General features: G+C 37.1%; 1 protein-coding gene and 1 long non-coding RNA gene across 7 annotated transcripts in view; one reads left to right on the top strand and one right to left on the bottom strand.

Moving 5' to 3' along the window:
- Positions 1 to 25,860: 25,860 nt before the first annotated feature.
- On the bottom strand, positions 25,861 to 105,221 carry DSEL (dermatan sulfate epimerase like). Of its 6 annotated transcripts, XR_016465093.1 has the most exons (5): positions 104,760 to 105,221; positions 52,843 to 52,989; positions 44,948 to 44,999; positions 39,972 to 40,106; positions 25,861 to 27,045 (listed from the first exon to the last, which is right to left on the bottom strand). XR_016465093.1 is itself a non-coding variant. In XM_031589015.2 (2 exons), exon 2 carries the CDS (start codon positions 103,178 to 103,180, stop codon positions 99,530 to 99,532), a length of 3,651 nt encoding a protein of 1,216 aa, XP_031444875.1. In that variant the 5' UTR covers positions 103,181 to 104,190; positions 104,760 to 105,221; the 3' UTR covers positions 97,413 to 99,529. The 6 variants fall into 6 exon arrangements, 3 of the variants coding, with proteins under 3 accessions (XP_031444875.1, XP_089993457.1, XP_089993458.1); XR_016465094.1 differs by lacking the exons at positions 25,861 to 27,045; positions 39,972 to 40,106 and adding an exon at positions 43,939 to 44,135; XR_016465095.1 differs by lacking the exons at positions 39,972 to 40,106; positions 44,948 to 44,999.
- Positions 105,222 to 140,742: 35,521 nt separating this feature from the next.
- Positions 140,743 to 144,179, top strand: part of LOC149918532 (uncharacterized) — a 3,855-nt gene continuing 418 nt past the window's right edge. Inside the window, exons 1-3 of the long non-coding RNA XR_016465549.1 lie at positions 140,743 to 140,842; positions 142,812 to 142,907; positions 143,325 to 143,500. This is a non-coding gene — a long non-coding RNA (uncharacterized LOC149918532). The remainder of the gene's footprint in view (positions 140,843 to 142,811; positions 142,908 to 143,324; positions 143,501 to 144,179) is intronic.

Below are 144,179 nucleotides of genomic sequence, written 5' to 3'. Positions count from 1 at the left end.
CATGGCACCCTTGTGTAATAATTCTTTGACAAGAGAAGTTCATGTTTCCAGACAGACTACACCAAGACCTTTGCAAGATGTCCTGGTTTCAGCTGAGATTGAGTTAATGGCACACCAGTGCTTTGGTTGTTGCTGTGCTGGGCCACTTGGCAAGAAGAACTACAACCATTATGGTGTAGCAGCAAGGAGCGAGACGGAGCCAGGACAGCCACTCTGAATTAGGGAAGGTGTTATTCCATGCCACATAACACCATGCAGAAGGACATAAAGCTGTGGGGAGTTTGCTAGGGGGCAGCTGCTGCTCAAAGGTTGCTGGGCATCAGTTGGCATATAGTGAGACACTGAGCTGGTAGCAGGGCATCAGCTGATGGGTGGCAAGCAATAGCATTGTGTATATATATATTTATACATTTATATATATACTGAAATATTTATAGCTATCACTGCATTTTAATTTCTATTTTCCTTTTCTGTCTTACTAAATCATTTTTATCTCAACCCATAAGTTCCATTTTTTTTCCAGTTCTTGCCCTCTTTCCTTGTGGGGAGGAGTGAGCAAATAGCTGTGTGGTGCTGTGCAACTGCTGGGTTAAAGCACAACAAGCTACAGGGACAGAACCCTAATTGAAAGTCTTCTTTTAATGTTTATACATTATTGAAAAAATCTCAGAGAATGAAAAAAAAAAAAAAATAGATGCTTTTGGGAGGCCCTTAAGGTAGCATTTAACATAACTGCAGATTCAGTTATGAAATTTTGAAAATTGTAATGGATGTCTAGAAAATTAACAGAATAGCAAGAGCATATTTTAATAGCTAATATCTGTAAAAATCCAGTAAGTTGTGACAGATGTGTGTCACAGACCCATTCAGTTTGATTTAGTTCTTACTGCAGTTTGAAAAAAACTCACTTATGTGCAGACTCCAAAATATATAAGCAGAACCACTTTGATATATTAGTCTGAACTTAAGCTCAAGTGTATTTTTTTCTTCACTGAACCTTTAAAATTTACAAATGGTTTTGGTGGCTTTCTGACAGATTTACACAAAAGACTCCAGATTTATTGATTCCATGCTCCATCTTCTCTCATTGAACAAATAACAGCCAGGGCTAGGATAAGAAGGAATTAACAGGGTATAAGTGATAGAAGTTAATTTTAGGCCAAATCTGTATATTTTTAAACTTTTGTTTAAATCCACCAAAAATTTTAGTTTAATTACTGCTCATCTTGCTATTTACTAGTAAGCCCCTCAGCATTTCTGCATTTGTTCAAAATCAACTGTTGTTAATACACAGTCAAGCATTGTCAGTATGTACCAGAGTAATATATATGGGAGGACTCTTTACTGTGAGGGTGGTGAGACAAAACTGGAACAGGTCACACAGAGAGACTGTGGGTGCCCCCTCCCCGGAAGCCTTCAAAATGAGGCTGGAAGGGGATTTGAACAACCTGGTATAGTGGGAGGTGTCCCTGCCTATAGCAGGGGGATTGGAACTAGATGATTTTAAAGGTCCCTTCCAAACCAAACATTTCTATGATTCTGCGATATTATTATTCTAATTGAATGATAGCTGTAGTTAGGTACAATTTTTAGCTTTCTTAATTTGGAAGATTTTTGCCAAAAATATTTTTTTTACTTGTAAAATAGTGTGATATCAAGTATGTAATTTTTTGTTGTTGGCCTGTTTTTGGCTTCACCTCTTTTAGTATGACTTCCTTCCTTTTCTGTAGTCCTTTGAGGTGCTGAAAAAACTTTTGTTTTTCTTCAGAAATGGCTTCCAGGGACAGCTTGAAGGATATGCCTTTATTTCATGTGCACCTTGCCCACAGACAGAAATGAGCTCAGATTTATGGAGATATGAACTTTTTTCTAGAAATTCCTACAAAATGCTTATCATAGCAGCAGTCATCTTGTATAGCCTTGTTGACTCCACTAGATCCACCAAAAATGAAGGTGGATCAGTGAAGAGCTAAAAAGATCTTTGAGTTCTGACACTTCATCTTTTGGAGGCCTTATTTTTTGCCTGTGACAATAAGCTCCACAGAACAATGTAAATTTCTAAAATAAGGTAGAACAAGGAAAATTAAACATTACAATTTTATTTCAGTGTCACAGTTGTTTTTGAGCTTTAAGTAAGAATGAGCACCTTCATAATGTTAAGCATTTTGTAAACACAAAAATATACATCAATTCCTCCAAAGATCTTGTGGGTTTGTTGTTGTTATTGTTTGTTTTGTTTTGTTTTGCCTAAATTTTGTTCTGTAATTCTTAGAAAAACTAAAGTTAGAGTTTTTATTAAGGACCATAACAGAGAAATATTTTCCTGATGCTTTGACCTTAATTCACAGGTTCAAACTAGTTCACTGAAGGCCTTTTTATGCCTAAATCTGGAATTCTTGCACAGTGTAGATTGCAGTATGTCTGATAAACTGCTTATTACAGTATATCACCTGTCACACAAACAGTACGATATATTTGATAAGAATTCATGACTCTAAAGCCAATGTATCAAGAAGATTCTGCAGTGCGCCCTGAACAAAAGACTTCCTAAGAACTTGGCAATTAAATTCTACTATAGAAGTTAAAGTATACACTCCATATATGAATGTTGCCTTTTTGAAAATGTGAGCTAGCAATAGGACAAGAGGCAATGGGCACAAAATGGAATGCAGGAGATTTCCTCTGAATATCAGGAAGCATATCTTTATTAAGAGGGTGACTGAGCACTGGCACAATTTGCTCAGAGATCTCCTCCTTGGAGATCTTTAAGAGCCGTGGACGCAGCCCTGCAATTTGCTCTGAGTGGCCCTGCTTGAACAAGGAGGTTAGACCTGATGACTTGCTGTGTCCCATTCCATTATCAGCCATTTTGTCAGTCAGTGATTCTGTTAAAAACTGCTAACCTTGAAAGACTTAATGGTCTTAGATTTACTTAGAGTTGCACAGTCTCTTTGAAAAAGAGTTCTTGAAAGAGTCATGTTTATTGAGCATGCTAGGGAAACAGAATAAAATTGGTATGTTTTGTTTTGTTGGTGTTTTTTTGTTTTGTTTTGTTTTGTTTTGTTTTTATGTTCACTACTTTACATACTTTTCATAGCCCTGTTTTTTTTTTTGTTTGTTTGTTTGTTTGTTTAGTTTGTTTTTGACAGAGTAGGGGGAAGGTTGTTAGTTTGGTTTTTATTCCCTTCCAGAATAGTGTAATTTAGTATCAGCCAGATAAAACCACAACCTGTCCACTCCTTATATTTTTCCTCAGCAAAATAACATGCTGGAGTAAGTTGGAAGGTCACTATGCAGGATGGAATGTGATATCTGAGTATCCAAAGCAATTTTGATCAAGAAGAACAAGATAAATTGTACCACACAGAGCTCTGAACTGCCACAGAAAGCTTCCAAGATCAAAGTTTGCTTAAGGTCTCAGAACACCACACAGTACAACTGGAAGTATGCTTGCTTAGGCTTGTTTTGTGTACAGAGTATCTGTTCTCTCTGTAGCAAAAGACTGGTGTATGAAGTTACACTGATTTATTTAAGTAAAATTAAAAACAAAGTTACTGTTCCTGTTGCAAATTGAATTTTTACAAATAAATGATAGGGGACAGGGTGGAGGGGGTAGTTTCTGATTTCCACAGAAATCCTTCAGAACTAGACACAAATGTCTGGTTTCTACTGAAAACTGGAAGAGCTCAACTTGATGATTCCATGGCTTTTCAAGCTCCCAGTGCTCCTCACTGGACTCTGCACACAGATTTACTGGTATTGACACAGCTTTCTCTATAGTTAATGCTTGGAAAAGTGAAAAATGTCAAGTAAACATAGAATATAGTTTGAATTGCAATCCTTCATTCTCAAACATCATCTCTCCATAAACACCATCTCAAAGATAAACAAATAACTGGTACCTTGTTCTTCTTGTGGAGATTCCTCGTGGAGACATAAAAGAAATCTCTTTTGCCAGAGCTAATTCACGAAGGACTCCACTGGGAAAGTTCTATTATCCAAAAATAAGAAATTCCAAGATGATATAATACAAAATGCTATGAAACATCCCCATGTGAAAGTTCATCTCGTTATGTGAATCTGTGCTTATTTACTTCCATAGTGTGTCACAAGTCTTTCACAATCATGTTTGGAATGGCACCAGTATGGTGCATGCCATAACAGATCAGACCACTCACCCAAGTAAATTTCTGTGACACAGTCAGTACTTGTCCTGGTATAAGACAGGTAATAATATTTAAAACTAAGGAGTCCGACACTGATTTCCTATATACAACACCAGAGGAAAAACAGAGAAGAAACAGTATTACTATGCAAAATCCTCCTCCCTGTCAATCTGTTTATTAAAAACAAGTAAAAACAATTTAGAAGTGTACATACTTTTGCTGTTCATAAATGTTTCTACCTGAGGAATATTTGATTTGCCAAACATTACTTTTCTCTCTGCTAAAGTGTATTCTCTCTCTCCCTTCAGCAAGTTAACTGATCTTAAGATCACTAATATAGACCACATTCTACCATTATTCTTTCATAGTTCTTTCCTTTAGTAAATCTCAAGTTATGACACCTCTGTTCAACAGAATGAAGTTCTGGTAAGTATATGAAAAAGTAAATTCCTATGAAATATTTTTCACAATTTAATGGAGTATGAATATTGGCTTAAGTGCCTACATCCAAATTGTTAGCATCTTTTTATTGGCTTTTAGCCACTGAAGGCTGCTGGATGAATTACAGAGTGTTTATACCTCATGTTCTAAAAGGCCAGCAATTAAAAAAAGCTTATGTTTCAGTCTTCTTGAACTGAAGCAAATTTTTTTCTTCCCTGACTGAATACTAAGGAAAAACAAACAAACAAACAAACAAACAAACAAAAAACTACAAATTACAAATGTTTTTGCCAAGTCATTAACACATACCATCAAAAGTAGTGGGGGATGTAGCTACTTGTGAGACGATTTGTGCAACACAAGCCTTGCTACATCAATATGGCCCCGTAATTGATTTAATTTATAGCTCCATCCATTTCCAAGGCTTTCTGTCCAATCAGAATGCTAGATTATACATTCAAGTTTAATAAGTTTACATATGGTTTTTGCCCTTTTCCTCACTATTGCACAAACTTAAGTTTGATCTGCATTGTCTTTTCGGAACATTCAGTTTATATTTGCTACTGAAATAGTCCTTTGCTTTTGAAGAAACAGTTTTGAGAAAGTTGGTGCTCAGAACTCTTTGTCTTTTCAAATCATACTGTGGTGACCAAATGTTGTTACCTAATGCAGAAAACATAATGTTTTTAGTTATAAACCCACAAGATGCCAGATCTCAAGAAAAATACTGTTAGCTTAATATTGTTCATTCTCTATATTTAAAAAAAAAAAAAAAAAAAAAAAAAAAAGGAAATAAGAAAAATAAGAAAAAAAAAAAGGAAAAAGAATAGATCATTGTAGCCTATTTCACATAGTTGGCATTTAATATTATCCTTCATCAAGTTGTGCCAGAGCTGACAGTAGTATCTCAACAAGTCATGAAACTGGGAATATGTTAGTAAGTGATTTCTCACATCTTGGCATGAGGAGTTTCATTAGAAAACCTTGCAATATTTATTTAAAAAAATAAAAAATCAAACATACAGAAGAAACTGTAAAACACAATTGCTTTTTATTTTTGATTTGTAGCCTTTCACTTATTCCTCCTGTTTGAAAAAGTATTTGACTCTTAAGCTACAGCAATGGATCTGTTTCCAGATATTAATCTTCAGCTATAAAATCCTTGACAAGGATTCACACATATGCATATGACATATTGAGGATTCAGAATCTTCAATGATATCCTGATTGATGCAGTCTATAAAAACTCTAAGCCCATAAAACAAAGGTCAAGTGTATTTTTGGTGAGCAGCATCTAGCTATTAGTTCCTTATGCCCAAAGGTACATTCAAATGCAGTAGTCTAAAAGAATGAGGTAAGATAAACAATCTTTTTTGTTTGTTTGTTTGTTTGTTTTGTTTTCCCCAAATAATGATGCTTTCTCTGATAACACACTGATTCCAAATGGATCTATTAAGCAGAAGCTGCTCAGTGATCTAACAGTGTAACATAATTTCTGTAAGACTACCTCAGTACTTTAACGACTGCTGATGTCTGAATAAACAACTGAATTCAATTTTAAACCTTGTTCTGGCACATTATTATAAATATTATTCCCATTACTTCTGAGTCATTCATGATGACTAGATACATGATAATATGTATAGAAATATCCTGCCTCTTGCCTTCATAATAGCATTACTGGACTAGTGAAGGATATTTACATTGCTAATATTTTCTAAGAAAAAAAAAAAAAGAATACAAACATTTGGGAAGGGTTTGGGAACATTTCTAGGGAGTTGGCAGAATAATTCAGGAAATGTTTATATGAATTGCTAATACATAATGACAATTATGAACCAACTTTAAGCAGAAAGAAATTCACTCATACTGAGATAATATACAGTCATAGAATTGTTAGAATTGTAAGAGACCTTTAAAGGTCATCTGGTCCAACTCCCCTGCGATGAACAGGGACACCTTCAGATAAATCGGGTATATTGAGATAAGGGAGATTAACTGAAAAGTATCATTTATAGTATAATATAATACAATAATGACTATTCATATATGTATGGCATATTTAAATTAATAAGATAGAAATTACTAAAATATCCCTGTATATTTTAGAATATATAAGCTTGGAAAATGACTGGGGAAAATAAATACGTAAATTGATGAAACTAAATATAAAGTAAATGTTGCTCTCCATTTGTTTTTCACTGAGACTTATTCTTTAGAGAAAGAAAAGAAAGAAAATTCTAATAAAGGAAGTTCATTTGCATTTTCTGGAGGAAAACGGAAGAACTGGATGAATACAATTCAGATGGGTTGAATTATATCCATGATGAATGAATAATTGGCTCACTTCAGATAGATTAAAACCCATTTTTTGTCCCTGTCCTGCAGGTATAAGAATCATCATGGACAAGCTCTGGTAGTGCACGAGTTTAAGTGGCAAGACTTTATAAGCAGAGGACTGCAGGGGTAGGGCCCAGCAGAGCCCCATATCAGGTCAGAGTCAGTTCCAGGTGCTCCAGCAGGGACCCACTGTCAGAGCTGAGCTGTGAGTGATGCTGGGTGTGCTCTTGGAGCAGATTTCAGACAGGGAGAAACTGCTGTGCAACAACAGCTGGGAGAGAGGGGTGAGAGATGTGAGAGAACAGCCCTGCAGGCACCAAGGTCAGTGCAGAAGGAGGGCAGGAAGAGCTCTAGGCACACAGCAGCAGCTCCCTGCAGCCCAGGAGAGGCTCACGGTGGAGCAGGCTGTCCCATTGCAGCCCATGGACACCGTGCAGAGCAAATCTGCCCGTGCAACCATGGAGGAGCATGCGGGACAGTGGTGGATGAGGCCTGAAAGAGGCACAGCCCATGGGTACCTCCAGCCTGGGCCAGAGATGTCGCCAATGGGCATCTGTGTGGAGCAGTGCCTGAAGGGTGAGCCCCGTGGTATGGAGCCATGTTGAAGCAGTGCTGGGAGAGCTGCAGCCTGTGGGAAGCCCAGGTAGGATCAGTTTGGGAAGGATGGCGCACTGTGGGAGGGATCCACGTGGAGAGGAGGCAGTGACTACGGAGGAGCAGCAGTGACAAAGCCCTCCGGACTGACTTTTGCTTTTAACATTTCTACCTCTTATAAAACTTGAGTCTAATTAGAGCTCTGTTGATGAAGAAGTCCTGGGCCAGAGTGAAAGATCTACCTGCTGCCTTGGCAACTCAAAATTTAATCAGGATTGAAGCCCTGGAAAGGAACACCTCAGAACGCTTTATTGATACAGCCATATGATAATTAACTCTTAGTATTCTGTTTTCATCTAATTCCTTTGCACATCACAGCATCATCTGGTTTTTCCCAATCACAGTAGTAAACAAAATACACTTCTGAGAAATAATTTCATTAGTTGAATTCACAATGCAGTGTCATAGAGAATGTATTTATTTTTCATTAAGACTTGCTATCTTAAAAACTTTGGAAGGATCTATCTGTACATTTGATCCCTTCTGCATGTTAAATTATTAGAAAGTACTGACAGCAGTTCAGTATGGCCATGGAGGTAGGATGAAAACTGGAATTGTTAACATTACAATGTCACTTGCTGTCCTCATTGAACTCATGAGAGGACATAGGTATTGGTCACAAATTTGATCCCAGAGCTTGAGTTTTTAATGAAGGCTATCTGAACCTTGCCACAGGTGATTAGTCAGCCAACCTGAAATTGTGCGATAAACCAGATTGAGAGAGCAACCATGGAGACAGTGAGCAATTAAGATAGTAATGTGGAGCAAGAGTTCTGAAAGGAGATTAGGCAAGGTTTATATTAATTAGGACAAAAGTGATTAACAGAATACAGTGATTAAGAGACACAAATCTGAAGGGCATATAGAAGGCAGATGCTCTTTAATTATTTGACAGAATAATGGGCTGAAAAACAAAGGGCATGGACCAAAGCTTAGAAAAGATTAGTCAGCAAGGCAGTTCAGGATAAGTTTCTTCACCCAGGAGGTAATAAATGTATAGCACTGCAAGCTATTAAGTAAGGAAAAACAAACCCTCAAATGCTAAGTATATTTGAAGACGGAGAGATAGGTAGATGAACAGCATGGAACAATTATGTCCCCAGTCTTTGTTATTCTACTTTTGCTGCCAGAATGGCAGAAGTAAAGCATTAATTAAATTAGTAGGATAATAAATTGAGCGGTTTTAATGAGAGTTACAGTGATAAAAATCAAAAACAAGCATAATTAGTTTAGTAACGTAGCTCTCCACAAAAAAATATTTAAAGAGTTTCTTTTGCTCCAAAATATTTAGGCAAAACTATTCTTCCTAAATTACTGCTAAATAGCACATGGTAATTTCGAATATACCTCCCATGGAAGTTAGGTTTCCCTAATAAGGGGGCAAAATATGGCATTTTAAATGACATAGCTTGTTAAGGGAATATAAATAAAGATCTTGAAAGCTTAGATGATTTTTCACACTTAGGCTGTTTGTTTCACTTCCTGCATGTAGGTCCAGACATTGGACAGGCTGAGCATATGTTCAAGAGAACAGTTTCATAATGTAGTTTACCACCATAATAGCAGTAATGGAGCGCTCAGTCAGAAAAACTAGGCTGTGTGCCAGTCCACATGACTGTTGACTGTTCAGCACTAAGCAGGTATGGCATTGCTCCATCCCTTCCACATCTATGCCCCCAAAAGATCTGCCTTTTCCCATTTCTGCACTGAACAGCTGAACTTCCATTCCTATTTAACAATTCTACTTTGTACCACACTGCACCCAGCAGCTTTTCTCCTTGTCATCCATCAACCCTAAACTGGTACCTCACTCTGCCTTTTATTTTTTCCCCCAGGTTCTGTCATGTAATCATAGAATTATAGAATTGTTTGAGTTGGAAGGGACCCTTAAAGGTCATCTAGTTCAACTCTCCTGCAATGAACATGGACAACTACAGCTAGATCACATTGCTCGGTGCCTGGTCCAGCCTGACCTTGAGTGTCTCCGAGGACTGGGCTTCCACCAAATCTCTGGGTAACCTGTTCCAGTGCCTCACCACTCTTATTGTGAAAAACTTATTCCTCACATCCAATCTAAATCTCCCTGCTTTTAGTTTGAAACCATTTCTCCTTGTCCTATCACAGTAGACGTTGTTCTCCAGGCTGAACAGTCCCAGCTCTCTCAGCCCGTCCTCTTAGGGAAGGTGTTCCGTCCCTTCAATAATTTTTGTGGTCCTCCTTTGGCACTCCAACAGGTCCATGTCTCTCCTGTACTGAGGACTTCACAGCTGGATACAGTACTCCAGATGAGGCCTCACTAGGGCAGTGTAAAGAGGCAGGATCACCTCTCTGGCTCTACTGGTCACACTTCTTTTGATGCAGCCCAGGATATGGTTGGCACATTGCTGGCTCTTGTCCAGCTTGCCATCCACAAGTACCCTCGCAACTGCAAGCTTCTAGAGACTTGGGAGCTCTCTCTGATACCTACAGAGCTAAGAGATCCCAAAGAGCTGGAAGATCAGCAGTAGTTGTTATTTGTAAAGATGTTTCTGGGCATGCCATGCAAATACTGATGCGCTGCTGTGAACTCCCTCCTAAATTGCAGGCAACTGCATATAGCCAGTGGGGAACTGCTGCCACAGACCAAGTGATATCAGAGCTACATCCCTACTGCTGGAATATTTCAGACTTAGACAGCAGAATCTGTTCTTATATAACTGCCAATTATCAGGCATGGAAATACCAATAAACATTTTTTTTTTTTCCAGTGGATAAAAGCCTATGGTATGTAGACTTTGAATACCCACTGTGCAAAGAAACAGATGGGGCCAGCCTTAGTGAATTCTCATTACTCCTCTGTGTCTCCTGCAAAGACAGGGATGAATAAGATGGCACTGAACACAGCTTAATCCCTTCTGTGTGTAGACACACATATACTAAATATAGAACTCTTGAAGCTCAGTTCAGAACTGCATCACAACACCTGCTATCATATTTAACAACTTTAACTTTCCCTGGTGGATTCTGAAGCGCATAGCCTTCTAAACAGTAGGTAAAAGAATATTGTTATGTTTGTGGATTTTCAGAAGGCTTAGCAATATATTCAGTGAGATCAAAATCATTAGCCTTCATTCTCCTGCAGATGAATTACCATGATGAAAAAAATAAAAAACCAGAATTGAATGTTTTAAGAACAATGTCTAGATAATACATTGCTATGCAATTTTAAATTTCACACTCTTCCACTTTTGTTTAGTTTCCCACCCTCCTCAAAAGAAAACAAGCCAAAACTGTCAGTGATGGATTTTCTACAATTTTGGAATGTTTTTAAAAAATAAACAATTGAATTTCTACAATAAAATCAGTATGATTTTTACATTTGCCCCCTAAAATCCAGATGTTATAGAAAAGCTTTCAATTTCTGTATTTCCACAGAACATATATAATCAGAATTCAACTGACCTAATGAGTTAACTATAACTATTTTTTGAATCAACTGGAGATATAAACATTTCAAAACGAACATTTTTTAAAAGGCTAATGCAACTTAAGTATTCTAACACTGAAAAAAAGCATCATTTCTACATTACATATCTGTAAGTTATTTTTATGCAGTAATGGAAAATAGATGATTTCATAAAAGGTTTTTGGAAGAGATTTATATAACAATATACCATAATGAGTCATTATCCAGTTCAAATATTTATCTTTTATTACATTTAAGATCAGTCAGGTTAATCTATGAGTTTGAAACCTGGATGCTCTCCAGGCTGTTAGGGGAGTTCAGCCCAAAAATAACAGAAGTTACAGTATAAGTACAGGAGAAAATAAATACAAAAGGTAATTTCTGCCAAAGTTTCACTAGTTATTCTGCTCCCACAATAGCTGAAAAAAAAAATACAAAACTGTCCTCCAAACTGTCAGTGGGAGGACAGCGTGGACAGCTTGTGAAAAATCTGCTTAAGGCAGGAATAGGTTCTCATCCAGACAGCTCACATTAGATCAGTTGATAGTTTAGGTATATTTTCATACGTGAAAGAAGAGATTGGTGATAGTAAACTTATTTGTACAGCTTTATAAAGTAAGAGTGATATTTTCATAAGTAGGTAGTGCAATTACTGGGAAATTACTCATTTGGAAGTGCTTGGTATGAAAATAGAGCTGCAAAATAGTATTTAACAATTTCAAGGACCAAAGCTGCCAGGAAATTCTGTTCATATATTTTCATATCTTTCCAGAAAATTTCTTTAAAAGTCAATTTTTCAGATGTCTAAAATCCTACTTTGGCAAAAAATGCATAGAATTGTTTGTGTTGGAAGAGACCTCAGGTGTCTCCAAGTTTCAACATTCCTGACAAAGGCAGGAACATTTACCACTTCAGACCATGTTGCTCAAAGCCCCTTCCAACCTGGTCTTAAGCACTTCCAGGGATGAGAACCCACAGCTTCTCTGGGCAACTTGTTTCAGTGCCTCACCATCCTCACAGTGGACAATTTATTCCTAATGTCTAATCTAAGTGTCTTTTAGAATAGTTTGAAACTGTTATCCCATATCCCATAGTCCTAGCACTAAACTCCCTGAGAAATAGTTGTGCAGAAAAAATACAGATCACAGCCTCAACAGGTGACTTTCCCATAAGAAAGGGCTTGTGTTAGCTTGGGAGTGAAATGAGACAGTCACTTCCTTGTCTTGGGTAATTTCTTGAACACTAACGTGGCTGCACAGCCAAGATAGTGAGGGATCTATTTTCCCCTGGCTCTCACTAACATATTAGTAAATCATTGACTTATTTCTGACTAGAAATCTACTTCACCCACTGACAATATAGGATAAAACCTTAAATGATTCCCATTTTTCTTTTCTCTTCTTGTCAACTAGACAGCTCTTTCCCCAACACCCTTCTGTCCTTAAGATTCTTGTATTCAGAAAGGCTTAAGGCAGAAAATCATTTTCCTAAAGAAAAAATTGCCCTGCTATACAGAAAATTGTTGTTCCTTTACCATTTGGCATATTTTTTTTTCTATTTCCATATTGTTCAGTGAACAAATTAAGTTGAGAATCTATGTATTGGAAAAAAATGGCAAAATTGTGACACAATTTCAGTTATCAGTAGATTCGAAGCTACTGCATAAAGGCATCATTTATCATTTATTCCAAAAAATTATCTCCTTGCTTCCAGTCACATTACTTCCAAAAATAAGATATTATTACAAAAGTACAATTACATTATTCTTAAGCATCCACGTTACAGAAGTTTGAAATTAATAATTTTTAAATCAAATGCATTGCCTGCAGGAGTGTAAAAGTTAAGCAGTGTGAATTCAGAGTTTGGTGTTAATACTTGGATTGCAATAAGATTTTCTTATTCCAAGAAAACAGAGCTCTGATGAAGTATATTTATGTAAAAAGATCAAAACAACCAACTAATAGCAACAACAGCAAACAACAGAAAAACATGTAAATGGACACACAGGATTTCTTACTGAAACAGAAATATTAAGCAAAATGAGGAAGATTACATCTTCAGTAGAGAAGTCTGAGTCAACTTTTAAAATATTATTCTACGGGTGACTTATTGCATTACTTCTTTTCTCTAGCTTACCATCAAAATAGAAAATCCTTGGGGGAAAAAAAACCCAACAAAACAGAAACCTATAATGTGATTACTTTGAGTACTCAGTCCAGACACAGTGTAAAATTCCCATTCACCTTGGATTCTGTCTTGAGGTTCACTCAAGTTTCTTGGCTACATTAACCTTCCTTTGAGTTTCTTGTGAAGAAAACAAATTTCAGACTTGTTCTTTGCACTGAGGTAATAGTCAGAAAACATCTATGCTCCACCAAGGCCAAGGCAGAACTGAATTTCCATGTTAGCTCTGAATTTGTCAAAACTTCTTTTTATGTATGTGTGTAATTTATAGCATTCTAGGATTTGTAGCATTCTAAGCTTTCTTTCCAGATAAGATTTTTTTCTGGAAATTATTTGTAAATTAACGTAAATCTTTTATGTCATACATCATACGCTTATCCTGGACTGCTCTGAAATTCTTGGTGATGGATTTAGCAGTTAGTGCTTCTTCTATCAGCATTTAAAGGTGGATATTAAGATGGATCCATTACATTGCATTTATTTGATCAATTGGAAAGATATTGCAAAAAATAATGTTCAGATTCGACCAGTTGTCTTTTGATGAAGATTTGTTGCTCAGTGATACATTGCAGGACTGCCATGTGCCAGTATAGGGAAGAGAATGAAGCACGGGAAGATGAGAATAGGGATACTATGTCGCTTATCACTATGGCTCTTCCTCTTCTGCTCTCTTGTCAGTTTCCTTCACGTTTAATTGGCAAAAAAAAAAAAACAAAAATAAATAATAAAAAAAAAAAATTAAAAGGATAACTTGTAGAACAAGCATCTCTTGTGGATAAGGCTTTGAAAAAAAAATCTCTGCACATTTATATTAAAAAAAGAAAAACCTTACAAATAGAGCTTGTTATTTATTACTTAGTTGGATTACAAAGCCTCAAGCCAATTTTCATGTTAAGATTTAACTTGCTGTGTCCTACCTACTAGAATCAACTAAACAATTATGTCCAGAACAGGATCATCTTCATTTTCTCAATAGGAAGCCTAGACATATAGGCAAATGTGAAATAATCAAGCAAAATTAGCTTGATTTTCTACTGAAGCAAATAGTAAGCAAATTGCCTGTCAATACATCAGTCTCCTACAACCTAAATAGGTTTTGAATTTATAGAAAATTTCAACAGAATTAAAAAAAAAAATAACACAAAAATCATGAAGATTATCAACATTAAAAGATGTTGCAACTGCCAGAAGAAGGGTATTGCTCTGCTGACAGGAGCAGAGTCCTTATCCAGGCTGAGGCTGCTGGACTTCTGTCACAATTAATGTCCATGCAAAATAAAGTTGGCTAGCGTCCAACTTTGTAGTGTTTTCTGTTTGTGAAATGAGATTTTCCAAAAGGAAATATTTATGGCACTGGTATTTCTGTAAAAATAAACGTTGTCTCTAAGTGCAATGTGTGGTTATATACATAGGTATATATATATATATATATATATATGCACTGAGAGTACTGCCTCTTATTTATTTCCATGGAAACCACAATGGATACAAAGAGCACAATAACACTATTTGATAGAGCAAATTCTTAGCTACAGAACACTATATTTCAGCATAGTCACCACCATTAGCTATGCGCTTTCAACAGCAGTGAACAAGCATGCCTGCATGACATGCTCATAAAAATTGGCTTGGCCACTGATTATGTCAGTGTAAGAAAAGCATTACTTTTGGAGCTGCCCATGTAATATTAGGAAGTTCTACTTCTGTAAGTTCTGCTGAGATCAGACCTGATTCAGCTCAGAATTACTGTTAAAGAAGTCCTAGCAACACTGCTGCATCATTCCTGCCACTGTTAGGAGTATTTAACCTTCCCTTTTAATGCCATTATATTCTAAAAGCAGTTGTTCTTACTGACAAGTAGGAGTGGAAGAGTGGTGCAGCAAGACATGTACCAGGAAGAGAGTAATTCAATTGCTCTATTGCAAAATAATATGAAGTAAAATCTTGCAAATATTTTTTTTCTTGCTCTTTAAACTTGTGTTAACATGCATAAAATGTGATTACATTTGAACTAATAATTTGTCTGTTCTCTTAGCTGACCATAATGGCATCCATAGTCCTAATGACTGCAAAAGAGGCAGTTTACAATCACAGCATTAAAAACCTTATAACTGATAATTGATGTAGTCTCAGCCTCAGGTTAACATAATACTGCCTTAAATTAATTCCTACCCTGATATCATCCAAGTGGCTTAGGAAGTGGGATTAAATTGTTGTGGGATTAAATTGGCCTCCAGCTATGCAAACAAACAAACAAACAAACAAACAAACAAAACAGAAAAAGAAATAAGAACAAAAAAAAATCACATTAAATCTATTTGTCACAAAAATACAAAAATTTTGTGAAAGTCTCATACATGAGTCAGGACAATCCCAATAATGAATAGAGGCTTTTTTATCAATGACATCAATAATGGAATTGAGTGCACCCTCAGCAAGTTTGCTGATGACACCAAGCTGAGTGTGTGGTTGACATGGTGGAAGGAAGGGATGCCATTCAGAGGGACCTCAACAGGCTTGAAAGGTGGGCCCGGGTGAACCTAATGAGATTCAGCACAACAAAGTGCAAGGTTTTGCACTTGGGCTGGAGGAATCCCAGGCATCTATACAGACTGGAAGGAGCGGTCCTTGAGAGCAGCCCTCTGGAGAAGGACCTGGGGGTTTTGATGGATGAAAAGTTTAACATGAGCCAGCAGTGTGCTCTTGCAGCTCGGAAAGCAAATGGTATCCTGGGCTCCACCAGAAGAGGGGTGGCCAGCAGAGACAGGGAGGCAATTGTCCCCCTCTACTCTGCTCTTGTGAGGCCCCATCTGGAGTACTGTGTCCAGGTCTGGAGCCTCCAGTAAAAGAAAGACAGAGACTGGAGCACTTCCCCTACGAAGATGAGATGAGGGAACTGGGCTTGTTGATGGCCCTGTGTGTGGCAGGGGGATTGGAGATCCACGATCCTTGAGGTCCCTTCCAACCATGGCCATTCTGTGATTCTGTGTAAAAACATTTAGATTAGACATTAGGAATAAACTGTCCACTGTGAGGGTGGTGAGGCACTGGAACAAGCTGCCCAGAGAAGCTGTGGGTTCTCATCCCTGGAAGTGCTTAAGGCCAGATTGGGAGGGGGTTTGAGCGATGTGGTCTATTAGTAAATGTTCCTGCCTTTGTCAGGAATGTTGAAATTTGGTGACCCCTAAGGTCTCTTCCAACACAAACCATTCAGTGTTTCTGTAATTTCGAGATTCTTGTGATTTTAAACTCTCATTTAGATATCATTAAGTGACTGAAGACAGTTGTTCCTCTTTGAGAAACACAATACAGTACTTTCCAAACCTCTGTCCCTTCCAATTAATCCTTCAGAAAGAGAAAGTGGGAATGCTTTATCCTTACTTTTTTTTTTTTTTTTAATAACAAAGAACAAAGAAACCTAGTCCAAACATATTCCTAAAACTTTATGTGAAAAATATTTAACTTTGAATAATTGAAATTTTAATTTATTTTGAAGTTACATAAACTGTAGATAAAGGCTCCTTGGGAATGTCACTTTTTTAGAAGGAAGTACAAACCAAACTTCTGAAATAAACATTGCAAACTATTTTTCTTTCTTTCTTTTTTTTTTTTAACAGCTTTCATTTTTTTTTTTTAGTTTGTATCTTCCCTAAATGAAAAGAAAATACATTGTAAAGGGGATAATTTTCTCTGAAAATATCTGTTTAATATTTTATAGCTATACAGCAGAACAACATGTTATAATTATTTTTGTAGAAAATGTAAACATTGGTTTTAATATGAGCATTTTAGTCCATTTTAAAAATGAGTAAAGTGTGGTTTGCTGCAATTAATAACTGAAAAGCCAAAAAACAATTGCTATAAGCCTCTTATTTATATAATTACAATTTTGCTTGCCAGAAAAATATAATGAACCAAATGATATTCCATTATTGTTACGGGATCTGAAAAATACCTTTGAGAGTAGATGGCATTTGTGAAAAATCAACCTATCTCTGCGTTATCCATATGGGTAATAAGAACTTTTATATCCACTTCTGGAAATGAGTTCCAAAAATGTCATTAGATTTTCTGTTTTGAAGACGAGTTCATCCCATCAGATTACTGTCCTGTTACAGTTCTCCTGTGTCTCAGGCTTTCCTTTTGTAAAATATAAATTCATTATAAACAAATCATGAACATAAATAATTTTGAATCTGAAGTATTACTTCATTTTTAGCTCAAATAAATTTGTTTACTCCCTCCAAAGTAGCTGGATACATTGGTTCACAGGGGCCTTTGATATATTCACTGCTATTTCCTGAGTAGATACTTGGCTAAGGTTAAGAAGAATTTGGGATTTACAGAAATATGTGAGTAAGTGTTTGATCCTAGTTGGAAAGTTGAACACAAAAATATCCCCTCTTTGGAAAAAAAAAAAAATTATAATATCAGCATTTCATCCATTTTGCATCGAGTTGAAAAAATAAAGTTCCTAAAATAATAACTTTCCAAAAAATAAGTAGCTGATCTCTCACTACCTGTATCCTCAACACTCAGCAGTAATACCAGATACCTGCAATTTTGGTGAGTTCTGTAGGAATGAGCCCATTTGCCTTCTTATGTAAATGAAAATTAATATAGTTGATTCTGTTTATTACTTGAAGAGATGCTTATAGGACTGAAAGTTGCTTTTCTTTTTTTTTTTTTAATTAATTTTATATCTACTTACTTTTTTTATATCTACAAAGTAATGCCTCCTATTTATTTGTATGGAAACTACAACAGATATAAAGAGCACAACAGTATTAGAGTAAATTCTCAGCTACAAAACACTGTTTTTCAATACAATCACCATCATTATCTATGCATTTTCTCCAGCAATAAACAAGAGCCTGCATGCTGTGCTTCTAAAAATCTGCATGAGCAGAGGTGACCCACTGTTTCACAGCTGCTAAGATGGTGCCATTGCTAGGAAAAGTGTGTGCCTATGTGGCCTTTCATCAGCCTGAACAGATGGAACTCAGAAGATGCTAAATGATAACTATATGGTGGGTGTGGTAGGACAGTCCAGCCAAGATTGGCCATGTGTCATTTTATCAGACTGCCCCTCTGCTGCCATCTGTTGCACAGCAACAAAATGTAACCACTTATTTGTGGGAAAGTTCAACACCTACTGTCACACCACCATTTGCCTCTGACATTGTGGGCCAACATCATAAAATAGGAGGTATTACTTTCAGAGCTGCCCTTGTATTTGGAAAAGCCAACTGCATTCCTGGCAGCTGAATTTGGCTGTTTTTGGCAAAAAACACACTTTTAATAAAATAATCTAGTCACTGGGCAGTGAAGAGAATCAAAGTGGGGTATTTTTTACATTCCAGGATATATAAAGTTATTTTTCTAAACTACTTAAGTCACCCTGCTTACCATAATCCTACACTTGCTTAGTGAAGTTAATAAAAATTCCCCTATTGATTTCAATAAGCATAGGATCAGATCTAACTCCAGGAGGTGGAGAAGAAAATAGCAGCTAAATATTGAAGTTATTATGAATACCTGCACCTTTTAGCATTGCTTTTGCACAGTATAGATGCTTTATCAGTGCATAAAAATAGAGTGGAATTATTGCTTTGCTTTTTGTATTGATGTTGTGAAAAAGCATAGTGGATCTATAACCATCTCTCTTTATTCAAATAATGTCAGGAACTCTAATTAATTAGACACAGGATAAATAAAAACTGTATGTACACAGGAACTGTGGGGGGTTTTTTCTTTGTTTGTTTTGTTTTTTTTTGTGACAGATCAGGCTGAAAAAATCTGTTTTTTTATTACATGTATTGTTTTCAGTAAATGTAAATAGAAAAAAAATAGATTACTAATTTCAAAACAATCTCTGCAGATATCTCTTTACATATGTTAACCCAATTAGTCCAGTGTAAACAGATTCTAAAGGCATTGCTTTAAAGTTATTTGCATTAGTAAATTATTACTAAAAAAATAAAAATATATATTTTTTGAATAAACAAGCTATGGTCATGTAGAAGTAAAGAGCAAAAACTATATGAAATGTAATCCCTGGGCTTAAAAGCAGAGTAATAAATGGTTTCTTTTCGTCTACAAGATCTGATTGTTTTCAGATTCCTTCTGTATTCAGCTTTGCCTACAGCAAGTGATTAAAAAAAAAAAAAAAAAAAAAGGTAAAATGATTTTAACACAAGAAAGCATAAACGATCATAAAGAAGCCTTTTATGTCTTTCCTTTCACACTTTTCCTCAAAATATTTGTTACTTCCAAGTGTCTGTAAAGGCCTTTGCACATACAAAATTTGACACTGTCAAAACCAGCACTGCCTATAAAAGCAGAAATACATTTTAGACAGCACATATATTTCTAGGCTATTTGAGCTGTCTATTGAACTTTTAATATAGTATCTGCTGTGTTACTCACAACTCTCATCGTCTAAAAGGAAAGCTTATTCTCAATATCAGACAGCCGAAATAGCTGTATTCAGCTCAACTCTTTTGAAGTCAGCGTAGAGTTGGTAATAAAAATAAAGATCGTAAACATTCATTAACATATTTTAAATATTATGCTCATGTATAAATACCATAGCTTTTCTGATTATGGTTATTTGCTTCTGTAGGTTTGGTTGTAGATGTAGGCAGAGCACACTACAACTTCATTGTCTTGACTTCCTTGTCTTGGTAAGCAAAGGAAACTGAGGAAAGAGGATGGGTCTTGGAAGTCAAGAAGTCCATCAGAGCCTAAAAATTTGGATTTACTCATTAGAGAGTCAATGAGTTAAACTCTGTTTTTATACAGAATGGTTTGGTTCTGTGTTAGTACCTAAAAAAATGAGAGAGAAAACACTCTGGAATTTAAGAATATTTTAAGAATATATATAACTCCCTGCTTTCAACAGGTTTCAACTACAATTTTCTAAGATCACCCTTTGTCACAAGTAATGCCTTCTTCCTTGCCTTGCAGTAGCTAGCATTCCTCATTTTAGCAAAGTGTGACATGACAAGCCTGTGAATTCACAGCCTAGTATTCTTGTCCAAATCACAAAACTATTTAGCATTTACCAACTCTGATGTTGTGTTTGATGCTGACCAGCATTGCTGACTGACAAATATGCTGCAAGTGAGAGAACAATTATTTGTTTTACTGGCTGCTTAACCACAATTGATTTTTCACCTCAAATGAGTAAGCAGAGCAAGTAAACATAGCGTACTGAAATCTGTGGTTTCACTACTTCATATCAGCTGAAGATCGAGATTGAAATAAAGCTCATTCTTCAGTACTGGATATGGAACTTGGAGGTTTCATGGCTCTCATAGGCAGGGATGTGTTGTTTATTTCATTCCCAAGGGAGAAAAAGAAGAAAGAAAGGACTTCCACTCAGAAATATCAGGCTTTTCCAGGAAATGCCTGTTTGACAGAGAGCGCTGACATTTCTGGTATAATTGTTAGTGGTGTTACTACCTGAACAGATGCAGAACAAACTGAAGGAAATTACAGGGTTTTCTTCTGAATCAGGCAGTGCAGATTTGGAAAAGATCTTAAAGAGCTTCCAGGCAGCATCTGTTCCTCTCCAGAGGGGAGAACTGAGACACACCAGCAACTGCAGGCTGGTGGCTCTTTGCTTGCACTCTTGTCATAGCCTGCTTTTAGAATCCCACTTCACAAACCAAGGGTGCTGGGCCAGGTCACTGAGCAGACCATCTGCACGACCAACCAGTGCTCAACAGCAGCCGAAGGGGAGTACCTTCACTGCTAATTCCTGTGGCTGAAAAACTGTCACGGATGTTTTCTTTCACAGGAGGTAACAGAGATGAGCTTGGGTTGCCAAAGATAATCAGAAAGCTGAGAGGACCAAAATCATGCAGAACTACCTTTCTGGAGTAGATGCCATAGCCACGTGTTCAGATATTTCCTGGCTCAAAAGCTAAAATTAGGCCCTAAGACAAAATCTTTTTACCAAAACAGCTCCATAGCATCCTAACCATCACTGTAAGACAAATGGGATCTCTGCCCATATGTGCTACTTCCTGGCTTACACACATGCAGATCAAACAGCAGTTGTCTAACAAAAGAAAAGCCCACAGCAGCTTTGTTCTCGTGCTCACCCTGCCTCCATTGTACAGATGTGTTCACACAGGTTACAGCTGCACAGTTCTTCTCCATCAGTCCTTTGTTTGTGTTGGTTCTTTATGATTACTAATAGAAAAAGAGAAAATGAGAAGCAAATGCCTTTCCGTGACAGAACAGTGGTTGGAAGTCAGTGTAGGCATAGGGAGTAATTGCAATATGCACTCAACACCTAAAAATTTGCAATTATATCATCGTTTAAGATTTTTAGATGTCAATAAATCTGTAAGAGCAAGTAGAAGCTAATGAGCTGATGCACCTTTAGAAAACCTGCACTTTTCTTGTGCGCTGCTGCTCTTAAGTTGTAGCTCAGACTAAGCCCAAATAGCTGGGATGTTAAGTCTGGGCACATGCATGTACAGCACTGATCTTGAGGGATGATCTGTTTCAAATAGCACTATGAAAATGAGATTCACTGAGAACGGCTTCTGGTCATTAAATGCCACTTGTTGGGTACAGTGTGAATGAGGAGCTGTTTCATGGCTTCCTCTAGTCTTTTGTTAAAAGACATTCTCCTTTACTGATTTCCCCCTCCATCTTGGATGACTTCCTGTCAGTACTCCCTTTATGGCGAATACCATTCTTTAGAAGGCAATCAAATTAAGATTTTATTTTATTTTATCTTATTTTTGTATGACATGTAGAATGTTTTTTACAGGAGACAGTTGCTATCAATTGCCAAAGCAGACACGTTCCCCTGGAAAGGGGTGATCAATGTTAATTTTCCAAAGGGCAGTGTGTGTCTGTGACATTTTATCTTTTGTTAATATTTATAAAATAGACCCGTAGTTTGTCTTCAGCTCAGCCTGAAAATGCTGACTTAGAGTCCAAGTTGTATTGCTTGCTTCTTTTTGCGGGCATCAGCTTTAACATAAATTCCTCTGCCGGGATATGATCTCTTATCATTAACCACCAGCACAGTCCTTATCCAACCTTTTCTGGACAGAAAGGAAAGATAAGTGTATACCATAGCTTTGAAGAACCTAATTGAACCCTCTATCAAGCACAGTTCTTCAGTGGTTAATTATTAAGCTCGACTAGTATGTTTGCATTTGACCTAAAGGTGACTTAAGGAGCTAGTTCTCTGCACGAGCCCCAGCCTTTGCCATCCAGCAGATAGTAGACGCTGTATGCGCATATCCTGCCCTGTATTCCCCTGGGGGTGGATGCGATACTGATATACAGATCTGTGTTTGCAGGCATTGCAGGGTTCTCTCCTGAGCTCTCCAGAGATATATAACATTTTCTTAGATCACAAATGCAAAACCTGGGGAATTAATCATTCCTTTAAGATGTTTCCAGCACATCAATTATGAATGAAATCTCGATGTTCTGTGGCTTTCTACTTTTATACCCATGTGTGCTTGTGGAGGAGAGGATGAAGTGGAGAGGCACAGAACTCAGAGAAAGAATTGTCTTTACAAACACTTGAGTTCAAATCCCTCATCTCCCTAACACATTGCCTTGCAACTGATGAGGCCTTAGCTTCAGAAAGGTAAACCTTGGATAAGAAACAGAGTGAAGGCTGACATGTAGAATATTCTAGAATATGTAAAAAAGCTAAGCTTGGTGTTGCTAGTTGCCTGTGGAGGAAAGCTACTTCCAACTGCAGATGAATGAGCCACGTCCAGAATCGCCTCCCACTGAGCATTTTCATAAGGTGTGACTGGGACTTAGCAGACACTGCTTTGAGTAAACTTCTGGGTTTTATAACCTTTAGCCACAAACAGAGTCTATTTATTATCCTACTACCTTGATCTTCCAGAGGGTGGACTTTGAATTGTTCAGAAGACTACTAGGCGGAGTCCCCTGGATTTCAGTCTTAGATAGTAAAGGGTTCCAAGACAGCTGTTTGCTCTTCAAGAAGGAAGTCTTAAAGGTGCAGCAGCTGGCTGTTCCTCTGAGCTGCAAAATGAGCCATCAGGGAAGAAGACCGGCGTGGATGGTTTGGTAGCTATTCTTGAGGCTCTGGGAGAAAAAGAGAATCTACCTCCTGTGGAAGAAGGGACAGGTGACTCGTAGTACAGAGAAGTTGTTAAGATGTGTAGAGAGAAAATCAGAAAGGCAAAAGCCCAGCTTGAACTCAACTTGGCTGCTGGGGTAAAAAGGAACAAGAACCTTTTTTACAAATACATCAACAGTAAGAGGAGGACTAAGGAGAATCTCCATTCTTTATTGGATGAGGCTGGGAATGTGACCACTGAGGATAAGGAAAGGCAGAGGTTCTGAATGCCTTCTTTATGTCTGTCTTTAAAGATCACACCAGTTATCCTCAGGGTACTCCACTCTCTGACCTGGTGGTCTTAGCTGGGAAGCAGACAAACCCCCCCATGATTCAGGAGGATTCAGTCAGAGACCTACTACTCCTGTAGGAGTCTCCTGTAGGAGACTGTCATAAGTCCATGGGGCCGGATGAGATTCACCTGAGAGTGCTGAGGGAACTGGCGGAGGTGATAGCCGAGCTGCTTTCCATCATCTATCAGCGCTCCTTGTTGACTGGTGAGGTTCCAGAAGACAGGAGACTTGCCATTGTGACTCCCATCTACAAGAAGGGTTGTAAGGAGGATCTGGGGACCTACAGGCCTGTTAGCCTGACAGAATCACACAGAATCACAGAATCACTAAGGTTGGAAAAGACCTATAAGATCATCCAGTCCAACCATCCACCTCATCCAGTCCAACCATCCACCTCAGTGCCAGGGAAGGTTATGGAACAGATTGTCTTGAGGGAGATCACGCAGCATGTGTGGGACAACCAGGGGATCAGGTCTAGCCAACATGGGTTCACAAAGGGTGGTCCTGCTTGGCCAACCTGATCTTCTTCTATGATCTAGTGACCCATCTGGTAGATGAGGGAAAGGCTGTTGATGTAGTCTATCTAGACTTCAGCAAAGCCTTTCACACTGTCTCCCACAGCATTCTCCTGCAGAAGCTGGCAGCCTGTGGCTTGGACAGGTACTATCTTGGCTGGATAAGGAACTGGCTGGAAGGCCAGGCCCAGAGAGTGGTAGTAACCAGTCACAAGTGGTGTTCCCCAGGAGTCAGTGCTGGAGCCTGTCCTCTTCAATATCTTTATTGATGACCTTTTTGAGGTTGAGGACACTGAATGCACCCTCAGTAAGTTTGCAGATGACACCAAGTTGGCTACAAGTGTCAATCTGCCTGGGGGTAGCGAGGCCCTACAGAGGGATCTGGACAGGCTGGATAGCTGGGCTGAAGCCAATGGGATGAGGTTCAACAAGACCAAATGCTGACTCCTGCACTTTGGTCACAGACACTGTTTGGCAACACTATAGGCTTGGGGCAGAGTGGCTGGAAGACTGTGTAGAGGAAATGGACTTGGGGGTATTGATTGATGCTTGGCTGAACATGAGCCAGCAGTGTGCCCAGGTGGCTGAGAAGGCCAGTGGCATCCTGACTTGCATTAGAAACAGTGTTGCCATCAGGAACGGGGAAGTGATTGTCCCCCTGTACTCAGCTCTGGTGAGGCTGCATCTCGAGAACTGTGTCTAGTTTAGGCCCCTTACTGCAAGGAAGACGTTGAGTCCCTGGAGTGGTTCCAAAGAAGGGCAACAAAACTGGTGTGGGGTCTGGAGCACAGGTCTTACAAGGAGTGGCTGAAGGAGATGGGATTGTTCAGTCTAGAGAAGAGGAGGCTCAGGGGAGACCTTATTGCTCTCCATAACTACCTGAAGGGAGGTTGTAGTGAGCTGGGGGTTGGCCTCTTCTCTCGTGTAACTGGTGATAGAATTAGAGGGAATGGCTTCAAACTGCACCAGGGGAGATTTAGGCTGGACGTTAGGAAATATTACTTCTCTGAAAGAGTGGTCAGACAGTGGAATATCTGCCCAGGGAGATGGGTGGAGTCACTGACCCTGGAGGTGTTCAAGGGTGTTGAGGGATATGGTTTAGTGAGAACTATTGGTGATAGTTGGATGGTTGGATTGGATGATCGTGTAGGTCTTTTCCAACCTTGATGTAATTCTGTGATTCTGTGATCACCTTCCTTTTCCAGAAAGTGTCTCATTGTACCGTAATGAACAGGCATGGTTGTGTTTCATCAGGGGGATGTGAATCTTCTGTGTGAATTACACTTCTCCAAACCACATCTACCATTACAATTTAAATCAAATTGCAAATTGCATCTGGAAATCAAATGCAAAATGTCATAAAAAATACCTGTCTATACAAATGGCTACATGGGACTAGAGTGAAGAGTTGCAGTTTGGGTTAATGTCTTTTTGTTTGTTTGTTGTTTGTTTCCTAAGTGGGCAGATTTGGATGCTTAATGACAAAGAATAAATATTTGTAGAAAAATAAATTAAAATATAGAACCATGCATTCCAGCATTGCAATATCACTAATATTAACCTGAGCCATATAATCTAATAAGAATACTTTTTGTTTGCTTACATGTTAGCATTTCATTTTTTTGTTCAGTGAAAAAGTATTTTTAATCAATATTTGCATTTTGGAAAGCAAACTGACGGAAAGAAAGAGCCTTTGGATAATACCTGCATGGGTTTGTTTTTTTTTGGTTTGTGTGTGTGTGTGTGTGTTTGAAAGAGAAAGAAAAAGATGAAACTGTTTTGCTGTACAAGGAAAATATGTACTCTTTTATTGCTGGTATTCAAAATATGGTGACATTCAGTTTTGTTTGTCTCTAAGAGAACCAAAATCTTAGAGAAGAGCTTGAAAATGAAAAAAGCACTTTACTTGAAGTCTCTTCTGGGAAGCAAATATCATTCATCGCCACAAATATATACACAGGTCAAGTTTAAGGAAGAAAAAGGCATAAAAACAGAAAGAGATACCCTTGTCTAGTTTACTTCAGAAACCTAGGATATCAACTTTGAATGTGTGTAGTAGAACAAAAAAACTGACTGAGAGAGTTGAAGTTCCTTATGATGTTTGCCAACTGTATCTTGGGTTGCATCAAGAGAAGCTTGACCAGCACATCAAGTAAGGTGATTCTGCCCCTCTACTTTGAACTCTCATGAGCCCCCAACTGGAATATCGCATCCAGTGCTGTTGCCCCCAACACAATAAGGACATTGAGCTGTTCCAGTGGAAGGCCACAATGATGCTGTTTAAAGACAGGCAAGATGAATCATAAATTTTCTAAAAGAAGGAAAAAATTAATGTACACTTCAAATGAAATACACAGAATGTGCTTTCTTTAAATTTGCTATTAAGATACCACATCAATTGCAAGTTCACTGCATTAGCAAGGTACTCAGCTTTATGCAGAGTGCCTTCAAATATAATTACACCCAAAATGCCATTTCTGTGTGTTCAGGGTTAGCCCAGCAGGCAGATAAGCACCATGTAGCCATTCACTCACTTCCCCTTCTGTGGATGAGGAAAAGAATTGGAAAAAAGTAAATAATATAACTCATGAGTTGTGTTAAGGTCGGCTTAATAGGAAAGGGGAAAACACTGAAAAGAATATACAAAATAATAATATACAAAACAAGTATGAAATTGCATAGCAGCAGGACCCTCAGCCACCTCCCCTGGTTTTGTTGTGCATTACACCATATGGTATGGAACATCCCTTTGGCTGGTCTGAGACAGCTGTCCTTTTTTTGTTCCCTTCCAACTTCTTGTGCACTTCCAACCTTCCCACTGGCAGGGCAGAATGAGAAGCAGGAAACTCCTTAGCTCTGTGTAAGCACTGCTCTGCAAAATTGAAAACATGGATGTGTTATTAAGATTATTTTCCTGCTAAATCCAAGACACAGCACTATACCAGCTACTATGAAGAAAATTAATTCTATCCCAGCTGAAATCAGGAAACTACAGAAGCCACAAACCAGATATGCACCTCGTATAAAGAGCTGAAATCAACAGCATTTTTCCCAAACCACAGTTTGATTTGATCCCATTGAATTATACAACCTCCAGTCAGAGATGTATTCATCTTGCAGATGGAAATCTTGATAGCAGATAAAAAGACTCCAGAGGAAATGAACATCTTTTTTCTCTATCCATAGATAATTGACTGTGGTAGGGAGATGACTGCTTAGAAACCCCTCCAATTTCCAGTAAACCAAATCAAACTGCAAATGGAAATATGTCCTGAAGTAAATGCACTGATTACAATGGGCAGGATCAGCAAGATGACTGTGATTCACTTAATGTTCTTTATGGTTAATAAACTAAGTACAAGGATTATTGTTCATGTAACTAATAATGATTTAGAGAGACTTCATCCATAATTACATTTGTATAACACCCTTCCAGGCACTATTGAATAAAGTTACGAAGATTTTCTTTGAGCAGAATTGCATCGATTTAAACCATGATTTCTTCTTTTTGTCTGAGTTCAGGTTTAGTTCCACAGTATTTTATATTTGTGTTACGGGGTTTCTTTTATATTGATTTCTGAATAACATTGTACTTTTCATATGTTTATATGAAACAAAATCTATCTGGATTCACAAAGCACTAAATAAAGCTGTATACGACCAAAACTTTAATAAAAATTTCCTGGAAGTGTCTCCAGGTTTCCTGTTCTCCTTTGTAGCTGAGAATATGATGTGAAGCACCCTTCAATCTCTAAAGGAATCTATATACAGCATAAGTAATTTTAAATAGGATAAAATAGAGTCCAAGCTAATTAAATATTCATCATTAATATAGGGATTATTCTTGCATCTACAAAATAATTACTTGATCTGGAATGGACTGCTAGTTTGGCAATGAGTAAGGTTTCTGGCTTTGCAGTAATTTATTGGTAACAGGAGAAAGAATGTAACTCTCCTAGCTAAGAAGGCTGAAGGACAGTGTTACAAAATATCTAAGTCTAAAATGCTAAAGTTACGACAACTGTGAGCTTTTAGGACTTTTAGAGCATTGTTCTAAATTTGTCTTGTACACTCTGTAACATACAGAAGAAAACGGTCAGTAAATTTTATGACACCCTAAATGGGTGTTACTATATGAATGTTACTGGGAGGATTCTTCCAACTATTTTGCCCAAGAGGATTAAATTTATAAACCAAGTTTGAACACTGACATATCTTTCTGTTTTGTTTAATATCACTGAGATAATAATCAGCTTGTAAAATTCCATCTTCCATCTTGGATTTTATATCTTTAAGAATATCTTGATTTTCAGTAACACATTCCTCTTTATAAGAGGCATTTTTCTTTGAAGAAGCATAAATTTAATGCCTCTTTATCACATTTATGACAGGAATAGTCAGTACAGTAAGAATTTTGTCACTTACTTCCTGTTATCATGTATGTCATTCAATATCTGTCATTACCTTAATGACTAATCTCGTAATTTTGTTTAAGTATAGGTTGAATCCCAATTGCAGGAAATTCTATAACATAAACTTTATGTAATAATGGGCCTGTAGTATGAAATTATTTATTTCTGTTATCATTAATTTCCTTAAGTTACTGCTTAAAGAAACTAGTGTGGAATTCCTGAGAGAGGTCATTTCTTTACAGAAAACACTAGTTTTTATCAACAATAAAAGACAATGCTTACTATCAAAAAGTGACTACTCTAAGGCTTTCCTACCATTATGGCTTAGGAGAAATTAACACTTAACAAATATCCAGTGAAAAATGTATTCAAAAATTGAAAACAAATTTGTTGACTGTCACCTGAGGAAGAAAAGTTTTGTTTTGCACTACTCTTCAGTGGTACCGTAAGTTACCTTCCATCACTCTTTCATTTTGAGTAATTAAAATGTTCAAAACAAGACAAACAACAAATAAAACAAGCAAGGAATTCAACATTTCTTCAATACCTTCTAAGAACTTATTAGATGGGTAAATAAGAATGTGTAGTAACTATGTATGAGGACATTTTCTAGAGATACAGGGTAATCAAAGTTCCTGTAAAAAGTTCTATCACATTAAAAAAAAAAAAAAAAAAAAAAAAAAAAAAAAAAGTGGTGACATTCATGCTACTTCCAAAAGACCAGAAAACCTCATGGAACAGAACTATGCTGACTTATTCAACCTATGCTCAGATCAATCTGGTACATATAAACAAATCTCTCTTCTTAATTTTAATGTCACTTGTTTAAATTAAAGCATCATTATACCCAAGCTATTTATTGCATATTATTGAGCATACAAAGAACCAGAATCATCTGTACAGATGAATGAATCAAAACACTTGTATCCTGGAAAAATTGCATATTTGGTATTGCCTTCTCTAATATAAATATGTGAAACATGTTTTATTAAAGCAAAACAACTGAAACCAACAATAATAATAATAATAATTAAAAAAAAAAAAAAAAAGAATCACATGCATACAAGGAGAATAACTTCACTGTTCAGAAAGAAAATTAATCACACAGACAGGCAGGCACACGTTTAGAGAGTGGTTTAATACTAGTGTGCTAAAAGTGGTAGCGGATTTTTCATAAAATAGGACTAAAGTCAATACTCTTCAAAGGGAAAAAATATGTAAATGTAACTAATAGAGCAGTACTACTGTTCCTTTACTGAATCTTCTCTTTCTCTGTTTCCCATTTTGATAACCCTGAATGGCATCACATCTAGGGGGGGTGAAGAGAGAGGGAGGGAAGAGAGAGAGAAATGAATAATGCAATTTTTAAGCAGTTCTTTCCTTCAAATAATCCAGTGTTTAAATATTAATTAGTTTTCTGTGTAAGACACGCTTTTTCTCAGCAAAGTTTTTGCAGAATGAGAAAAGGAGATTTAGCCAGCCCCCTCTCCCTCTCCAAAACTGTAAAATGAACAGGTAGTAAATGGTGTAAACATACACTGAACTAAAAATAACCACTAAAAGCATACGATTAAGTTCATTCTGCAAATGCTTGCCAATCTGTTTGACTTTTATGCAGAAATAAGGTTGATTACTTGACTAATTTCAGTCATATTGTTTTGAATCAAAAAGCTTGCATGTGGGCTCTGTTTCTATTAGCTACCAGTTGCCTACAATTTAAATGCTAAATATTAAGGTGACTTCTCATTGCATGACACACCTGTTGCAAATTACTAAAGAAACCAATTCATCTGCTTACATTATTGTATATTAAAATCTATGCTAGTCAGAATTATAAAATTGTACTTCCATCAAATTCGTAAATGTACATACTCCCACACTCTTCAAAACAAGATTGGACAGAAATTAAAAGCTATACAGAGAATATATGCTGATTTTTTATTTTTTTTTATTTTTATTTTTTTTGTGTGTGTGTGTGGTAGGTAAATACAGTGCTGTTTATTTCTTTCCTTTCAGATGCTAAAAATAGTGAGTTTAGGTGAATTGGCTGCTGAGATGACAAATGCTCAGTAAGGCTGAGGGAAAAAATGCTAACAGAACAATCTCATCTTAATTTATTGATCTCTATTCCTCAGTCAATAATAGGAAAATCAAAGATATAATTGTGTTCATATTTCATGACAATTTTTTAAACTGTTGCTATTTTTTAATTTTTTAAATTTTTGTCTGACCTGTTTCTGTGGTGGTTTTGAATTTGCCATGAACTGAACTGCTTATTAACTATTGAGTTTTACTTAATGAGTTTACTGTCTTGATTCTAAACTAGAAGGTGTTTTTCAGTAGGTATTATATAAATATAGCAGAATTATACAGTATCAAATTCAGTCCTATAGGACCAAATCTTCAGCTTCATAAGAGCGATCATTTTTTTTAAGCTGTCACAGCCTCCAGTAAACTAGGTTTGTTTGTCTTTTAAACACGCATTTAAGCCTCCATAAAGATTAAAATTCAGATTTGACTTCCATTATCTAATCCTGTTGGTCAAAGGCATGTAGCCTGGTCTCAGGACTATCCCAGAGACAGATGGGACAACAGACTGAGAAGTCCATGAAGAGAGAAAAAGAAGGTAAAGTAGGAGCTGAGGAGTCTGTGAAGAAAACTCACCGGTGAATTGAAATGAGGACTGTGGGGAGTAAAAAGGGAAGTATGCCAGGACAGGGTGGAAGTAAGTCAAGGAAAGGCAAGGATATCAGCAAGGGTGGTGACGACCCCTTGATACCCCCAGATAACCCCTTAGGAATGATGTTGAAATCTTGGAGTAGCCAGAGATATGAGACAGGGCAAGGAAAAAGTAAAAGCAAAGGCTAGAGTTCCTACAGCCTCCTCAGGGAGAGGTCCTGAAGCAGTAAAACCCCCAGGAAAAGGAGTTAGGGAAAAGGAGTTGAACATCCCACAACATGACAGGAATCTCCCCAGCCTAAGCCAGGAAGTGATCAGTGATGGGGACAATATTTGAGAAACTTACCCCAGAATAAGGCTGATTCAGAGAAAACCCCTAGTCAGGAAGAAGTCCAGCACTAAAAAGCCTATGCAGAAATTGACCCTATGGTTTGGGCTACACCAGGAAATTATGGGAAGTTAGAAACAGAATCCCGGCAAATTACATTGAAACAATAAGGACAAACGATTTCTGGGAAGCAATATCCTTATTCGAAGGAAGGAAGTCAGCAAGAAGGAAATGACTTAAGCATGATGGGTGTCTTTGAGGCAGGCACTAGGACCCAGTGGTAGTGACAAAATTGCTATTGTGGAAAGAGCTGATGGAAGCATACAGAGAGGATTCAGATAAGAAGATAGCTAAAGTGATGAATTGTAACTGGTGTCAGATAGAGAAGGGAGAAACAAAGGGGTATTGAAGGAAAGGGAACAAAAATGCTGAGATATTGGTAACTGTATTAGCTTAAGCACAAACCTTTTCTCAGGGAAGAGGTTTCAGGTTTCCCCTGAGAATGAGCAAGAGAAAATACAGACTAATGAGATAGTTAAAATTCTGTTTATTTGGGGGCAATATATTGCATGTTAAATAGTTGAAAGAACCAGTGAACAGATTTTCTGTCAGCAATCGGTGCCACAGGCAAACAAAAGGTCAGACACTTATTTCAAATGATTAAGTATGAAAATGGCAAATAGAACATTGTATTTGTGTTTTGTGTTATTCTGTAACGACTAATAAACTTTTGTTGGCAGGGGTGGAGGGGAGTTGAAGAAATCTCCTTTGGATTTTTATTGAAACACTGGAGAAAAAGGCAATGCAACAAGAGTCAGAGGGCAATGCTATACTATATCATCAATTTCCAGCATGAGATCCTTCCATGATTAAAATATCTGGATATATTGTATATGATTTTTTTAAATATATAAAATGACCACTATAACTGTTTTCAGTCCACAGATATTTCTTTTCAGTAGTAATCTCTGTGGGGAAAAGTTTAAAAACAAACAAACAGAGAAACATGCTTATATGAAATAATAGCAGATTGCCTTCCTGTTTTAGAATTTTCAGATTGTTATTACTACAATAAAGAAGATTTTTTCAGAGCTTACAGGAACACATGAATTTGATATTAAGGTCTATATCAGTATATCTACATGCCCCTTCCCCTAGACAGCGTGCCTTAGGAGTGGACAGTTCATCTGAATGACATTGAAACTTCTATGCAAAGAAGTTTATAAAAGAATTCTGTATTTGATAATATGAAATAATTTCCTTTCATGTTGTGCCACACTCAAACACTTAAAATTACATGTAAGATAAAATATATTTTTATTGCAAGATGAAAGAAACTTAAAAGGAAAATGCCAGAGAGGACTTGAATGTGCAAGAGATGCTGAATTTGATTGAAACAGGTTAGGTAGCTAGGAAAATAAAGACAAGCATAGACAACTAAAAAAGCTTCAAAGTAAAGGAGCAGCATTGCTCTTCTTCTTCCTCTTCTTCTTTCTCCTCTTCGTTATTTTATGATGAAAAATGAAGTTTTTGTTTCTGACTGATTAGGTTGAAGGTCCATCAATGGGAAATATATACACACCTGCAACATGGATCCCTCTGGTAGCTGACCCTGAATTTTCTGTCTCTCCAGTGGTAGTTTCTGGATCTTTATTCTCCCCATATGAGCAAATCTGTCCTGAGGCTGCAACCTTATTACCTGCACACATCTCCCAGCTGAACCTCAAGCCAAAATTGTGCAGAATTCCCTTGTTCCTGTAGCCAGTTCCTCCGGGTAGCTAATTGTGGGTACACATAGATGTGTCATGGGCTACCAGATAGCCCAGGTTGTTATTTGCTTGCAAGTCCAACACTGACACCCCTGCCCTAGCTCACTCCAGTTGCTGACACCACAGACATGCAGATATCTGTCATCTGTGGTCTGACTGGTTGCTGACTCAGATACATACACACAGATGCCCACCTAAAAGAGAGACCTCAGCTATGAAAATAGTTGGACATTATACTTAAAGAGGGCAGACTCTGCTGACCAGGTGCAGGGTATGGCCAGACAAGTGTACTGGCTAGCAGCCTATTCATATGCAACTAGTCCCACCTGGTCCATTATTTCTTTGTTTTCCCACATTTATTCCCAAACCACTTTGATGCTTTTCTTTCTCTGCTTTTGGATCCTTTCCAAACCACGGATTTCCATGTGGTGAAGGAAGAAGCTAATAGCTATCTTTTTTTGAAATGATTGTCTATTTAAAGCTATTTAAAAGCTATAGACATTTTGTTTAAACACTATTTAGGGTATTCGACCTTCAGTAAGGAACTGTGAGGATGATCATTATTACCTATACCATATATGTTAGCTCTCCTGATTTATTTATAATACTTGTTGCTCTAAGACTTTCACTATAATAAAGGGTAAAAATCTCTCTTAATCATGTGTGTTGGAGGTAATAATGATAAGCCTTGTATGCCAAGCTAAGTGAATTCTGGCAAATCTAGAGAATGGTTGGGAACCAAGAAAAGATTGGAGACCAGCACATTAAAAAAAAAAAAAAAAAAAAAAAAAAAAAAATTCTTTCATGGCTTTTCTTCACTAATTTGACTATTATTTAAAATGTCCTCTAGCAGCATTGGTCACATAATTGTATAATGATTTTCTCATATTGAAGCCATGGTAATTAAAATGTTCAGAGACTACTTCTTATTCCTGCTGTAATATAATGTTTTCACTTGATTGAAAGTGAACTGCAACTTAGCCTTTATGTTATGTGAAGAAAAAAAAACAAAAAAACAGGACTACTGGGAGCGTATGGATCAATTAAACAATGTTCTTTTGTAATAAGGGTTACATCATTCTGCCAGTGATAAAAATGTGTAACTGAATCTGTCACTAGTGATATATGCCATCTTCTTAGCCCCATGATACTAACCAATCAGGAGGCAACTCTCAGCTCTAGCTTTCCATTGATTCTTGCATGTTCTGTTTCAGAAGTCAGTAAAAATTGTTCATCAGCTCATTATAAATTACTGACTTGATAATCAGAGGCTACTGCAGGCTGAACACACAGAAATATGGATATCGAGCTGAGAATGTCATTTGTGAACACTTCTCTAATCTGTATTCCCATTTCTCACCTTGCCTTTTGTACAGAAGTAGTATGTCTCAAGTCACAGCCAAGCTTCCAGGGCTAGCAATAGAACAAACACCAAGAAATCTGGCTTTGTGGCATCAGGCATACTGAACACTATATTATAGGAATCAATTCTGCATACTTAACTCTTGTGAGTTAGGGGATGAAGGGTAAATATGGGCCGGCTGTAAAGGAAGCCAAGACAAAAGAATGTAGCAAGTAGGATGTGCAGTAGATAAAGGTTAACCATTGTATAGGAATGTGGGTAAAGAGAGGACAAGATAAGGGTTAACTATTGTATAGGAATGCAGGTAAGCAGGATGTGAGGCCAGATAAGAAAAGAACATCTTGAAAATCTATTGTAAACTTGAAGAAAACATCACACAGGGAACAGGTCAGGATTGGACGACTTCAGTTGAAGACAATGAGTCTTCATCCCATGACCACCAGAAGGACCCCCACTGCCCACAGCACACATGCAAGAGGGAGGGACCGTATGCTGATGGGTTCTTGGAAATGTAATGAATATTTATACAAATTCCAGGAAAACAATGATTATGTATTAGTTCAGCCTATAGTTGTACCAAGTTTTTGTCCTACAGGGTGCAAGTTTGGAGGAGCTATCCCCCTTGCACCCAGCTTGGCACCAAATGCTGAATAAAAACATACCTGCTTTATAACCTAACTCTGGGTTATAGAGTTTTGATTCCATAAATCACTTGGGGGGAAAAAAAAGAAAAGAAATGCTTCAATGACTTGTGGGGTTTATGCATTGTCTTGCACACCTCAAAAGAGCCAAAGAATTCTAGCTATTAGTTGTGGAGATTAAGTTAGGTCTCACCACTAAACAGAAGGACCCTCAGAACATCTGAGGAGCAATGTAGGAGGATTCTACTCACAGTGAGAACAGAATATGCTTAAGGAAACTCACCATGAGGGGTCCATGGGGAAACTGTGGCAACAGCACTGAAATGCCCTGCAGAGTAAAGAGGGCCACTGCCTAAAGAACTACAGGGAGGAGTTAATCTGCTGCCATTGTGTAGTTTTGGGTGTTTTGTAATTGGAATTGTAGGAATGTATGAAACTTGTAGATTTTTTTAAGTAAGCTTTGTGTTTCATGCTCAACATTGTGACTCCTCTGAATTCTACTAATCATAGAATCACAAGGTTGGAAACGACCTATAAGATCATCTAGTCCAACTGTCTTCACATTACCGCTGTTACCACAAGGTACTAAACCAGATCTCGCAGCTCCTCACCCAGGAGCCTCTTGAACACAGCCAGGGATGGCGACTCCACCACCTCCCCAGGCAGGCCATTCCAGTGCCTGACAACTCTCTGAGGGAAAAAGTTTTTCCTCATGTCTAACCTAAACCTCCTCTGGTACAACTTGCGGCCATTTCCCCGGGTCCTGTTTGCTGCCTGGAAGAAGAGGTCAAACCCCTCTTCACCACAGCCTCCCTTCAGGAAGTTGTAGAGTACAGTGAGGTCTCCCTTGAGCCTCCTCTTCTCCAGACTAAGCAATCCCAGCTCCCTCAGCCACTCCTCACAGGACTTGTGCTCCAGACCCCTCACCAGTTTTGTTGCCCTTCTCTGGACATGCTCCAGGGCCTCAATGTCTTTCCTGTAGTGAGGGGCCCAAAACAGAATGCAGTACTCGAGGTGTGGCCTCACCAGTGCTGAGTAGAGGGGGATGATTACCTCCCTGCTTCTGCTGGCTACACTATTTCTAATGCGGACAGGATGCCGTTGGCTCTCTTGGCCACCTGGGCACACTGTCAGTTCATGTTCAGCTGAACATCAACCAAAACCCCCAAGTCCCTTTCCTCTTCACAATCATCCAGCCGCTCGTCCCCAAGCCTGTAGTGCTGCATGGGGTTGTTGTGGCCAAAATGCAGGACCTGACACTTGGCCTTGTTGAACCTCATCCCATTCACCTCAGCCCCACGATCCAGCTTATCTAAATTCCTCTGAAGGGCCTCCCTACCTTCAGGCAGATCCACACCACCTCCCAACTTGGTGTCATCTGCAAACTTATTGAGGGTACACTCAATCCCCTTGTCTAGGTTATCAGTAAAGATATTAAACAAAACAAGCCCCAGTACCAACCCCTGGGGGACACGACTTGAAACAGGTCACCAGCTGGACTCAACTCCATTAACCACTACCCGTTGGGCATGGCCCTCTAGCCAGTTTCTTACCCAAAGAAGTGTGTACCTGTACAGGCCATGGGCAGTCAGTTTCCCCAGAATAAGCCTGTGAGAGACCGTGTCAAAGGCTTTGCCGAAGTCTAGGTAGACTACATCAACAGCCTTTCCTTCATCTACCAGTCTAGTCACTCAGTCATAGAAGGAGATGAGGTTGGTCAAGCACAGCCTGCCTTTCATGAACCCATGCCGGCTGGGACTGATCCCCTGGACACGACGCACATGCCATGTGATCTCACCCAAGATGATTTGCTCCATTGCTTTCCCCGGTACCAAGGTCAGGCTACAGTTCCCTGGATCCTCCTTACGGCCCTTCTTGAAGATTGTTTTGGGAAGGAACCAAATGGAATGATGAAGATGGATTGAAGAGGGGCAAGTATAAGAAAATAGAGAGAAAAAAAGGTAAAATAGTCTGGTCAAGTATGAACAAGAATTTGGTTAGTATGCTTGCCTGATTCCATGCTTGATTTTGTTCTTACCAGATCTGATTTCCAACACACTTGCAGGGGCTTTCTTACATTTATGTGCAAACTCCAAGCTTCTCTTGGCACGTGAGCAGAATAAGAGTGCCACTTGCAGAAGAGGGACCACAAAATGCAGCAACAGGAAGAGACCAGGAGTCAGTTATTTCATGGGCCAATGCAGATAAAGGAGAGATCCATGTGATGTGAGGATGTGAGTTCCACTATCAGACTTCAGTCATGATTGGCTGGAGAGGGTCAGGAAGTGTTTGTGAGTGCTGCTCAGGTTCATGCAAGTGTTGGGTGTGTCCCTGTGAGTATCAATACGGCACTGTGTCAGCACTGGAATTTTAAGTTGCATATCATTAGTAAGACCACATACATACACACATATGGAATACATTACACATACCACATACACATACCACATACATTACACATATATGTAATTCTTATACTTACAATTTTATATTGGTCATATATATGTATACAATGCCTTTTTAACAACATATAGTTAACATATTGTTGTGAGTTAGTCCTGGCAGGTAGATCAGCACCACACAGCCTCTTGCTCACTCTGCCCCAGAGAGCTGGGGGAGATAACTGTAAGAACAAAAGCAAGCAAACAAACAAAAACTTGTGGATTGAGGTAAAGAGAGTTTAAAAGGTAAAGCAAAGCTGTTCAAGAAAAGCAGAGCAAAATAAGAAATGCATTCACTACTTCACATCAGCAGGCAGATGTTTAGCCACTTTCTGGGAAGCAAGACTTCAACATGAGAATGGTTACTTGGAAGACTCCATAACACCACAACCACAGACATTATTCTTCGTTCCCTGAGATTTTACTCTTGAGCATGATGTTATATGGTATGGAAGATCCCTATAGTCCATTTGGGTCACCCTTCCTATCCCTTGCACACTCCCAGTCACCAGAGGACAGAATGAAAATTGGGTAGGCCTTGATGCTGTGCAAGCAGTGCTCAGGAATAACTCAAACGTTGGTTTGTGTTCAACATTGTTTTTGCTCACAAATCCAAAATACAGAACCACATGGGCTGCTATATAGGAAAGAACATTGCAGCAGCCAGATCTAGTGCACACCTTATCATCTGCCAAACTGTGCCAGTAACCAGTACAAGTGGAAGCTATGAAAGTTCTTTTTTTTTAAGCACAGATACAGTTGATTCTCTTCAGACTACAACTACAGTAGGAATGGAATAAAACAGAGAACAGAGAAATGAGCCATCTCTTGATAATATGGATCTTCAGCATTTAAAATGCACTGCATTGCTAAGTAGCATTTATAACAGATGCTTCAAAATGTCATGCACAAATAATAAGATTAAAGTCCTACCACCCTATTTATTCATGGTTATGTCACTGCTATTACAAAAGCCGCGTAGTCCATGCCATGAAATTGCCTACGTGTACAGAACATGTGAAAATATCATCTAAATGTTTTGTTTAGTTGACTGAAGCTAGAAAGTGTTTGGACAGCAAAATACAAGACATATTTTTCAGTTTATCTGAAGCTGTCTGCTCTATCCCTTAAATAAATAAATAAATAGATAGATAGATAGACAGATAAATAAATAAATAAATACCCAACACATAGCCAACTGTACATCAAAAAGAAACTGAAAAATTAAAATTTGCAGACTTCTTCCACTGGAATGTTTGATCACCAACATGAATTTATATCCTTACTTGCCTATTGTCTCAAGGATGATTTTGCTGAGTACAAAGACAGCACTTGGGATTCCAAATATATTTGCTGAAATGCAGTTACTGTGAATTTGAAAACATGACAGCATACCATTGAACGCGTTTGTTCAAGCAACCTGAAAAGGCAAATTCTGTTTCTCTTATGCCTTCCTCGAAATACCTTGAGGTTACCTCAAGGGCAAGTTTGATCCTTTAAAAGTACAGGGAGAATGCCTCTTTCTATGTTTTCTAAGGGAGTCTGATCAAGAAAGAGTACTTGTGTTCATAGACTTCCCTAAGAGATGGATGAAAGTTAGACCTGACAGATTCTGGGCCAAGATAAGTGCATAAGAAAACCTTATATCTGTGCAGGCAGGGCCACGGGATACAAGTGCTATCATACTGAATGTTCAAAATGCTTAAGCATCTATTCCTGAATATCTGGACATCTGCTGTTCTGGTCTAAGCATGCTACATAACAACAAAATGAAATGGGAAACATCACAGATATGTAATCATAATTCATTCTAGTCACTATTTTCATCACTTTAGCTCAGATAGAAAACATGAGCTATACATATTCAAAGGTAGGAACTGCTTCCTTAAATCAGGTTTTTGTTGTTCCTTTTTTTTTTCATGTTTTTCTACAAGCTGAGATTAAAAAATACTAAAGGCCACTAGTCTTATGTGATCAGTTAAAAACAACCTATTTTGCATATCGCTATCAAAATCTTGCTTATGGGAGGAGATAGCATACGTTAGATACATATAATAAAACTCAATAATTTACTGTTAATATAATTGATATATTTCCTAGTCATTATTAGTACAAGTGTGTTTTTATAGGAAAAGAAATATGGTATAATTTAGTTGTACACACACATTTCTTCGTTTCTACCCCATTTATTGCAGGTATGTAGACTCTTCCTCTGCTCCTTTGGGTCCTAAGGTCAGAGGCTTCACTGTGCTGCTTGAAGTGGGCACCATCATTGGTAGCAAATTATCAGTATCTGAGTCCTTTGCCAGGGAGAGGGAGGAAGAAAAAAAGAAAGAAGGGAGATGAGAAAAATGGAGGAAGAGAAGAAGGGAAGAAAACTGACTTTAAATTCAAACCAAATGGTAAAATTTTCTAAGGCTCAAGATATTATCTTCCTTTTGACATCCCTTGAGATTTCTGTTCAGGAAGACAGACTCCATTGATGAACACATTTCTTTGAGAATTTCTGAAGAGCTGTCAGTATCAGCAGTATTTTTTTATTTGCCCAAACAAGTCTTACAAAGCATCAGTAAAACCTGAATCAGACTTTTAAAACATTATATTTTATGACCAGAAATATTTGTTTTTATCTGTGTAGAAGGGCCTACTGCTCACAACAACAACAGAAAAAATCTAAAAAAAAAACCACCATAAAGCAATCTTTTATTTCCTCTTATGGTTTTAAGTAGGAAATACATTCATAGGTACATTCCTCTGTACATATAATAAATTCAAGTTAATTTTGTCCTTGGGTCTCAAAATCTAAACTATTTCTGTATTATTATAGATTCAAACATAGCAGTATATTAATAGAGGATCGTTGTTTGTTTTCAAATATTTTCTCATTCACTGAGAGAGACAACTAACTTCAGCTGTTAAGATCTTATGAATTGAAGAAGGTTTGACTGGGTCAAAGTTTGAATAGAAAACCATTGCAGTTTTCTGCTGTGGGAAAAGAACTCTGAGGTGCTTTGGAAAGTAGTATCATGATACAATAACTCTATAAATTTGTGTTACACATTTAAGAACAGTGAATAACATTTATTTTCCATTGTCACATTGAATATGGCTTTTAATAACTTGAAACTATATCTAATGCAATATAGTTTATTAAAATATTGTGTATTTTAATTTTAATTTTTGTAGATGATTATATTTCTTATACGGCAAGCCCATGAGTTTACATTTACCCCTTGCTTATTGGCATGACAGATGCATCCATACAGCATTTTTCCAAATTGTCTTTGCTTGAGGCTGTGCCTGCAACTTACAAAGACTATCAAAGGAAAATGGTGACTGAGATTCAAACTGAACTGAGCTGGAGGGATACAGCGTTCTTTTTAAAGTTTATTTCAGATCTTTAAATCAAGATGTTTTTAAAAATGCAGTCAATCTCAAATACATCAAACAGCATTTGAGTTTTGTAGTTGAATTTTCTTTTAGCTTTCTACTACAGGTGAAAAGAGTCTTTAAAAAAGGAGAGCAAGAAGGAGCTTTTAAAGTACAATAGCAACTGAAAACAATGTAAGGATAAAATAGAATATATCTTTTTTCTTATTGTTTTGTAAAGAAGTAATTTTGAGGGGACACACTAAATGTTTTTCTGCATAGTTGCTCAAAAATGAAAGAACCTGTAAATTAAACAAAATTAAACAAGTTCTGTAAAATTAGCAGCTCCCTCTGCAAACAGGTTCAAAAGAGAAAGCAAAATCTGTTTTTTTTTTTCTCTTTACAGAAGCAAGACAGCAGTGCTCAAAGTTTACAAATATCCCAGCATATTGGCAGTCTGCCTGGACTTTCAAGGTCAAGTTTTCAGTGAGCACCTGTGAAAAAGATAAACTTTCCCAATGAAACTCTCCAAGAGCAGAGAGAGATCCATTCTAAAAAGCTCAATACCAGCTCATTGCCCACATTCTCCACCAAGAATGTCAATGGTTTACGGGCTGGTTCAGCCTGGTTCCGTGACTAGCGGGGCAGAGGGATTGCACAAAATCCGCATCTCCAGAAAAAGGGAACAGGGGACCCCAAAATAATTAAAAACAGTCACTACGATCTGAGGAGAAACAAACTAATTTACTAAATATAGTATTGGAATGCAAGATAACACACCATAATACAATGTAATTAGAATTGAAGCTAATAAATCAAATACAATGAGAGAGAGAATGTCCGAAAGGTGGATAGGCCTCACCACAGCGCTGAGGTGAGATGCGCAGTTGAGCATCAGGGAGACAGGAGAAGAGCCAATGAAGAAGAGCAGATGAAGAAGAGCACATCAAGTGACCTTGCCAGGAGTTATATCTCTTCTCTGTGACTGCAAAGTCCCCTAGGGAATGTAGTTCTTCTCTTCTGGGCAGATACTCAGAACTTGAACATTAATAGTTAAACTCCCAGTGCCCCACATGATGTTATGATGTGGAATACTGAAAACCAAAAAACACAAAACCATGACATTTGCTAAAAAAGACTTGGGGATAGTGATGGATTGCAAGCTGGACATGAGCCAGCAATGTGCCCTTGTAGCCCAGAAAGCCAACTCTATCCTGGGCTGCATTAAAAGAAGTGTTGCCATCAAGTCAAAGGAGGTGATCCTTCCCCTCTATTCTGTGCTGGTAAGGCCACACCTAGAATACTGGATCCAGATGCGGAGTCCTCAGCACATGGACCTACTGGAGTACATCCAAAGAAATGCCACAGAAATGATCCAAGGGATGGAACACCTTCCCTAAGAGGATCAGCTGAGAGAGCTGGGGCTGTTCAGCCTGGAGAAGAGAAGGCTCTGGGGAGACTTGATTTCAGCCTTTCAGTATCTAAAGGGGGCTACAGAAAAGAAGGGGACAGACTCTTTATTAGGGTCTATAGTGATAGAAAAAGGGGAAATGGTTTCAAGCTTGAAGAGGGAAGACATAGGTTAGATATAAGGAAAAAGTCTTTCACAGCGAAGGTGGCAAGGCATTGGCACAGTTTGCCTAGATATATGGTTGATGCCTGTCTCGCTCCAATTTATAGGAGGGAGATGAGGTTCTTTTAATATCTGTATACCTGGTGTGAAATTAAGAAACAACAGTTCATATGTTAGTCCAACCAGTTTATTATAAATCCTAGTCAGGGAGACGGAAGAGGGAAGGAGGGCGATAGAAAAGATAGGAAAGAAGCAAGAATCGCGTTAAGCAGGGATAGTCACCACCAGGATCCAGCAGCGGTCCCGTTGCACAACGTTTCGAAGGTCCGAGGCAGAAGCAGCAGGGGTGGAGCAGCAGCATGGCCAGCGTTGGGCAGCAAGCAGGTAGCAGGAGGCAGTCGCAGAGCCAATCCGGGGGAACCAGCAGGACTGAGGTAGCGGGCCCAGGAGAGTCCATCAGCATGCAGGAATTCCATAGCGAGGAATCTGATGGTAGACACCTTTGTTCTTCTTCAGCATCGTGATAGAGCGCAAAGCAAGTCCAGGAGGGAGAGAGTGCAGAGCAAGTTCGGGAGGGAGAGAGATAGGTCGTGAGGCTTCTTCATAGCAGAAACCTCTGTTCTTCATGAGGAATCTGTTGCCAGAAAACCTCTGTTCTCATGATTGTAGGTCCCCATTTTATCCTTCTCTTTCCTGCCTACGTGACATCCATGGGTGCTTGAGCAAGAGTCATGTGAGTACCCCCTGAGATGGCCATCTTCCTCTAGATGAGCCCACACAAAAGACTGCTTCACGGCCATTAAGCTGCAGCTTATCTCTCTCTCTCCTTGCTCCTGGCCTTGTCCATCTGTGCCCCTCAGACAAAGGAATTCACAACCCTTGTCCAGGACTTGTCCATCAAAGTTCTCCAGACAAAGGATTTCTTAAACTTCTGCCCAGGACTTGCCTGAACTTGTTCATCTGTGTCCTCAGCAAGCTTTGAGACAATGATGTAAAAGAATAATCTCTCACAATGCCCCATCTCTGGAAACTTTCAAAGTAAGGCTGGATCAGGCCCTGGGCAACATGATCTAGCTTTTGATGTCCCTCTTCACTGTAGGGGAGTTGGACTAGATGATCTTTGAAGGCCCCTTCCAACTCTAAGGATTCTATGATGCTATGATTGTTCTCAGTGAGCTTATAAAGTTTTGTTGAACTGACAAAATAATATTTGAACTTAATACATTTTTTTTTTTTTTCTAGATCTAGTGAACAACCTTTGGGACCAGTCTGATATTTTTTTATTCAGTAACTGGACAATGGGCATGAAAATCTAGTTGTTTGTTTGTTTCTTTCTTTCTTTCTTTCTGTTCACTGTGTACTAGAGTGAAGTTACTGGGACAGGAACCTAGATCAGTAGGAGAAAGACATATAATTCTAAAACACCCATTTGTACATGAAGTTTTGAAATACAAAATATATGATTAAAATACCATTCTATTTCAAGGTTCATGAAAAGGAAGAGGTATAGCATATCTCGAAGGAATAATGAAAAAATCATTGGAAGAAGTTAGAGAAGACTAATAGAATAGTCTCATTCAGATTACAGTATCCTACAAATATCATATTCCCAACGTCTATAAACACATTAGTGTGTCTAAAATAGGACTATATAATGGCATTATACCATGCTATTACATATAATATGGATCAGTCTTTATGTTTAAGCAAAAGCTTGTCATGTGTGAGAAGAAGGTTGTATTTTGAGCATTTTCTAAATTTATTATGTTAAAATCTGAAGAGGGTGTGTGTAGTTTTTTTTTACATTTTTATCTTGAAAAATAATTTTGTGAAGCTGAGATTTCAGATTCTGCTAGTGCAAAAAGCCCTCTGAAAATTGACCTGTTGTGCTTTGCCTCAAAGGAATTTTTTTATGGCACTCACAAGAAAGCTGACATACTTTCATCAATTTTTGTGTTATTTTTTAGAAGCAGTTGTTCCAAAAATATCAATAGAATCCACACTAAATGCTCTGCTTCTCAGATCCAGCCAACACTGGAAAGTCATCCCTGCCAATCTTCTGAGTTCTTGCCTGTGCGAAGATGCATATTCTAAAAACAGCATCTGTGCTGCTATCTTATAGGAATACTCAAGTGATATGCTGTGAAATGGAAAAGGATTTGAGCATTTCTTTCCAAGCCTTCCAGAAGGAATACTTACTCTCTGAAGCGAAACTCACATATCTCTTTCTGCACTTGCCTCTGTCATGGACCTGGTGTAAACAGAGGAAAGAAGACTGCCAATTGTTACAGTAGAGGACACGGTTCTTCAAGGTGCTGAGTGCTAGCTAAAAGCAGAGGCGAATGCTCTTAGTACACTTTGGAAGTCAACAAAAGCTCAACCATGCTTAGTATTTACAAATGAAAATTAGTCAGTCATTCCTCCAGTGGCAGGCTGAGAAAAGATCTCTTATCTCTGCTCCAACTTGTCATTCTGAAGACAAACACAGTTAAAAGTCCAAGTTGAAAACCTGTGCCCCCAGTATGCCCCCATGCACATTGAGAGGGTGAGTCAGAACTTGTGAATGATGGTATAATGCCCCATTGTTCTTATCTTGAGGGTGAGCACAGGTTTGAAATGTTGATGGTGTCTTCCTGACCAAGCTTTTAATAGCCTTTCAGGCTTATCACTGAATAACCCCCTGGATAGTTCTTAATGCAGTGTCCTTGCCAGGGGTTGCACTTGACTGCTGTACACCTAAGAGAGAGAAAATATTCTGCCCTTACAGTTCAGTTGATGGATTTCTATCCTAATATTAAATCCAGTCTGATGACTTGAACATTCTGCTGGGTTCCTGCCTACATCCCTCTTAGGCTCCCTAATTTTTCTAAGCTTGAGTGGAGCTATTGCAGCAAAGAATTTAGCCCATGCAATTCTAATGTAGGAGTCTACTAAATAAAAGTAGTCTGAAGTTGCATATTAGCAACATGTGGCAGTAAAAAATACACTAAATTAACATAGCTCACTGTTGTAATAAGATATTACTCACTGTTGGAGTGGGTCCAGAGGAGGGCTGGGAAGATGACTGGAGCATCTCCCCTGTGAGGACAGGCTGAGAGAGTTAGGGATTTTCAGCCCACAGAAGAGAAGGCTCTGGGAGGATCTTACAATAGCCTTCCTATACCTGAAGAGTGCCTACAGGAAAGCTGGGGAGGGTCTTCTTATAAGGGCATGTAGCAACTGGGCAAGGGATAATAGATTTAAACTGGAAGAGGGTAGGTTTAGACAAGATATTAGAAAGAAATTCTTTACTGTGAAGGTAGCAAGACACTGGAAAACATTGTCCTATGAGGTTGTGGATTTCTCCTACTCTGAAGAAATTCAAGGCCAGGCTGGATGGGACTTTGAGCAACCTGGTCTAGAGGGAGGTGTCACTGCCTAAAGCAGTGGAGTTCAAACTACATGATCTTAGAGGTCCTTTCCAATCCAAATCATTCCATGATTCTATGATTTTATGACTTATTATTCATGCTCATTGGCTTCCCCATCCAGAGAGATCCTACCTCTTGCTGGTCCAGTAATGCAACTTTCTAATTTAAATAATGTAAAAAAATTAAGTGTTACAAAACCTACAATGATAATTAATGCAGAGTAACTAATGTGTCTGGCTGTACCTACCCCTGCATCATTTTCAGTAAATGTTATCAGTAATTTATTTGACTTAAATTTACACTTTTCTCTGTTGAGAAAACTGCTGATTCTTCTAAGCTGACAGTGGAATGAATAAACAATAGTAGTAATTATAAGAATTGCCTACCGGTGTAATTATGCTATGAATTTCTTCACACACTTGTCACAAGCATTTGTGTTGGACTCAGTGATCCTTTTGGATCCCTTCCAAATACGAAGATTCTATGATTCAAAGAGTTTAGCACGATGTAGTTCACTTCAGACATTAACACAGTAGTTGCAGAGAGACTTCTGGTTTCTACCTAAGCCTTAGTTCTATTGTAGTCTCTAATATACAACTTCTGTGATAAGTTTTTTAACAACGAAAAAGCACTTCTGAAAGAACTGAGTCACCTACACATCACCTGGGAAATGGACTGTTCAGTCACTTGTAGACTGCTGTGCTTTTCTTCAATGTTTTAGCTCATATAGGCAGTGCATTCTTACAGGTTGACCAGAAAGATTGTGGAGTCTTCTCTTGGAACATAGTCAAAAGCCACATGGACATGGGCTTGAGCAACCTGCTCTAGGTGTCCCTGAGCATCTAGTTGGACCAGATTGCCTCCAGAATTCCCTTCCAGTATCAACCATTCTCTGAAGAGCAAGATTTGACAAACTTGGTTATAAGGATAATAGGTTAAAATAAAACTAATTTTACAACAAAATCAAAAACCTCTACTGTGATGGAAGTAAGAACAATCTTTTTTTTTTTTTTTTTAAGTGTGTTAAAGAGTATCAGAAAGATAAAAGAAATCTATTTCCTATTATTTGTTTCCCATATGATATATGTAATAAAGACTTCAGAAATTAGATCATATTTTGAATATGAATTCTTGAATTTAGTTTTATGAATTTTGCTGCGGGTTTTTCAGAAATGTGCTTCAAGCTCAGACCATTTTAATAACACCCTCCAATACCTGAAGTGCTTGCCTGCATGCCTTTTTTCATTTACAGTGAAGTAACCTGCTAATGAAACAGCTTTCAGCATTACTTCTTTTTCCTTAGTCATCTACCACCTCTATTTGTCAAAAAAAAAAAATAAAAAAAAATCCACCAAAACTTTAGTACTAAAGTCATTGTAAAACAAATAGATAAAATAAGGATTTGAAAACTTATTTACTCACATATGTATTATGTCTCCTGTACAGGATGGTGCCTTAAAATTCATGATCTTCAGCTAAATCATGAAAATTAAAAGAAAAGACAGTTTCTTCTATTTTTTATATTTTTTTAATTAATTAATTTTACAACTTTTTTTTTTTTTTTTTTTTTTTTCCCCCTTCTCTTCTTTATGGTACTTCCCTAAAAAATTCCTTTTTTTCTTTAATCTCCCCAATTACTCCTCCTTGTTTATTTTGATGCATCTCTAAATTCAATAGATTTCATTACACTAAAGTAAAGGAAAGCAATCTCATCTTCCTTGCAGAAGGGCTAATTGTTAAAAAGCTTCAGAGATCTTGTTACTCTGCCTATCAAAATATTGAGTCCACAGGAGTTTTTTTTTATGCAAGCAGTATATTAGCAATTGCCATTTCTATTATTCCTGTGATTAATCTCATGGGAGGAGGTTACCTTTAAACAACAGAAATATGGACTTTAATGACTTTTACAAAATGAGATCTGGAAGAATTGAGAACAAGCCAAACTTGTTCCATTCTATTGCTTTCAATTATACAATAATATTTTAGTTATTGTACTCAAGACATTTAATTCAAGGCAATGATTATAGAGAGATCAAATGTCTCCTCTTAATTAAGACCTCAATAAAAGTTCCATTATAAACCTGTGTTATGTTGCTTTTGTTTTCGTTTCTTTCCCTTGCCTCCGGGGATTGGTTTTGTCTTAATTATTTTTTTAGATGAACTTTTTAAGAGAATTAAAGCTACCTGAGAAAAATATGAAGGAAACTGTAGAATTGTTCTCCAGAGAGTAATTTAGAATGACATTCTTTAAATTTCTTCCAACCAAGGTTATTTCTTTTGCTCTGAAAGCACTACTGATAATTAATTTGAGAATATAAAAACAAAACAAAAGAAAAAAAAAAAAAATCTTACTCTTTATCTTAACCTTCAGTCTCTCCAGATACCTATCCTTTATTTAGCATGAAGCTAATACAATACTATTACAATTTGTTTTTCACATACATCAGTTCATGGGAAATGTACTAGGTAATGGCAGTAAGACAGCAATGGAAAAAGAGACATCCATATGAGGGTTTAATTGATTACATTTGTAGAAACAAAAGTGAATTATTTTTACATCTTCTTTTCTTGAAATCCAGAATTCTTGCAATGTGCAATGCTCAGACTGACAATTATGTTTTAGTAAACTCACCAGTCCCAGTTCTGGTAAGAGCTTAGAAAATGGATTTACTCCATACTAGATGAATGTGTCTGAAAAAAGGATAGGGAAAGATCCTGCCTGAGTTGAAATGATTGGCCCATGCTGGTTAATAAGGCTGGCCTACTTACAGACTTTTTTATTTTTGGGGGTGGAAAGAGGGAGAGAGGAAGGAAAAAAATACTGTCTTATCATGATTTGAAAATTTTTAGTATGGTATATTTCTACACTGTGTCCTTTCGCAGGGTTGAGTCTAAAAATTCAGACACTGATAGAACTTAAGAGGAGATCTAGCTGGAAATTAGAAGAAAACATAGATCTTTGCTGTCATTATACTTTGCTAAGAACATCTCCATATGGTCATAGAAGTTTTTTTCTTAAATGTAGACCATCAACAACCTCAAAATTATGCTTTTGATTTTACACTGTTTTCTCTTTAATCAAAGAATGGGACCCTTGTAGATGCTGGGATTTCTGAACAGTAGAAACATCATTCTATATTTCTTCTATCCTTATTATACTCTTTTATGTGCAATATTGAAAGTCTTGAATGAATTGCTTCCTTGAAATCTAATAATAAGTATTAGAGACATGGAAATTATGAAAACATGAATTTCAAACAAACAAACAAAAAAATTTGATTCAGTAATTAGTATATATGACTGAATCAAAATCGTCATCAATGAGTGAATATTTAGCCTTAAGACTCTAATCCGTTGAATTATGAACAGGAAAGAAATGTGAACTTCAGAAATCTGAACAATTACTGACCATGAACAATAGGCCTTTTTTTTTTTTTTGTCCACAGAAGCACAAAATCATTATTAAAAGAAATGGAAAATAGGTTTGCAAATATAAGACATGTTTTTAAAAAATTGTCATTGATTGTTCAGTATTCATGTATAAATATATATGTAGATATGTACATGTTGCTTATTCCACCTGAGGCTGTATGGGTGCAAATGAGCATCGTATTTATCCCACTTTATGTAAAGTAACTCTCAATGTATTTTTCAATCGTCCTCGACGATTATCCTGTCTATGGAGGGACATTTCCTTTTCCTTAGAGGGTAAAGAAGAACAAACACAGACATAAAATGCTCAAATCTAGGTGGATCTAGTTTGGAGCTCCTTCCTGCAAATGTATGAACTATATGTAATAGGAAGAAATTGATTGTAGTGAAGCTTTTTGAAAGGGTCTTCAGGCATTAGCGGATTTGAGAAGCAACTGCTTTCAAAATGTATTCTCTATTGAAGAGTGAATACATTGCTTATTCTTTTTTTTTTTTACTTAGAAATGACTATCACATTTATACTTTTAAATAAATTTATATTCGTTGTTTTGTTTTGTTTTGTGCTTTTGTTTTGGTTCTTTTTTGTGCTTTTTTTTTAATCATAAAATGATTGGAATCAAGTTAAATAAAGAAAAGTACAGAGATTTCAGGCAGTTTGAGTATATTTCACAAGGATTTATAGCAATGTTAGCACAATCGGGAGACTATATTCAGAAACAATGTAATTGCAGAAAAATTATCTGCAGTAAGCAGTGCTTGATTTTGGCATTATGGTCTTTTCACAGCATTTGCATCATGATTGTGTTTACCTGATATTCTTGGAATTTTAAAGGGAACAGGGTAGCAAAAGATAAAGTCATTGATTTCTCTAATTTGCTGGTGCTAAACTTGTTACCATTTTGAAAGAGAATAGAGCTTCATGTATATTTGATTGCTGCAGATGAGCAGCGGGACATTGCATGGAATGTGTGAGCTCTTATTTCACTTCCATGTTGGCAAGTGATTCTTTTGCTCCAAGTCGATGGCTCAGAAAGAACCTTATTCTCCAAGTGCATAAACAGGAAATAGCTTTGTGTAAGGGGATAGGCAAAACACAATCTGCTTTTTATTGACAGTTCTCTTCCTGCAGTATCTTTCAAGAAAGGTCATTCCCTCTGGTCCTTCTGCTTCTTCTACCGATGATTCAAGTTACACTTAGTGTTGTGAATAGAAATGCAGTGCCATTAACACCCCATAGTGCTAACCTTTATTTTAATGAAATATTAATTCCTACAGAATTAGGTAGCAAGCTGCTGAAGAGTTCTGTCTGACATGTGTATGTGAGGCTGTGTAAGTTAAAAGGACAAGAAAAGTGTGCTAACATGCAGTTTGCAAAACTTTAAGGATAACATGGAAAACATGGAATCAAGTAGAAACAGTAGTTGGGGAAGATAAACCTGAGAGATTATTTGTAAAAATAAAAACAGATTGTGTACACGAGACATGTACAGACTTGTTCATGCTGTACCCTCTTGAAAAATGAAGTTCTGCAGTATATCATCCCTTGTCCCAACACACTGGCATTATTTAGTGCTTTAGCTGCGGTAGAGGCAAGCATATTGTATGCTGTGTGTGTTGAAGAAATTGCAGGACAATAAATTCAAAGGAATATTGCCATAATTGGCAGCGAGAAGTCTATTTGTTTTTAAATTAGATTGTGTTATGAGTTAGTTATAAAAGTGCATTATCTATCATAGTATAGGTCTAAATCAGCTGCAGATAAGCAAAATAGTTCCAAATGAATGTCAAATTCACCTGTAGTTACTTGGCTATATAAAAAATATCAGCAACTTTTCAAACTGTCACAACAGAGTTAAAAAATGTTTGATTAAACACAATGAAATTTTACTCTTTAGTGAAATCATTTGACAAATCTACACAAGGAAGATGCTATACGTATAAGAATACTACAATCTCATAAATACAACCCAATGTAAAACAGAAACCTGCTCCTTTATATGCTGTGTGACATTTATGGTTTATATTTTACCACAGCAAGAGATTAGCTATTGAGTATGAACTTTGCTATTTTGGAAGTTCAAAATGTAAATAACTGAACTGAAAGAATGTAAGTGTGCCATAATACTATGTCAGTGTTTGCAAACAGATTTTCCCATGCAGTCTAATTATAATGGTTTTAGCTCATAGAGAGTAGTGCATGTAATGCCTAATGTACTCAACTGTCACTTGCTATTTAAACAGCAATGATCATTCTGGCGTGCTAACAGCAATATCCCTTTCTCATTTGAAGAATGTATCACATCTAGCTGATTCTGTCTGGTACAGCAGAGTTTTAAAACTGCATCATTGTGTGTATCTCAGAGACTCTAATAATGCCATGATCATTGCACTAGCTGAAGGTTTATTGATAGATGCAGTAGAAATCCTGCAATGGCTGTAATGTAACTGTGTGGCTCAGGGTACTGGTTCCTGCTACATGAAATTGAGAAACTGAGCTTAAACTTTTAAATGCTTTCCTTGAGTACTTGTGCTGCAGCTGTACTCTGAGAAACCACTATTGTTCCTGCTGTATGTATGTCCTAAAAATTGATGCTGGAAGTTTGTAGGACTGATGTTTCTACCTCAGATACTGAACAAGTATGAGTTTTTCCAGTTTTCACAATATACAGTAGCCTTGGAGACACTGAGAGAGTGGAAAATTTCCATTTCCCCATTATTGGCATGAAGATATTGTAGTGCATTCAGAATTTCCAGGATTAAGTGCAGGCTGGTCTGTATGGAGATTGAGACTATTTATAGAAGAAAATCAATTATGTTGGGAAAATGGTACAAAGAATTTTTTTATAGCATATCTAATAATATTAAATCATTTATAAACCAACAGTATAGTCCTCAGTATCTCTTTGAGATTTTTACATTTTAAAATCTTACCATCATGTTATGCTTTTGTTTTTTCCTGTGAAGGGCATTGCTATCTGTCTAAAGTGATCTATAATATTACATGCACATATGTAGAATTTAGGCACGTGTGAATTCACTGGTGGTTTGTTTGTTTGTTTGTTTGTTTTGGGGGTTGTTTTTTTTATATGCAAACATGATCAGAAATAGAATAAAAATTCTTAGGTTTTCTATATTGTTTCAAGGACTTTTTTTTTTTTTTAAATGAAACATAACTCTATGCAAGTGATGAATAATTATGAGAACTGGTGACAAATAATTTCTTCTAAAGGATAAAACTATTATTTCACACACCTTAAACCAGATGCTCTTCCGATTCCAGACTGATGAAGATTGAAATCTCAGCCATGTCAGTGAAGTTACAGTGCTGCTTTCTCTGTGAAGGAAGATCTGAGCCTTTATTTTTTAACTCTTCCACTGTGCAAGAAATTATTTGACTCTCTACAAACAACAAAGAAACAAAAGATACATTCTTAGTGCAGATTACCATGAATAATCATGTTACCATGAATGATATATTGATATATAACATGAATGAAAGTTTGTGTTCTTTTTTTTAATTGTTTCGTAGTTTCACAAGCAGTAGGAAAAAATTAACAAAGAACATGTCATCTACTTTCCAAAATATCAACTATGCCAGCAAGTTGTCACCACTGCACTCCAGATTTCACTACTACTGAAAACCAGTTTGTCTTTTTTTATGACTACTGCAGTGCTGTATGAAAGCATCTAATTAAATATCTTGCTAAAATAACTTAGACAAATCTGGTTGTCAGCTTTTTTTTCCCCTCTGTATAAAACCAGTTCAAATTAAACCCAAATTAAGTCATTAGAAAGCTCAGGAATAATAGCAGCAAACTATTCTGGATGATAGGGAAAAAAAAAAAAAAAAAAAGCCCAAATAATAGTTTCTTCTAAATTATAGATACACAGATGTAAACAGTGAGTGAGGCAGCTAACTCAATGTGAGTGAACTCAGGACTTCAGTGGTATCAGATTTTGGCCAACTATTTGTAAACCATACAAAATGACATTTTTTATCATGAAGAGCCACAAGAACTGGAATGAAGGCAGAGCCACAGGTTTCAGATTTGTTTCAAAGACTTGATAAGAATTTATAGTATGCAGTCTGATTAGAGTTGCCTTTCTATCAGCTGAGCAGAAGCAGTTACATAAGATGACCAATTATTATCAATCCAGTAGGGCCATGTAGGTTGGGGAAAAAGCCTACAGAAGATTCAGAAGAGAAGTCATGGATTAATTAACAGATGGCACAGCACAGACAGTATGAGATTCTCGCTTTAAGGTATCCACCATAATTCATATTAGGACAAGCATAAATAAGTGAGGTATAGAACTTTCCTAAGAGTAAGCCTGTTGCTTACAGTATCCCGGGTTTTTACATGCTGCCTGTCTTCTCTCTCTACACCTCCTCATTTTATAAGAGGAAACATCATAAGCAACTTCAACCCTCACAGTAGAGAATTTTTTGTTCGCCTACACACATTTAAAGTTGTCATCTTAGGTCTCTGAAGTAAACTAGACGAGGGTCTCTTTCTGTTTTTATGCCTTTTTCTTCCTTAAACTTGACCTGTGTTTATATTTGCTACACAGATCTGGTGACGAATGATATTTGCTTCCCAGAAGAGACTTCAAGTAAAGTGCTTTTTTCATTTTCAAGCTTTTCTCTAAGATTTTGTCACTCTTACAGGCAAACAAAATTGAAGGTCACTGTATTTTGAATACCAGCAATGAAAGACTACAAATTTTCCTTGAACAGCACGACAGTTTCATCTTTTTCTTTCTCCTTCAAAAACAGCAACAAAAAATTAAAAAACAGCAACAACAACAAAAACAAACATGCAAATACTATCCAAAGTCTCTTTCATTCTGACCGTTTGCTTTCCAAAATGCAAATATTGATTAAAAATACTTTTTCATTGAACAAAAAAAAAAAAAAAGAAATGCTAACGTTTAAATAAAAAGAATTCTTACTAGCGTATATAGGTTGGGTTAATATTAGTGATATTGCAGTGCTGTAATGTATGATTCTTAATTTTAATTTATTTTTCTACAAATATTTATTCTTTGCCATTAAGCATCCAAATCTTTTCACTCAGGAAAAAAAAAAAATACAAACCCAAATCCCAAATCTTTGGTCTAGTCCTGTGTAGCCATTTGTATAGACAGACAAAATATTTTACAATATTTTGCATCTAATTTAAATAGCAATATTAGATGTTGTTTGGAGAAGTGTAATTCACGAAGAAGGTTCACATCCCCCTGATGAAACACAACCATGCCTGTTCGTTAGGGTACAATGAGACACTTTATGAAAAAGGAAGGAAAGTGATAATAAATAGACTCTGTTTGTGGCTAAAGGTTATAAAACCCAGAAGTTTACTCAAAGCAGTGTCTGCTAAATCCCAGTCACACCTTATGAAAATGCTCAGTGGGAGGCGATTCTGGACGTGGCTCATTCATCTGCAGTTGGAAGTAGCTTTCCTCCACAGGCAACTAGCAACACCAAGCTTAGCTTTTTTATATATTCTAGAATATTCTACATGTCAGCCTTCACTCTGTTTCTTATCCAAGGTTTACCTTTCTGAAGCTAAGGCCTCATCAGTTGCAAGGCAATGTGTTAGGGAGATGAGGGATTCGAACTCAAGTGTTTGTAAAGACAATTCTTTCTCTGAGTTCTGTGCCTCTCCCCTTCATCCTCTCCTCCACAAGCACACATGGGTATTAAAGTAGAAAGCCACAGAACATCGAGATTTCATTCATAATTGATGTGCTGGAAACATCTTAAAGGAATGATTAATTCCCCAGGTTTTGCATTTGTGATCTAAGAAAATGTTATATATCTCTGGAGAGCTCGGGAGAGAACCCTGCAATGCCTGCAAACACAGATCTGTATATCAGTATCGCATCCACCCCCAGGGGAATACAGGGCAGGATATGCGCATACAGCGTCTACTATCTGCTGGATGGCAAAGGCTGGGGCTCGTGCAGAGAACTAGCTCCTTAAGTCACCTTTAGGTCAAATGCAAACATGCTAGTCGAGCTTAATAATTAACCACTGAAGAACTGTGCTTGATAGAGGGTTCAATTAGGTTCTTCAAAGCTATGGTATACACTTATCTTTCCTTTCTGTCCAGAAAAGGTTGGATAAGGACTGTGCTGGTGGTTAATGATAAGAGATCATATCCCGGCAGAGGAATTTATGTTAAAGCTGATGCCCGCAAAAAGAAGCAAGCAATACAACTTGGACTCTAAGTCAGCATTTTCAGGCTGAGCTGAAGACAAACTACGGGTCTATTTTATAAATATTAACAAAAGATAAAATGTCACAGACACACACTGCCCTTTGGAAAATTAACATTGATCACCCCTTTCCAGGGGAACGTGTCTGCTTTGGCAATTGATAGCAACTGTCTCCTGTAAAAAACATTCTACATGTCATACAAAAATAAGATAAAATAAAATAAAATCTTAATTTGATTGCCTTCTAAAGAATGGTATTCGCCATAAAGGGAGTACTGACAGGAAGTCATCCAAGATGGAGGGGGAAATCAGTAAAGGAGAATGTCTTTTAACAAAAGACTAGAGGAAGCCATGAAACAGCTCCTCATTCACACTGTACCCAACAAGTGGCATTTAATGACCAGAAGCCGTTCTCAGTGAATCTCATTTTCATAGTGCTATTTGAAACAGATCATCCCTCAAGATCAGTGCTGTACATGCATGTGCCCAGACTTAACATCCCAGCTATTTGGGCTTAGTCTGAGCTACAACTTAAGAGCAGCAGCGCACAAGAAAAGTGCAGGTTTTCTAAAGGTGCATCAGCTCATTAGCTTCTATTTGCTCTTACAGATTTATTGACATCTAAAAATCTCAAACAATGATATAATTGCAAATTTTTAGGTGTTGAGTGCATATTGCAATTACTCCCTATGCCTACAGTGACTTCCAACCACTGTTCTGTCACGGAAAGGCATTTGCTTCTCATTTTCTCTTTTTCTATTAGTAATCATAAAGAACCAACACAAACAAAGGACTGATGGAGAAGAACTGTGCAGCTGTAACCTGTGTGAACACATCTGTACAATGGAGGCAGGGTGAGCACGAGAACAAAGCTGCTGTGGGCTTTTCTTTTGTTAGACAACTGCTGTTTGATCTGCATGTGTGTAAGCCAGGAAGTAGCACATATGGGCAGAGATCCCATTTGTCTTACAGTGATGGTTAGGATGCTATGGAGCTGTTTTGGTAAAAAGATTTTGTCTTAGGGCCTAATTTTAGCTTTTGAGCCAGGAAATATCTGAACACGTGGCTATGGCATCTACTCCAGAAAGGTAGTTCTGCATGATTTTGGTCCTCTCAGCTTTCTGATTATCTTTGGCAACCCAAGCTCATCTCTGTTACCTCCTGTGAAAGAAAACATCCGTGACAGTTTTTCAGCCACAGGAATTAGCAGTGAAGGTACTCCCCTTCGGCTGCTGTTGAGCACTGGTTGGTCGTGCAGATGGTCTGCTCAGTGACCTGGCCCAGCACCCTTGGTTTGTGAAGTGGGATTCTAAAAGCAGGCTATGACAAGAGTGCAAGCAAAGAGCCACCAGCCTGCAGTTGCTGGTGTGTCTCAGTTCTCCCCTCTGGAGAGGAACAGATGCTGCCTGGAAGCTCTTTAAGATCTTTTCCAAATCTGCACTGCCTGATTCAGAAGAAAACCCTGTAATTTCCTTCAGTTTGTTCTGCATCTGTTCAGGTAGTAACACCACTAACAATTATACCAGAAATGTCAGCGCTCTCTGTCAAACAGGCATTTCCTGGAAAAGCCTGATATTTCTGAGTGGAAGTCCTTTCTTTCTTCTTTTTCTCCCTTGGGAATGAAATAAACAACACATCCCTGCCTATGAGAGCCATGAAACCTCCAAGTTCCATATCCAGTACTGAAGAATGAGCTTTATTTCAATCTCGATCTTCAGCTGATATGAAGTAGTGAAACCACAGATTTCAGTACGCTATGTTTACTTGCTCTGCTTACTCATTTGAGGTGAAAAATCAATTGTGGTTAAGCAGCCAGTAAAACAAATAATTGTTCTCTCACTTGCAGCATATTTGTCAGTCAGCAATGCTGGTCAGCATCAAACACAACATCAGAGTTGGTAAATGCTAAATAGTTTTGAGATTTGGACAAGAATACTAGGCTGTGAACTCAGACTTTGTAATACTTAATATGAAATACTTAATAATATATTATACTTCATGTAGTTGTTAATTTTGTAATGTATATACATTCTAAGTTTTATGATGATTTAAAGCTTGAGAAACACATAACAGAAGGTCATGGAGCATGCCCTAATCTGCTCCTCTCAGTGATGTTTTTGTAGTTTCATAATACGACACATCGATTTCCATATGCCTCATGGTTATAAAATCAGTTTCCCTTTAGTCCTCTCAAAATTCCAATTGTCAATCTGAACATTCAGATGAATTTAATGCCCAGACTGGCACATTTCTGTTGTCCAGAAGTATATATATGTGCTGTGACCATTACCAGGGTTTTGGCCCATCTTGGTTGTTAAAATTGCATCTTTGTTGTGCCCCACTTTCTTTACACGATGTGTAATGCTCAGGTGTCTGGCTGAAAGGTGTGCATCCATTTTGAGAATAAAATGCTGAAAGTATTCTGCTCTGCGTACATAGTCTACAGACAGAAATTTCACCTTCATTATGCCACTATAGCTGCATAATCTTCCCTGCAATTGTGAAAATGCACTATCATAAATTTTGGCATATTGCCATAACCTACTCCAGTATCTATTGGACAATATTGTAGCAAGGATATTTTTTGAATTAGTGCCAAATATAGCATTATATTTAAATGCACAACGTTTATGAATATAATGAGCAGACACTGAGAGTGCCTAATTCTTAAATAACTTTTCAGGATAGTGAAAAAATGCACATAATTTTGTCAATATTAATACTGAAAAGCTAACCATTTTGCTAAACAGCAACAACAACAAAACTTTTAGAAAGAAATACAGTACTTTTCCCACTGATCTTATATTTATTTTCATATGCCTGGATAAAAGAATTAATTTATACGACTGCTCTTTTGCTGCCATCTGTCACATGGCAACAGAGATAAGTGGAATATTGGTGGGAAGGTTCAACCTCTACTGTCATATCACCAACATCTGTATCTGACATCATGGGCATATTAAAACTTGAGGCATTACTTTCAGAGAGTAGCCCTCATTTTTAAATAAGCAAACTTGATATTAAACCTTGCACCTCCACACCTGGAACATCTGGAAAAACATGGTCAGGGAGTGTCAGCTTCTGACATGTATGCTCCTATTTATTAATGTTATTCGTTGTAAAGTCTATTTGTACTTCAAAAATGAGGAAGAACCTTTATTATTATTACTCAGTCATTCGCTCACTCTGTCCCTTCCTACTGGGATGGGAAAGAGAATAAAAAAAAAGAACAAAGAAGAACTTGTGGGTTAAGATAAAACTAACATAGAGAAAAGGAAAAGGAACATAGTTATGACTATATATATATATAAAAATATATATATATATAAATGTATATAAGTGATGCACAAGTAATGGATTACCATGCCCCGACTGATGCCCAGCTAGCCGCCCAAGCAGCTGAAGAGAAATGAACTCCTATCCCCTCAACTCCTTCCACGTGATGTCAGATAATATAGAATATCACTTTAGCCAGTTTAAGTCAGCTGTCCTGATTCTGTCCCCCTCTCTCCAGCTCCTTGGACCCTGCACTGCAAATGGCCTTGGATCTGTACAGCACTGCTGAGCAGCAACCATAAAAATCAACATGGGTGTTATCAACATTGTTTTTCTCCTAGAACCACAATACAGCTTCATACCCAGATATGCTGAAAAAAACAATTCCATTCCAGCTGAAACTAGTCAACCTTTTAGAAAAATAACATTATAAATGCTCTAACAGTAATAGAGTTTTATTCTGCAAGTCTCAGAGTTTTCATTTCAGTATACGTAGGCAAATGGTAGTAACTAGAGAAAAACAGATTTCATTTGCTGTCTGCTGGTTCTGATAGCTTGCCACTCAAAGCTGGTTCATACCTAGCAGAGGGAAGTACTTGTAGGTAAGTTATGAAATAAGAGTAAACAAAAAGGGAGTTTATGACAACAGATGTGTCACTTAAGCTGGTTAATTCTTTCATTTCCACAGTAATCATTTAGATTAAAAAGTAGAAGGTAGGTTAAAAAGAAATACAGCTGTTAGCAGAACTGACTTTCATACTTTGTGAAAGGCATAATAGGTCATAATGCCTTGTGTGGTTATAAAAGTTACAGTACTTGATTTATGCTGTGTACCAGATCAAAGTTGTTTTAGCATGCCATTTGTACATGAGGAAATCCTATTTTGACAAATTTTAGAATTACACTCCTTTGATAATATTTAAAAGAAGGAAAGTATATGCCACTATAGTCAAAACTGAATTATTTGAACATTTCAAAATCTCATAATTATTCATTACTAAAATACTTATGTTATAGAATTATTTTAAACATTATGCAGTATGACATAAAATGGTTTTGTAACCTATTATCAACTTTTGAGCATTTCCCCCATAATTTTTGTGTGCATGTATTTGTTGTAAAACTCTTCATTCTATTTCACAGATTTTCTTTCAGAATTAAAACTTAGTTTTCAATCAAGTAACTGAATGTTGTAGTTACACTGATACAACATCCCCCACATGAATATACTTTAATGCATTTAAAATGTGCTGTATTGGCAGAATTAGTGTTACATCCTTGCATCTAAAATAAAAACTGCCTCTTTTTGAGGCTGTTGAGAACTTAGAAAAAATTTCTGATAGTTTACTGCTGTCATTCAGGTTGTTATATGAGTCACTGCTGAGGAGATTCTGTATTTTAAATATGTAGCAAAGCAGTGGCAACTTTACCACTTAGAATTTAATTTATTATAAGTCTGATATTACATTTACAAAACATTGCCCTTTTGTTCAGTTTGCTGCAAGTAGGAAATAAAGCAACTGCAGCCAAATTCTTTCAGTCATAACCAGATTTGCTCTTTTTGAATACTCCATCATCCAGGCATGGAAAAAAATACAGCTCAATATCATGAATTTTTCTTCCAAGAGACCTTAATGATTGCTCTTTAGAGAAAATTCAGCATGTCTCATCATTTAAGGCCCAATGCAAAACTTCTAGAATTCAGTAGAAGTACTTATGTGGACTTCCATAGGCTTTAGATCAGTATGTGAAAAGAAGCTCCAGGTCTCATTATTCAGTAAGAACTAATGGAGTTTGTTTCAAAAGGTGAAACAGATATTGATCTGATGTGTGAAACTCTGTTACATGTCTGAAATTTTATAGCCTAGAAATTTTGGCTAAACTTCTTAACTTTATTTCATACCTAGCTACACAATGAATATGGCGGTGGTGTGTGGTTTTTTGGCAGCAAATTCTACTAGGTATCAGTGTAAAAGGTTTGTATGGACTAACACAAAGAGAGCATTGATTCAGAATTGGTCTGAAGTGGCACCAGTGTTTACACCTTGTTGCCTTGCCTCAACACTTCTCCACAATATATATGCAAAAGTAACTTTGCCATCCTTAAAACGAGAAGTAGAAACTAAACTGGATCTGGGACTCTCTTGTCCTAGGAAAGGGAGAAAAATGGTAGACCTGCTTAGATAGATAATGAGGGGAAGCTTGAAAAATGCTGCTTTTTCTCACTGCTCCATCTGCCCTGCAAAAAGAATAGCATATCAACCACTGTTTCCTCATTTGCAGTCTGAAGTAGCCACTCACTTTCTCTCTCCTAAAGTTTACTTTATTTTTGTTTGTTTGCCTGTTTGTTTTAAGAGACATATTCAAGACTAATTTCAATGCTGGCAAAATCAGTTGTGACTACAAAGACTTGTGGCTCTGAAAGACTTAAAAATAAATTATAGGGATCGACTGTTGTACAGTCACTCTTCCTGTGTTAACTTTGTAGTTACACGGGCGAATCTGGAAAAGAGAATTCAAAAAATATTAAAAAGAAAAAGAATCAGTCTGCTTCTAACAGTCAGTAGAGGACTTCATATGGCTTTAGATCAGTACTGTGAAAACTAGAGAGGTAGTATCAAATCAAACAGTTTAAGAAGAGTCAGCATCAATTTATTGCACAGTAATGAGGGCAGTAACATTATGAGTAAGATTGCGTAAGAGTAATAATGATGGTGATTGTTAAAGCTTGTTAATACCTTGCTCAGATAGTGCCAAGTAATGATGCAGTTAAATACTGTTTGTTTTGATTTAGTAGCCATTTCCTTTTTACACAGGATAACATCTATAATGGAGGGAAAGTTAGAAGTACTTAAGTTTACAGTTCTAAGATAAAATGACTATGGTTTCCTTATACAAGGAGTGCTCTGAAAGTAATGCCTCCTGTTTTATGATGTTGATCCACATTGTCAGAGGCAGATATTGGTGGTATGGCAGTAAATTTTGAACCTTCCTACCAGTATTCCACTACATATTGTTGCCATGTGACAGATGGCAGCAGAAGGGCAGTCTGACTGAATGGTGTCTGACATGGATGTGCAGATGAAGCAAGTGTGTCATTGAATTCCTCCATGCAGAAAAAAAAAAAATTGCATCCATTGACATTCATTGATGTTTGCTGCTGAATGTTTAGGGAGACCAACCAGTGAATGTGAGCACAGCGAGGTGGTGGGTGGTGCTTTTCAGCAGTGGCAACAGTGGCATAAAAAAAGAGTCACATTCCAGACAGCTATTTTTATGCTCCTGTTCATCACTGGTGGAAATGCATAGAAAATGATGGTGACTATGTTGTAAAATAGCATTTTTTTAGCTGAGAATCTGCTCTGTAAAACAGTGTTACTGTGTTCCTTGTATTTTTTGTAGTTTACACGTTAATAAATAGTAGGAATTTTTTTGAAGCAATCTATATATTTTTCTCATTAAAATTATTCTTAAATAGCTTTGAAATTTACATATCCTTGCAAGTCACTGTTTTTTCTTTATATTTATATTTGTGTCCATGAAAATTTCCAGCACAATAAAATATATGTTAGGACTTTCACTTCTTTCAGTGATACATGGCCAATTTCTAGAGCTCTCTTTTGTATTTTACATAGAGACCAAATACCTGGGGTCACAATGGGGGAACTTCCAACATTCAAACAGACACACACAAAAATATATATTTTGGCAATTTTGATTGTTTCTATTAGACGGTCAAAACTACTATTGTAAACAGCTGTCAGGCAAAGCATTTATTTTTTTCACTCATTGCGAAAGGAATAGAACAATAAACTCTACTAAGACTGATTTTTACAGTCCCTGATGCAGTAATTCAGTAAGCTAAAACTGAAATTTGACATTGTTGACTTTTAAGATGAGCAATAGTCAGCCACAGGGAGAAAACTATATATGTTTTTTGTTTCTGAATTGTGTTCCTAATCCCTATAAAATGTCAAAGGTGACAAAGAGCAAGTCTCATGCGAAAGAATGTAACAAGATATGCTCCTGCCACTTGACTTGCAAGCACTTGAAGAACATCATTTTTGCTGACAGCAGAAAGGTAATGTTTTCATGATAAACACCTAAATACACAAAATGAATTTTGGTGACATTTACTGACCAGATCCAAACTTTATATCTTCCACTCACATGCACAATATTCTTTTACTGATTCCCCATTCCAAAGCAATATGCAATACAGACACAATTAAGCATGCTATCTGGGGAATGTCTTGCAGACTGATTCCCTCAAGAATAGCTGCCATACAGCTTGTGGTTCATTGCTTAGCTATATAATAAAGTACGTACCGTACTTGGCCAAGAAAAAAAAGAGAAAAATACATCTAGCTTATAACCTTTCACATGGTCTTTTATTATTATTATTCTTTAAGGCAAACAGCTTGATTGCTGTTGCTCTGACAATTAAGCTGTCACTGAAATATCAACCTACACAAACAAAATCAAAGCAGTGTCACAAGCTTATGTGGGTTATACAGTCCTTATGATCCAATGGATGCTAATACGTTCTGAAGGCAGGATAGAGCACTTCACTTAGACAGCTTGTACTTTACTTAGTCCTACCTTTCCGTTTTCCTTAACTTGAAAAGTTCTCCTCTGTCACGTTTTCTTCTTTCCAAAGATTGCTTTTTAGCTTGTTTGTTTTGTCCTTTTTGCATGTTCTGTGTTTTCCATGGACAATCTACTTTCAACATGATGTATTTGCATGTTAGTGGTCATTTTTGAAATGGTTGATTTGATAAATGCTGCTCTAAATGCTTTTTCCACTTTCTCTTGTGAGAACTCTTAATTTTGTCACAAAAGGAGACATTACAAAACCAGCATTTTTTCTCTGAGTATGATCCTAGTTTTCTGCTTAGAAACCTATTCCAAGAAAGGCAAACTGTTTCCACAGAAAATCACCTTATCAAAACCATAGCTACTCATCAGGAAAGGTTTGGATGGAAAAATTGATTCCGGTTTCATTTCTTTCTGCACTAATAGCCGTTTTAAATGCACAAAACCTTGAATGACTTCCAATTAGATCCATGGGCCTTAAAGATTAGAAGTTTATTCCTCCCTAACAGTTACTATATTATCATCTACCTAATCAACACTGAGCCCTCAAGCAAAAAAAAAAAAAAAAAAAGAAAGGAGAACAAACTTAAGGGTGCTTACTTTTTTTTTCTGTTCATAATAACATCCTTAATTTCAAAGTTTTACTTATAATCCTTAATTTCAAAGTTTTACTTATAATCTCTTAATAAATTGAATTTATGTAAAAAACATTATTTTACATTTAAAAATATTATAGCTATCTGAAACTAAGCAATAAAGTAATAACTTTAATTCTCTGTAGCTGTAGTTCATTGTACAGTTTTGTGCATGCACCTCACTGTGTACTCTTCAGGGTTAGAAATATTACAAGATGTGCACTACTTTTAAAGACTTTTTTTTTACTGAAAGCTACTGATGACTAAAGTTATGCTCATTATTGTGGTGGAATAATTTCAAAACATCTTATGCCTGTCATAAGTTTATTACTGGAATATAAAATTAAGATTAATATGAAGTAAAATGATGAGCAAGGCTTGAAGACTTCAATAAACAATTGCACAGTGTTTGAGGGTACATGCTTGTACTTCTAAAAGTGGAGATTTAACCAAAGCGCTGTGTGGTTCATTAAAAAAAAAAAAAAAAAAAAAGTATGTCCATGTCCATGTGACTGACCAAAAAGCTTGTATAATGGAAGAATGGACAAAGAACGGTAATCTGCCCATAGTGCTCAGGGAATATGATAGTGTGTGACTGACCAACTGACCACAGCTATTGCCAAGAAAGCTAACTGGTCAGAGAACACTGGACTTTAACAGTTTAAAATATTCAAAACTCAGGTAAAATAAATTCTATGTCAGGCATTATAAAGGAGTGAGAATGTTTCAGAGAAAATTTGCTGAAATAAAACATTGGGAGACAAATGAATAAGATCATCTAAGAATAGTTGGTCAGATCTCTTGTACAATTTGCATGTGGATTTGCTGCTGCTAAAATAAAGTCTTCTAGTTTTACCTGGCAACAGCCAAGCAGTTCCAGAATTTACTGAATATGCACATTTAGCCCCCCCAAACCTAGCAGAAGTTGAAACCCTGAGACTGGCACTTGAAAGAGAATAGGTGAACAAGTAATGAGCAACCATAACAAGTACTGTTGTAAAAAAATCCTCATTCAGTCAGTTATTTTCTAAGCCTCAGTTTTTTAATATATATTTTTAGTTCTTTCTCCCAGCATGCATTTGGAAGTTTCTCCTAAGTCAAAAGTATTAGTTCAGAACCAGCTTAGCAAACCACTTCAGCATAAATTAACATACTCTCTTTCCACTACCCTTAAGATTCTTTTCAAGTCTGTAGACTTAAAAGTCAGTAAAAACTGAGAATAAAATTACTTTTCAGAAATAAGAGAAAAACTATACTGGGGATTACTGTATAATCTGAAAGTGGAAAATCTATTTCTTTTGCTTCACTTTTTAACATTTCAGTCTGAAGGTTAAAAATAAATCTCTACATTCTAAAAACACCTACAAGGAAAAGAGAAAAAGGAAAGAGTAGAAAGTACTGCTACTAATGGCAGTAAATCAGAATTGTTATACTTTTCTGTTCCTGTGTATTTTTATTCTTTTTCAGATACCAACTTCTGCATTTTTCCAGAGATTCTTATTTACTCACTGAAGGTGAGGCAGAGAAATGGGGATTTGATCTTTAAATTTCCTTCCAGTCCAATCCATTCTATGATTCTACAATTCTAAATGTCTTTTCTTGATAAATGTCCCTGACAAATTTTATAGCGTTGTTTGTGAGTGGATGAGTCAGTCAGACTGCATCCCTCTGAGAAATACAGGGTAGGACCACAGCATGAGATAGAGTTGTTGGGCATGTTTTTCATGCTAGCAAGAAGCAGTTCCACTAGCATAGCTGTTTGAGCATGATTTTGAACCCAAAGGAACAACCTTTACTGAGAGGTACAGAGTGTTGTTTTGAGTGCTGTAGTGCTTTAATGTGCTCTGGGACTGTCATCTCATATCAAAGTGGAGCAGAAAGGGTGGATGACCATTCACATGCTCAAGAGATTGCTCTGTGGCATTAACAGGCCTTCTGCTAATAGATACATTTGCTCTAGTGATAATGAGAGTGATTAATCTTTGTGTTGAATTGCTATGGCATGCCTCTGCCTTTAATTTGCACACACTTTAAGACAGTTCTTCTGAAGAATACTAGTCAGTGATCATTCAGTGCTTGCCAGAATTGGCACACAAGTCATCCCATGAGTTGAGGGATTTTGCTAAGCCTGGGCCTCAAGAGACATGAGATTGGCAGGCGAAGTAACTACTGTTGTATGAAATTTCACGGCTTGTGCAGCCAGCAAAAATCAAAATCATGTCTCATGACTGACAGAGAAGAAATACCAAGTCCTGTACAGGATAATAAAGGGTAGGCACCATCTGCTACTCCGTGGAGTAGAATTATAAAATATGTCAGTCATGCCATTGCTGAGAAAAGCAGAGAAAATGCTGCACGTTGCTGCATCTGTTATCATAGGTACAACTTCCAAGGTAGAAAAATATGCCTGACATAGTGCAGAGAAGCTGATGGTGGTGACAACTTCTATATGTGCAGAAAATAAGGCAGTTTAAAAGGGTTGGGATTATCCGTTCATAGTTGCATGCACACACAGGTGAGAATTCTCATGGTGATCAAGAATAATTGCTCTATTTTACTATTTTAGTAAGGTCTACATCACTGATGTTTTGCAGTAGAAATAATATTGAAATAACTGAAAAAGATAATAACATGGTTGAATCTATAAGGGTTGCTCTGAAAGTAATACCTTCCTATTTTATTATGTTGGCCCATGACGTCAGAGGCAGATGTTGGTGGGATGGCAGTAAAGGTTGAACCTTCACACCAATATTCCATTACATTTTGTTGCCATGATGGCAACTGAGGCAGCTGAGGAGCAGTCTGACAAAATGGTGTCTGACCTGAAAGCATCTAAAGCAAAGGGGTGTCACTGAATTCCTCTATGCAGAAAAAAAATGGCACCCACAGAAATTCATTAAGACTTGCTGAATGTTGATGGGGATCAGCCAGTCGTTGTGAGGTGCTGAGTGGTGCATTTCAGCAATGATGCTGTCATAGCAGCTGTGAAACTGTGGTCTCCTCCACTGATGTAGATTTTTATGAATGTGGCATGGAGGTTCTTCTTCATTGCAGGTGAAAATACATAGCTAGTGGTGCTGCCAATGATGAAAAATATTATTTTGTGGCTGAGGGTTTGCTCTATCAAATGATGTTATTATGCTTTTCATTTGTAGCTGTTGTAGTTTCCATAGAAATAAACAGGAGGCATTACTTTCGGAGCAACTTATGCATTTGTGGTTGTTTTTCTTTTTTCGTTTGTTGTAGTTTATTATCCTTTAAGAGATGCAGTTTGGAACACTGATGAAAAATTCTTTGTGTATGTTTTGTTATCCTATGTTCCAGCCTCCTACTGCATTTATCCATTAAAAAAGGAGCTGATTATTAAAAATTTGAGTTTCCAGAAATGACATTTCACTGATCACTCTGAAGAAAGTGGGTTATCTTCTTCCTTCATTTCTTAGTGAACACAAAAATCTACTAGAATTTAAATGAATAGCATCATTCTCATATTTGACTCTCACAAAGATTTTTGTTTGTACTGCAGGGTTTATACATTTTGGAATGTAAAATGAATAAAGGGACAAAAAATTATTATTATTTTTTTTTCCTTTGACATTTTATATTCTTCCATTCACATAGGATATCCTAACCAAAGAATCAAAGAACACTTCCTTGGTGATATTTTCAGATCATCCATCATTTCTGGAAGATTTAATTACATGTAAATCCATGGCAAAAGCACTGATGATTAAATTCTGGCTCTGCATTGCCGTTTACTGCCATTTACACTGATGTAATGTGTCTGAGCTCAGACAAGCTGCAGTCCGTTTTTCACTTACATAAGCCACAAACAGACTCACAACCATCTGATTTATTAAAGCGTGGGTTACAAAGATGTGTTTAGCAATGATGCAATGGATTTGATTTCCTCCCTCCTGCCCCTGCCTTTTTCCTTTCCGTACTTCTTATTTTATTGCAGAAATAGTTATATAACTCTATAGATTATGGATTCTGTATGTTTTCTAGAAAATCAGTCTGTATATAAAACCACATGCAGAGTCTTAAAAGTTATATTTGCACTGAGTTGAGACAGACTTATCATTTGTATATCTTTATAGAAGTCTGTTTTGATTTCAGAACAATCATGAACAATGACTAAAAAAATATTATAAGATATCATAGAATCACAGAATCATTAAGGTTGAAAAAGGCCACTAAGATCATCTAGTCCAACCATCAGCCCACCTCTACCATGCCCAATAACTACATCCCTCAGTGCCACACCTACACATTTCTTGAACATTTTCAGAGATGATAATTCTATCACCCTTGTGGGCAGCCTGTTCCAATGCCTCATCACTGCTTCTGAGAATAAATTTCCAAATATCCTGCCTGAACCTCACCTAGCAGAGCTTAAAGCCATTTTCTCTTGTCCTATCACTGTTCCTATTCTCACTTCCATGAAAGTAAAAAAAAAGCCCTTTTGGAATTATTTTATATTATATATATGCAAACATATTAAGCTTATCTCTACCATATGTATATAATCTATCATATAGTATATAGTGTATACTATATAATAAAAATAATATACACATATATTTTTTTCTCAAAATAATCTGTAAAAAACACTTGGAAAATCTGGCAAATTTATAGTTACTTGTTCACAAATTACCAGGAAATTTTTTATTCTAGCATCATTGTTGTTTGAAAAAAGGAAAGAATCCTCCTTTCAGAAATTGAATAGGAAAAAAAAAAAAAAAAAAAAAAAAGAGTTACATACTTCTAAGATTAATTTGTACAGAGTATAAATATGACTCAGAATCATATAATGACTTGGGTTGGAAGAGACCATAAAGGTCATCCAATTCCAACCTCTCTACCATGGGCAGGTTTGCCAGCCACTAAATGAGGCTGTCCTGGGCCCCATCCAACCTGGCCTTGAATGCCAGTAACTCTAATGGTCTGTTCCTTTAATTAATTCTTGGTTTTAACTGCAAAGTATTTTTTTCTCCAGCATATTAACTAGTCATCTGTCTTAACTTTCTTGGTAAGTCTGGCAATTTCTATCCTTATGACAAAATTTCTAACCATATTCAATCTCACTTTATTTTGAAAATTTAAGGGAAAGTTTGTTATGAAAATGGTTTAAAAATCATAGTATCTATTCAGCATTTAAAATGTTATTCATAGTGACTGAATAGTCCTTCCTTTAGGCTTTTTTACAATATTTCAATGTTACAAAAGTTTCTGATGAAAAATTATGTCTTATTTTCTAGTGAAAACAAGAATTCTTTTCACAACAAAAAAACAGGAGATAAATGAATACAGTAAAAATGAAAGCATGCTGTTTGTTGTTTTGTTTTGCAAAAACCTAAGTGCATTATACTCTCAAATATTAAGGATAAAAGGCTTTTGCAACATGAAATACTGATACCAAGACAGAGGCATCATATTTAGTGCCTCAATATTATGAAAAAATGAAGCCATAAGATCATAGAATGCTTATAATAACATTGCATATTGATAATAGTAGAATTGTGATATCAATAAATTATGAAATGTATTTCTACTATTGCATTAAATTTCTATATGCTATGTAACAAATCACAGGTTTGATACTGTTATGAGGAATAAGGAATGAGAAATTGTTGTCTATTTTATAATCTGCAATTGTATTATTTAGTGTTTCTGACTAACTAAATCATCATACTTGATGGGAAACTCCAGCACTGCTTCTGTGTAGGCAAATTCACTAATGGAGTTTTCTGGATTCAGCACTATCCCTCTAATATGGGCTGATTTCCATTAACATAATTCATAAGCACTTCCAAAACAACTTACTTATTTTCTGAATATTGTCAATTGTTTGTGATATGTTCATTACTGCTGTAGCAGTACAAAATCAGGGGAACTGAAAGCACAGATGTAATCTGTCCTCCACTATCTATGATGAGCCAAGGCGAGGCTTAATATTGAGACACTGTTATTAGATTGACAATTTATACTGTAATATTATGCCACTATAAGGATATATCTATATGTATCATGTATATACATGAAACAAGCATATATGTCCACAAACACACACACATAGATTGCTTCAAAATTAATGCCTCCTCTTTATTTCCATGGAAACTACATCAGATACAAAGAGCACAATAATACTATATAAGAAAGCAAATTCTCATCTACAAAACAATGTTTTTCAACACAGTCACCACTATTAGCTATGCATTTTCACCACTGATGAACAAGGTTAACTGTATGAGTTAGCCAAGGTTAATTGTATGAGTTTCAATAGGGCCAAGTGTTGAGTCCTGCATTTTGGTCACAGCAACCTCAGGCAACCCTACCGGCTTGGGGAGGAGTGGCTGGAAAGCTGCCTGATGGAAAGGGACCTTGGGGTACTGATGGACAGTTGGCTGAATATGAGCCAGCAGCATGACCAGGTGGCCAAGAAGGCCAATGGCATCCTGCTCACCAGGTGTGGTGAGCAGGACTAGGGAAGGACTAGGAATACCCCTGTACTCGGCATTGGTGAGGCCTCACTTTGAGTACTGTGTTCAGTTTTGGGCACCTCAATAAAGAAAGGATACTGAGGTGCTGGAGCAGGTCCAAAGAACGGCAACAAGGCATGCGAAGGGCTTGGAGAATATGCCCTCCAAGGAGAGATTGAAGGAACTGGGACTGTTTAGTCTGATGAAAAGGAGGCTGAGGGGAGAACTTATTGCTCTCTTCCAATACCTGAAAGGTGCTTACAGCAAGAGTAAGATTGGTCTCTTCTCACTGGTGACAGGTGACAGGATGAGAGGAAATGGCCTTAAGTTGTGCCAGGGTAAGTTTAGGTTGGATATCAGGAAAAACTTATTTACTGAAAGGTTTGTTAAGCACTAGAATAGGCTCCTCAGGGATGTAGTTGAGTCACCAACCCTGGATGTGGTGCCCAGGAACATGATTTAGCGGAAGGTTGTTAGAGTTAGCGTAGTATGTTTAGGTTGCAGTTAGACTCAATGATATTTAAGGTCTTTTCCAACCTGAGCAATTCTATGATTCAATGATTCTAAGAGCCTGCATGCTGTTCTTATAAAAATCTGCACCAATAGAGGTGGCCCTCTGTCACTGTTGCCACTGTTGAAAAGCACCGCACACCACCTCTCTGTGCTCACATTCACTGGTTGGTCTCCATCAACATTCAGCAAGCATTAATGAATGCCAATGGGTGCCATTTTTCCACATGGAGGACTTAAATCACGCCCCTTTTCTTCAGTTGGCACTTCAGATGCCATTGTGTTAGACTGCCTCTCTGCTGCCATCCGCTGCATAGTAACAAAATGCAACAGAATAATGGCAGAAAGGTTCAGCCTCTACTGCCATATCACCAACATCTGTCTCTGACACTGTGAACCAACATAATAAAGTTGGAGGCATTACTTTCAGAGCAGCCCTTGTATGTTCATTTATCTGTCGTAAGAGATTGATCTTCTGAGTGAGATGCCAACCTAGAAAGCAAAGAAAACAAAAGCATTCATTTCCCTTCAAAATTTTTCTAGTATCTATTTTACTTTCCATCTTCATTTGCTGAAAAGTTAAAATCCCACAGGAAATGTTTTGTTTTTTAAAGGTTCTGTGCCTGGCTATGTATGTTTGTGTATTTTTTATTCTTACATTATTTAATGAACATGTAAAATCTAGGCCGCAATGAACCTGAATTGTAATAGCAGAGGATCTCTGGAAGGCAGCAGGCTGGGATCACTGCCAGGTATCTAAAGTGCAGCACATAGTACACATAGCTAGCAAAGACAGGCAAGAGTATATCTGCATGCTTCAGAAGTATTTTTGTTGCAGTCAGAGCGGAAAAGCACTTTAGTCAAGCTTGGTAATGAACTGATGAGGCTGGTTGTGAAACCTGTTCACAGTCAATTCACGTGATAATGTAAAACCATTCGGCCACAACTAGGATAACTTCCTCAGTGTCTAAGAAGTGATTTCAAATGCACAGTGGTATTGTTTCTTGAGGGCTACTGAACTACTGGAACAGGTGAACAGCAAAATGAAATCACCCAAGAAAAAGTAAAATGAGACAAGAAAAAAGCCATCTCCTCCCCTCCTTTAAATAAATAACATAAATTCCCTGCTGCTGTTCTGAGGGAAAGCTGGCAGAGAGCATCAATACAAGGTCATCATAACTTCCAATGAATTCAAAAGTTGATACTGAAGATTTGCCATCTTGTGATTTAAAACAGCAAAAAAAAGGAAGAGAAAAAAAAAAAAAAACAACTTTCAATCATTCCTCCCAAAGCCACAAACAACAGGATGATTAGGATAAAGGACACTTCTCTAAGCAAGAGATGGAAGAGGAACTGAGTCCATGAAACATAATGGATTTCTATCATTTAACTTCCAGTTAGGAGCCAAAACCTAAAAGGAGTATACGTTTCAAAGTCGGGTAATTTGGTTCCACCCAAGTGACATACCATGTGCATGTCAGAGGGAGCCAGCCCTCCATGCTCCAACTGGGAGCGGCCATAGTTATCGTTTTAAAGACTTCAGTTATGCTGTTTTCTTCCTGCCCTTCTGCTACTACTACTCCTGAATCAAACTTTGCTGGATGCCTAAATTGCTAAATATTACGTAAGTCATATTTCATTACATTGTGCACTCCGAAACACCTAATACATTTTGATTTGTTTTAACACTGAAAACTCTTAATGTAGATTAGAAGGAAGCACCTTGCTAAAACATATTTATAAATAAAATGCAAACTTTTTCCAAGTTTTTTTTTTTTTTTTAATGTTGAACTAAAAAGAATAAAGAAATAAAACACTACAGTGACAACAGTTTCCTATTAATGATGCAGTGCCAAATAAATCCTGCTCTGCCTACTGCCCAGGGATCCTACTACTTCCCTCTCTTCTCTCTTGCCCCTCCACCTGTCAGTTGTATGGAAAATAAGAATCAATTAAGATGGGGAGTTGCCCACAAAACTAGCTCCAGCTCAACTGTTGGAAAACCCAGATCAATATCCTTCCAAATTACTAAATTGGCTCCTTTTGAAATGGCAATTTTCAGCTCTAGTTCCCAGTTTTCAGCAGCTATCAACATGTTGCTTTGTTCTTTCAAATAAAAAGAACTATCAATTCACAAAATTAAAGATAAATCACTTATAGAGACTCCTTAAACTGCCTACAGTTGCCTTCCTGGTAGAAAATGCTCGAACAATCAGTGCTTTTTTTTTTTTTTTTCTTCTCCCCCTCAGGAAAGCACAAGAAATAGACCAGTAGAAGAGAGGGAGTAATATATGACTTTGAGTTATTGTTATGGTTCTCCTCTAAAAAGAGAGAGAAAGCACTCTGAGCATTAAAAGTGAACTTCCACACCAAATTTCCCTGCTCCCTTCATAATTTATGGGTCTGAAAAGATTGAAGCAGAACTTATTTACCTATACACTGAAACAGTATTGCTATCTGATTAGTGTTAATTAGGGATTGCAGTTACTCACTGAACAAAAAAAAAAAAAAAAAAAAAAAAAAAAAAACCAACAACAAAAACCAGAGCAAACTCCTCAGATTTATTTGAAAGCTAAAAACTTGCCTTCAAATAGATACATATCAGTAAGACATATTTTGCCTGTCCTAAAGATGTTTCTTTGCTATTCTTTTAAGGTCCCTTCCAACTCAAATGATTCCACGATTCTGTGATTTTAATACAGGTGTGATGTTGAAGTGTAAGGAACCATTGTTATTTTTGTCTGTCTTTAGTTTTTAGCTCTGACATAAACTTTCTGTAAGACCACCACACTTGTTTTACTTTTTGTAAAACCATAACTTACTCTAATGCTATCATTCTTACTTTCTAGTTTTTTAAGCAGGATGAGAATCCTCTGTTTCTTTTGTTCTTACATGCTCGTGCTTGTGCCTGAGTAGCTTCACCTTAAGTAGGGATGGTATATCTCTGACAAGAAAATGATAGATTTTCTGCCATATCTTATATAAATTCAAAACTTTCCTCCACAAATATAAAGCTGGAATTGCATAAATGAATGGCATATCATGTGCATTCCTGTATATCGATTTGTTTCTCAAAAAATGGAAGCTTTAAAGTGTTTAAAAACAGGTCTTCTGTGCTGCACATGGCAAATGAACACACTGCACAGGAAAAGATGAATGCAAATATTAGAACATAAAATGTTTAATTCAATGAAAAGGGCCACCAGAAGAATGAATTTAATTCATACGGCTAATGAGTTTATTGGGAATTTTTAATACAATTCAAGACTTTAAGGAAGCCTTTATTAATAAAACTTACGCAGCATATTACATGCCTGTCTACAATAATAGCTGCTGCCAGCAATCATAGACTCTCTTCAACTCAATATAACACACTGAAAAATAAACAAGAGCACACTGCCCAGCTCTGACTACCAGAGATTTTGATAAATTTTCAGGCATTGTCACAGTATGGATTTGCAGACATTCTTTAAAGTATTTCTTCTAGGAGCCCATTTTCATCTCCCTTCAATGTATTTTTTTTTTTTTCTTGCTTTTGACAGCAGGTGTATCATTTCTCATATCATAAACTATCCTGAAGCTCATGGTATCAAATTAGTACTTCTTCACATCCATATCATGATTACCTATCATTATCTATCCATCATTAAACTAGCAATTGGAGTGATCTTTTATTCAAGAGATGTTAAATGTTTAATTATTACTTTAAGCAATGAGTGAAACATAGCCTATGCAAAAAGGAAGTAGAACCCACATAACATTTTTTATAATAAAAATATTTTAGCCAATATTTCACATTGGGAATATTGGACACATATATATGTATATATATAACCTCATTTATAACTCCAGGTTCCCATGTAACTGATCATTTATAAACAGAGATTCTGATACTCTATGATGATTTTTACATGTTCAGATTCTAAGTTTTTCATAATTTCCCTACTAAGCTTTGAATTAATTTCTCATTTCAACATTTTATTTCTGTCTTGGGCCATAAAAATGTAATTGTTACCACTGAAGTTGAAGCTCTTCTACTCCCAAAAGGCCAATTCACTTTACAAAGCACATACACTGTACAACTTATTGGCCTTCAATTTCAATCATCAAATGTTAATACCATTTGGAGGAAATTTTAAGTTAGGAAAATGCCAATGAGAAATGGAGATGGCTCCTATAAAAAGGATTTGTTGTCTAGCATTATAAAGTGGAGCTTAGATTGGAATTCATTTCCCTGAGATGAACTATTTGATCTACAAGCTATTAGTACATCTTTTGCACTGCATCATGTATCTAGGGCAGCTAATTTTCATATCAAACAAGAAGATGAGATGAAGTAGCCAGTACTACAAGTTCATATGCAAGTCACTCAGAAAGCAATGCCTCCTACTTATTTCCATGGAAACTACAACAGACACAAAGAGTACAAAAGCACTATTTGATAGATCAAATACACTTTTTGTTAGTTAGAGCTACAAAACACTATTTTCCAATATAATTAGTTGTGCATTTTCATCTGTGACTAACAAGAGTGTAAAAACCTGCAGAGCCATTCAGAACGTGACTTGACATTCACATCACTGTTGCCACTGATGAAATGTACCAACCACCACCTCACTGTGCTCACATCCACTGGTTGGTCTCACACTCAGCAAGCATCAATGAATTTCAGTGGGTGCCATTTTTTCCCACACAGAGGAATTCAGTGACACACCTTTGCTTCATACACACTTCCATGTCAGATGTCTTTCTGTCAGACTCTCTGCTACCATCTGCCACGCAGCAAAATGTAACGGAATAATGGTGGGAAGGTTCAACCTCTACTGCCGTACCACCAACATCTGCTTCTGATGTCTTGGACCACCACAACAAAATAGGAGGCATTACTTTCAGAGCAGCTCTTGTATATATCCACATTGCTTATACAACCATTACAAAATGCAGCAAAATAAGAAAAGAGTTTGTAAATAGTGAATAAGCACTAAAAAAAAAAAAAAAAAAAAAAAAAAAAAGTTCAAAATAATTTGAAGTTAACTTATAATGTAAGAAAAAAATTGTGTGAGTCATCATTACAATCTTTTTATCAATTAACTCATAGTCACATTGGTGATTTTACTTTTTGTAGTTGCTGTATACATAACAGCACTGGCTCCAAAAGTTTTCATGGTCCTGAGATTCTGAAGAGATACACACATTTATGGAGGTGATACATGATATTTACATGTACGAAGCTACCAAAGAATAGAAAAAGGTAACATTTTCATGCAATATTTCATACTCTCATATTCACAAAATATAGGTAAAGAATCACATCTTTGATCAACAATGATTAACATACATTTTAATAATAGTTCTCTTTACGTCAAATAGAACAAGAGAGGATATAAAACATTAGAACACTAACTGTAGAAGGTAAGAAGGCACAGACAACAAATTTCTGATAGCTGAAATACACTACAGAGTGCAAAGCTTTTTAAGTGACTTTAAATGGTCTGATAAACAGCTCCAAAGGAAGCCTGTAAAATAATTAATTAAAGTATTAAGGTGACCATGATTGGTTAATGCAAGGCATAAGAATTATGTCAGGGGAAATCTGAATAAACTTATACTTAGTTAATGACGTGGGAAGTCAGTGACAGATAATAATTTTTAAAAGTCAATAGCGAAAACCTTACCAAATACAACTTACAGTTGCATCAGTTACATACAAATTCAGTGCATAAACACTGTGTTCAGGCATAAGAAAAGTGTAGTATTTTATTTTTCAGAATGGTTTTTCATTGTGTAGTAATCAAAAATGAAGAAAGTAAATAAATAAAAACTAAGTTAATTTACACATAGACTTCAAAGCTTTTAAAAATTTTAATTCCATTGCTCACTAAAAACTACAATTTAGTAGTTTAGTGCATATTTTGTGAAACCTAAAGATTAGATCATTCTCATACTTTATCTTTGTATTTTCACATTCTACCTGGGTATTCCTAGGTGAACTTCCTAAACTCTAGGTAAAAAGAAAATGCCAAAGACACTACTCTTTCATTCTTGTGTGTGCCGAAGAAACATAATAAAATATTTCTGAAGTAAATATCTGTCCCAGGAGAATAATTTCTTTTGAATACTTGAAAAATCCAAATACCTAACATTGGAAAGGGAAGTATCAAATGTCTTTAAAAACAGGAAACAAAGAAACACTGCAACAAAAACTATGGAACCTATAAGTGTTCTGCCCACCTAGTGCAGCATCTGCAGCCATTACAGCCAATAACTGTTTCAGTAGAAGATACAGCAATACCTATTAGACATTCACATAATACTTTTTCCTCAAGTAACAGTTCCTCCTGTTTTCCTGAACATACAGGTTAGTTTGTAACTTAGGGGGACTTTTAACTCTGGATTTGTGCTTTATTTTTTATTTTGAACAATTATATAAAGATACGGCTAAACAATTAACTTTTTACTTAAGGTTCAGCTTTTAACTTCAGATTTCTTTTGATTCTACATACAGACACATTTCATGCCCATCAGATCACAGCTTCCCAATACAATTTCATAATAGGATTCACTGTGACATCTTAATTCATTTTTAGTGCAATTATAGTACCACTACTTAAGTACAACTCACTAGTTCTATTCATTGCAGCGTTTATTTTTTTTATTTCTAAGTACTAGATGCAGTTATTTGTCAAACATGTGTGATACCCAAAATAGGAGGCCCATGAACCAAACTTGGCCTCTGTTAGGTCACAAGTCAACTGAATTCATTTCGGTTTAAATTGAACAGTTCCTATTTTCCTTTGTTACCTTTAAAGCATTTTTTTCAACTTTCTTTCTCTGTCATTTTTTATTTTTATTTTACTGTCTTTTCCCCTAGGAAATAAAAGCATCCAGCAAACTTTTATACTAGTTCTTTTCTGTGTGCCATCTACTATTAAACTGTAGCAGTTACCCTTTGAGAGGATAAACATTCTTCTGACTTTGGTTGCCAACCTTATTACTTTCAACATACATATCCTTTTTCTGTAATAAATATCCTTTCCTTTTAACCATTCATAGTGCTGCCTGCAGATCTTATTCTAGAATCTTTGTATTTCTTATGGAAATAATATGGTGAGCAAATATAAAATTTTAATCCATCATAAAGCTAGAATAATGCACCCTGTAAAGGAAAGGAAGTTCAAACACACAGCACAATTCCCATTACAATAGCAGTCAGGAATTAAAACTTGAGCAATTATAATCCCAACTCAATTAAGCAAAGTAGATAATCAAACACTTATTTTCCTCATTAAGAATATACACAAACGCTTTCCCAGCAGTGTTTTTCGCTTCCTATCACCCTGATGTTGAATATAAAATCAAATAGATCTACAGTAACTAAATTCATGTTCCTATGAAAGACAGATCAAAATCTTTTAGTACCGGATTCATGGGACCAGACAAGGAAGAATGATCCTCCAACACTGGCAGTGAATGATAAACATACCGAAATATCATAGTGTAGTGATCATTCTGGCTCTTTCAAGCTTGTAAATGGGAGAAGAGCTCCATTTAAACCAAAAGTATCCTCCATACGTTCCAGAATAATTTTTAAGAGCATATAGAAAAGACTACCTTTGAAATATTAGTAAGTGTTAAGGAAGCTATCATGCATTTGCACATACAATTATGCACCAGTATTAAAAAAATAGTTGAACCTGTTGACCCTGATTCAAAATCGTTTTTGGAGAGGAAAAAAGAAAAAGAAAAAAAAAAAAAAGAAAAAAAAATAAGAAGAAGAAGAAGAAAAAAAAGAAACCTCATTTGCTATGGTTTCATAAGCTCTCAGAATTGTCTTTCAGTCCAGATGACAAAGACAATTCTTCTGACAAGGAAGATTCAAGTACTTCAAAACATAATCAAATACAGAAGGTAATTATTACTCAGTGTTAAAATATCATAAGCATTTCTGATGTTAAATTTTATTAAAGTCTGTTTTCACCAACTGATTTGTCCATAAGAGATGCACGGTATTGTGTATCAAGTACTGTGAAAAGAACACCCAAAAAGAAGGCATGTTTGTATGCTATGCTGAAAATCAGTAGCTACTTTTCAGTAAGAAAGTGTTAACTTTTACACTTCTTTGAGTCTACGTAAGTTAAAATGAATGCAGAAAATTGACTCAGAGCAAGACATTATATTTTTTTTCTACCCAATGTAGTATGGCAACCATTTCAGACGTAAAAATAATTCATTCAACTCCTTAGGAATTTAATTTTTCTGAAATGAACAAAATAGGCACTGCAACAGAATGAAACATGAGTCATAGCAGAAGACTGAAGAAAGCAGCTCTCAACTGTAAGACCATATGATTTCACAAATGTTAGAAGAACATAAAAATTATATACTTTTTTTCCTAATGTTGCATTTCAGCGCACTAAGCAGATTACTCTTACTGAAGATTAGTAAATTATCTCAGATTTTTATAGTAACTTCTAGAACTGTCAATAAAAATTGAACATCCACTGACAGCCTCCACTTCTGAAGAGCTTGAAGGCATAACATGCAGAAAAATCAGCTCCTTCATAAATAGGGTGCTGGGAAGTAGAGAGATTGAAATCCAAGGGACACACCCAGAAGTACCCACAGATTTTTACATGTATTGAGTGAGGAAGAGAATATAGTGTACCAAATGTTCTTTGGGGCTCACTAAGATCTTCCTGGGACAGCAAATTGCTGCAGAAAGCAACTAGGAAGGCTGGAGCTCTATAAAAGAGAGGGCATTACAACTCTCCAAAAAGATATCCCAGTGTTCATGAGGCAAAGGTCAGATGTGATGTTGCTTTTACTTTATGGCAAATATCACATTTCAGCATCCCTCCCTCCTCCTGAGTTTAAGACCTTTAACTGTGTTCTCTCTCTCCTTCTGTCCATTCTTTCCAAGTTAATTTTCCCCAAATCAATTCCACTGTTTCCATCACCTCTGGAGACACAGGATGTTTTTTTCAATATCCCCGGTAACTAAAAAATTCATCCTTTCTCTCTCACTACATCACAGAGAAAACTCATTGCACCCTGGAAGATGGCTGTCTTATTGCTGTTTTCACCCTGAAAATATACTTCCTAATATACTGTGAAGGGACACCTATGATAGCAATCCTTACTCCAAACTTTCATGCTAGAAGGTCCATATTGGGAGTGATATAATTATTTCAGATATAGGCATACATAATCCATATACTGCAGTTTCACAGTAGAAATCCAACATCTCTAGACTTCAACCTGTGTGGGGGGAAAAGTTGGTCAGTGCCAAGCATAAAGCAAAGAATCACACATACAGTTTGCTGAAAGAGTGCTACCCACACAGCACCTCTCTTGACTTTTGTTTTTTCCAATCCCACATTTTTTTCTGGGTTTTTCAGTATCTCCTCTTTGCCCTGACCGAATCCATATCCTCTTGAGAGTAACCAAAAGGACATGTATATCTTTTAGAAAAAGTAAGTTATTTGCTGCTTACATTGTTTCTGTTCTTACACTGCAGATGGAGACAGAAAGAGTAAACCTCATCAAAACACAACATACTGTAAATTCCAAGAGCATGACAACAGCCTGTTGAGCATTTGAAGAGTGAGTTAAATCTTATCTTTTTGTGCAATTCAATGCAAAATCCCAGGTTGATACTACTTTCAAATATAACAAGCAACATCTTGTGCAGATTAATAAGCTTGGTAAAAAAATTCAGAAATATACAACTGACTTTGAATCCTAAATTGCATTAACTTTCAAAACAAGGACAGACTGCTCTGGTAGCACTTGTATCAGCTTATTAGATATTCTGTGGCTATTTCATCCTGAAGATTCATCCATTTTTTCTCAGTGATTAAACTGAAATCTAGTAGCAAGTTTCTATTCTAAGAAAAAAAAATAAGCTTAATTTTCTTAAGTATTACTGTTGTGTTTATTTGACCATTCTTCTTTGAAAATAGAAGCCTTGCTTTGTAAAGCAATGTCTGAAGCATTTATCTATGACTTGAAAATACACAGTTAACATGATCACATTTATATCACTTTTGTGCTAAACAGAAAAGTGAACTTCAAAATCTCTCTCAGAATCAGAAAGTGCAAAATTTCAGTAGTAGAAATACCTTAAAAATGTGATTGGACATGTGATTAACATCAGTTTCCACTACCAAAGGCAAACTAACTCAGAATACAAAAGAGAGACATAATGTTACCATTAAAATCTGTGTTTGCCCACATATTCAATATTATGCATAGCTCTCATCCCCTTAGGTATGATAATAATAAACAAAACAAAATCAGAAAAGGGAAGCAAAGATCATTACAGGAATGCAATATTTTCAAAGCAAAGGACTAAATAAAGGAAGATTTTTCAGCTTGGAAAAGATGTGACAGGAGCCATGGTGGGGGGAAAAAGACAACAACAACAACAACAACAACAACAAAAAAAAAAAAAACACCAAAAAAAAGAACACTAAAAGATGAAATTTAAAGTGACGAATAACTGCCTTGTTGGACTCTTTGCCATGATAGATTCTAAATTTTATGTGGATTCAAGGGAAGACTGAAAAATCTAATGGAAAAGAAATCCATTTAGGTTTGCTAAATAGATAAAATTCACATCTAGCTCAGTCATCAGACTGGGAAAGGGATCAACCAAAGAATCCTACTTTATCCTATCCCATTCTTCTCTAATTGTCAATATAAGGCAACTACCGGAAGCACATTAAGTTAAACAGTCATTCACCTTCATCAAGTACAGCCCTTTTTACTTTCTTATAACCTTAAACTGACTCTTCCTTCCTTTTTATCCAGTAGAAAATTGTATTTGTCTTCAGTAAGAGCTACATTACATGCTTAAACAACTGCTTGCCTTTATATACAGAAAGAGTGTTTTTTTGATAACACCTTGGCTCTCACTGAAGAGTAATTCTTTTCCACATCAGCAAGCAGCACATGTTCTATGCAAGCAAATCATAGAATATCCCAAGTTGGAAGGGAGCCACAAGGATCACTGAGTCCAACACAGACTCCAGAAAGGATCATCCAAAATTCAAACCCTTTGTCTGAGAGCACTGTTCAAACACTCCTTGAACGCTGGCAGTTCGGGGCCATGACCACTGCCCTGGGGAGCCTGTTCCAGAGCACCACCCTGGACCACCTTCTGTTGAAGAACCTGTCCCTAATTCCCAGCTGCCCCTCCCCTGACACAGCTCCATGCTGTTCCCTCAGGTCCTATCACTGTCGCAGAGAGCAGAGCTCAGGGGCTCTCCATTCCCTGTGAGGAGCTGCAGCCTCCATCAGGCCTGCCCTCAGCTCCTCTGCTCTGTGCTGAGCACATCCAGGGACCTCAGCCACTCTGCATAGATGTTGCTCTCCAGACCCTTCACCATCTTTGTAGCCTTCCTTTAGACTCTCTCTAATGTTTTTATGCCTTTCATATACTGTGACACCAAAATTGCATGCAATTGTTAAGGTTAGGCAGATAGCACAGAGCAGAGCAAGACAGTCCCTCCCCTCACCCAATGGCGGTGCTGGGACTGATGCACACAAGGCTGTGGTTGTCCTTTTGGCTGTCAGGGCACACTGCTGACTCATGCTCAACTTCCATCACCCAAAACCCCCAGATCCCCTCCCTTGGGGCTGCTCTCCAGCCTCTCACCTCCCAGTCTGTACATAGGGTGTCCCATGTTTCAGGGTTGTCCCATCCCAGGTGCAGAACTCAGCACTTATGTGGTTGGTGATTGCACAGCCCTCTAATTTACCAAGATCTGTTTGCCCAAGGCCTCTCTGCCCTCAAGGAAAGTCAACAGCTCCTCCCATTTTAGTGTATGTTGTCATCAGACACTGACAGACAGCTCAGGTACACTCTGCAGCCTGAGATCTGGATGGCCGCACATTCCCTCAGGAGCTCTGTCTGGGTAGCTGTGTTAATTCCTTCATGGCTGGATAGGCCATGGAGGACAGAGAGGACATTGCTTTCTGCCAAGTGGGTGCCATAACTGGAGCTCTTTGTGAGCGGGTTACAATCACTGCTGGAAGGAACAGTGACAGCACTCTACTTCCCTTAATACCTGCCCTGAGCTGCAGCCCTCCCCCAGGGCCACCTCTGTATGTGTAGGCAGTGACTTCTGTGCTCTTGGAGCCATGCATGTCCTGTCAGCCTCTCTGAGCAATCAGAGGGATCTCTGCCTTCCCTGGGATTTCCCTGACGCAGGAAGCCTCTGTGTGCCACCATTCTCTGCTGTGCTGCAGTGTGCCTACCCTGGAGCAAATAAGGTTCCCCTGAAGGTTTGGTTAATTACTCCATTCTTTTATCTGTCTTGAAAGTTTACTGCAATTTCAGGATTTTTTATTTGTGTTATTTTTTGTCTGATTTACTTGTCCATTCTTTGTATTACATTTCTTAAAATAAATACTAATCTCCCTGTTGATCTTATATAACTAGATCTTCCAATTCATTCTACTTGCCTATACAGAAACACAAGCGGCATTGTGCATTCATGCAGCAGTAAAGACAGCCAGTAGCATGAACTGCTGTGCACTTTAGAAGAAACAAAGTAGCAAATCAATTAGAATAAACAGCTACTTTCCCAACTACCTTGCCTTTACTTTTTAACATATAGAGTGGCAGTCAACTTCAATGACGTCAGTTTTAAATCTTTACTCTATTTTCACTTGCATGGATTTGGAATTATTATTTTGAATTCTGAGCTGAAATTCAGAATCATTAAATGAGACAGCTGAAACCACTGGGGGCTTTATGGTTTTACCATTTGAAAGCAGTGTAGGTATCATCCCTTCCTCTTATGCTCTGTCAAACAATATCCCGTTGGCAAGGCTTTTCAGGATATAACATTATCAGATCTGGGTTACGTACCAAGTTTCAGGATTTGGGTACATGACGTAGTCTCATGATAAACCTGGACCTGTACATTCAGAGCTCATGCAAATGCACCCTGAATAGAAAACAGCCCCAGGAGTATGCTATCATGGGGTTCATCACGTAGGTTCAGATGTGATCTAAAATAGTCATTTCCTCACAAAACCACAGTAGGTATGCTACATTTTCAAAGAGAGATATAAATCTCAAGCCTAGCAACGACTTGGCCTGTCTTTCAGTACATTAAACCTATGTGATCTATGTTGCTGCCAATAGGTACTACTCAACATTCACAGCTAAACACTCAGATCACATAAATAGGTATCCAGCTAGTTTTTGCACAGCTTTTAAATACAGATTCAAATCCTTCTTTATTTATTATCAGAACAGGAATTGCCACATTGCCTTGTAACAGAACAAAGCAGAATGTAGTTCAAGTGCCAGTATTTTCTCTATGTGTTCCTGATTGCAGGCTGATTATACAACACAAATGAGAACTTTTATTTATTTATCTAACTGAACAGAAGCCAAAACAGAGAAAATGGAAGAGGTTAAATCATTAAAGAGATCACTTACCCCTGTTAAAATGGGGCTGTGGGCAGTGCTCCTCTCACAGCTACAGAAAGGAAGAAGGGATGGGGGTTGGGGAAGGAGAGAGGGGCATAATGCACTGTACAGGCTTGTTTTGCAGTAGCTATCTTCCGGCTCACTTTCCCGATTCTATGCTGTCCTGTTATTGTGATGAAGTCTCTGTTCCACACTGACATTTATTCCGCAGGTAGAATGTTACCTGTCCTCAGCTGCTCAGCTTCACTATCTTCAATGATACTGTGCTAATGTACAGGAATAGAGTTTCAGACATTTAGGAAATACACTCCCTGCCTACATTTGGAGTCATTTTTTAATCAAGAAGGCGATTCTGGCTTTTTAAGGTATACTCTGCAGATGTAAAAAAAAACAACAAATAAACAACAAACAACAACAGTTCAGCAGTTCCCATAATGACACTCTCAACCAAAGCTCTGTGCAGAGAGAACCAAAGCTTTTTTTCTTCTTCAATAAGGATAATACACAGCTTGTCTCAAGATGTTTCATGAGAATACAACAACCCTGAGATATGATAATAAAGTAAAGTTTGACTCGGGAACTGAATTAACAGGTTTAATCAATAGGCCAGGCTCTATGATGGGGGACAGTTTTACTGATTCAGTTTTATTTACACTTAATTTAAAAGTAAAACAAAGTTAGAACTTTCCTTTTCATTAGCAGTAACAAACAGATGTCCAAACATATCTTCTACTAAGTAGCTATTTTATTGTGTGGTTGAAATGTCAGTGCTGTTCGCGGGTTTCAAGGAGAGAAAAAAATAAATGAAAATTAAGGCCTTTGACACAGTCCACTTTAATCCTTTTTTTGAATTTGGAAAGATATGGATTTATAGGTGAGCTGTCTGATGGATGAGGAACTGGTTGTGAGATCATCCTGAGGGAATGGTGGTCCATGGCTCAACATTCATATGGAGACAAGTGGTATCCCTCGGGGATCAGTACTGGGACAGCTGCTCTTTAATGTCTTCATCTGTAACATCAACAGTGGGGTCAAATGCACCCTTAGCAAATTTGCAGATGACACCAAGTTACGTGGTGCAATCAACATGCCCATGGATGGTATGCAACTCAGAAAGACTTAGACAGGCTCAAGTGGTGGGCCTAGGTGAACTTCATGAGGTTCAATAAATGGAATTGCAAGGTCTTGCACCTGGGTCATGGCAATCCCCACTATCAGTACAAGCCGGAAGATGTAAGGATAGAGCACAACCCTGTTGAAAAGTTCCTGGGGGTACTGGTGGATAGGAAGCATGAGCCAGCAATGTGCCTCACAGCCCAGAAAGACAACTAAATCTTGTGCTGCATCAGAAGAAGTGTGGCTAGCATGTCAAAGGAGGTCATCCTGCTTCTCTACTCTGCACTGGTGAGAGCTCACCTGGAGTACTGTACCCGTATGTAGAGTTCTCAGTGCAGCAGAGGCACAATCCAGTTGGAGAGCATCTAAAAGAAGGCCACAAAAATGATCTAAAGACAGAACACCATTCCTGCAAGGACATGTTCAGAGAGCTGAGGCTGAGAGTCCAGCCTGGAGAAGAGAAGGCTTTAGGGAGACCTGATAGTGGCATTTCAATATCTAAAGAGGGGGCAACAAGAAGGAAGGGGGAGAATCTTCAGCAGGGTCTGCTGTGTTAGGACAACATAGAAGGGGAAATGGTTTCAAACTAGAAGAAGGGAAATTTAGATTGGATATGAGGAAAAAGCATTTTAAAGTGAGGGTGGAGAGGCACTGGAACAGGTTGCCCAGAGATGAGGCAGAAGCTCCACCACTGGAGACACTGAGGTCAGGCTGGACCAGGCTCTAAGCAGCCTGATGTAGATGTAGTTGCCCTTGTTCACTGCAGGAGAGTTGGACTACATTATCTTTACAAGTCTCTTCCAACTCAAAAGATTCTGTGATTCTATGAAATATAGCTTCACAGTGTCTATTCACTGAAAATAATAACCCACATAAATTAGACGAAAAAAACTAAAAAACAAATGATTACACATGACAGGAGTTTGCTACATTAATTTATTTTGGTGTAATCTAATTTTGTAATATTGAGATATCAGTACAGAGATTTTGCAAACTACATCCTAATTTTAAAGTATTAATTCCGTGGAATTAGCAAAGCTCTCATTTTCCTTACTCTTCCCTATTATTTCTCAGAAGCTCATGGAGGTGTATATTTTATTCATCTATTTTTAATAGAAACCCGTGATTAAAAAAAAAAAAGAAAAAAAGAAGAAAAATTAAAACCAAAAGTAACTTTTACAATATACTGAGATCTAATTTGTTTTTAAATAAACATAAAATATCAGTCATTTTCATTTTTGCAAAAAAAAATATAAAATATCATTATAAAATATTATTATAAAATTAAATGAGGGTTCTTTACAGAACAAATCATGCTGTTCTCCTTCACAGGAACCTGGAGATATAGCTACATTATGTAGTAGCTCATTTACAGAAGTGGTATCATTATAAAAATTAACAGCAGATGTAACATGCTTCACTTCTGCCTCCTTGCAGATGGCTGGAATTTCCAGTCCTGTAGAGGCTATTCATATTTTCTTCCTTTTCCATCCTGTTGTTCACCTCAAACTGCCACTGCGTTTTCACTGACACTATGTACTTCCCACCTCTCATCCCTAAGTCCTGAACTTAAGACTTCTACAAACCATATTTTGGATGTGCATTGGCATACTGCATTAGTTCAGAATCAAATTGTTTAAGACAGAAAATTACAGCATTCACTAGCATAGGAAATTAAAGTAGCGGAGTTCAGCCTTCTTAAGAGTCCACACAACAGCACTCCTCATCCTCATTGTCTTAATCAGCAGCTAGCTTTGGGGCTGACCCTAGACACAGCTTATTACTCTGAACCAGCAGTGAACGCTGTGCAGAAATCCAATATATCAATTTATTTGTCTGCCTTTAAATTGTGCTGTGTCAGGTACATGTGGCCTGATGAGCTGAAAAGCATTTCTTATATTCCAGGAAATGATCTTTTCTATTACCGGACTTTATTCCAAATTTGCACAATTTCAGTCAAGCAATTACTTCACATATCATATGAGAATAAAATTAATTTTAAGTTTTTGTATTTTGTGGTGTTTTGTTGTTTGTTTGAGTTTTTGTTTTCTTAATAAAAAACTTCTCATTTCTGAGCCTGCAATGTGTACACAAATAGAAGATTTTCTCCATCTCCTAGGAAGAAGCAGAAGGTTTCCTATAATTTGTATTTGTGGCTGCACAGTAAAGGTGATACCCCCAGGGTCATTTCATTGCATGGACATATTACCACGTATCTTTTCCTCCTTTTGCTCTGCTGTGCTGTCAGTAGGAAAAGATATGGCACAAAAATCTCTGCAAAATCTGATGAAGGAAGAGATGACTCTTTCTACAGCTTGAAGTATGCCCTGTGAGCACAAAAATCTATTTACAGTGTAGTTTTTGTAAATACTAAAATGCAACCAATGAAAAGCTCTGGTCTACTCTGTTGACTAATCCTTCTCTTGAGGCACAATACAAACTGGCATATCATCATGTTTTTCTACTGCCAAAAGACAGAGCTCAATTAGGAATTTGCACCTCATCAAAGAAGACAGTCACGTAACAGCAAGGTGAGATATTACACTATGCTTTCATATCCTTGATTTAAGAGTCAGAATTCTCATTTTGTTATGAAAAGAATTCATTCTGATACACTTTTCTCCCAAGTAAATATTTTAGGTAACTTCATTTGGTGGTACAAATTGAATGGTACATTGTTTTAAAACTAATATATATGTATTTGCTGTTGCTTGAATGCAAAATATAAGGAGCACTCGAATCCAGAAATTACAATCAATACGATGCACTAATGTAAAATCCATTAGCATGTTCAGTAGGATCTATGATGTTTCTATTTATCAGCATTACAAGGATATACATTTGAGGTATTTATTTTTGAAGAAGTGCATCTGCAACTCAAGGAAAAGCACATGTAACCAGTATATACCACATGCTAAAGACATTTAGACTGGTTTAGCTCCTGATTACTTAATTTCAATACTGTTGGGTCAATTAAATGAATTTAAACTTTACAGCTACTGCTTTCTTATGTCACAGAAATCACAGAAACACCAAAGTTGGAAAAGACCTACAAGATCATCCAGTCCAAATTCCAATTCTGATTTCAGTATCAGAAATCTGTCAGCAAATTTTGCAGGGGCAAAGCTGAGCTAAAAGAGGAGTGTATTTTTTTTGTCAAGATAAAGCAAGAATATTCTGCTTTCAACTACAAAAATCAATAAGAATAAAATATAATAAAACATTATTAAGTTTGTTTTCTGTGTTTTGCAGGTATTATTAAGTGCTCAGAACAGATTTTGCATTAGCATGAAAAATATTAAGTTGTTGGCCACTCTCATCACAGTTGAAATTCCAAAGGTTACAAGAGATACTGCAGAAAATATGGTCTACTACAGAAGACCAGTTTGCACTACTCATCAAAATAATTATCATTAACAGTAGTATCAGTATAAACTGTATTTTTTTTTTTATGAAAGTATAGTATTTTCATTGTTTTTTTTTAAAAAAATCTGATGAAACTTCAACATAAATGACATATTTATATCAATATAACATATGTTGTTAATAAATGGTCAAATTATTTTGCCTTTTCTCTGCTGTAAGTATAAATTTGGAAGTAATTGCTATAGTTTGCAACCATGGCTATCTTCTATTTCTCAAATTAGCAACTTGAAGAAATTTTAATAAATTCCAACACAAAATGCCTGAAAGCAGGATTTCTCTTTATAAAGGAACAGAAAGAAGAAGTAATATAACATTTGTCAAATTCACTTTTAATAAACAAATGCATATTTCTAAAACAGATAAATTAGAGCCTGTTTTAAGTTCTAAATTCAGAGCAATTTCACTGTATTTACTAAGAGCATTCATCACCTTAAAATCTCTCTGTGCTTTGCCTGCATACATTTTCTATGTAAGACAGCTCCATATCACAGCCGTTGTTTGCTTACCACCATTTCTCCAAAACTTAGCAGGACATTACGAATTTGATGATATACATATACAACATATAAACTGCAAATGATGCTGTTTATGTTTTGCAGGATTCAACCAAAAGACTAAGACGTGAGCTAACTGAATTCAACTTCATTCTCCTATAGAATTTTCTACAAGTTTTATGAAAGTTTTTATCTTTTCGTTTTCTCTCTAAAATGTAGGTGTTAATGGTTATTTTAACACGAAGACTGTGAGATCTTTAGAGTTACAGAACATTTCTTTTAGTGTTCACGCTTACTACTGATAATACACCTGTAACTGTAAAAAAAATAAAAACAAAATTGGGTTACCAAAACTTCACTGATAACATTACATAAAAGCCAGTAAGTACAAGAGTAACTGCAGTATGACTAGATATGAGTAAGACCACCTTTTTCATGAGGCTACTGCATCTCTTTTCAGTTAAAAGTTGTGTATCTACCTGATTCAGCTTCACAAATCCAACAGCAGTAGATTGGTCATATACTTGTTTATCGAGATACATTATATAGCATGGATAGTAATAATTGAACAATGCATGTAACAGCAGCTCTGCTAAAAACAGACCCAACAGATACCTTTTCTTTTAAGTAAAATAGCAGCTAAACATCATAAGTTTGTTTGTTTACACTTAAAGGGGAATTGAATAACTTTTTTCTTTTTTCCTTTCATTTTCCTGGCACATTTAAATAAAAAATAAAATTAAAGTCAGATTAATTTAAGAGATACTAAGGCAGTAGCAGATTCTATCTATTGAATGTTGTATCTTTGATTTCTAAACATCTGAAAGCTGATTCTGGAAAGGATGTTATGAGTCTCTTGTTATGCACAGACACCAGAACTAAATGCAGATGAAGCACATTGCTGACAAGCATTTTCACCGATCTGTGAACATCAAATATCAGAGCTCACTCTTTATTGCATAAGTTGGCTTTTTACCAATCAATCAGTCACTTAATATGTTAACGATACTATTATGTGGCTATTATCAGAGAAGCAAGGAATACAAATAGGTAAATTCCAATTCACTGAAGTCAACAAGATCATTCATAAATAAAATTTGCACATGTACCCTGGAGCAATTTAGAGGCAACAACATACATTCAAGTGACAGCAGCTTAAAAAAAAACATCCTAGTATATCAACAAAGTCATGGTGCTTTCATGTGTGCTTACTCTTTCAGCAAATGGAAAGAAATTCAGCCTAGTCTGCAATTATAAAGGGTATTAAGTAGGCTATTCAAGTGGGATATTCTATGCATCTATGAAAACACCAAAAGGAAATGCATTGTCAGTGGAGGCATGAACATGCATTCTGGGAAGATCATAGGGATATGGCACACAAATGCAGGCACGTAGGCAGAAATAGAACTAAAGGTGGCTAGGGACATAACAGGTTACAAGGTTACCAAGCACAAACATAGGTTGGGCAGAGAATGGCTTGAGAGCAGCCCTGAGGAGAAGGCTTTGGGGGTGTCAGCTGATGAAAGACTCAACATGAGCCACCAATGTGCGCATACAGTCCAGAAGGCCAATCGCATCCTGGGTTGCATCAAGAGATGCATGACCCGCAGGCTAAGGGAGGGGATTCTGCTCCTCTGCTCTCTTGAGACACCACTTGGAGTACTGCATCCAGTTCTGGAGCCCCCAACACAAGAAGGACACAAGCTGTTGGAGTGGATCCAGAGGAGGGCCATAAAGATGATCAGAAGAATGGAGCACCTCCCCTGTGAGGACAGGCTAAAAGAGTTGAGGCTTTTCAGCCTGGAGAAGAGAAGGCTGTGGGTGGACCTCATAGCAGCCCTCCAGTACCTGAAAGGGGCCTACAGGAAATTTGGAGAGGGGCTTTTTGTAAATGGATTTAGCAACAGAATGAGGGGAAATGGCTTTAAACTGAAAGAGGGAAGATTTAGGCTAGATATCAGGAAGAAATTCTTTACTGAGAGGGTGGTAAGACACTGGAACAGGTTGCCCATTGAGGTTGTGGATGCCCCCACCTTGGAAGTGTTCCAAGGCCAGGCTGGATAGGACTTTGAGCAATCTGGTCTAGTGAGAAGTGTCTCTGCCTCAAGCAGTGGGATTCAAACTACATGATCTTAAAATGTCCCTTTCAACACAAACCATTCTATGATTCTACATGTACATAAGACAGCATAGGAAGATAAAAGAAATTGTACTTCTCCTGAATAGTGAGACTGGGAACCTAGTTGTAACTGATATCGAGAAGTCTGAGATACTGAACAACCTTTTTGCTTCAGTTTTCATCAACAGTTGCCCTTACCATACCTTCCAAGTCACAGAATCTCAAAGCAGAGATTGGGAGACCCACCCAACACAGAGATCACATTCGCTACTGGAGTGAGTCCAGAGAACCACGAAGGTGATCCGAAGGCTACAGCAGCCTTCCTACGAAAAGAGGCTGAGACAGTTGGAGTTGTTTAGCCTACAGAAGGCTCTGAAGGGATCTCATAGCAGCCTTCCAATACTTAAAGATGAGGAGAGACTCTTCACCAAAGTGTGCACTGATATGCCAAGGGGTAATGGTTTCAAACTTAAAGAAGATACATTTAGATGAGATACTAGAAATAAATTATTTACTATAAGGGTGGTTAGATATTGTAACAGGTTGTCCAGAGAAGTTGTGGATCTCTGGCAGTGTTCAAGGGCATGTTCCAAGGGACTTAGAGGAACATGATCTAATGGAAGAGCAAGGATGTTGGAAATAGATGATATTTAAATATTCGTAAAATCCAAACCATTCTATGATACTATTATTCTCTCTATATATAAATGTAATTAAATACATGTGCTACCAGAAATTAGCAATGCACCCCAGTAGGCTCAGTCTTATTCAACATCTTCATAAAGGACCTGAATGATGTGCTATTTGCCCTCAGCAAATTTGCTAACAACACATATCTGGAATGAGAGGCTGACACACTAGAATGTTGGTTGCCACCTGGAAAGATGCTTTCAGGAGGAAGGGGGTGACAGCAATCTCATGAAGTTCAACAAGGGGGAGTGAAAAGGGAGAAATAACTTCAAGCACAAGTATGTGCTGGGGATCACCCAGCTGGAAAGCAGCACTGTGGAGAAGTACCTGGGGGTCCTGTTGGACATTAAGTTGAATGAGTCAGCAATGTACCCTTGTGGCAAAGACTGATGGTATCCTGGGTTGCATTACAAAGAGCACTGTCAGAAAGTTAAGGGAGATTATCCTTCCCTGAAACTCAGCACTGGTGAGGCCACATGTGAGGTACTAGTTCTGCGCTCCTCAGTACAAGAGAAACACAGACATGCTAGAAAACCAGAAAGAGTCCAGCACAGGTCCATGAAGATAATTAAAGGACTGCAATGTCTCTCCTATGAGGAAAGGCTAAGAGAGTTGGAATTACTTAGAAAAGAGAGATGAAGGCTGAGGGGGGTATTATCAAGGTATATATATAAATACCTAAAGGGAAGGTTTAAGGGAGACAGAGTCAAGCTTTTTGCAGCTGCATGCAGTGAAAGGATGAGAGGCAATGGGCATTACCTAAAAGGCAAGAGATTATCTGAACATCAGGAAGTGATGGAGCAATGGCACAGGTTGCCCAGAGAGGTTGTGGGGTCTCCTTAGAGATCTGCAAAAGCTATTTGGACGTGGTCCTTTGGGTGCCTCTGTCTGAGCAGGGGGATTGAATCAGGTGACCTCCATAGGTCACTCTTGAATTGAACCATTCTGTGGCTGTGATTCTGTGGCTGTATCACAAAACTTTGTGATACCCTAAATGTGAGATATTTCATAAAATTTTCTGTGGACACTGTATGCACTAGGAATGCTCAGACACAGAAATCTACTTAGAAGTAAGATCATACACATTTAAACCTAAATTAACCCTATTTTACTTGAGATCTTTCAGCAGGCAGCTAAAGTAAAGAATTTGATCACCAACAGCTTTTGAGGATTTACAGAAAGTAGTGTCTGATCACCTTCTGAAGGTGACACTAATTTTCCGTTGATTCTAGAGTAGCAAGGCTCCTCATTTAGACCCACAGTTAAATTACCTAACGTAACGTCAGATTAATTTAGGCCGTGTTTTTAAACACAACAGTATCTTCCTCAGTAAAAAGAATAAATTAAATGTTTAGGTTTTATCAGAGAAATGAAAAATCTTTCAGAAATTATTCTCTGTTTAGACAGGTGTGAATAAAATCGCACTTCTTACATTACATATAAATACTAGCATATTGTTAGCTTTAAGAGATGTATAGTTTAATTTAAAACAGTATTATTTTAGTAAAGTGAAACAGTACTTTCCCACTCTTAAATATTTTCTGACAACATGGAAAATAGTGAAAATAGTGAATATTATTATATCAGCAATTTTTTCCTCACTAAAGAAATTCAAGTCCAGATATTTGAAACCATGTTTCACACATTATTTGAACACATTTGTTTCTACATCTACATTAATGAGCTTATAACATGAGTAGCTTTGATTATGGTTACAGCACAATTTTTCATACTGTTAAAATGCATTTAATTTTCTCTTCTAATATTAAGTAATTTTGCTTGATCATTTGAATGACAGAATCAAAGAATCACTTATCTTTGAAGGGAACTTAACAATCATCCAGTTCCAACACTCCTATCGTAGGACCCAAGTTGTGCATGGCCCCATCCACACTGGCCTTGAGTATTACATTTCTGATGTTTGAAATATTCAGGCAAGGTAGATGACAATTCTCTAGAAGGTAAAATTTATTTACAGCAGATAGAAAAACCCAAAGATAAATCATCCTTTACGTTTTGAAAGCAGCCAATATTGTCTCTGCAATAAAGAATGATTTAGAGACATTTAGTGAATAAATTTTGCATAGCTCCTTCCAGAAATAAATATTTAGGATAGTTATTTTGGCCTTGTTGAAGTCATGTCAAAACATTCACTGAGGTCAGCAAGGCACCATTCTACTTATGATCCAGATTTGAATAGCTTAGAATTCAGAGTTTTGATTTTGTATTAAATGATATTCTGCACAGAAATTCAGTGAAATGGAATCTGAGACTTCAAGAGATTTCAGACAGAGTGTCAATTCAGAAGAGAGTCCCTTCATGTTTGGATTTAAAAAAAGGCTTTACTCTGAACCAAACCTAAAATGAAGTCCAGAAAATAAAAAAAAAATTAAAAAAAAAAGGAATGATTATGATGTCCTCATCGTAGAAATGTTAGGATCCTGTACTTATCCTCTTAAAAGAAATAATTTTATGTAAATAAAAAAAGATAAATTACTTCTAAGTCCCATAAAATAAATACTATATATTCTAGTTATAAAATATACATGCACATAGACTCCAACATATGGGCCACTTCCTAATCTTTTTAACTTAAAGAAATATGGATGTACCATATTTTTATCCTTAACCGTGAACTGTGAACTTCCATTTTACTGAGCAAATACACTACTGCATTCCATATTATATGTGTATGACGTTTGTCAAAGAAATAGTACCACCAAGACTAATACTGGAAATAACTGTCAGGCAGAGCCAAGGCAGTCACATAATGAAGTCTAAACTGCAAGTGAAACAATTTTTATGGTTAAAAAAATTAGTCAGATCCATACTTCATAAAGTAGTTATTAACAACTTTATGAAACCTGAAGTACATTTTTGTTTTGCATTCTAACACTATCAGAATAGTATTTCAGCGACAAATGAGTTGTGTTGTACATTTTACATATAACTGAGGATCTTGTTCAGCAATTCAACCCTAGATCCTGCAAATTAACTGCTCAAACATAAATTTTGGTGAAGAGCTGAATGCAAGTTGCATGCTAAGAGGGAGAAGGGAATCAATCTGACCATGAAACTGAGGCACATCTTCACAATTTTGCTCTTGGAAAATGCCTCACTGGGACAATAAAAACATTTAAGGGTGTTCAGAGACTACAGATATGCAGTTTGATAGAACTCTGAATAGACGAGACCCATGTGCATTGGTCCCTGGGCCAATGTCACTTAGTTACAATGTACGTAAACAGTTGAAATATATCCCTTGTTGTTTATTTTCCTTCAGCTTCCAAATGAGATTCTGAGATACCCATTTAAATAAAGTCATCATTTTTAATTTATGTCAAAATTGTAGCTCTCTCCTAACTGGAGAGTTCAACCTGCAATACAGTACAAACAATTATCACCATTTAACTAGGGAGAAAGAAAAAGTAAAGTTAAGATAAATATTGAGACTATTATCATGAGTGTCTTTTTGAATTGTAACTGAAAACACTACAACACTCATCAATTCAACATACTTAAATAGACATGCTTTTCAAAAGAAGTCTAACATTAATTCTCAACTGTTACTGAAATTCTGGAGCAATAATATATGGAGAAGTATGAGATTAAAGTCTGCATCCATTCCTCCTCTGGATGCAAGTGACTGAAAAGAATTTTAAGGATAACTGTACACCCGCATAATCATTTCAGATTATAAAATTGCATTCATGTTCTTCATACACAAAGCCACATGAGACTACAGGAATGCTTGTATACAGAAATAAGTTTGTTTAATGATCAATCTGATTTGAGATCAGCACTTAAATTTATTCTTTAATAGAGAAAGTAAAAAAACAGAAACTAAAATAAGTTTATTTATCACCAGACCTTCACAGTATACCATATCACTACGGTAAACTTTCTTCATAAATAAAATGGATGATGCCAGTGACACTTATTTTGCAAAGTCTCAAGATTTGAATAGGTATTCTTTTCTACCATGTGCATGTTTTATAATCTCATGTTGCCATTCATGCAGTTACAAGGCCACAATTTCAATAGTCAGCCAACTCCATGGCTGAGTTAACTCCTGTCTGGTACTAACTTCAGGGAGGTGCTTAAGTAATTTATCATCTGAAACTGAATAAATACATCTTTTTATTAACAACTGGAGAGTTGACATGCCCCAGGTATTCCTACCCTGTTGTTATCAAAGACACTGCCTTTCCCTCTACATATTTTACCATAATTATTTTAATACATTTGCCCTCACAACAAGATCCAAAAATAGAGAACAACACAGTTCTCTTATCTTATTAAATGTGTACAAGGAACACACACTGCATCCAAATCTGAATAATATATTATGCATTCTTTGACCCTGTAAAGTAGAGGAAAGAAAGAACTCCTAAAATAAAGAAATGACAGCAATGGCATGTATTATGAACATAAACGCCTGAGATAACCTGTATTCCAAAGGAAGCATGAATGACCCTCCTGAGAGATCATCCTCTCCACCTGAACTCCTCAAAAACAAATAAGAAGTAGATTTATAGGCTATCATGACACTTCAAGAATGAATTTAAAGGTCTCTTTTTACTTTTGCAAATACACAGTCATCCTTAGTTCTTACCTTCAGTTGCTTTAAAACATTTGACAAATTTTTTGTTTGTTTGTTTGTTCCAATTCTAGAGTGTAAATCCTGGAAATAGAAGGCAAATGCTGAAATTTATTCTGTCAAGCACAAAAATGGTACAGACAATAATATATATATATATATTTAAAACATATGATTAAAAATGGCTTCAGAGAAAAGCCAATTTGAGAAAATGATAGTGGGAAACCAAAGTTTCACTAGCGTGTCGGTGTATATAAACTTCTTTAATATTTTCTTTAACTTGATATCCAGCTAGTCAGGGGTGAGACCCAGAACTGAAGGAGGGAAAAAAACAGCAGCTGCTGCTAGTAAATGACAGTTAAGTTAAGGTTAGTGAGATTCTAAAATATCAGTGGGTTTATCGTGCTAGAGACCCATTTCAACATACAAATGATTGGAAGAGAAAGAATTACTTTTATCTAGGTCATGATGAGACATCGCTACATGCTCCAAAGAATATGATATGTGTGTAAGAGCAGAACAAGATAGTGGGGTAAGACAGGGACACAGCACCAAGCCTGGAAGGAAAGGCAAGAACACGTTTATATTTTATAAATCAGAAAGGGTATCTGTATTCTGTACAAAAATACTCACTAAACTTTTGATTTCATCTAGTGGTTATCAACCAAATTAACAATATATACACACATATTTCAGTATAATAACCCAAAGCTCTGAACCCAGCTCCCACAAACCAACAGAAGCATATTTCAAGACAATTCCATATGTAATAGAAAACAAGTGGTAAAGGAAATAGATGTCCCTTTGTGATCTGTTTTATACATCTGCAGACATTTACTGTATGCATAAATTTCAAAAAAAAAAAAAAATCCTTAGGAAATTAAACTTTTTCTTAATGGGGATGTGCTAAACAAAGACTGTGACTCAAGAAGAAAACAAGTTGTGATGAATAAACATTTATCCAATGAAGCCTATCTGTTTCCAAACCAATACTGCATTATAGCACCATGAAAAAGAAACACTAGTCATGATAAAAAAAAAAAAAAAATAGCAAACATTAACAGGCAACTTTTGAGATATTTTACTGCAGCGAATCACTCAAATATGAGGTGATGAGAGTGAAGTGAGCTTCAGATTTCTCCATTCTCTGAGGGAAGACCTGAGATTAACAATGGTTGTCCTTCAGAAATATATCATACAGAAAAGCAAACCCCTCAGCAACACAGACCTGGAGATTTATTTAAGATCTTCTAAATCTTAGATTTCCATTTTATGCAGACATTAACAACAGACCACTGACACTGACATCAAATATTTGCACTGACCTCAGTGAAATTATGCACAAGAATCAGCAGAGAAATGCTTCACAAGAAAGGATGGAAAAGTCTCACTCAAGAAGATCCTTATAGAACTTCTTAAGCAAGAAGTATAGGATAAAGCAGCATGTGGTGCCAAGATGCTAACAACCCTCAAAATTGATTCAGGTTGAGGCAGGTCAAACTACACATTTAACTGATAGCTGAGGATATCTTCTTGTCATCTTAGATTTTGTCCTATTTCTTTTTGTCCGGATAGTTTACTTCAGGTTCACGAAAGATACTGTATTATCAGGAGTGGAGAACAAAGTCTTCTCTTTAGTCAAAGCACAAAACCCAATAGAAGTGCCATATCTCTGAGCTGAAGAAACCATATCATGCAATTATATTTAATATCCATGTCTGCTGAGGCCACAGATAGGGAACTAAATTCACTCAAATGTTCTGGCTGTTTTCATCCACTGAAGTGGTGAGTGCTGAACAGCCTTACACCTCAGCTTACATTTATTTTGCACCACGATAGTGATCAGTGAGACAGAATGTCTCAGTAAACCTGTCAGAAGGGGTTAATTATCATCACTGGGAGCTGGGCCAATACCACCAGTTTAATTTCATATAAGACATCACACAAACATCAGATAGTAAATACTTCTGGGAACTAACCACCTGGGCTGGAGTAAAACTGGTGAGCTGGAAGTAAAAAGCTCCTTATTCCCCTGAGCTATAGAGTCCTCAGCTGGTAGTTCCATAAAGGTTCACACAGCCTTTTTTTTTTTTTTTTTTCTTTTTTTCTTTTTTCTTTTCCAAAGGCAGCAAAAGCAGTTACAAGTTTAAAAATAATAATAACAACAAAAATCACACCTTCAAGAACAACTATATTTTTCTTAAAATAATTTCTCTGAAAGTAGCAGACTGTACACATTTTACAAGAATAAACAAACTTCTCTAATATTTATCCACAAACTGGGAGTCAGAGATGACTAGTGCAAATTTCTGCTGACCAGCAGCATTTATTCTACAAACTTTGGGTATCCTAAGTGTTCCATTAGAGAAAAACAGGTATCTTCAATCAGTCTAATTTCTTTCTTGGGCATGTTTTGCTTCCAGGCATGAATGCTACTTGGTGAAATTTCCCCCTCATAAGGAAGATAGAAAAGACTGGTGGAAGTGGCAAATAATATTTGGTTTAAGCTAGCAGGAGGAAGAGGAATACCAAGAAAGGCAAAAATTGTTTCAGCTGTCTTCTGAGGAAAGCTCACAATATCTTCAAACTTGACCATCAGATAATTTGTTGGCAGCAAGTCTCCATTTATTCTCAGTGCTGCTGCTGTGTTTGCTAGCCATAAATGGGACAACATAGAAACAACATTTGAATTAGAATTTGAAAATTCTTTTCTTAAAGATTCGTATTCAAAGGCATAGCCTTCATTGATACTACATTTTCCTTTACCATTTTCCCATTTAAACATCGCAGCTAAACTTTGTGGAACCTTTTTCAAAGAGTAAAGGCTTGGCTTATTTTTGTACAGCATTGAATAAATCCATGCCCGTGGGTCTCTTACTACATATAATGCCCTCATTGATGGTCCTAGGATTTCCTGAAAGAAGGGAAGCTTTAATGTCCAGCTCCCACTACTTAAACTAAGCACAGGTCGTGCATTAGGATAATACACAAGGTGTCTCCTCAATTCCCTAATATATTCAGCATCCTTGTCTTGACTTGCTCTTGCCCTACTTCTTTGCTCCAACAGAGACTCTCTCTTTCTGGATCTTTTCTTTTTGTCCTTGTTTATGGCAGAATGCTGAGTAATTTTACTTCTGCTGGCTTCATATAACTGAATGTTTTGTAAATGTAATTTTGTGTCTCGAACTAGAGACTGGAGCCACCCCTTGAGAAGATGAAAATGCCCATTCTGAACATCAGAAGCCTTCCATTCACATGGATCTACAAAGGAATCAATTTCAAATTCGCTCTCAGGAATTTCTAGATAGGCTGTAGGTATCCTCATGTATAGGAAGTCACTGCTGTTAAAGAACAGCTGTTTTAAAATTTCTGCACCAGACGCAGGAAGTGAAGTAATTATAACATCTGGAAAAACAATGGGAGTCCCTTCTAATTGTTTGGCTTTATTGCCTCCATCGCGTTCTAGCCTTGCCAAGTCACTGCTCCATTTTGCACAGATTGGCTGAGTACACATGCTCCATACATCAACCAGTTCAATAAGCCACAGTGCGATAACCAGTATCAGGATCCAACGCAACATTTTACTGAAGGATACGTAAAACCGCCACTGAAAGGCCAGTATGACTAAACTAACACCTAAAATTAACCCTGCAATTATGTTCACTTTGAATCCAAATGGCAAAACTACCCTATTATTTTTAATCAATTTTTCCACAGATTCAGTACCAAGACCAAACTTAGTCACTTTGTTTTCACGAACAACTTTGGCAAAACCACCAAATCCCAAGTAATCAAATCTGGCCTTTAAATTCTGATGATCAGTCACAACAGAAACAGTATTTTCTGTGCTGTTGACATTAAGTGATATCTGAAATCCAGACTTTACATTATCAATGAGTCTGCAGTTAGAAACATTGACATACGGGCCATAGAAAAGGTAAACAATCCTTGTAAGAGTGCTTTTCATCGGAAAGGTAACATTTACAAACTGAGTCCATCGCTTTTTGAATTCAGCAGCTTGTTCTGCCTCTTGTATCTTAGCAACAGGACTACTCCCATGATGATCAAACCAAAACATCTTGTAGTGGGCATCCCACACATCCATCATAGCTCCATTGTAGTTGTTCTTAAATTTATAGGGTATATATTTAAAATCAATGTCAAGATTATGAAAAAAGGCACTGACTGAATTAACAGGAGAGTCTGCCTCCTTCTCGATGTGGTCTACTACTAACAAGGTCTGAGAATTTAAGAGCAGCAAAATGCGGTACACACTTTTCAATTTCATTGCTGAAGTATAAGCAGACACTGCCTCCCCACTCACAAACATCATGTCCCCAGACTGGGAGGCTGTTATAATTTCCCCAGTTGAGTCTCCAACCTCATGACCAATCCACTTCAGCCACTGGGCACATTCACCAAGCTGTCCCTCCCAAGGCTGATTGCACTGGCTCGTAGGAGATGGGGCAAACACCAAGACATTGTTCAGGTGGCTGAGTTTAGGTCCATAGAGAGCCTCAGATACAAACACCTGCCCATTGGGAGCAAAAGTGAAAGAGTTCTGATCAGGATGCTCATGTCCAGGATTAAAACTTCTCCATCCATCAATCCAGCCATATGGTTGAAAGTGGACGATATCATAAACAGCCCGTCCACCAAGTTTTCCAGACTTGAAGGACACAAAGGTGTTTGTCTGACTGCTTGGCAATCCAGCCCCATAAGTAACAACTCCCCAGTTAGGAAACACATGCATTTTAGCGGTACCATAGTCAGGAGGTGGTTGAGGAATGATTTCAGCAGAGTACCATATAAACTCAGTGTGCAGAGTGCTCCACCTCTGTGCAGTGGATGGCACCATTGGTCCATCTTTGGGTCTGTGTTTTCTAATTTGCTGTGCCAGCCAGTTGCCAGCTCCATTCTTCAGGACAAACTTATCCAAGAAAACCAGCTGGCTCTCAGGACCATAAAACCAATTGTAATTAGAATCTGCTACACCCACAGTCCTTTGAAAGCCTGGTAATAGGGTGGCATAATAAAACCAAAAGTGCATTTTGAGCCAATTATTTTCCAAGTTGTTAATACCAAAGTGTCGCTGTGCCAGGAAAACATACTGTGTTATTGACTTAGCGGTATAACTCCCATACGCTACTCCCTCATCCAGAGACCCATCTACAATGTGACTGAGCAGAAACATTGTTTTCTCCATCACATCAACAACAGTGTGTTTCCAAATATTTGCCTGAGATCCATTGTCCACACCAGTCACTAAAGCTCCAGTGAGCAAAGCGAGCATGTTGGTTGCTTGGTGATTGTGAAGAAGCTGCTTTCCCCAGGAACGAACCTTTGAGTACTCAAACATTTCCTTGCTTGCAGACCGTATCTTCTCCAGGTATTTTTCTCTTCTCACATTTTCCAGTGAATTATAGAGGAAGTCATAAGCAGTGGCAAATCCTGTTAGGGAGTGGCCAAGTGGGACTTCATCACCAGGCGCGCTCTCAACCAACCAGTTCTTGTAAGCAGCCATTCTGTCCATATACTCCACAGTAAAATCCAATGCAGCTTTATCTTCAGGGCACAGCAAACAATAAAACGCTAGAGGTGGCAGATTGTTACCATAAACCTCATTCCACTTTGCAGCAAAATCAACATGTTTGGGTGGAGGTAGGTAGTACAATGGATTGGATAACATAACCATCACTGCACTTCTGATGGTTCTGAATATATGTGAATGGCTTGTGTGAGCTTTCTGCCTCAACACATGGACATCGTCAGCATCGAAATACAAGCTTGGATGAAGGACTGCTTTTTTCAGCTTCCGCTCAGCACCAAGACTACCGAGTTTCTCTTTCTCATACTGATCTATATTCTCCATAAAAGTCACCCAATCAGAGTAATTGCTTACAGATTCTTCAAAAGTGAAGACAGCAAACATCATTAATGCTAGAAATAAGGTATGCCCTGTAAGCATCAGAGCCATGATCCATTAAGCAGCTCCTCTTCCCCCGGCATGCATCTCCTAACAAAACATAACATTCAGATATCAAGCTTTGATCCAGTCAGTATAAACATGAACATCTTAAGGCTTTTTTTTCCTTCTTAAGACAAAAGACTTAGTTTTACTGAACATTCTAACAATTACTCAGATTACTTGTAATGTGAACTATGACACTGGAATAATGAGTCTGCCAAGAAATTAAATCTCAGGTGCCTTCTGTTCACACTTTTCTCAAATACAACACCACAGCATGTGTACTAAAATCAGGAAAAAAGTAAAATCTCCAAGATATGCATACAAATACAGGATGACAATACACAAGAAGAAACTTGTTTCCCTTGGAAACTTGAAAACCTCAGTTTGAAAACAGGAATCAGAGCCACATGTTTTCTGCGTTAAAGTTTTCAATCAGATCAAATTCCACTTCTAGAGCTGAACAAAAAAAGAAAACAGAAAAAAAAAAAAAAACCAAAACAACAAAAAAACCCCACTGATCAGAAAAAAATATATATAATTTATTCAAAACAATGTGGTGAATTTAATTATTTAGGGAATTTACAGCACTTGAAAAAGACTCAAAAATGGAAGCTACTTTCTTCAGCGTTCCCCTTATCTCAGTTTGTATACACATGCTTTATCATCTTTGTCTTAGTACTCGTGGGAGAGTGGGAAGGGGAAAAAAAAAAAAAAAAAAAAAAGGCAGAAATCGTTCATCAGCTCCTTTAAATGAGTCCGTGGTGCTTTTAACCACTATTTCCCTCCGTTAGTAAAAAGTTTGTCTGAATTAACAGTCAGGGAGTATCAACATATATTCAAGTCTTCTTTCATCTCATCTTCAGCCAATGCTGCCCAAATTTTGCCTCAATGATTCAGAGAATCCTGCTCCTCCCATTATGAAGCAAAACAAAAACATATGAAAGGAGCTGAAAGCCAATGCTTTTCTGCTAAAAGAGCAGTTTTGGTTTTCCTTCCTTTTTGCATGTTGGTTCTTTCTGTGGAAACACAAACAGAAGTTCTCTGAAGCTGTGCAGGTGTCAGAACACAGACTATTCAGTCACAGGGAACCGATATAATGTTTTCGGGGAAGTTGAGGGTTAATGGATTTCTTCCTCTTTTTCCAAAGAAATTTAATTTAAAAGAGGCATTTTCAAAATTCCACATTTCTTTGTCAAAATGGAAATTCACACTGGTGACCTCAACTCTCGTTATTCCACCTTTCCCTGCACGACTCCCAAGACTCAGGGCACATTTTCCCGTCACGCTGCCACAAGCTACCCAATAAACAACACCGAGAACACACCACCAAAAGCCAGCGGAGCTCGCATCCCCAACAAACCACCACGGGGCCGGGATGCCCGCCGGGAGCCGGTCGCCCCTGCCCGCCACAGCCCCGCGGCCGCCCGCTGCGCCACACCGTGGCCAGCAGAGGGCGCCCGGCGCCGGCCGGGCCGCGCCGCCGCCCCGGGGCCGCACAACTTGAGCAAGTTTGGGCGGCGGGTACGGGCGCCCCGCTCGGCCCGGCTCCTCGCGTCTGCCCCCGCGCGGCTTCAGCCCGACTTACCCGCGGCGCCGTCCGTGCGGGCGGGGGCCGAGGCGCCAAGCCAGCCACCGCACCGGCGGTGGCGAGGCGCTGCACCGTTTCCCTCTCGGCTCGGCCGCGGCCCGTTCCGCCTCGCCGCTACTTTTCACCCGGACCGGCCGCAACTTCGGGGCTGACCTTCCTCCGGTGGCTCGCGGAGCGCTGCGGGGAGCGGCGGGCTGCCGGCGAACAAGCGGAGCGGCGGGGATGTCACTGCGGTTGGAAGGCGGCGCGCTCGGCGGAGCCCTCCCGCGGAGCAGGAATCATCCGGCCCTCCGCGGTGAGCGCACCCCTGGCTCCGCCGGCGCTCCCGGCCGCTCTCTTCCCTGCGACTGCGTGAGGCGGCCGCCGCGCCCAGCCCAGCCCCGCGCCACTGCGATGCCACCGCCGCCCCTACGCCTCGGCAGCGGGCTGCCGGCGGAGTGGAGCGCGGCGGGCGCGCCCGGGGGCAGGGCCGGGGCCCGAGCAGGGGGGCTGGGCCCGGGAGCGGCGGATGGTGGGGGGAGGCGGGGCCGGGCGGCTCCCCCGAGTCCGCGGGGAGGGAGGGCTCGGGTTGGGGGAGCAGGTGGGTTGGAGGGAGGGGGGAGCCGTCTGATGTGCAGCTCGTAACTTTATGAGGGAGAAATAAATGCGTAAAAGTGCCTCAGGAAGCGCGGAGATGCGCAGCATCCGCCTGTTGGAGGGGTCCCGCGTTTTACAAGTACCTCCCGGCACAGGCGTTTTATTTTATGCCAGACACTAAAATGGCTCTCCTTCAGCTTGAGCAGAAGGCTTCTGAAGTACGGCATAAAACCGTAATGGCACGTAGAAAACCTTTGCTCCGCAGCTCGCGGTGCGGGGCCCGCAGATTCTGCTGGGCAGCGCTCCTTGGTGCCCGCGCTTCGGAGCGATAACGCCTCTGTCGGGATCGCAGCGCTGCTCGCGTTGCTGGTGGTGGCCTGCCGAGCCTTCGGGCTGTGTCATCCGCCCGGTGCCGTGCCAGCCCCGCTCCGGTAGGTTGTACTTTCTAGGAGAAGTGATATGTTTAATATGTTACCAGTTGCTGGGTTTATAAACCATACTTCAAAGGATGTGTGCTTTCGTTAACCCAAGAACTTCTTCTTCACCGCTTCTTCCAAGGCATAACCTGGATTCTTAACTCTTCTTCCTGCAAAGTCTTAGCTGTAAATTAGACAAATTAAAGAATACTTAAAAGTGCAACTGCGTTTTCTGTTTTGAAATGAATACATAATGGTCATACATCATGGATGCCGATTCTGTTTCCTTGCGCCACAGAGAGCATCTTAGAAGGATTGCATTATTAAATTATGCACATTGGTTATAAACTACATCTGGCACCATCCTAATCTTTTACACGTGACCTTTGCTTAGGAGGAAAAACTACCGATTATTGCCTGGATCTTATCCTTCCATCAGAAGGAATTTACATAATGACCAAAGATCAGCATATATTTCCCTGAACTTGAAACAGCAAACATTCTGCCATTTCATGCTAACTACTGAGGAAGTTATTACAGGAGGAGAGGAAAGGTAAAACTAAATTAGAAACAGAGTCTGCTTTCCTCTTTAAATTAGTAGAAACATCGAGACACACTACAAGTGGAAACATCAAAACCCTTTTTCCCTTTGTTCCCATTATATCTTGTATTGCATTGTATCTATTATATTTTTTGTTGTTTTTTCTTTTTCTCCCTCCAAGGCTGACCCATTCTGCAACACATTAAGTCTCAGAGAATGACTTCTGTAAATTGTCAAGTAATTCCATGGAGCAGAACACGTGGAGTACCTTTCTTAGATTAAAACCAGACTAAAGATCTCCCAAGATCCCTTATCTGTGGAATCTATGCTAAGATTTTTACATTAACAGTATTGAATTTCAGTGCGATACTTATGGAGAAACATGAAAAAATAAATTACTGACTGCTCTGTATAATCAGAAATAATACCATTTTGACAAAGTCTTCTTAAAAAGGCAGTGAAGGCATTTGTAAGGCACGTGATTTTTTTTCTGTTGAATCTTTCACAAAGTCAGAGATGTTGCATTGGCAAAATAATTAAGACTAATTTTCTGCTAAACAAATGGCAAAGCAAGAATATCATTAACAACGTATAATTTCATCAAGTGGAATCTTCTTGCTTTCTGACTTTTTCAAAAGAAAAAGAGCAGTTTCTTTACTGCTGTTGGGATAGCAGGAAAGCACTCTTGCCTGATAAACTTGCAGGAGACTCTGACTGTTACATAATTAGAATCATTTATATATACAGAAATGGCTTTACTGCTTTCATTTTCAAAGTTCAGCTTTCACTGTGTTGTTCCTTAGTTTTACAGGATGTCCTTGAAGGCTTGGGAGCAGCCGTAAATGAAGAGCCTCCTATAGGCACTCAGTACTTTGTGGTAATGTTCAACTGAGAACCTCCCAGCTTTTTGGGCAGGTGCTTTGAGAGTAAAATAATCACAGAATCACAGAATCGTAGGGGTTGGAAGGGACCTCCAGAGATCATCAAGTCCAACCCCCCTGCCAAAGCAGGATCCCTACACCAGGTCGCACAGGTAGGCGTCCAGGCGGGTCTTGAATATCTCCAGAGAAGGAGACTCCACAACCTCTCTGGGCAGCCTGTTCCAGTGCTCCGTCACCCTCACCGTAAAGAAGTTCTTGCGCACATTGGTGCGGAAGATGCATGGATGGATGCTCCAGAGACAAGATGATGGATTGGATGCTCCAGAGACAGAGAAATATTATGAGAAAATAACAAATGTATTGCAACTAATATTCAGTTATTTTTTTTCTGTTAGCAATTTCCAATAGACAGCAGACACACATAATTACTACACTACAACTGAAAGATGGGGGGTGGGGGTGGAGGTATAAGGGGGGGGGGAAAGAAACATAAAGCAGCAACTCATGAATCCAAGAGAAACAACTGAATGGACTAAACTTCAGAGGAACTGGTTTAAGGTAATTACAAATAGTGACCATGAGTTGTAATCTTCTTTTCCATGAAATGAGCCTGAAAAGGCATTCTGCTATAGCTGGTTGCATAGTACCGTTTGAGGAGTGACAGTAAAATCAAGGTCACATTCAGAACAATTGTTAATTGTGTAAGCAAATTACTTGTTTGTTGTTGTTGTTTGGTGGAAACATTGAGCATCTGGCACCAAATTGCAGTATATTCTTTGCAGTATATTCATGAAATTTTAAATATTCTTCATCTATGAAGAATGACTGTCATTCTTATCATGAAAAAAAAAATCAAATATCTACCAAGAAAATTGGTTTTGACACACAGGGAAGTGACCTTACTGTCATTTCTAATTTTAGATATGACATTGGATCATTGTTGGAGGTATGTTCTAGTGTACTGATTCAGGGATTGCTTTCTGCATGGATACCATGACCAACCATCTGAGTGATCTTGAAAATGCTAGCGCTGTTATCTTGCCTGACTCCAGGCGAAGTGCTAACAGATGAATGAAGAGTAGAATAATCGACTGGATTGCAACTAAATATTTGGCATTGTCAAAGGGCAGAATAACGATACAAAAGTTTATAAATGAATGAGATGCTGCTATCAAACATGTAAATTTGATGTATATAGAAGAAAAGAACCAAGTAGTTTAGGTAGGATCTGAACTGAGATAATAAAATGTGTGGTAATGGTGGACTCTTAAAACTTCTACCTAATTCCTCAAGTAGAAAAAGCACATAAACTCCTAAATTTAAAGTCAAAATCATGTTAATTTTCATTAATATAATCACAAAGAGAAACATACATGCATAAATGTATTAACTGCACTAGAAAGGAGTAGAACTCCCTGCCATAACTTGCATATTCTCCAGCAAATGGATATTGGAATGAAGTGCCTTTCCAGGACAGGGATCAGTTCTTCATATCTGTCTCAGCCTGTAACACTGACTTTTACTAAATCCAAGTACACTTTTTCTCTGTGTAACCACACATAGCTGAAACATAATTAAAAGCTATGGTACCAGCTAACCAGGCATTTTTGGAGGGAGAAATCTGAAGTTGCTGATGAAAATTTATGAATGTAAACTGTATAAACAGTTGACACATCTAAATTCCAATGTTTTGGGATTTGAGTGAGTAAAGGGGAAACAGACTGTAGATTACACACACACACACACAAAAAGGAGCAAAACAGCATGTGATGGTACTGTTCTAACAGGTCATTTTTATTTCTATTTATATTAAAATGCATTTCATAGAGTCATTGAGTCAGATAATGGCTTAGATTGAAAGGAACTTTTAAGACTATCCAGTTCCAACCCTCCTGCCATGGGCAGGGGTGCCACCTACCAGATCAGGCTGTCCAGGGATCCATCCAACCTGATTTTGAGTGCCTCTAGGGAACAGACATTCACAGCTTCTCTGGATGGCCTGTGCCGGTGCCTCACCACCCTCTGAGTTAAAAAACTTCTCCTAACATCTAACTGAAATCTCCTCTCTATTAGTTCTGTTATTAGTTCTTGTCCTATCTCTGTTGTCCCCTCCTTGTTCTATCACTATCAGACCATGTAAGAAATCTGGTCCCCCTCCCACAAGCTCCTTTCAAATACTGGAAGGCCACAGTGAGATCTCCCTGGAGCCTTGGTCAAGCTAAACACGCCCTACTCCCTCAACCTTTCTTCATAGTAGAGATGCTCCAGCCCTCTCATCATCTTTGTGGCCCTTTGGATCTGCTCCAACAGTTCCACACTCTTCCTGAATGCCCCAGGCCTGGGTGCAGTACTCCGGATGGGAGCTCATGAGGGAAGAGAAGGGGGAATAATCACCTCCCTCCCCATTCTGGCCACCCCTCTTTTGATGCAGTTCAGGATGTAAGTGCCCACTGATGGCTCACGTCCAGCTTTTCATATTTACTTAACAGTTGTAACTAAGCAAAAGCAACAACAAAAAACCACAATCAATTAATCAATCAATCAATCAATAAAACCATGATTATCCTAATTTTATTAAAACTAAAAAATACCATAGCTATGCTTATTATTAACAAGCAGAACAGAAAGAAGGAAAGTTACCATTTTTGATGGTGGTGGTGGGTTTGTTGTTTTTCCGTGTTGCAGCATCTTCTTTCAGTTGAATTCTCCAGCACTGCAAGATAGAGCGTCACTCCAGCCTGGTGTCACAGTCAGCAGAGAGATGCAGGACGGTGCTACTGCCAAAAGTTCTGCACTCTTTCTCTGTCCCAGCTGTGTGCTCCTGCCATCGTTTGTGTTCCAGGAGTTGGCAGCCTCGTTGCTACATTATTGCTCGTACAGACACAACAGAGCTGCGCTGTTTTAGGCCAGCTTAAGTGGATTGTGAAACTGCATTTTACAAATGCCAAATATTTAGAGGAGTAATTTTAAGCCCATTCATAACTATCTCAGACAATATATATGTAGTAAATGAAACTGTTTATACTTACTTTAGTAATGTTTTTTATCAAACGGTCTTCAGTGGAAGTGGTTTAAATATGTGAAGAATGATATTGTATACAGCAGTGAGACCTCAGGATGATTTCCAGCAGCAGATCAGCACAATGCAGTGCAAAATTTTAATGATATCACATTCACTGGAACAACATCTGTGCAAAGCTAGACTGGTGCACATTTTTCACCATGGAAACTTGTCATCAACTGTAGAAATTATTGCCAACAAGGTTGTATTTATGAAATCATTGGAGTATTCAATGATTGTATTTTGGCTGCTTTGTAATCCTTAAATGATGCCTTATTTAAATAGAGTACGTTGGCAAATTAACGATAACAGAACCAAAAGACTGAAGGAGGAAGGACTTGTCTTTTCCTTGCCTCAGTGTCTGGACATTTCAGAAACTCTTAAAATTAAATAAATTCTTGCCACCCCCTCAAACAAACAAACAAAATAAAATAAAAGCACACTTCGCTTGGCATTAAGCTTTGAAGCAACATGATATATTCACCAGACATGTGAATGATCAAATATGTTTCTCTAGTGCAGAGAACTTAACATCAGAGACAAATAAGCTTTATATAATATTGCTATGATGTTTTACACATGGATTACAGATAGAGGTCATGCATGGAGAGAATCAGTGCATGGGGACCTACCTATCCTTTGGTTTTGATATAACAAATCCAAGATTTTTTATTTTAGCAGGGGTATATCACCTGTAACTTTGCAGTCCTCATATCAGTCACTGCTGAAAATTCAGTGACACACATAGCTTTTTTTTCTTTCTCCTGTCTTTGTAAGCCTTCAATCTGGGCCTAAATAACAGTACCCCCTTCACTGGTCACCTTTCACTAGCAGGAGGTAGTATGCTTATTTGTTAGCACCCATAAATTAGAATTAGCTTAAAGAGATTTTTAAATATATGGCCTACCCCATGAGGAATATATTTGAAAAATGTTTGTGCTGGACAAGCAGAACCTACAGGGTAGCAATTAAATCATAAGACTGAAAATAAAAACTATAGTGATCTACATATTTGTCTCCAAATTATATGATTAAGGAGATACTAAATTAGTCATTATAGTGAAAGAATACAACTACAAATCTTAACTAAGCATATTTGTTGTAGTTCTATTCATTATACTAATGTACAAGCTTATACTTAGCAGTTCTAGAAGCATTAAAAAAATTGTAAAGCTAAAGATTACAGCCCATATGGGTATGCTGAGGTTGGCAGTAGTGATTAATAGTATCTTCTGGTTTTGCTTTTTATAAACCGAACAATATTTAAGACAGCCATGTAGATGATTTAGATTACAAAGAATTCAAACGCTGCACTTACTTGAACAAAAATTACTGCATTAAAAAGAGTGTGGGCCGGAGTAGCATGTATTAGTTCACTCTTTATCGCAGTAAAATGGGTAAACTCTCAGGTTAAAGTGGAACAATGCAGTTTGCAGCACAGTGCTTTGAATTTACATAATACTTAGCCCATTCTATCTAAATATTCCTAAATGATTAGATGTCAGTGAAGGCCACATTCATCCAACTTAGTGGTATATCTTACTTTTCACAGTCTTATTAGATTTAATACAACTACTAGAAAGTACTACTAAATGGAGAGATGTGGCTCTACAAGTGCTTTAAACTAACATTAATGAGGGCTACTTGGAAAGGAGTAATCTACTGCCTTTTTCATGTGCAGTTGTTTATACCCATCTCCCATCTCCCTTTTTTTGTGTGTTTTTTTTTTTGTTGTTGTTGTTTTTTGTTTGTTTGTTTGTTTGTTTCCCTAGGATAAGGGTTTATCGCAACTGACAAACATCACAGCTGGCAAAATGAAGATTATGTCCCAGCTTTATAGTTTTCCTTAGTTTAGTTCACCTGAAATGGTACATATCTGGAAGCAGGAATCAACAAAAAGCACTTCTTTTTGAGACTACTTTAACATTATCAGCCTTTGTGAAGCTGACTGAATCCTTCCATACCTAATTCCCATGTTTTTTTGTTTTGTTTTGTTTCTGAATAAATTTAAAATCCCAAATATTTAAACCATTTTATAAAACCGTAACAATTTGAGAATAGGGAACCTAGAAATTTTGAAACTATTGAGACTTTTAAAGTAAGAGCTCAGTATTTGTTACATTTAAAAAAAAAATTCCAAGCAGGTCAATTTTAATATTTAATTTGCTAAATGTTGAACATGTTGTCACTGGCCTCTTTTAATTCATGTGAAAAAAAAGTGATGCAGAAATATTAAGGTCCTAACAATAAATCAGTGAATTTTAATTACTTAGTCTGGATTATAGGCAATACAGTGAACTCTGTTTTGTTGTTGTTGTTGTTTGGTTGGTTGGTTTGGTTTGGTTTTGTTTTCCTTTGGAGTTAGTATTCAATTCTTTTGGATTTAACCCAGATTTTTCTAAAAGCTAAATTTTGGGAAGGTTCCACTTTTATAACAGTTTTGCCCGATAATTAAAGTGTCTTCTCCATCTGTACTTTGTTATTCAGAGTGCCTTTGCTGTCATTATCTTTCAGCTGTAAATGTTGCCAGAGAGATTGGTTATGTCTGTACAACACAGTGTAGCACCACATGGTAGCTGTAACAACCTTAGCTGACTGGAATAGATAACATGCTGTATTAATGCAACAACTTCTTCTGAAACCTATGCTAATACATTCAAAATGAGCTTGAATAGTGCTTCAGGGCAGCAGATAGTTCTTAGCTGACCCATGTTGAAGTGAAGGCTCTATTTAAATTTTGGAGAGAAAATTAGGATGCAAGTTGATCAGACTGTAGATCACTATATAGAGAAGTTATATTGGAGGGTTTTTAAATTAATCGCATGAGGTATAAGATGATCAAATAGTTGGAACCTGAAGCTCAAAATTTAATGATGTTAAGTTATACATTATTAACACTGGTAATAATTAAGACTGGAAGAGCTTTTCAAATAATATGATGGATTATCTCTAATTTGAAGTATTTAATTAAGACCGGATGTACCTCTCAAAAGACACTGTCAAACTTGGTAATATAGGAATGAGCAAGAGAAATTCAAAAGTCTTAAACTCTCTGAATTTTTCATCACATCAGACATGGCATTCAGTCATCTGGGAAAGTGGAAAAATACAATGGACATTTATAAAGGTCATGTAAATAGATTTCTTATAATGGCAGTTAAATTGCTTTCTGTTCTGCTAACATAGCAGCTTTTGGAACCAGCTCAAGACCTCTCACCACATAGTCAAAAGTGAATGTTGCCATTCTAAGCCCAGAGAGGTAAGGCTGTTCCTTCAACAATAAACCACAGGGAGATGAGGTAGGATTGAATTAGGACAGCAGAATTTCACATCAGACTTACTGCCTTTTTTCTTTTTCCCAGTTCCACACAGCAGTAACTTCTAGCCCATTTACCCTGACCTTTTCACCAATTTTAGCCAATCAGAGTAGCTTTCCAGCAACATGGCATAGATAGGGGAGTGTAATTAAGCTGTCCGTTGTAGTTCACTACCTAGGCAACTGCTTCTTCTGCCTATGCTTGGAGTTGGCCCTGAGTAGACTAGTGATTCATTTAATTATTGTGGATGATTCAGAATTCCATCTGAGTAACCATTACAAGGCCATTTTAAAATCAACAATTCAAATACAGTATAAAAACTTTGATTTGCTTATGAGGCTTTAAGAAGTAACAGATAAATATACAGAGGTGTTGTAATTCAAATGGTAAATACATTTCTTTCATATACAGATAAATACAATGGATATCCTTGGCACATATAAAAAGTGTCATTTTGATTCATAGGATTGATGTATTCCCAGAAAAATAAATTCACTCAAGTGAGCTTTCTGAATGGTACTACTGAAAGGTAATAGATGTAAGAACAAAAATATTCATCCATTTAACATGAGAGTCATGCCGCAACAAATGCTTCAGAGAACATTTATGCAGTTAATGTATTTCTGATACTTTGCTTTTCCAGAAAACATGGCAATTGATAGATGTATTTTCTAATTGTCAACAAACATGGGACTTTTGGTTTAGAATTTTTTACCATAAAAAATAAATCTGTCTCCCTCTCTAGATCCTTTGCAAGCTATTCACATGACAGCAGCAGAAGACAAATACAAAAAAGAGCTCATCATAAACCAAAATGAGTTCAATTGCCTGTACTGACCCATGCCAGTCCTACAAACATGGAATTACCACTGGCAGCCAAGAGGGCAGAAAATTGTTACTAGTAAGCTCTGCACCCTTTCTTCATTCTCTCAAATCTACATAGTTTTGCAGTATAGCCAGAAAATTAATCAGGTTCCAGTTAGCTGAGAGCTCATTAGAATCATAAGAGACATGTGCTACTGTTAAAAGTAACAAAGAAATTGCAGAGAATTGCTCTGAGGTTTTTTGGTTTTTTGTTTTTTTTTTTCTTCCTTTTTCTTTTTTTCTGACAATTCTCTGTAAAAGTGATTTATTTATGTCATAGAATCATAGAATTGTAGAATCATTAAGTTTGGATAAGTCCTCTATGACCACCCATTCCAACTGTCCACATATGACCAATGTTACCCACTAAAATATTTTCCTTAGTATCACATTTCCACATTTTTGAACATCCCTAAGGATGGAGACTTAACCACCTCCCTGGACAGCCTGTTTCAGGGCCTAACCACTCTTTTGCAGAAGTTTTTCATAATATCCAACCTAAGCCTTCCTTGGAATGTCTTGAAGCTCTCGTTCCTCTCGTTCTATCAATAGTTACATGGGAGAAGAGACTGACACTCACCTTACCACAACCTCTTTTCAGGTAGTTGTAAGGACAATAAGATCTCTTTTAGCCTATTCTTCCCCAGATTTATCAATCTCAGTTTCCTTAGCCTCTCCTCATATGACTTGTGCTCCAGACCCCTCACCAGCTTCATTGCCCTTCTCTGGACATAGTCCAGGGCCTTGATATCTTTTTTGTATTTAGGGGCCCAAAGCTGAACACAGTAGTCAAAGTGCAGCCTCAACAGAGATGAGTACAGGGGAACAATCACCTCCTTAGTCCTGTTAGCTACATTATTTCTGATACAAACCAGGATGCCATTGGCCTTTTTGGCCACCTAGGCACACTGCTGGCTTATGTTCAGCTGAGCATCAACCAACACCCCCAGGTTCTTTTCCTCTGCACATTTTACCCCAAGCCTGCAGCTCTGCAGGAAGTTTGTTTTGACCAAAGTGCAGGAACTGCCACTTAGTCTTGTTCAAATTCATCCCACTGGCCTCAGTCCAAGTATCCAGCCTGTCCAGATCCCTCTGTAAGGCTTTTCTACCCTCAGAGAGATCGACACTTTCTCCCAACTTGATGTCATCTGCAAACTTTCCGAGGGTGCACTCAATCCCCTCATTCAGATCATCAATAAAGATATTAAACAGGATGGACACTGGGGTGTGAAAACCTTTTGTTATGTATCTGCTGTTGACAACTCTACAAATACATGTGGGGAATAGGCAGAAGAGAAAAGCAAGACAGAGAGGACAGAAATGTTGAAAAAGATTCATTAATTAAAAGAAATGCCTAGCTGTAAGAGAAAATAGATTAAAAATGTTATGCAACAAACCTGAATAACTTAATATATATCAGTTGATTACTTTAACTATAAAATACTGTTTTGTTCATGACTGTGTAGGTGGCAAATCTGCATTAGATGTGGATTTTTTGAAACTGAGAAGAAAGGCAAATGCTAGTTCTAGCCCACAGCTTCTTTGAAAGTAGTTTTCTGCTAGCATCACTTTCAAGCTGAGTGCCACTCAGTGAAGGGAAAGTGAGGTAGCATATTCTTCTGGAATGGAAAGAAGCTGAAAAACCTCGGTCAACACAATATCAGTTATATACACTGACTTTTTCAATCAGCACTCTGAACAGCAGCTCACTTCTCTGTATCTTATTCTGAAATTCTATAAAATTGCAAAAAGAAACGTTTGCTATAATGTTACAAAAGCAAATTAGAATGGCTTATTCAGGTTGTTTCAGTTTGTAATCCCCAGTTACCACAGAGTGGTTAAGGGTGGAAGGGACTTCTGGGTCCACCTGGTTCTACCTCCCAGCTTAAACAGGGCCACTGAAAGCAGGAGGCCCAGAAAGCTTCTGAAGATCTCCAAGGAGGAGACCCCCACAGTCCCTGGGCAACCTGTGCTGCCTGTGCCACTGCTCCATCACCTGCATAACACAGGAGTGTTGCCTGTTCAGATGGGGAATATCCTGTGCTCTAGTTTGTGCCTACAGCCTCTTGTCCTGTACTGAGCACCACTGACAAGGGCCTGGGTGTGTTCTCTTTACAACCTCACCTATAGGTATTTATAGATATTGATGTGATCTCTTCAAGTTTTCTCTTCTCCTGGAACAGTCCCAGCTCTCTCAGCTTCTCCTCACAGCACAGCAGAGGGACATCAGTCCCTTCCTTACTTCCCTTGCGGCCCTTCAATGGACTCTCTCCAGTGTGTCCGTGCCTCTCTTGTACTGGGGAGCTCAGAACAGACAGTGTTCCAATGCTGAGTAGAGAGGAAGGAGTCTGTAATGTTGTAGGTACTTTTTCTGTAAGCATTCACTAACTAATCAACAGTTACGAAGTGGAATTTGAAACTTACTAATTTAACACAGAAATTCATCACTCTCTTCTGACTGAAATAATGGATTCATCTCCAGAGGATTTGTACTATGTGTAAATCAGAGTTCAAAAGCAAGTTCCCTTCTGTCTTAATATTTATACTTTTGAGAGATTTCTCCTGATGTCATAGCAAAACCATCAACAAGCATACTGAAGCAATTTACAGTAATTTTGTAATTATTTTATTCAGATCATTTTCTTGCTGTTCCAACTGAAATATCAAAGAATATGTCCAAACATTTTCATAAAGTTTATTATTTCCCCATGTCTATCCTTTTCTCTCTTTTTTTTTTTTTCTTTTTTTTTGAATCGGAGTTGCATTTCTCTCCATTGTCCATTTGGTCCAAACTGCAGTAGTGAAGATAAGACATGTTAATATAGCAACAAGAAGAGGCCATAATAATCACTTCCAGGAAAACACCAATACCAATAAAAGAGAGATCATCTCTCTCTTTTTTTTTTTTTTTAATGAGAACCTCTGAGGAAAAACACCATAGATAAATTTTTGTACATTTTTCCTGCCACAGTTGTCTCTGTCAGACTGATTAACCTAGGTCACTCACTTTGAAATTACCCTATCTAGCTCATGTATTTGGTAACATATGCCTAAAATATTCTCCAATGTGCTGCATTCTTCAGAGAGGGTGCCTCAGAGCTGCCAGTAAGGGGCTGCATTCAAACAAAACTAAGCGCAAGGGCAAAACAGTGGCTTTAACAAGCATAAGGAAAACGGTAAGAAATGATGACAGCTAAAATGCTTGATTTTAAGAGAAAGAAAGTAATTTAAGAATTCATTTAGCATGGAAACTTTCTTCTATTTTTTCCTTTCTATCATTTTCTCTTTTTTTTTTTTTCTTTTTCTTTTTTTTTTTTTCCCCCCTCTTGACACTAGAGGGAAACAATGCTGGGACACAGTGAGGAGATAAAGCAGTTTTTATTCCAATTTCATAGCTCTTACCTAACCTTTTTGTCTCCTGTTCCTCAAGGGTCCTATTTTCCAACATCCTAACATCTGCTTTTTGTTCCTTGACCTTATACTTTCCCTCTTTCCCTCCAGGCTATTCACTGATTTCCAACCCACTTCCTCCCCCTCACCAGAGCATCAGCAGGCAGAAGTGCAGGTTAAGCAGAAGACAGAAACTCCCTATTCATAGTGTTGATTTTTACTTGGCACCATAGACAAACTTCTGCCTGACAAACTTCCCTCTCCTGTAACATTAAGTTACAACAAGCTAACCAGAGAAACCAAACATGATGCATTTTCAACTTAATATGTAAAAATGCATTTTTTTGACAGTGCTATTTTGCTAATTTTTTGGTCCTGCTCTTCATAGATTTGGCCCAAGTTGTAACTCCCAAGTGACACACACACACACACGCTTGATACTGGAAAGGTATCATTGTGTCAGTTCCCATTAATTTCTTTCCTTTGCTCAAAATAAAGGAAGTCATAGAGTTTCACTTTTTTTTTTTTTTTTTTTTTAAATATCAAGAAAGCATTGCTTTTATTTTAAGAAAGAAATACTGTTTTAGCTTAAAGTACACAATAAAAGCCCGATGCACACAGCTAATACAGAAAACTCTCAGTACAGTAGTTTAAGTTTAGCAGTTATAAACAAATGTGCATAAAATCTTACAGATACTGTAACCTCACAACATTTAAATACAATGGAGATGTAATGGCATTAGTTTAATAGATTATTTTTAATACTACTGCTCTTTCCATAGATCAAATTAGTTTAGGGTCAACCAACTTCAACAGCTATGAGGATAAAGCTAGGATCTGTTTTATTTTTGGTTTTATTTGTTTCTTTGTTTAAGGGGAGTACAAGAGAATAAAAACTGGCTGGTCCCCATATTGGAAAAACAAATTCACTGCAAGATACTCCCATTTTCTTACAAGAGACAAAAATAAAAAGGAGAGGTTTCCCAAGATGTTATAGATCAGCTTTTACTCATTTAAAGGTGATCATTTTCTACTTCACAGCATCTAATAGAAGGATAATTGTAATTTACTTAAGACTGTTACTCAGAGTACAGGTGTTAGCGACAAAGAACAGATATATTAGTGCACATATTTTACAGTTGCAAGTACTTATGCAATTTTTGCACCCAGGAGTACAAATGACAGACTACTGTATATCACTTTATTTAGTAAACAGGCAGAATTAGGCAGAATATTACAACACAAATCAGATCAAAGCAAAAGCATTCAATTAGTTTTTTTCCTTCCCTTCCATTGACCTTACTGAATATGTTGTCCCTTTTTACGTACCTGGCAAAGCAACATTTTCAGATTGCTTTTTTTTTATTATTTGTTTTCCTAAATAAAAAGAACCTGATAAACATAAATTAAACTCACAATCAATGATTTCTGTGGCAGAAAGGCTTCTTCTAATCAATTTCTATCTGCTTGAAAATCTTTTACAGCATATGAAAAAAATAATTTGTTGCTGAGAATTTTTTTGTTTCAAGCTGTGAACTTACTTTTTTTTTTTTTTTAATGAGAGAGGGGGTTCTTACTTAATAGTGGTAAAAATATATGTAAACAGTGCATGAGATTTATACTTAAATCTGTATATTTGTACTTTGACAGACAGATGGATGCTCAAAATGCAACTGGTTATTCATCTAAAACTATGAGAATATCTAGGTATAAAACAGACAAAATACTATTTAAATCCCTCCAGGAGCATAAATATTAGTTTAATGGTCACCTAGAAAGGAGATACCTTTGGCCATCCTTCGAGTAAACGTAACTTAACTGGTTAAAAGGCTGGCTATAACCAAATGATAAAATTTTCAAAATCTAGCTAGTTAGGCAATCAGAAACACCCTAATTAAAGGTGGATAACTACAACTGTAATGATCTCTGGAAATTGCAGGACCAAGTTTATGATCCAAACAAGTTTAAGTTGTGGCCACTGGCAACTATAATGTGCTGCAGTGCTGTCAATAAATTAATATTTATGAAGGTTCTTTTTAAGTGTGTATCTCAGTTCCTTCAAGAGCTCTGGAAAGCCATCCTCAACCCTGCTGTTGCCATTGAAGAAACGAGAGTAAGGAGCACCAGCTGTGCTTAGGCAACATCAGTAGCAGATTTCACCACTCTTATGGCAATCACTGCGGATATCCATGACAATGTCCTAATAATCCATTCCCAAGTGGTTACGGGAGAAGTAAGCTTGAGACTCCAGGGATATTTTCCCAGATTTCAGAGCAAACCTCAGCTCTGTTCTTGTTCTGAGTGTTTTAACTGTCCTGTGGCAAAAGCAGCAAAATTCAGTATTGCCTGCTCTGCTGAGAATTCATAGGCTGCTTGGTCTCAGTGCTGAAACACATTCACAAAGAATAGAACCAGTGTATAATGAGTCTTTCTAATCATGCCCTTGCCCTTCACTTCTGATAATTCTCGGAAGTGTGAAATGTGCAAACACATGAAGAGCTTTCCATAATTTATTTGTTTACTGTGAATAAAAGTAATAATGCAGCATCTACCTGGAAAACATGTATTACCTTTCTCCATTCATAAAATATTCCCAAAAGGTTAATTATACAAAAATAAAATGCAGTTCAGCATTTATGCATCATATTATTACATTAATTAAGCTGTAATGATAAGGCCTGCAGCAGTTCTGGGGGATTAATGGCCAGCTGGGACAGCTGGTGGCCCAAGGCTATTCTACAGGTCATTTATTCCTCCTAGTTATTAATTTCCTAGGAAATGTTCCTGAGTCAAGGTCATTACTGATAGGTCATTTGTCTAAAAATAAGCTGTAACCACCACAGACTCCACCTTGTTATGCTTTCACTATTCCAGAACATTTCTCCAAAGCATGATATATACTTTAAGGCATATTGTGACAGTTGATATTTAAAATGATAAGGAAACAACTACATAGATATATTTTTACACTCAGATTTGTTTTCATAGATAGAAGTTGACACAGCTATCTTCTTCTTGCTTATGCTGAGCAAAAGTGGAAGAAAGTTAAAATCCTGTATTGCATATTTTGCAATAAATTGTCTTGACCTTTTAATAACTTGAAAAGCTAGCAATTTATAAACTGATTAACAAAATTGTCGTATTTGAAAACAAACAAGAAAACCCACCAACTCATCTATTCCAATTATTTATTTTCTGATTGCCTACCCTCCAAAGTCATAATGAAAATCTCAGATAGCTTTTTCTTTATTGTATATATACTTTATAGTGAATGTCAAAGTGAGACCTTTGTTCATGTGCAGTCATGAAGTCCACTATCGGGAATCTATATCAAATTTAAAGGAAGGCAAAGCAGTATATCATCCAAAAATTACAAAAATCTGATAAACATACATCTAAGGTACCATTCTTTATGCCTAGCTGTCTCCCCAGTTTTGTTTCCAATCATCTGTTTTTAGATAAAAAGCTAACTTAAATATTTTCACAAAATTTCAATATCTATAGCCATTGCAACCTTTACTTGATAATATCTACTGTTTTTGTATCCTACTTGATGCTATGTTAATCTTTGAAAAGTAGACATAACTCTATGTGTTTTTTCATTTGTTTTCTCAACTAATCATTACATAGAGCCTTTACATTATCAATTCCAAAGGCTGTAGTAACTTCCTATTTATTTCTGGATGCAGATTTATACAGTTGTTCTCCTTTGCAACTATACATGAATTGGGATCTGTCTTTTCTCCTTCTTCCATGTTTTTGAAGTTATTTCTGCACCATGACAGCAGGGATGTCTGAGCCCTTCTTTGCTATCTGTAAAACTGGAAGCTCTGAGGAGCAAGATGACGAGATTTGTAAGCCAGTATTTATTAGCTCAAGCATAGGGCAATGCAAACAAAACCCTCTGAAGTTTCTAAAGCTGAGCTCTTCTGTCTTCACATACACTGTGAGCGTACCAGCTTGAACGGTCATGATCTGAGAACCTCTGCATCATCTGCTGCTCCCTAACACAGAATTGTCAAATTCCATTCCTATTAGATAATAAAATTCAGTGATATTTAGATCTATCTATCCAAAATGTTTTGGCAGAGCTCAGAACTCTTCAGCAGATTCCACAAAGTCTGGATTGTTTTGGCTCCAGAATATATTAGTACTGGAGCTTAAAATTTAAACACAGTATTGAAATACTATGGAGAGTCTTCCGTATTTGCAAGGTTTTCTTCATCTTTATTTTACACACAAGCTTCACTATATACATATATATACATATATATGGCATATACATGCTATAAGTCCAAGTCTCTATAAAGGCAACACTTTGTTTCTGTGAGATGATATTATGCTCCAACAGACAAAGGGAAACTGTCAGATTCTCTACTTTGATGTCATCCAGATCCAAACAGAGATGATCTTTGCATAAACAGATTTTATCATTTCCTTGCCACCCTTTGACACTGATTTGTACCTGTACTAGTGGAAATTTACAATCAATATCTCATTTTTTTTCCTGTTTCTTTTCTTCTTTTTTTGTTGCTGTTATTAAATCCCAAAATAGTTTATATACATACACATATTTACTGTTTTGGTTATAACATTTTTATATCACTATAGATATTTTTGAGTATTCCTGCAAAAGTCAAATACTGGTGTGTTAATAATTTTCTCAGACTTAGTATAGTACAGTATTTTTGCTGGCGGTTTTATGTCCATCCATGTTTAATTTCTTTTACTTAAAAGCAGTTTGTTTTCTTCTAATTATCCGGTGCTTAATTATTTTTTTTCATTTCATGTCTGTTTCTCTATGATGCCTAGCATTGTTTTTCTCCTGGAAGGCGTCCAGCGGAGGGCCACAAAGATGATAAAGGGCCTGGAACACCTCTCTTATGAGGAAAGGCTGAGTGACCTGGGTCTGTTCAGCCTTGAGAAAAGAAGACTCAGAGGGGATCTGATTTTTCGGAGGGTTGTTAGTTAGGGAAGTATGATTAGATTGTTGTTGGACTTGATGATCTTTAAGGTCTTTTCCAACCAATTCTATGATTCTATGAATGTCTATAAATATCTAAGGTACAGGATGCAAAGGGACGAGATCAGACTCTTTTCAGTGGTGTGTGACAATAGGACAAGGGGAAATGACCACAAACTGAAGCATAGGAAGTTCTGCATTAATGTGCATAAGAACTCCACAGGGAGGGTGATAGAGCACTGGAACAGGCTGCTCAGAGAGGTTGTGGAGTCTCCTCTGGAGACATTCAAGCTTTGCCTGGACACCTACCTCGTTTAGGGAGTTTGCTTTGGCAAGGTGGTTGGTCTAGATGATCTCTAGTGGTCTCTTCCAGCCCCTACACTTCTGTGATTCTGTGCTAACTCCACGTTGGGTGAGGATTATCATTTAGGTTTATATGATATTTCAGTGTATGCATGTTGTAATACATTTTTCTACTTAACTTTTCCCATTATATTTTAATTCTCCTCCTAAAGCTTTCAATAGAAATAAAATAAAAGAAGCAACAGTCAGCATGTGGAAGGGTGGATTAAGCTTGCATAAGGAGTATACAATCCATTATCACTGAATTTCATGTACCTCTGTTGCACCTTGAGTTAAAGTGATATAAGAGGTGCATTGTAAAGTGATATAAATCAGTAGGACTCATTGCCATCTTTCCTCACAAAATGGAAAGTGTTTGTTAAAGAACTACTACTGTGCAAACAGTCAAATAGCCTGTCGTACATCCACTTACCAATGACACAGACTATCACTGCTTTCATCACCACTGGAAGGAATGGCGAAGGAATCTTGCTATAAGAAAATCTTCTAGGTCATTTAGAGGAGCCAAATGTGCTCCTGCTTCCTGGAAAGTAGAACATGAGGGTCTTCCACAAGAGACTGGGAGCCTATTCTGATGTAAATCATACCCTCAATCATAGCACTCAATTTCTAACTTCAAAGAAAAAAAAAAAATAGCAGCTGAACAATCTCCATGATAACCTATAAGGATCAAAACACATTTATAGCACAGGCTTTTATCATATCAGATACATGATTAACAGTATTAGCTGACCCCCATATACCAACACAGGATGAAAATGTTCTGCTTAAGCCAAAGGCAGTGAACTCTTTCACATTATAGTTCCACAGCTCCTGGCTGTTCCTAGGACAGCATGCTGCTTTAGTTACACTGATTTGCAAGATAACTTTGCTCTTTGAGTGGGGATGCCTAGTTATTTTCTTCACATCTTTCAGAATATCTGAGATAAATTCAAGTGAAAGAAAGGCTACAACAGATTTTCACTACTCATATCAAGTAAAACATCTTTAGTTGAAAAATGATTCTGTTAGAGTCAGGGAAATACTCCTTATCACATCAGATTGAATAGATAATTATTTCAGAAGAGGTCTTTGTAGATAATTCTTTTATAATTGATAGGATTTTTCCTAAGCAAAAAAAAATTTTCTCTATTTTCCTTTTATGATTATAACATAAGCAAGACCAGAACAGACTGTCTTTTCATTTGACCTTAAAGAACTGTCAATGATTTCTATGAAGATATTATTTTAGAGAGAATACTGGGGAGCCACTGGTTTCCAGATACAAAAATTGGTGTCAAGAATCCCATTTGTGCTAGATATTTAATGTATCAGAATAAGTAAAACAGAACAGCAAAACTAAAGTCTTATAATTTATCGGTTCTAAGTGATTGAGAAAATATGCACAAGGATTATATTTTCCTTTAACCCAGATTTTACCAGCAATGAATATTTGTAAACTATGAGATGAGCCAAAGCCACTCATAAAGTAGCTGAAGATATTCGTCTTTGTGAAAATCATCAGCTAATTCTCTGGGAAAAAAAAAAAAAAAAAACTGAACTCACATTCTGAAACTGCAATTTATAATGGAGGGAAAAAAAAAAAAAAAAAAAAAGAAAGAAACCCCCATGAAGAAAAATTGAATTCTGTATGTCTTTCTGATATTTGGTACTTTTTAATAATGTTTGCAATAGGAAATATTGTGAATGCCAAACCAAGCAAGATACAATTAAGCAAAATAAATACCAGCAAAATAGATGCCAGCAAAATGCAAAATTATATGAAAGCTTCACAGAAGTAGATATATTTAAGTTGATGGTGAACACCAGAAAACTGGAACTTGCAAGTTACTAAAACTTCAATGTTTTCTACCTTCCCGTGGCATTCCATTTAAAAGAATGAATCTCACTGTTCCAGATGTTCACTATAACTTGTTTTTCCCTTACTGTAGGTAGGCTGGGCATTGGGGTTTGTACTAGCTCCTTCTCTCAAATCACATCAAATCACAGACTCCTTTGAGTGTGTGCAGAGGATATATTAAATATACAGAGTCCAGACACTGCTGTCAGTTGATTCTGGAGTAGCAGCCAAATCTCTGACACTGGAGCTGCATTAATAAATCTCTGTACTGTGTTGAACATATGCTTCCCAACAGGCAGCATAGTACTGTTTACAACTGAGAGATAGGCAATTATTTACAGAATTTTATTTTTGCCCAGAACAAAATGTAAGATCAGATTCCATTGACAGCCAAAGGAATTCTCAAGTATCAGCTCCGTGATATACACATTAAAGTATCTTGATTTCCTTTATTTATTTTCCCTCACATTTGCCCCACACACTGAAGATTTTCAAATCACAGAATTACAGAATGGCCATGGTTTGAAGGGACCTCAAGGATCATGAATCTCCAACCCCCCTGCCACATGCAAGGCCACCAACTTCCACATTTAATACTAGACCAGGCTGCCCAGGGCCCCATCCAACCTGGCCTTGAACACCTCTAGGGAGGGAGCATCCACAACCTCTCTGGGCAGCCTGTTCTTGCACCTCATCACCTCTCATAGTAAAGAACTTCTCCCTGACATCCAATCTAAATCTTTCCTCCTTCAACTTAAAACCATTTCCCTTTGTCCTGCTGCTATTTACCCTTTCAAAGAGAAGATTCCCCTCCTGTTTATGGGCTCCCTTTAGGTACTGAAAAGCTGCAATGAGGTCACTCTGCAGCCTTCTTTTCTCCAGGCTGAACAAGCCCAGCTCCCTCAGCCTCTCTTCATGGGGGAGCCACTCCAGTCCTCTGGCCATCTTTGTGGCCCTCCTCTGGACCCTCTCCAACAGCTCCCCGTCTTTCTTGCACTGGACTCCAGACCTGGACACAGTACTCCAGATGGGTCTTCACAAAGCAGATCAGAGAGGGACAATCACCTCCCTGTCCCTGTTGGCCACACCTCTTCTGGTGGAGCCCAGGATGCCATTTGCTTTCCAGGCAAATGTGTTCTAGAAACTGGAATTCAAATTTTCTGAATTTGATTTTTTTTTTTTTTTTGAGTAACATATTGCAAGGTCTAAGTAACTTTAAACAAATTAAACCACTTAAAATACCAAAGAAAAAAACTATCTGAAAAAGTAACATTCAATATGCTTAACAAGAATAATAATGCAGTCCTTATAGCCTGTAATTATGAAATCTGTATTTCTAAAGTAAGACTCCTTTTTTATTACAAATTAATAATATTTTTCTCCTTTGTTCTCTTTTCTATAAAGAGTTGTACATTTTATTTGGTTTTGTTTGGGTGTTTGTTTGTTGTTATTTTTACTTTTGTTTTCATTTATTTGTTTCTTTTTTTGTTTATTTTTATTTCCTACTATGCCCATTAAAACCTAGCTGTAGCTGTACCTGCCAAAGAAACAACTGCAGAAATAAAATATGTCACCTGCTGTTCAGAAGCTCTGTGGAGAATAATCTGTTTCAAATGAAGTTTTTCCATTAGGAAAGAAGTGTCTCACTTCATGATGCGTCTGAGGATGTAATGTTTCAATAATGATTTACAGTCTTCATCTGAAATCTGGAATCTTGATTTTGGCAAGAGGTGGAGAGTCCTGCTTTCTTTCAAAAATATCACAGTGAGATGGCTCTATTTTCTGAGGTTAAAAGCACTCATCCAGAATGTTGTGAATGCTGACCTTAGTCCTTTTTGTGTAAATAGATATAGATATGTACTTGTCCCCTCTTGGGGACAATCATCAAGGAACTCTCAAGCCCTTCTGCACAAGTTTCAGGGAACAATTTTAAGAAAGAGGAGAAAAATGCCTCTCTAGTTTAAAAGTTAAGAAATTTACCCTTCAATATAAGGCATTTTAATTTTAGTTCCTAGTCTTTGGGACCAATGAATGTTAATGTGCATTGGTGTCTTTTTAATTTAGAATAGGGACAGTTCTCAAGTACGTTTCACACATATTTTACAGGTAGTATCCAGGGTCTTGCACACCAGCTGTGCTTGATTTTCTATCTCCTTCCAACAACAAGTACTAGCACAATTAACGGAAACTCCTTTTTTATCTTCTGCTTTTGTATCACGACATAGATATAATCCAGGCCAGAAAAGGAATGAATACTTCCTTATTTTTGATGATTGGCTAAGAAGAAGAAGAAATTGACAGGACAAATGTTTCAAGAACTCTCACCTGAATATGCACATTGAATGCATGAATATTCATACTGAAGGAATATGTACTTTGCAAGTCTGTTTTTTTCTTAATGGCAAATTATATCATGGCCTCATTCCATTTTAGTAATCAACAGGTGTCAGTAGGACTCTTCTGTATCTCAAATAAAGCGAGGTACTAAACATTAAATTCTTGATGTGACATCTGGTTAGAGAAATGGTTTTGTATCCTGAAATATAAGAAGAGTGCATCAGGGATTAACACTCAAGATCAAGAGTTAGATGTTCTTTTAGAGACAGGATGTCCTACCTAAATCCTTGCTGGATGGTGATGTAAAGTGTATTCAATCAACTAACCTGCCTGCGAATTGATGTATCTGCAGGAAAAAAGCTCAACAGCAGCAACCCAGGTACCATTATTGCATATGTACTTGTATTAAGTATAACATACTTATGTATGTAAGGTAACCATGAAATTTTCACAAAAATAAATACAAATTCACTGTGCAATTTTTCCTACTTCACAGTTCCTTATTTTTTCCTTTTAATAATAGTTTTTAATCAGAAGACACATCCATCCTCCACTGATTCTCTAGTTCTGGTACGCCTTCATTTTTGTACACCTGACACAATGAATGTTACTGGGAAAATCTTGATTTCAAGTTTCAGAAGTACAAAGGCTTAAAGCTTCCCAGCCATCTGCAAATTTATTGAAATCCATCATAATTCCCGCTTAAAAGTGATTTTAAGTGCTTTCAATGAATTTGCTACAAGTTGGTATATCCTCAGGAAAAATGCTGAACAACACACCCCAAATGCCACTGTCATTCTTGCTGTGCTAACCTGTGGAAGATTACCATGCAAACCTTCCAGCAGGTCTGAATATACTTTAGTTCAGCTTGGCAAAGTCAGAGACAACAGGACTAATTACCATAACGATATCAGTCTTGAACACCATCTGCACATAAATAATTGCAATGTGCGTATATATAAAGCATTTTTCCTTGGTCTTACATATAAGGCATGTGCTAATGGATAGCATTTCATTTCTGCTCTGGTCTTCAGGAGTGAAAAAAAATTATCAAGAGTAAGGTACTTGTTTGCAAAGGTAAATTAGGAATGTTTCAACATGACAGCACACATAGACTTTGCAGTTCAAATGAGAGCTATTTGTCAGATGCATGCTCCAAGTATAGCTAACAGATCAAGCAGTGCATAAGGGAAAAGCTCTAGATCACAGGAGCACTCAGACACAAGTTTAAGGAGTAAGTTTCTTATCATTTTTAAGAGTGAGGAAATTCTGTATATTGAGGACTTCTGTCACTTCAGAAATCTTTGTGTAAATATATTAACTTTTTTTTCCAGAAGACTTGGGAACAGAAGAAAATTTAACAAGGGTTAAATTACTGAAAATTTGTTTCAAGGGAAATGGTTATCTTCAGACTAGCATATGTTCCTTCAGATCTGAGCTCTTCTTCTTCGACATAGAGCAATGTCTAAATTTATTATGAAGATATTAATACTTTAATGCAATTTTCAATATATTTTCTTGTCAACCTGTAGAAATTTCATTTGGAACTTTTCCTCTCCTGCTCATCATAGAATAACGATCATACTAATTAGAATTTAAAAAATAATTGATTAGTGCCATTTTTTCCCTTTCTTTCTATTTAAACTCTTCTTTACAGCACCTGTATAAGAAGTATGTTTTGATTTAACTGACTTTATTTTAGCAGTTTGGAGTCTCCAAAGAATATTCCATCATTATCAGTTTCAGAATAGTTTTAAGAAGCTCTAGACGTTGGAGAATTACTGACTCCTGGAATCACATTAGCTTTTACAAAGTCAAATAGGCATCTACAATAGGTTCCAACCAATTTTCCAGAAGTACTTCTAAACTTAAAATTTATGATCTTGTCATTTCATTCCCAATTCCTTGTACCTAAACCTAAAGTCTGTGTATAAACTCTCTTTTGGAAATATCTATCTAATTTCTCTTGACACAGGAGTAATTCTGGGGAGATATTTCCTTACGAAGAATTCCTGGCAAGTATTTTAAATGTGATCCAACAACATATGACTGCCTTCATATCAAGTCATTCTTCTGAGTCCCACAACACACTTTGCCCTTCATTCTAATCATACAAAGGTCCATGTGATAGGAAAAATGTCAATTATTGGTTTAAAATATTTTTTAGGATAGGGCTATTATTTAAGACATTCACCCTGTGCAAGGTGAAAAAAAAAAAAAAAAAAATCAAACAAAAAAACAACTCTTACAGAAACAAGCATATAAATGTAAATCCATAAGCTATGCAATGAGCTCTTAGCTCTCTGGCCTGAACAACTTTGGCTGTCTCTATGGGGAGAAAAGACATGACTAGCTTTGTACGACTTTGTCTTCAAGATTAAGGATCTTCTCTTTGGAGCAACACTTTTCACAGAATCACAGAATGGCCAGGGCTGGAAGGGACCTCAAGGATCATGAATCTCCAACCCCCCTCCCACATGCCATCAACCTCCACATTCAATACTAGAGACTGTCCAGGGCCCCATGCAATCTGGCCTTGAACACTTCCAGGGATGGGGCATCCACAACCTCTCTGGGCAGCCTGTTCCTGTACCTCACTACTCTCTCTGTAAAGAACTTCCCCCTGACATCCAACCTAAATCTCCCTTCCCTTAACTTAAAACCATTTCTCCTTGTCCTGCAGTTATCTACACTTTCAAAGAGTTGATACACTTTTTGGTGGTACTGATGTAGCTTGATGTTCCTATTTCTATCAGGGCTGAGGATCTCCCTGTATAAGATCATTTTATCTAAGTATATTATTTGTGGTATGACACAAATAAAGTTACACCAATCTATTTTTTTGTTGTTGTTTTGCTTCTTTTCTTTTCTTTGTAGGATTCAGATAAAAATTTATATACGATAGTAAAGTTAATCAGTATTTCAGTCAACCTTCTATTTTCTTCATTGAGTAAAAGAAGATAATATTTTGTTTTCATTTAATTCTGACCTTTCTATTCACTTTTCTAGCCTGACCTGAAGGATAATAGAAGTGGAAAACTAGAAGTTGAATATATTATACTCATAGTCTTCAGTGGAGGGGGGGTGAAGGGGGGGGGAAATAGCATGTAAGAATGTTAAAGAATGTTATCACATTTGATCAGGAGATACTTGTTATAGTTACCTTGTTTTGCTTGCTTGAATATATTTAAACTGAACAAACTGAACAATTGCTGAAAAGCACTCCTCTATTTATATATATAGGAGTTACAGAACTATAAAATATTCTCCAGACTAATATATTGAAATGAGAATACTTAAGAACATGTGCAGATTTACTCTCAAATAAATGCATATGGTACTGATGACCTAACCTAGCTCCAATTCTTTGAAATTATTTTTCCTGAGAGTACATTTCAGCATTCAGCTCATCTGGTCCTCTCATCAGAGACCCTTTTTCTCAATAAAATTTAGATTTTTTCACAATTTATTCTTAAAATCTCATACAATTTATTTTTCTTTGACCTCTGGAGAGAAGTTCAGTTCTTCAAAATCTTTGGTCAGTTATGCTCAAGTGTTGAGATTCACCATGCATCTTTTAGTCTTCTTTAGGATAAGAAGATCCATTCATTGTATGAATCAGTTTCCCTGTTGTATTCAGTCTATAGCTTGTTTCTAGGAATGCCAAAAATTTTATGTCAGCAAATGTATACATATATATATGTGTTATGCTATATGCTATATATGCTATATATGCTATAATGTGTTTCCTGTGTTAATGATGTTTCACTGTGAAGTTAGCTGTAATATCCTATTTAGTGGATTCGAACTACTTTATTATTGTGTCTTCCTAAATGTGGATTAAAATCTAGTGGAGAAAAAATGAGTACAGAAAATGATCATATCAAATGTCTCAATAATTTTTCTCTTTTTTTTCTTTTTTCTTTGAAATTTATTCTCTCTTTCCACCTTCATAATTGCATTTGTGTTGTACATGACTGAAAATAAGGCAATTAAACACTTTTCTTCTCTCCATTCTATTTAAGGTGTTAGGGCAAAAATCTCAATATGTAAATATTTGTAGTTTCTGACAATATGATCTTTTTTTTTTTTTTTTTTTTTTTTTTTTTTATCTCTCCAGCTTTCTCCAGCCTGAGGAACTTTCTCAACAGAAAGTAAAAACATTTTTTCCAAATGTCTCTTAAAAAAAAAAAAAAAAAAAAAATTATTTAATTAAGAGTAAGTTTCCGTTTACCAAATTGAACTGAAAAACAGAAAATAAAAACAATGAACAACAACAATAAGACAAAAACCAAACTAAACAAAATCAAATCAAAAAGCAAAAACACCAGATCAAAAGGAAGAACAATAGTTCTCAATTGGTCTTGAAATGAGTGTTCACGCTTTTAAAATTATAGGGGGGAAATTTTATGCCAGTTTCTTTACTAGAAAAATGTGTTCTTAAGCTGAATGTATGATCAAACTACTCAGTTGAAAAAAATAAAAATAAAAAAATCTGAACTTATTCTAACTCTACATGATGATTTAAAAGTGTGCTGCTGATGCCTTAGGGTATATACTTTTAGCATTTTAAAACTTGTTTGCAAAATTCAGCCAACTGGCATTTGTTCCAAGCATGTTAATTATTTCTATAGGCTTTTAGATGGGAGATTATAGGAGTAAAACTCTGCACTGCTCTTTGTGCACCATCTTTTATTTTTAACTGGCTGCTTGAGAATTACTGAAGGAGATATTCTGTCATAGATTAGTACTGTTCAGTAAGTAATCTATTTCAGCTTCGCACTCTTTGCTGAAACATAAATAATACATAAAAAAAAGTCCTTTTTGTCCCTGTTTAGGCTTTTGATCCTTCCTAGTCAGACTAATATTAAAGTACATTTCACTTGGCTGCACTAGTAAGATAAAAATAAAAAGAGGGAATACCCAAGATAGTGGAAAAAAAAAATGAAAAACAATGCTCCTACTGCGCATTGAGCACAGTTTCAAAGAACCAGATGATCCTCCCATCTGCCAGATGGGTTCTACCAGCTATGTTTCAATTATGAGATGGAGATTCTCAAGGGAATCTGGTATACACAATAGGTATCCTTGCTTATTTTTCTTTCCTGTCTTTTTTTGGGCATAATCTACTCCCAGATTGAGTCTGAAAGCTGTTTCTTTAGGTAGATATGTAAGTTGAGCAGAAATACATTATGAATGTTTTAAGATCATTCTTTTATAATGTGTCATGTGCATATGTTTATCTATACATATCACATAAATGAAATATTTAGTGTGCATGTATGCAGATATATAATACAGACACATATATATATATATATGTATATCTGTTATCATACACACTTTCTTCTTCCCCTTTCTCTCAAGCTCATAAGAGCTACACAAGAGTTTTAGCAATGTTTTGTAGTCATTAAAGTCATTGTTCCTGAGCCAACATTAAAGAACTATTCCTACCTGGAACATTCTAAGTAAAGATTATTAAATAATTTCCTATTGTCAGAAAGACTCCAGTTACCACTAAAAAGAGAAAATGAAATCTAGATGAACTGAGAAAAATAATTGGTTATAATCCATGAAGTCTTGAGCATATTTTAGGAAATTAGAATAGATCAGTATTATGGGAAGTCACTGCATGTCAGCATTGTTCTAATATTTCTTGAGAACTGAAGAACAGTATAATATTTACAGTTTTTTTTTTTATCCTTTGGAGATTTTTATTCATGCAGTGTGGAAGTACAATTAGGAAAAAGGGAAGACTGCAGGGTGACTTCATTATGGCTTTCCAGTATTTAAGGGGAGAATATAAACAGGAAGAAAGTCAACTTTTTACATGGGTAGATAGTAATAGGTCAAGGGGGTATGATTTGAATCTAAAGGAGGGAAAACTGAGATTAGATGTCAGGGAATTTCTCACTGAGAGGGTAGTGACTTCGGAACAGGCTGCCCATAGATGTTGTGGAAAGCCTGTCCCCAAAGATGTTTAATGCCAGGTTGGATGGGGCCCTGAGCAACCTTATCTAGCACTTGATTTAGCAGTTGACAACTCTGCCTGCAGCAGGAGGGTTGGAATCTGATGGTAGCTGAGGTCTCTTTCAATCCAAGCCATTCCATGATTCTATGAAAGAAACAGAAATAGCAAAAATCAGTACTAACTTCAGAGCTAGCCATAATTCTTTTGAGAAGAGTAAGCAGAAATCCAAGCAGAGAAAAAAATAATAATAATAATTGTTCCATTTATAAATTCAGGATAGGATTTTGGAGACTAGGTGGATTTTCATAGATTTTCTTAAATCTATGGTTAGAAACTGAAGTTATTCAGAAGAGAGAATGAAATGGATCAAGAAAATTCAGTGGACAGTGAAGACAAATATGTCCGAAGACCAGCAGGTACAACAACATCAAGTTTTACACAAGAAATACTTCAATTCGAATCTTTGTAATCAGTAAGGATATGTTATAAAATCTGTCATAGAAATTAAACTGAAATTTACATGATTTTTGAGCAAAAAGCACAAAAACAAGACCAAATTCTACAATCATCAACAACAACAAAGAAGAAGTACACAATGTTAAAATCACAAACCTAAATAGATAATAACTCAGGAGAATGTGGGGGCTTCCAGTTAAAAAGTTCTTTACCTACTAGATACTACACTTTTTGGAGAATCAACATTATATATTTGCTTGCTTTTTAAAGGAAAAGAAAAAAATTAATATTTTCAATTAGGCTGATGATGAATATGTCAGTCATTAGGCAAAGGAAGAAAGATGCTCAGTTCTTGCTTCATAGTTAGAGGAGCATTTGTAACATAGTTTTAAACCAAATTTAACTGTATTACAACTTTTAGATTCCAGAAAATGAGAATGTGGATCATTTCTAAGTGTTAGGATAATCAATGTGAAAGAAAGCCTTCAGAATACTTTGGGTGAACAGGTTGAAAAGAAAATATTAATAAATGATAAGTAAGTAAGGTACAAGGAAAACATGTCAGGAGCAGGAATACAGTTTTTTGCTGTCAAACCATATGCATTTCAACATAGCAATGTATGTGTGGTGATAAACATCCATGAACCATACCTAAAATATGAATAATACTTGCATTATATGTATTTGGTATATTACAAAACAAAATAAAATAAAATAAAATAAAATAAAACAAAAAAACACCTCTCTCTATATTTATCTTGATGTACTATGACTATGAATCTGAAAAATTTTAGAAAAATCCATATATGCTTTTCTTCTTCCTGTGCCCAAATTCCAAATGACCAGGAGATATTTTTCAAAGAACCTACAAGATAAATCTTACTGTTACACCTTAAAAAATGTAAACCATTATCCTGAGTAGATAAACTTAATTTGTTCTATAAAAGATAGTCGTTTAAGTTAAGAAAACTGAGCTTACATATAATTTTATTTTCTTCTCAATAAGAATTAGCCAGTAATGAGCTAAAAACAATCTTTAATAAGACAAATTTAGTTATAGAAGAAAAAAAAGTTCTGTTTGAACTATTCCCTCCATAAAGTATTCTCCAGGAAGGAACACTTTTACTTTATGCTGCCTTTTTTAACTGAGAAAAATTCAAAACAAAATAATTTTTGTGGATATCTGAGTAGAAATACCTCTGGAAAATTGTCTCAGACAACACAAGAAGACATTCCAGCAGATCTGGAAAAAACATATATATATTTTTTTTAATTTTATTTTCTCATACTCAGAACAAGGCTCGAAGAACAAAAAAACCAACCAAACAAACAAAAAAACCCAAACAAACAAACCAAAGCAAAAAACTCTTAAAGGGATGTGCGCAATGGAGAGAAGGTCACTGTTTCCTTCCAAGTAAGTCAGAAAATCTTAATGTTTTTCACTGAAAAACATATATGAGGAATTTGGTATTCCCTTCATTGTTTAAGCATAAGATTTAAGGAATAGAGTTTTACTGCTTAATCTAAAACTGATTGTAATATTTTTTTCACCTGTTTGATGGAATACACTATTCATTTTTCTGGAAAAATGAATAAAATAAAAATCAAACTGAAGTACCTCTAAGTCTTAGCAGAAGATGAATTTGATGAAAAAAAAAAAAAACACTTTATCCTCAATCCTAAGAGTACAAAACTAGCCATACAAACACCTCCTGAGTTACTCTACATTGAGAATGAAAATGAAAGAAAAATGCACATGGGAAAAAAAAAAAAAAGAACAGAATAAGCTGAAAAAAAAACCAACAGAATAAGCTGAAGAGCTTTTATGCCAGATATTCTGGAACAAAACCTGCAAAGAATTTGTCTGGTTGTTCAGACTACAGAAATTGCCCTTTTAAACAAAAGTTTATTTATAAATGTGAGCTAGCTTTTTCGTCGTCTCCATTTACCAGAGGAAAAAAAAACAAAAAAACAAAAAAAAACAAAAGAAAAGGAAAGGGGAAGGGGAAAGGGAAAGAGAAATGTCTGGAAATTTGAGGACAAAAATATAAATGCTTACATACTATTTCAAAAATAATTAATTCTCAGAATTTTCACATAAATATTATCATGCATCAGTGTTTTATAGAACATTGACTTGTGGCTTCTTATGATATTCATTTGGCCTGGGGCCACAGTCCTTTTATGTGAAATGTTTAGAATTCTCATCAGAAATACTAACTTTGGACATGATTTGGCAATCCTTTTTTAAGGTTTAACTCAGTAACTGATAAAGAGAAAATGTTCTCTCCACGATCTTGTCCATTTTAATTTTCTTTAATCATAAAGAGATTTAGAAATAGTTTCCTTCAATTAATGTTCCCTATCATCATAATTTAATGAATTATTATTGTTGTGTTTTTGTTGTTGTTGTTGTTGTTGTTGTTGTTGTTGTTGTTGTTCTGTTTTTCTGTGACATAATATTTTACAAGGAACTAATTATGCCTAGGATGGATTTCCCTCCACCCCCCCCCCCCCCCCCCCCCACAACAGCAGGCAGGTCAAGGGTTACTAGAAAATGCTGAATGTTCTTTTTCTGTCATGGGTGCTGAACAAGTCATGACAGAAAACATACATGTCAAGCAACATTGCATATTGTAGGTAAAACAGACTTTACCATCACTGTCTCATTCTTATACCACCTGATAATATGACCTGTGACAGTGCCCCTTTGTTGATGCTGACAATTACATTGAGCAGCTGTTCAGCAATTCCTGATAGGAGAACTTACAGTTCGTATGTCAGTTCTTGTACACTTCAGGCATTGAGGAGACAACATGTTTTCAAAGACTAAGGAAACTGATAGCTTGAGGCACTTCAGGAAATATGCAATGGATGGACAGTTTCAAGCCTTTGGCCTTCTGACATATGAAAGCAGACTAGTTCCAGTAAGGATCACTGTAGGAAGTAAAATTGCATACAGAAATTGAATTTTATTTTAAGAAAAATAGTGTTATGCTTAGAGTCCTGTCCTGGTGATTTCCTATTCAAACCTGTGGCACTTCTAGGGGTCAGTTTGGCAAGTTTGGCAATCTGTGGTTCTAGTAGAAGAGACAAAAAGCAGGATGGGCATGGTGTTGCAGATAGATAAACACCAGATGCTTGCAAAAGCATTATTAGGTACAAGGGACATAATGGCTATCTGCATAAACTGAGGAAGAGCTGGACAGCAGGAGTGTCATCCTTCCCTCTGGACCCTTTGCCTTAGGTCCTTGTCCCTCTTCCTGTCAAAAAATAGTAATAAAAAAATCAAGATATGAATTCCTTCTATATGTTTGAAGAAAGATATACAAAATTAGAACCATATTTTCTTTAAAATCTTTGGCATAACCAAACAGCATATTCTGAGCAGAAATAGGTAATGAATCATATTAAAAATTAACAGCTAAAGCACTGTTGGAGTCGGTAACACAGACAAGACAGCCAGGCTTCCCACAGGAATAGAATCTGCAACCAAAAATTCACTCTGTAACCTGTTGTAAGGCAATTTAATTAACATATTAATAACAATGGAACAGTTGATGTCCGACTTGGCTTATATGAAATTAAAACTGATGGTCATTTTAATTTACCAAGAAAAATGACTGCTTTAGTTATTTTTCCAGGCTCAAGTGTGGCTCAAATTCTTTGGGAAATGATCATCTGCAAACATCCACTTTCTTCTTTGAACAATAGAAGGATGTGTTGTACTCAGACACTAAATTTAAAATTATCCATGATGTAAGTTTCATAAAATGAGTTGTGGTATATATTTTCAGTCTAATTCAAGAAACACTGTGTGCCTTTACCTTCAGAAATGAAGGGTCTATTTCACAGTAGGATTTTCTTTTTCTTCCAAAAGTTTTTAGCTTTAATGTTAGCAAAAGGAGTATGATTCATGGAATATTTGAGATGGGTTCAGTGAAATCTGAATAAAGTTGGAGCCAAGAAGGGCCACAGAAAGTAAGCTGATAAGCAATCTGTGTTGTTTACACTCAAAATGACAATGTATTCATTATAGAAAGCATGTTACTAAAATGATAGTTGTACATGTTGCTACATGTGCCAAATTACACAGCCCTAAATACATTTGAAACAGTAAAATAAGAATAAAAATAAAAGTTGCAATCATGTTTTTTTTCTCTATAACTCTTTTGTTTAAAATCTGATTAACCAGGACACTTACCGGTAAGACACGGAGAGTAAGATACTGCAACAAACCCTCAATACAGGTGGAAAACCTTGAAAATAATAATAATAATAATAATAATAATAATAAAATTATTATTCAAGCTTGCTTTCCAGTTGATTAGGAAGGCAAACATTTGCTCAGACCAGAAAAGATGCCAAGATTTGTACTTACTCAACATAAAATTATTCTCTAGAGGAAAATTGCTGTAATGGCCAGAGAATGTCCGATCTCAAATTGCTGTTTTCTGGTTCCAAAATACTTGGGACCTAGAGTCATCTGGAAACTGAATTTCCATTCCCTAATTGCAACAGAACATTAAACAACAATAACATATGCCTATAAAAGTAGTTCTCATTCAACCAGTTTCAAAAACTTCGTATGTGTGTTTTAAGTGGAAAATTACTCCAAAGCAGTATGACCAGAATCAAGATATATATATATATTAATAAAACTAAAACAATGGCAATGGGTGCAGGGTGCATTGCTTTCAGCAGTAAAAAATCAGTTTCATTCAGAAGCCATTAAGGATTCCAGACTGTTTATACAACCACCTCTGAGGTAATATTTCAGCCTTAACTTCTACTCCAACTTATTTATTTTCTTCAGCAATGCTGCCAGTTTTTCTATATATCTGAAAGGTACCGTTGACATCTTTTTTTTTTTTTTTTTTTTTTTTTTGTTACGTTTACAGAAGTAAGGAAATTTGTTTTTGGAACTTAATTTGACATAAGCAAATTAAATTGTGAATGAGTTGAGGTAGATTAAATAAGATATATAAAAGCTGCTCTTTTACTAAAAGTGATGACAAACACATTTATTCAAGGAGAAGAAGAACAATGTGGTTTTCTGAATTCACAATGCCTTTTATTTGACAGATTTAAGCATAGTAAAGAAAATTCAAAATTGAAATATGGGGGCTGCCTCTGTTTTGTTATGTTGGTCCAAAACATCAGAAGCAGATGTTGGTGGTATGACAGTGAAGGTTGAACCTTCCTACCAATATTCTGCTACATGTTGTTGCTATGCGACAGATGGCAGCAGAGGGGCATTCTGACAGAATGGTGTCTGACATGGAAGTATTCAATGACATGAATCAAAGGTATGTCATTGAACTCCTTTATTCCTGGGGAGGGGAGGGGAAGGGAGGGGGGGGGAAGAAATGGCACCCATAGACATTCAGTGATGTTTGATGAACATTTATGAAGATCAAACAGTGGATGTGAGCAGAATGAAGTGGTAGGTGGTGCTTTTCATCAGTTGCACCGTGGTATGAGAAACAAGCCACTTTCCAGACGGCAATGCAGATTTTTATGAGCACAGTATACAGGCTTTTGTTCATCACTGGCAGAAGTGCACAGCTAATGGTGATGACCATGCTGAAAAGTAGCATTTTGTAGCTGAGAGTCTGCTCTATCAAATAGTGTTATTTTGCTCTTTATTTCTGCTTTGGTTTCCATGGAAATAATTAAGAGGCATTATTTTTGGGGCAACCTGCATGTGGCAATAAGAGCTAATCCTAAAGTAGTGGGATACATCTGACTAATGGATTTGTGCAGTCAGAAAGAATTATGTCATGAACAATTAATTGCTGTGGTTAAAATATTCTTATGATAATTAATATAATAAAAAGATAAAACACAAAAAGTTTAGATTGATCACCCAATTTCAGTGACAAAATCTCCTGTATTTCAAAAGCAAAATATATTTCATAAAACTTTGCATAAATACCTATGTTTAGTTTGCATGGATGTTAAAAATAAGTAGTTCTCTTTCCTAGATATTAGAATTCTTTTTATGCATAAAGAAACATGCCCGTGTCATAAGAATATGTGGAAATGCAGTATTTACATTTTATAGGAACTTACTAACTAAAGTTAACTAAATTACACAAGGAAAGATTTTTTAATAAAGTAACAGTCCTTTATCAATGCATATATCCAAAAGTACTACACCTCATCAGTGCAAGCTGCACCTGCAATTAGATGACCCATTTTTTGAGGGACACTTTCTTGCTGTCCATGTTTTTATAAACATAACTATAATTATTATGGTACTCATAACTATGAAATACTTCTTTTTTCAGTCTTTTTGAACCGATGTGTCAAATCTTTTAGGATATACAGGCAGGTTTGGATTGTTGCTTCCGATGTTCGCCCTGATTCTTAGTAGCTATAAGCAGAGAGATGATCTTACTCGTTCTGTAAGTTTGGTTCAAGCTTGTATAGGTCTCCTCCACATTGATCAAAAAGGGCCACTGAAGATATTTGCACACTTCAAGCCACCTGCATAACACAGAAGAAAGAAAAAGCCCATTGGAAATTAAAGAAAATGAGACCTGCTGATGCATATAATCAAAGGTTGCTGTTAAGGTTAAGATTAATTTACACAGTGAATTAATGCCTATGCCCACGGGTATAGGAAAGGGTGAACTTTTTCAAAGAATTTAAATTGAAAAGCAGTCTTTCCCCCCCCCCCCCCCCCCCCCACTGTAATAGGTGTCTGATCTCTAGGCTAGCTCTTTGTGTCTAGTTGAAGTTTGGGATAACTATTTTCTCAGAGCAACTCTGAAACAGGTAGTAGTGGAAGAAAAGCTGTAGGGAGCTTCTATGATGGAACTTTGTCATGGTTTTATGATCTTTGGTTTTCAGTATTCCACATCATAACATCATGTGGGGCACTGGGAGTTAAACTGTTAATGCTCAAGTTCTGAGTATCTGCCCGGAAGAGAAGAACTACATTCCCCAGGGGACTTTGCAGTCCCAGAGATGTAACTCCTGGCAAGGTCACCTGAAGCGCTCTCCTTCGTCTGCTCTCATTCATCTGCTCTTCTTCGTCGGCTCATCTCCCGTCTCCCTGCTGCTCAACTGGACTGCACATCTTACCTCAGTGTTTTGGTGAGACCTATCCACCTTTCAGACATTCTCTCTCTCATTATATTTGATCTATTAGCTTCAATTCTAATGATATTGTATTACGGTGTGTTATCTTGCATGCTGATACTATATTTAGTAAATTTGTTTCTCCTCAGACAATTGCTGCCGTTTTTAATCATTTTGGGGTCCCTTGTTCCCTTTTTCGGAGGTGCGGATTTTGCTAAATCTCTCTGCCCTGCTAGTCACAGAACCATGCCAAACCAGCCTGTAAACCGTTGACATTCTTGGTGGAGAATGCGGGCAGTAACAGCTTTTTAGCTTTTTAGAACTAAACTCTCTCTGCTCTTGGAGAGCTTCATTGGGAAAGTTTATCTTTTTCACAGGTGCTCACTGAAAACTTGACATTGATAGTCCAGGCAGACTGCCGATACTCTGGAATATTTGTAAACTTTGAGCACTGCTATCTTGCTTCTGTAAAGTGGAAAAAGAATGATTTTGCTTTCTCTTTTGAACCTGTTTGCAGAGGGAGCTGCTAATTTTACAGAACTTGGGACTTTTAAGCAGGTTCCCAGTCTCTCCTTTGAATCCTTTATGCAGTTTTTGAATGCTCATCTGATCACATTGTCAATCTCCCTAAACGTACTGTTCATCATTTCACTCAGTATTTGTATGTATCATATTTTGAGGAAGCCTTCCCCAAAACCAGAGAATACTGAGTGGCAGGGAGTGTGGAGAGGCTTGGGAAAGACTTTAAAGAGATGGACATCTTCAGTGTCATGGAACTTTACTCCTGAACACCTGAAAGACCCTGAGAGCTTAAACACATATTTGAGAAAGGAATGATGCTCAGGCAGATCTGAGGAGGCAAAAATGATTTGGGGCCTGGCTAATACTTATCGGGCCTTATTCAACACTATCCCAGAGAGGGAGAGAGTTTGTGAAATTGAGAGAGAGTGTCTGAGAGCTGAAAGGGAGAGTCTCAGGAAGACAGTACAAAATGAGCGAGAGAGTCTCCAAGCTGAAAGGAAGAGTTTCCAGGAGAGACTCTGAGCCGAGAGGGAGAATCTCCAGGCTGAGTGAGAGAATCTCTTAATTGAGAGAAAAGACCTCCAATTCGAGAGAGATGCCCTCCGGTCTGAGAAAGATATCCTCAAGTCTGAAAAGGATGCCTTCCAAATCGAGAGAGACTCCCTGCAATCTAAACTTGACACCCTCCAATCTGAACTAAATACTCGCATAATTGAACAAGACAGACTCCAAGCTGAGCTAGAGGGTGAGAGCATTGGAACTGACCAACCTGATCAACCACAGGAGGCACCACAATCGTTGCCACTGTTTTTAATTATTTTGGGGTCCCAGTTACCTTTTTCCAGAGGCATAGATTTTGCAAAATCCTTCCACCCTGCTAGTCACAGAACAGGGCTGAACCAGCCCGTAAATCATTGACAATCTTGTTGCAGAACAGAACCCAAGTGCTGCCAGGAAGCTCAAGGAAAGTTTGACATTCTTTGAAATTCTTTGAAATTTTTATTTTGACTTTTGCCATTGGATGTATGTGATTCTGAGAAGTTTCTGAGACAGAAACTAAGATCTTGATATGTACATTCACGTGCCAAATAATAAAAAAAAAAAAAATCACAAGTGAATATATATTTCACTACAAATTGCTTATTGTTATATTTATTTATATTACTTGATGGTATTTTATTCTTCCCTGTAATTTAAGCAATCCATGATAATATGTGTAACTAATCCCTGTTTAAAATGAGTTCTTATCTAATTAAAGCTCTCTTTGCCTAGAATAATTATACTTTCTACCCCTGGGAAGTGTAAGTTATCCAAAGAATTCTATAAAGTACCAGAACTTTTTGCAACACTAGGTTTTGTTAGTTGCCTTTCAAAATCTGTATTCTATGTTTTCCTGTTGCGTTGTTTGTTTTTGTTTTTTAATTGAATTTATACATTAATAACGTGTTTCAAACACACACAGCTTTGTACTGACTGCAATACTTGGCAAATGGGCCAGACAGCCACATCCACCCCATAAGATTTTCTCTGATACCAGCAAGAAGGAGGAGATGTTTAGGTGAGAGCATAATAAATGAGAGCATTTCTGCTAGTATAAGTTTCATTATAGCAGCAATGGTCAGTAATTTCCTGTGCTTGTGATTATGTTTAGACTGTTGCAGCTGAAAGATATCAAAGATATAAAGTCCATATATTTGTGTAATACTTTTTTAAATTCCTGTGGTTTAATCTGCTAGACAGCTCCCTCAAGAAGGATTGAGGGGGGAACTCAGGGATGAGGTACAGACAGTTTATTGATAAAGAAAATGTGATTGCACAACCAAAGCGAAACAAAGAATCCACTCCCTGCTTCCCATCAGCAGGCAGTTATTCAGCCACTTTTAGGAAAGCAGTACCTATCATGCAAATGATGTCTTGGGAAGACAAACACCATCACTCTGAATGTCCACACTCTTTCCACCTTTTTTATCCTCAGCTTCAACAAAACACCATGGCATGGGATTTCCCTTTGGTCACTCTGTGTCATCTGTCCTGAGGTCCGGTCCTCTCCCATCTTCTCAAATGCACCTCCAGACTTCTTGTTGGAAGGACAAAACTGGGAAGCCAAAAATCCTTGACCTGCACCCATGCTTGGCAACAACTAAGACGTAGGTATGTTATCAACACTGTTTCATCACAATCCAAAATTCAAAACAAAGCATCATATGAGACTTCATAAAGAAAATGACCACAGCCAAAAACATAACTCCTCTGAAAAATATATGTTCTGTCAGCTATCTAGGCATGTAGAAGTATATGAAAAGTTAAAGGTTTACTCTCTCCTTATTATCTTTTTTTTTGTAGATGAGACCCTGGGCTGCCTGATTTGATGGGTGGCAACCCTGCCCGTTGCAGGGAAATTGAACAAGATGATCTTTAAGGTCCTTTCCAGCCCCAGCCATTCTATGGCTGTAGATGTTGTATAATAATTTGGAAGAAGTAGTGGTGGATAGAATCCTACTAGAATTAGCATGGATTATATTTTAGAATTTGTGTAGATCCATTAAAGAAAAAGTAGTGTAATTAAAAAAATATATAGTGAGCAATGTGCAAATTTCTGCTGTTGCATCTCAGATTAGCCTTAGCAAAACAACAAAGCACAGACAATTAACAGATTTCAAGAAATAAAAACATTTTGTTGAATCTTATGTTCCAGGGTTAAATTTCAAGTCTCTAGTCAATAAACGAACAGCTAGTTCAGGTAAGTGGGTGTAAACGAATAGCTTGTAATTCCCCTTATGAGGTTACCTTTTGCTCCCAGACAAACTTGTATCTCTAGATGCTGAGGAGC

Source organism: Phasianus colchicus, chromosome 3, assembly GCF_987193195.1.
Source record: "Phasianus colchicus chromosome 3, bPhaCol1.hap1.1, whole genome shotgun sequence".
NCBI classification, from domain to species: domain Eukaryota; kingdom Metazoa; phylum Chordata; class Aves; order Galliformes; family Phasianidae; genus Phasianus; species Phasianus colchicus.
Note: the sequence above shows the minus strand (reverse complement) of the source record. Positions and strands in the feature narration are given on the sequence as shown.

Coding starts and splice junctions, on each gene's coding strand:
- DSEL (XM_031589015.2), bottom strand. CDS start 103,180: ATGGCTCTGATGCTTACAGGGCATACCTTATTTCTAGCATTAATGATG.